General features: G+C 37.5%; 1 protein-coding gene across 1 annotated transcript; it reads left to right on the top strand.

Annotated features, from left to right (window-relative positions):
- Window positions 1-4,694: 4,694 nt before the first annotated feature.
- Window positions 4,695-92,923, top strand: LOC119786907 (E3 ubiquitin-protein ligase Jade-2-like; the record flags this gene model as incomplete). The annotated part of the gene is made up of 7 exons (XM_038290484.1): window positions 4,695-4,844; window positions 16,402-16,851; window positions 17,807-17,971; window positions 60,520-60,637; window positions 77,602-77,733; window positions 89,112-89,257; window positions 91,896-92,923. Coding segments are annotated over 7 exons (1,914 nt in total), but the record flags the coding sequence as incomplete, so codon positions are not given.
- Between the last annotated feature and the right edge of the window lie 26,487 nt (window positions 92,924-119,410).

The raw sequence follows: 119,410 nt of genomic DNA on the forward strand, positions 1-119,410 counted from the left end.
CAACATCTGTTAAGCTTGACTTTTTCACAAAGTTATTTCAACACTCAACAGTTCAAATACAGGTCAATATAAACATCAATTAATACTTAAACCATGCATTCACATATACTCATACATACCTGGACCTTTCCTCCGCTCTATCTGCCATTATTTGTTCTCACATAAATTCTTATCAAATTTGGAAATTACTGTATTAAATTTGGAAAACTAGGTTCTTTAGAAGAGCTTTGTGACGTCTGACCCCACAAGCAGTCGCCGAAGGTTGGTTCCCCACTTAATTTAGAAAATTATAACGAATTGACTCACCTTTAATGGTGAAGTATGGGCCCTTTGGGGTTCCACGCCCTCCAGCTGGTGCCTGTAGCTCGTCCGACGTCCCCTTTTTGCTCTTCTCCTGGCTGGCTCGCCAATTGTCGTGGATGTTCTCTTCCCAACGACTTAAAAATTGAAGCTAAGTTTTATAAAAATTCAAAGTTCTCAAAAAGCAGAAAAGTCTTCAACCAGAAATCTAAAAAAAAACAGGCAGAAGTTGCGGTCTTCCAGGTCCAGAGTGTTTTATTGAAAAACACAGAGCATACACACTGAGATGATCTCCGGAGAACAACTGAACATACAATGAAACAGCTTCCCTTTTATACATTTCAGGCTGTTGGGGGCTCCTCCCCCAAGCTCCTCCTTTCTTTTCATTATTTTAGATGCATTTTCTTCAGTTAAGTCTAATTAATTTTATCCTACCGGAGGAAAGTCCTTTTCAAAACATATTTTTTATATATTTAATTAAAAAACACTTTATTACAGGTCATGATTATATTTCTTATAAGTCATAATAACATATGTTGCCATTAAATCAAAAACACATCATATTCCAGTCATTATTATTTCAGAGTTTTCATTCAGTGATCATTGCAGAGCAAAGTTTTCATTCAGTGATTTATGATTATAGCATTTCACATTAAACATGGTTGGCATAATCTTGGTACTTAAACCTTCTGTGTTTCTATTCTTCAAGCATATGTCTCATGCATAGGCCTTATTTGGGCTCGGCTGTCTGTTTGCTGGACATCTGTGCACTTCTTAACTTAGCCTCAGTGCAGAAGCCACTTTTAGCGGGACTTGCCAGACTCACTGTCTTGTTCTGATCTAAAGTTGCACTTAGAGCCCTTAGAGCAGCATCTTGCTCTGATCTAAAGTTGCACTTTGAGCAGCATGCCAGACCCTCTGTCTCTTTTCTGCAGCATACCAAACTTTTTTAGACTTTTAAAGCAAGACCTTTATTCAATGTGAAAGACATGTATATATTTTAATCATTGGTGCACATTAATTCCCTACATCGCCTTTCTCTGGTTGCGCCTCAGTCCGTATCCCCGGTTCCAACTTAATTAATTTTATTTTTCATTAAAAAATAGAGATGCAAATCTGGAATCAGATAAAAAAAATTATAAAAGCTCCGGAGGTTTACTTTGACACACCTATTTGTAAAAATCACTCCTTTGCGCCAGGTCTCAGTGACGCTGTCTTTCGGATGTGGACAATGAAGGGCATTAATGTGATAGGTGATCTATATATTAATGGAACTTTTGCATCTTTTGCACAGTTACGTTCTGAGTATAATCTTCCCCCGTCGAGTTTTTTCCGTTATCTGCAGGTACGGGACTATGTTAGGAAAAATTTATCGGATTTTGGAACTTTAACAAAACATGAAACCCTAGAGGAAATAAATAAATTTGATCCTGTCAGTCGGGGGGCAGTGTCTCACTTTTATAAGATCTTTAACAATATATGCGTAGACACGACCAGGATTAAAAAGGCATGGGAGGATGAGTTCGGGCAACAGTTATCTGAAGATCTGTGGGAGGAGGGTTTGAAAAGTATTCAATATTGTTCAATCAATGTCAGACATAATCTCATACAGTTCAAAACTATACATAGGCTCCATTATTTGAGGGAGAAACTGAGCATGTTCTTTCCTAGTGTGTCTCCAATTTGTAATCGTTGTCGGGTTGCTATTGGTAACCTGACGCACTCCTTCTGGTCATGTGTTCAGCTGCACTCATTCTGGAAGAAAATTTTTCATTTTTTTTCAGCAGCTTTCGGAAAAAGATGGGATCCAGATCCTCTTATTGCCATCATTGGAATCTCCAGTGCTTTGCAACCAGCCAGTAAAAGTGAGAAAATGGCTGTCTTGTTTGGTTCGGTGATTGCTAAAAGATTGATTTTGAGATTTTGGAAGAATGACTCTGTGCCCTCATTTGATTTGTGGTTGGGAGAACTAGCAAATACTCTGCACCTGGAAAGACTGAGACATTATAACGAAGATAAGGGTGCTGTGTTTGAGAAAGTATGGGACCCTGTACTAAAATTCCTTCAACGAAAAAGTGATTAAGACTGACTCGTCACTACTTAATACTCTGTATAACTTTCCTTTTTTTACATGCTTGTGGAATGCTTTAGATCAATATATGGTGTTTTCGTCATGTTGTTTTGACTGTGAAAGTGTTCTATGATGTACTGTTCTGGGAGGGCAAGGGTAGGGTGGTGATTTGTTCTTTTATGTAAATTTTTGTATATTACTCTGGAAAAAAAAAAAAAAAAAAAAAAAAAAAAAATAGAGATGCAAATAAATAGAAATAAACAGATCTCAGATAAGATCGGAGGTGTATCTATAACTACGCAACCATTTTCATAAAATAAGATTATGCAGTCACTATGTTAAATTAATTCATTAACTTTATTTTAATCAAAAACAAAATAAAATAGCACAGTATTACACCAAGATCCCCAATAAACCTGCTTTTCAGTTGACTGCAGGCCCACAAACGTCACCCTCAGCACGGCAGAGGTCCCAAGCGCCACCCGGTGGTTGTCCGGGTACATTGCAGTTCTTTTTGAAATAAAAAAACTGGCCTCAGGAAATACATTGTGATTCACGTGGGAATCACACAGGAATCATGCAGGAAACCGTCCATTTCCAACCAGTGCCCACTGTAGGTAATTCAGGGCTTCTTGGCTTAAAAGTAACAAAGCCATTTAACCCATCCCCTTATGGAGCAGTGGGCTGCCATCGTGGGGCACACAGGGAGCAGTGTGGGGTTAAGGGTCTTGCTCGGACCCAGAGTAGCAGTCTGAGAGAGTGGGGCACGAACCCAGAACCTCAGGATTCCAAATTCTATGCCTTAACCACTAGGCTGCCACTCCCCATTTTTACCCACCAATATCATGATTTTGGACTACTTTGTCTTGATTAATGGACAAAGGAATCCTGCTCTGTAGAACAAAATGTTCCTCTATGATTGACCAAAAGACAAGAGGACTAAAATGAAGGCTGTCGAATGGCCTAGGCAATGCTGATTGGGAGCAGGTGTGAACAGAGGCTTCTAGAAAGGAGCAAGGAAAAAGCAGACCAACTCAAGAGGGCAATAGAGGGCAACAAAGAAAAACCTAAGAACTCAAATATATCTAGAAAACAAAACAAAATATGAATTAAACCAATACAACTAGAAAACATTGAGCAAAGTAAAACTGAATACTCAAGAGAAAAGTTAACAGAACCAAGACCGCGAGTACAACATTTTCTGATGTTGGAAGAGTTGATTAGATTTTCTGCATTTTTTTCACACAGAAAATCTAATTCAGTTAAAATAGTTTATATTTAACCTCTTCAAATCAAACTGGGACCTCACAAGGTGGGTAAAATTGGATAAATTTGATTAAGGCATGTACATGACTGCTTTAAGGTCATAACCTCAGGGGTTTTAGCTGATCCTCCTTCTCACCTTGAAACTCTTCAGTTAGAAAATCAGAAGTTCTCAGGATCAATGTCAATAAATAATGAGTTTGGTTTAACTAAAACAGGTACTATCAAAATAATGATATATCTAAACATAGCTTACATAGCCCCAAAGATGTGTGTGTAGCACACTTTTACCATGTACTGTACCACAGCCCCAATGGCTTTATTCTTGCCTTTTGTAACGGGGAAGAAAAAATACAGAAAAACTCTTTTCATCATCACTGTTATTTGCATCCATTTTACTTGAAAGGATCTTACATTTTGTCAGTTTTTCATCCACCAGCTTTGAAATGTGAGGTAATTGGAGGTGGAAAAATTGGTGTGTTTAAGGTTTGCACACACATAATGAGACCCTTCATTTTCTGTCTTTCTGAGCTGTGACAAACAAAGTAAAGAACAGGAACACGCTTCCTGAGTGCAAGCTGATCAATTAATCATACCATACATGGACTGGAAATCCTTCTCTCATTAATGAGAGTGTGTTATCCAAAAGACCATAAAAAAGATCTGTAAGAGCAGAACGAGCAGACTTTAAGCGGATGAGACGTTAAAAAGAAAAAAAATATTAAAGAAGGATGAGTGGATTGAAGGAGGGGTGGCACGACCTGCGGAAATCTGTCGTCAGCTTGGAGCTGGAAGCGTGAAGGACGGGGATGAGAGAGCTCTGCTTCTCATATGAGAAGAGGAAGATATTTTAGGGGGGGAAAGGAAGTGAGAAAGAGAAGAAGAAACAGCTCTTTGTAGATAAGTGCCCTCAACTTTGTTGCGCACTGCTAGCCAGCTCTGAATTAACCGCTCAAAGTAATCGGCATGAAAAACATGTGACTCTGACCTTCCGCTTTCCTCTTTTCTTTTATTTCTTTGATGTAAGGTTAGGTTTTTAGAATTCTTGTTAATAAAAAAGAAAAACAGTCATTTAATCTGTTGTTTTCTGCAGGTGAGTATAGGCTGCCCAGAGAAGATGGAGCCCATTACCAAGGTGTCCCACATCCCCACCAGCCGCTGGGCTCTGTACTGCAGCCTGTGCCGAGAACACACAGGAACCTGCATCCAGGTATGTTGCCATGGCTGACTGCATTTCAAAGTAATTTCTGAGTGTATTTCTCAAAACTGTTGCACTTTTACCCATATGGAAGAGGCACCACCAAGAAGGGTGTCAGGGTGTGTAGACACACCATTTACTTACATTTATCTAAGACTGGATAATAACAACAAAAATATGCTTTCCAAATTCATTGACATTGACAAAGTTACATGAAAAATCCATGGTTTCGGTAGGAAAAAATGTTTTGGCCCACAAAACCACGAGGAAGACTCAGGTCCTGACAGTTGTACAGCAGATGGTCTTGAGAAGAAGGATAATTCATAAAAGTAGAAACAAAATAATCTGTTTTATCTAAGCATATTTATGGAAAGTTTAGTGGAATGGCAAAAGATGAGACAGGACATTGAGCCTTAAAGGGCTTTAACTAGTCCTGCACTCGTTACAGTATCAAAACATTGTTTAGTTTGTTGCTAATTATTGCAATGATGTTCCCAGTCTACTTCTCTTAGTAAGAATGTGCATCTAACCCCCCACAAATAGCCATCTAAGTGTGACTGGAGAGCTGTAAAAGTCTACACAGAAACCCATAGGAGTACTTTGAGATACTGCACACATGGATTTTTGCAGCTCAAAATATATATTGTGAAGTTCTTGATAGCAGTTGTTGCAATGCTTGTGATCGGGCCACTCCTTAACAGAGACACCATCAGGTTCCCACCTGGGCTAGGAAGAAGGACCTGACTCTTCCATTCTAAAGACATCATTTGAGATAAAAGTCAGGTTTGTATTTCTTCTGGAAAACGCTAAACCAGAGTGTTATGATGGAGTCTAGGTTTCCTGAGCTCCAGTGGAAAGTTACCATCACTTCATGCTTCTCTCTGACCAGTTTCAGGACGGTACTGCTTTTATTTAGTACTTGGCACATTCTTACACTGCATTGGTGTCATTCTGCTTTAGAACCAGACTTGGGACACATAAAAATATTGTAGAACATTGACTCTCGAGGACTTCTGTCTGAAACCCCTCTTGTCAGAAGCTTAGAACGTAGGACCCAGAATACAAACAGGCAGATTAGGAAGATTTCAAAACAAGCGTTTATTAGAAAGTAAACGTTTGGCTGCTCATAAGCTGGGGCAGGTTCACTGAACAATCTGTAGAGACGGGAACTCAGATTACTGACTTCAGAACGAAAATGAGCATGTAATCCGGAGGGATAATCCAAAGGCAGAGTCGAAGCATGAACAATTTTCCAGGCCTGAAGATCAGAAGTCCGAAGATACGCCAAAGGGATTTCCAAGCCGCGGTCAGAAGACAGGTCCACGGTCGTCAGCAGACAGAATCCAGGTAACAGTCTGGAAACAGATCAGGCAAACGGAATAGCAGAGCAGTGGCAACCAAAACTCAGACGTCCAGAGACAGAAACTAGTCAGGATCAGATAATCAAAAACTCACCGGAAGGTTAGAAAACCGTCACATTTTGCTCGAATAATCTTGCACCTATGGCTGGGACTAGGCAGCTTTAGATGGAAAGCAGGAACAGGTTGATCTGATGTGTGATAATGAGCGCTTGGCGGAGCTAAGTAGATAGGAGAAAGGAACCAAATCCAGCCATCAGTGCCAAGATCATAAAACTTGATTGGCCTAAGATCGCTAGAGGGCCCCAATCTGGCCAACCCATTGAATACTGGAGACAGCTTTGCTTTAAGTATGGAGAGAGTAATAGGTTAGCTTTTCCTCTTTCATCAGTTGTCTTGTTTGCTTATCGTAGAAGATGATTTTAACAAACTGTCATTATCTTGGGTTTGTGAGTTTGTATCTTCGGGGGGGAGATGTAATTATGGTAATCGTTCTCTATTCTCCTCTGAGCTCATCATAGAAATGAACAAAACACATTGTGCACGGAGTTAGTCCTTCTAAGAGGGACAGCTGCTGGTTTCATTGAACCATTTAAGTTTTTCTTGCTGAAATAACAACCATACCTGGAGGTGGCATGAATACCTTGGGGGGGGGGGGGGGGGGGGAGAAACAAAACACTGCACTCTGTTGTAACTTGAGCTTTGATTTTGCTTAAACCTTGAAGTTTTGCAGTCAATAATAAAATCTGGTGTAAAGATGATAATTTCAGCTACCCCATTTTTGGAGCAAATATAATCTTCTGTACTTCTTGAACTCACTAACTGTTCTCAGTCTGCAAGACAAAGGAGGCTGCTTTAGTTGTAAAACATGGTTCGCTATAAACATGCGTAAATACAAATGCACCTAAATTACTAAATAAGTGATTTAGGACGTTTTCTAACTGGAAGAAGCGAAGGCCTATTACCATCCTGTCAGTGATACTGACAGAAACTAGTAGTTTGTCTTTAACATCATTAGAAAAAAGTCTTCATACTCATTTTTCAACACCTGCAGATTCCAAAGTTGTTAGATTAAACAAGTATTAGAGATGTCCCAATCCGGTATTAATATCGGATATCGGTTCCGATTTTAGTCAAAATTGAAATTAAGATTTTATCGCCTGGCTACTGGGTCAGTTGTTTTCATACCTTTTGTTGTTGTTTTTTTTTTTCCTGTTTTAGCAACAAAACTTGATCAAGCCTTTTCTAACATTCTACAGTATAAAATAATTAACAAAAACGGGTATCATTAATGCAAATATTGCCTCGGGTCGATATGTGTTTTGGCCAATTCTCAAAGGTGCAATATTGGTATCGAGTTGGAAATGAAGAAGTTGGATCGGGACATCTCTAAATTTTGTGGGAAGTTGAGAAGAAGGCTTAAAACTCCAACCTCTGAAAGGAAATAGGTCAGGATGTTCAGGAACAACACAGGAACCAATTAACCTTAAATATGCAATGACTTGGAAGCTGCTAGAACCTAAGGCTCAGTTTTTGCACAGTGAGGCCAGTTTTAAATCTCCCAAAATTCAGATAGTGTTCAAACAAAACAAAAAACACCCTAATACATATCAACTGCCTTTAAACTTTATTGAAATGTGAAACCGTTCACTTGTACTAGCCAAATGTATTTTTCAGTAAGCTTTTATGGTCAGAAAAGCAACAGACTTTAAAGTTTAGCCACACTCATCAAGAACAAATGTTTCTAAAAAAAAAAAAAGGTTTTTTTTTCTTTTTTATTACCATGCATGTATAAGGTGAGCTTCTGTAGTAATTCTGCTAATGACTATGCAGGTCATAGCATGGATGTGATAAAATAAATTGTAATTTTAGTCAAACAACTCCATGTGAGTTTAACCTTTTGAATTAAACTCAAGATAAAGCTGCATATATTTAGTCTGTTTATAAGACTTTGAAGCCTGAAAAAGACGTTCCACATGTAAAGACTGTATACCTTTAAGGATAGATTGAAGTCATTTCAAGTAAAGACACTCTACTTCAAGACAGTTTACAAGTCATTACCATTTAAGTTTTTTTTTCAAATCTTACCAAGCTAAGAGTTCAGTCCTTAAAGGTACACTATGCAACCGGTGTTGATTTTCCAGTGAGGCTCCCTCCAGAGGGCGAAAGTAAAAGTGCACTGTCGTAAATATGCACAGCTGTTCTCCTGGTTTCTCCGTCAAGCCAGGCGCGGTTGTTTTGAGCTTAGCAGCGAATGACTAACGCTGCGTTCACACTGGACGTAGCTGGCGCGACAGAAGCAGCGAGTTTACATGCAAAGTCAATGGTTGACGCGCGTCATGGCGCAGCAAAAGGTCCCGCGTGGCGCGTTTTGAGCAGCAGGCGCAGCACGTCTGAGCAGCTGAAGCAGTGCGTCGGGTGCGTTTAACGCAGGGAGAGAGACAGCGCTGATGATCTCTCCTCTTAAACAGTTTATTGACGCCTAAATTAACTTAAAATGCAGAAATCTGCCGGCAGAATATGCAGTTTGGATTATTTAGATGAAAAACACCTACCAGCTGCCGCGGTGAACCGCTGCTGATATGCTGGTATGTGGGGGTCTGAGCGGCTCCGACAGAAAAAATATTGAAGGCAGGATAATAATCTGAATGAACTGACTGCACTGATTACGTTTTCAGGTGTATTTTCTCACTTAAACACATATTAAAACTACTTTATTCCCACTGATCACAGCAAATATAGCTGCAAGGCAGAGAAAGGATAGTGAAGCTCCGCCCAACGCGCCTCAGACACAGCTGGAGCAGCAAAGCTGCTTCAGCCACGCGTCAGAACTAACTGGTACAAGCAGCAAAACGCGATTTTGCTGCTTTTGCTGCGTGAACGTAGCATAACTGCACAAAGATCGCCACTGTGCTAGCAACGAGAATGCTTTTAACTGGGGGCGTGTAGCAGTTCTCGCCGTAAAGCAAGACTGACTCTCACGAGACTTCTGAGCCTGTGGGTGCGGGTCGGTGCTCCTGCAGTTGCAAGTGCAGTATTTCCCCCACAGACCACCAGGGCGGCCGAGAATACGTTTATTCAACCTGAAATGACTCATTTAATCATCCAAAACGTTATGGAACACATTAATTAACTGAAAAATGTTGCATAGTGTCCCTTTAAATCTTTGACTTAAGTCAATAAGGGCTCCAGAATCAGAAGTTAACTGAGGCTGCTCTTTCAGTCTTTGCTGCCTCTGTTTCGCCTGAATTTCGGAAGCTTTGAATCCTCCATCTGCAATGTTCATTTACATGAAAAATGTCTTATATTCAACAATTTTTTTTCCTTTTTGCACCACTTCCAAATGCACAAATGAAGATCCAAAACACTTATTATCCCACTTTAAAGACGTTGACCCCAACACTCTAATCCAGTCGTTAAGGTGAGATGCATTCTTCAGGCCCCATGCTGCATGTGTTTATGAACGCTCATTGAGTGTACACATGCACGCTGTATGCACAGCCCATGAATTGTTTGTACAGCAGTGGCAGTGTTTGCTATGATTGTATCGATGCTGTAAAATAACTGTGAGCCTTTTGAGCCAGATCTGCCCACAGGGAGGGAGTCTAACTCTCATGCTTCCGTAGCTGGAGGCAGCTGTGGCTCTACCAATATTCAAACTGATCAGTTGCAGCCTACACTCATGGTAAAGATGCAGATGCTACTCAGCAGCACGAGCAGCAGGAGTTCCCACGAGGCTCCAATGTTGCTGCTTTAAAGATCTCATTGTCAACCTTGATCATTTCTCTTTTTTTTGTACCAGTAACCCTCCATTATAAATACAAAATGTGTTTTTGCATCATCGTTTATAAGCAATTAGCGCTGCCAAATTCAAGTAAGATGGTTTAGTGTGCAAATGCAATCCAAGCAGGCAGTCAATTAAACTAATTTAAGCAATTCTAACATTTAGAGCTTCAACACAGATGTTGTAATGTTTTGACAACTTTGTTGTATTTAGATCCTTGCATTTACTGTGCAAGTTGCCAGTTCTCTCTTTTCTTGTTCTTTGTTAGCACATTATTGAACAGCCCTCTCTAATTTGATTGTTAAAAAAAGCTTTTTTCCTTCCCTCTCCCTTTCTTTGTTTAGCAGACATTTCAAAACATCAGTATTCTCACATTTTTGTTAGACTGATTGATCTAAGAACGCCTAGGTGTTTTAGTAACGCAGAGTATTTATTTTGTTGCAAGAACTTCAGTGCTGTGCAGTGTAAATGACTAGTTTTGCATTCAAGCATTTAACTTATTTTAAAAGTTCTGTCAAATAAGTCAATGGCAGTCTTAGATGTACCATATTCTTATGTAGGGCAAATTTTTCTCTGAGCTTTTGTTTATTTAAGATTTCCAACAGCTAGGAGACGGTGCAGCTAAACATTAGTTTTTAAGATAAAATTTCAGCCATTTTTAGAAATGCAAAAGAAGAGTTAATAAAAATAAGACTAAGAAAGATGAGATAAAACGATCCTAATAATCTCTATGGATGTTCTAATTGGATATAAATCTGGTTTATTAAAAAAGGACATTTAAAAAAGGGCAAGTTTGTCTAAAGTGCAGTACAAAAATAAGATGCATAGGAGATCCAATCAAACCATAAAATGGATATCAAAACAGTTTTGAATTAGAACAGAGGATAATGACAATCACAACTCAACATGGGCTAATTTCTGTAAAAAAAAAAAAAGAAAGGGAAACGATTATGCCTTTCTAATATTAAAAGGCAATTTAATCCGATTTTTGGAGCCAAAACAGAAAAGGTTTTATTTCCTTGTCTCTGCCGAGTTATCAGGACAACTAAAAGCAGCCGATCTGCAGACCTCTAAAGGAAGATAAGGTTAAAATAAATCAGATATAGAGAGGAAAGATCATTGAGGCATTCCTTAAAATTAAGAGATAAAAATCAAATCTGATACATAGGGAGCCAATGAGGAAAGCGATATGGGTAGGAAGTGTGCATGCCTTTTAAATAGCTTTTAAAAAATGGGGAGCAATATTTTAAACAAGCTGAAAGACATAAAAAGGGTGCTTAATTGACACCAGTATAAAATTATTATATTAAATAAAGACATGTACCCTCATCAGCTTTTAATTGTCAGCTACTCTGTCATGTGTATTCTGCCTCATGCCACTCTGAGACTACCTTGTGTAGAGTTTAAATAATTTGTATTTAACAAATCCATTTTATTAATTAGCAATCCTCCAAGGAGCTCTTAATCAGTGTTTGACTAAAACATGCGGCTCTGAAAAGGTCAGCCAGTACAACCTGTGGTATATTTCTAAATGTTCAAAGAAAGTCAGCGTGTGACATCAGTCTCGGTTAATGAGGTTATCTGCCACTGTACGCTTATTCTAGTTGTACTTCATAATTGTCATGTGGTTGAAGATTTTAAGCAGCTAGTTTGTGTTTTATAAATCTTGGATTTAGTCGGAAATTAAGGAGAGACTGCGAAACAAACATTTGGTCGGGTTGAAACTAAAACTTCATGGACTCATTTCACATTGATACACTCTGTCATTTAGTTTGATCTTTAGATTTAGTTCCATGCTGTGCCACCAATAAAGGAAGATATACAAATGCAATTATTGTATCCATCACAGACCTGTGGGGTCGGCTAGGGAAAAAAAACTAAAATAAATTATACATATATATATATATATGTGAAAAAGCTTTAATGATGGCATGAGACTAGATAAAAACATGTCAAAAACAGTCACACAGAGTAAGTTGATATTCCCTCACTAAAATAGCAGCACTAACATACAACCCCCAGGAATATTGCTTAGCCTTTCATTTTAATGGTGAACAGATATGTGCTGCCCTTAGTTAAAGAACCATCACAGACTATAGAGAATTAATTTGTAAAATGTCTGTTGATCTTTGAAGGAATGAACAAATATGACTACTTAAGTGAAGAACCCCTTCCTTATTAAGTTGAACCCCAGATCTATGATCTCTGTGTACAGCACTGTTCAAACCATAGGAGCATCTAAAAAGGAGTTTATACATAAGACTTGAAGGGTCTCTGTTCCAAAAGATCCATGCTTGGCTTTGTTTACAAGCTATAGTCCAGTGGTAAAAGGTATGATGTGAAAAAAAAAACAAAATAAAGTGAGCTTTGGGTCCAGACCATACAATCCGATCAAAGGTCTTAATGTCATGCTAATGAGAGCCCAACCTCCAAAAGGTTATTCTATCACTGAGGGTAAAAAAGAAATGCATTTATTTTAGAATATTTTAAATAAATTATGATTGATTACCTATAGATTTAATTTTGCTATTGGTAATTTGGTAAAACCTGAATCTCAATTAAGAAGACTTAGACAAACTTGACTGTCATTTCGTGTATACGAAATGACAGTCAAGACGAAATTGTATACAAGACGAAATTTCGAAGCATGCAGCTTTTCAGCAGTGAATGAGCAGCTTCGACAGTGAAATTAACATTTTCATTTATAAAGTGCAGCAGTGATCAGACGAATATGGTGCAAATGCCACTATATACTTTTGAACCGAGAAAACGGCTGTCCTGATTGGGGTCCACATGTTTTTTTTCCCCTACATTATTCATTTCTTCTCTAGTTTTTTTCTTTTTTTCTTTTTTTTTTTTTTTTTTTTGTGGGTGTAGACAAAGACAGAGACATCCCTGCAGATAAGGTAATTAAAAGCAGGCAAGAATGACGGTTGTTTGAAATGCAGACAACAAGCAGGTAAACATTTTAAACTGATTTAAGTGAAGCAAACATGTTTCTTCTCAACAAACTGAAGATGTAATGATGGCATTGATTAAAAGAAATAAACTAATGACGATCAGAACAGAACAGGTGGGCACAAGAAGGCCAGATGGTTTATTTATTTATTTTTTGCAGTGACGTGGTTCAGAGTAAACAACACATCTCACTGGCTCCACGCTGAGCTCAACCTTTTGACAGCAAATAAGTGTGAGCAGCTGCAGTGAGTGCTGTCTGACATTTTGGAACTAAATGGAGCTATATTATCCTTTCATTGCAGGTGCATTTTTTTTAACAAGGTGATGTATCTGTAGGGTTCAAAATAACTATTGGCTGAAGGCTTCAACTGCATCATCTGTGACCAGGGATTTAGGGATCAGATTATCAGTCTAAATAAAGAAATTTAAATATTGGGAGTAGTTTTCAAACTTCATTTAAAAGATAAAACAAATCCCCTATTTCCAGATATATTTTGATAGATATTGTTCTGTTTAGTTGTTGCTCTCTATGCAGTTCCTAATTCGTAAATCCAAATAATTAATAAAAGATCTTCAAAGTTTATCTGTTTTAGTATTTACAATGTGAGAAAAAGCTCTGAAATCTAAAGATTTTCCTATTTTTATGTATACTAAATAATAAGTCATATTTTTTTTAGATCACTCTCACTGAATAAAAACATTTATCTAAAAAGAACGATATACAAAATATACTATATTTTGTTAAAAGCTTAAATAAGTTAATCAGGATTTCATGTAATAGAGCTACACATAATAATGCATAATTTTGAACCAAATGAGAAGTACCTTTATGTTTTTGGTTTTTTTGAGGCGAATCTAAAATTGTGCCATACACATTTTATCTAAATACTTTTGTGGAACTATATTTTAACACTCACAAAGATCAAAGCACCAATTGAGTTTTATCTACCCGCCATGATTCTGCCCTTTCTGGACTTTTTGATTTGTTTGTTTTTTTCGTTTTGAGTTTTCAGTTACTTTGATTTCTAGGTCATTTTTTTATTTTCCATTTAATGTCATTCAAGTTATTTTCTATTTGTATTGAAGGACTTTTGTATTTCTTGTTTTCTCTCTGTTGCCCCCTTGTGTCACTCTCCTTTCCCCTAGGTCCCTTCTAGATCATTCTGTCCACACCTGCTCCCAATCACTTGATTACTCCATTCATTGTTCTCTTTGGCATATATATACTCCTCCCTTACAGTTGCTGGTTGCTGGATTCTCTTCATTCTGTAGGTTAATTCCTCCCAAGCAGAGGTGTCAAGTAACAAAGTACAAATACTTTGTTACTGTACTTAAGTACACTTTTTAGATATCTATACTTTACTCCATTACTTATTTTTATTCCAACTTCTGACTTCTACTCATTACATTTTCAGCATCTATATTACATTTAAGTATCTGTACTTTCTATTCCTTACATAAAAAAAAAAACATTACTCATTACTCTTGGCTTCGGTTTAATGTTTATAAATATTTATCTCCCGTCATGCGCTCTATCCAATGCAGATCATTGGCTCCATCCACATCTAGTGAAAACTAGTTTGATTGGATGAGTCATAGAACGCAAACACTCATTGGTTAGCTAAAGGAAATCATGAGAAGCAAGCAGGTGTTCTTCAAACTGAAAATGTGAATTGTCTATGCCATGCTACAATGTCGGATTCAGAAAAAGATGCTGAAATGTCTGAAAGGTCGGACACAGGCAAGAGTGTATCAGGAGATGGAGACTGAGACCAACAAGACCTCCCTCATCCTTGGCCATATCTCAAAGAATTTTTAGAAATAGTCGAAAAATAGAACTTTCAATTCATATAGTGGCATCTGGCTGTTTTTTTAAAGGTTACTTTATACTTTTATACTTTAACTAGTTTTTGCAGCACATACTTTTTCACTTTTACTTGAGTAAAGAGGTCAAGTTGATACTTCAACTTTTACCAAGTGTTTTTAAACTGCAGTATCTATACTTCTACTTAAGTAACAAAAGTGTGTACTTTTGACCTCACTGCTCCCAAGCGTCTCCTAGTTTTTGCTTCCTGAGTTTCTTGTCGATCAGTTCTAGATTATGAATTCTGTATTTTTATTTAATCAAACTTAGCAAAAAAAGCATCTCTGCCTTTTCATCTCGACCTTTAGGTCCTCAACAAGTATCCACTAATCCTGACACTACCAGCTGAAATTTTCCATATTTTCCTTATAAGCAATAAATCTAAGGCTCAGCCCCACAGTTGGTCAAGTCTCACTACTGATTTCTACATGAATGTGGTGTTAGAGTTTGGCTGAGACGTTCTAACATGAATATATCATCACACAATATGCTAATGTTCGTTTTCTTGCAGGAAGATTAACAAAAGAGCAGTTTACTTTACGGTCAGCTGTTACATAGAAAAAAGCGTTCTCACATGAAAAAAACAGTCTTGATATGCTAGATATGCTAACTATCTAACAATCAACTATGCACAAACTCACTTCCCCTGCAGAGAAAAAAAAAAGTGTTCCCACAGCATGATGCTGCAACTGCTATGTTTCACTGTGGGGGCACGGCCATTAGCAATTTCAGATTTTTTTAAGCCTTTCCAAAGTTTTATATTTTTACCTCGCCTCACAGAGGACCTTTTTTATTATCATTAGATTTTTGTAGGGGTTAGATTCCAAATGTATCCCACATTTTTAAAATATTTTTTTTTGCAATGTACTTTAAAAAAAAAACATACATCATTCTTAAGCATCACAATTATCTAGCATTCTGTGGTGGTCAATCTCATGAAAACCAATGAGTTGCTGTGTGGTTTTATTAATACAAATGTCAAAAATTTCAGCTCTCTAATTGGAATTGAATTCAATTCCAATTTTCTCCATCAAATAAGGATATGAACTTGTTTTAGATAATCTGCCTACTCCTACTCTTAAAATTTAAACCAAATGATGAGAGATAAGCTGTTTTTAGAAACATCAGACATGAGTTTTTTTTCTTAGATGGTGAAGTATTCAAGAACAGGCTGCTTTTTGTCATTGCACTTGTATTCAAACGCAGCAGAGACCCCTTCTGCTGTATGTTGAACTATTCTGACAAGTACAACCACCAAACCTACACCTGCACCTAGTGGCTCGCACATCCTCAAATGTTCATGTTCACAATGCTGACAGCACTTAGCCACAAGGGTTCACACAGGCGGAATCACACCATGCCTGAGGAGACGCAGTGGGAGGTTGGCTCTTTGTATGACCTGTAATGAATAGTGCTGAGAAACACTCACACACTGAAATTATGACAACTTACCAACATGCCAGCAGAGATGGGAATCAGTGTCTATGGTGACCTGGCTTCTTTTTCTGCTTTATTGCACTGCTGTTGGATCCTCATTGATGTAGTAAATGGCTAGAAAAGGACATTTTAAAACAATGAAAATTGTTTCTTTTTTCTCCCTCTCAGTGCTCCATGCCCTCCTGCATTGTGGCCTTCCATGTGACGTGCGCCTTTGACCACGGCCTGGAGATGAAGACCATCCTGGCTGAAAACGATGAGGTGCGCTTCAAGTCCTTCTGCCTGGAGCACAGCTCCACCGCCACCAACACGACCAGTGTAACCAATGGAAACCACGCCGTCCCTTCAACCACCGACTTAGCTGCCAGATCCGACTGGGCTCCTGGCTCTGAACTGCAGCCAGAGCAGCACCAGGGGTTTAACAGCTGCGGTGACACGGATCAGAGCAGAGTATCACACCTGGTCTCGGTGTCTGCATCAGAGCGAGCCGAGCGAGACCAGCTGGAGAGAGAGAAGGTTAGCCAGAGGAAGCAGAAGCTCCAGGAGCTGGAGGATGAGTTTTACAGACTGGTGGATCCAAGCGACGTCGCCGAAAACCTTGAGCTGCCGCTCATTCAGGTAAACTCAATTGCATGCAAGAAATGATTCATAAGCAGCAACTGATGTCATCCACCATCATTAGTATGAAATACACTATGCTCCCGCAGCTGGTGACTTAGAATAAATTACAATCACAGGAATGAGAAAGACAACATGGCAGCACTTGTTCCTTTAAAGGACCAGAAAGGTGCAAACACTCCAGGCTCATTTAGAATTATGCTTTTGCTTTGGAGTCTCAAAAAGGAACCAATAAGCTCGACCTGCTGTGATGATTTACACTAACATGACCTCAGCTACACTCTGGTTTCACCAAAGCATTAAATTAAGAAGAGCTAGACTTCAGATTCACTAATGCTACAAATGTAAAATCATTTCGAAAGGACTAAATAGTGGATTTTTGACAGAGAAATGCTTTTTCCTTCATAATCACTGAATCACAGAATCCGAAAAGTGTTTCTGTGCCGTAGTTCCTCCTCATTTATGTCATTAGACCATTTCAACTTACTAGTCGGCTGCCGTGAGCGGGATATCCCTTTCCCCGGTGACCATTAGCTTGCCTGGCATTGCCATGACAACATAACTCTCGCGAACCTATGTTGATTACGCTTCAAAATAATAAAATAAAAATACAAATACAAATAATAGTGAAATAAAATAAGCCAAAATCATTTCCCAAAATATTCAAAAGAAATTCATATATTTTCAGTACATTTTCTTTAAATCTCTCTCTCGCCACTAAGGGAAGCTGCAGCACCAGCATCAATGATGGAGAGAGTTGATTTTGTTGTTTTGTACTTGTAACAGTGTAATGTCAATAAAGTTTAATTCTATTAAACTTTATTTCTATTAGTCTTGACTAATTTCTATTAGTCGAGAAAATGTGAATAAACTCTAATAAAAATTGACATTACAACATTCAACAAAAGTATCACAGTTCCATGACTTCTTAAATGCATTATTTTCTTTCTTCTAGGTGGATTTCTTATATCAGTTCTGGAAGTTAAAGAGGAAGGCCAACTTCAATCAGCCCCTAGTCACTTTAAAAAGGGACGAGGTGGACAACCTGGCCCAGCAGGAGCAGGACGTCCTCTACAGACGACTCAAACTCTTTATGCACCTTCGTCAGGATCTTGAGAGGGTGAGTAAGACGCGGAAAAATCGACATGTGGTGTGCTGGCATGAAGGCAATGAAGCTTACCTGGGATTGCATTGTCACAGTATGATGTCATGCATGGGAAAACTACATTATTACCTGCTGAAAGAGAGGATTGTGTTTGAACTGTTGCCACTGAAGGAAATGCTGTAGTAGGTGTCTGTGCAGAGGTCCATGAAAAGGACAGTTATCCTGGCGAATGCCGGGAGTTTGTTCCTAAAGAATAACCTCAGTGATTCAAAGCCTGTTTGGTTCTATCATGTTAAGATCTGCTCGGTTTTTGGTGAGAACAAAGGTTTCCTGTTAAAATGGCAGTTGAAGTGAGGTTTGCTTGTGCGCGAATGAAGGTTGGTAGAGGTAAATTATATTCTAGTTTGAAAGACTTTCTACATCTGATTAAAACGTTTGTAGATCATTAAGCTGAGTCTTATTAAATTATAGGGCACAAATGATTGATTGAGATTTGTTGTTTTTATCAGTCAGGTTCTGGAAGAACTTCTAGTTCTATCAAACTCTGCAAAACTATGTAGAGCATTAAATTTTATATCACATTTCTCGTCTAGTTCTTTGTGGAATATGAAATAGAGTTACCGTTTCTGAAATTTTCTGCCATCAACTGCTTTTTGTCAATCCATCTGTTCATCTGTTTGTCCTTTCCTTAACCCATCAATGCTTTCATCCATCAGTCAATTATCCATCTGTCATCCATCTTTTTTTTTAACTCTACCAATGCTTCTACCTCATTCACCCTTCTTTTTAGAATGAACTTTTATCAAATTTGTTCATAAAAGCCCTGACCACTATTAAAACATCTGTTCTATAAAATCTGCAAAGCTAATTTATGTTTAAAACTTAGAACCATCCAAGTGCTTCTGCTGATGCTGCATAAACTATGTTACAAACATTGCTTACTCTGGCGGACATAAATCTTAACCAGCCTGTCATTACCCAGTTTCGAAGAACGATTATTCATGCATGTAATGTTGCTCCTGGCTCATGTTCACAGCATGGTACTGTGGTAGTTCACTGGCATTTTCTGCTCTAAAAACCTTATTCTGACCCTGCAATCGTATGATATACCAACAGATTTTCACTCAACATCTCATAGCTAAATATCTTCTGCAGTCTGACTTCATTGGAATGGAGATAAATGATGTTTGGTAAAGGAGGGCCTGGTTTGATGTGCGGCTTTTTGCTGTAAATCTATTTTTGTGATCTAAAAGGCATTTTATCTTATTTTAACAGGTTTTAATATACCCCATCCCTAGTTACATCCAAGAAAATCTGAATAACCTCTTGCCAATCAATTTTCTCTCATCAGACCGTAAACTAAACATTCTGGTTTCTGTTTAATATTTCCTCCTCATTTCTCTGGCATCTGTTTTCATGTAGTCCATTTGGCCGAAACTCTAAACTGGTTTGGTTTAATTTGGATGACTTAATTTAGATCCCAATGGTGCAACCATCTGGCAAATTTCAACCAGTTGACTTACAATTCTGGACCAAACTAACTAGTAGAATAAAAACACAACACTTAAATATAAAGTTCTACGTTTCTCATGCTATGAAGAGTAGATGTTATTTAGTTCCTAAACAACAATTTCTTGCATCTTTCCCTAAAATATTTATGTTAATAAATCTGCTATCTTCTCCTTAACAGTAGAAACCAGTAGAAAAAGGTCTACCAGGTTAGACAGCAACATTATCAGGGTACTTTTTTAGTTATTTTATATCTAAAATTCATTAAATGATAGATAAAAGTCTAAAGAGATATTAACTGTACATAGCTTGTGTAACTGTAGCTACACCACTCTGGCCTCCAGCGGTTAGGCTTTATTGATCGCAGCAGACCTTGCTAACCTCCTGACCAGGCAGCGTGTCCATTGACTCCATAACTGTTTTCCCCCCGGACTGGCTGTTATTGATGTGAGAGTTGCGTGGTGAACCATACCACTTCAAGCCTCTAAAGTCACCTCAGTTTATCCCATCAATAAAAGGTCGAACTGCTGATTTAATGCAGTCTTGACAGCATGTTGAATGCCACAAAAAGAGCTACCGGTATCTCAAATGACTGCTTACAGTAAAACTAACCTGAATGATAACTTTTGAGGCCTTGAAAACATTTTTGGTCCAAATACTGCATAATTACAGGTGCTGGTCATAAAATTAGAATATCATGAAAAAGTGGATTGATTTCAGTAATTCCATTTAAAAAGTGAAACTTGTATATTATATTCATACATTACATACAAACTCATATATTTCAGATGTTTATTTTGTTTAATTTTGATGATTACAAATGACAACAAATGAAAATCTCAAATTCATCATATCAGAAAATTAGAATATTGTGAAAAGGTTCAAAATTGATGGCCCCTGGTGCCACACTCTCATCAGCTAATTAACTCAAACCACCTGCAAAAGCCTTTAAATGGTCTTTCAGTCTAGTTCTATAGGCTACACAATCATGGGGAAGACTGCTGACTTGACAGTTGTCCAAAAGACGACCATCGACACCTTGCACAAGGAGGGCAAGACACAAAAGGTCATCGCTAAAGAGGCTGGCTGTTCACAGAGCTCAGTGTCCAAGCACATTAATAGAGAGGCGAAGGGAAGGAAAAGATGTGGTCGAAAAAAGTGTATAAGCAAGAGAGATAACCGCACCCTGGAGAGGATTGTGAAACAAAACCCCTTCAAAAATGTGGGGGAGATTCACAAAGAGTGGACTGCAGCTGGAGTGAGTGCTTCAAGAACCACCACACACAGACGTATGAAAGACATGGGTTTCTGCTGTCGCATTCCTTGTGTCAAGCCACTCTTGAACCACAGACAGCGTCAGAAGCGTCTAAAGAGAAACAGGACTGGACTGCTGGTGAGTGGTCCAAAGTCATGTTCTCTGATGAAAGTAAATTTTGCATTTCCTTTGGAAATCAAGGTCCCAGAGTCTGGAGGAAAAGAAGAGAGGCACTTCATCCACGTTGCTTGAAGTCCAGTGTAAAGTTTCCACAGTCAGTGATGGTTTGGGGTGCCATGTCATCTGCTGGTGTTGGTCCATTGTGTTTTCTGAGGTCCAGGGTCAACGCAGCCACATACCAGGAAGTTTTAGAGCACTTCATGCTTCCTGCAGCTGACCAACTTTTTGGAGATGCAGATTTCATTTTCCAACAGGACTTGGCACCTGCACACAGTGCCAAAGCTACCAGTACCTGGTTGAAGGACCATGGTATCCCTGTTCTTAATTGGCCAGCAAACTCTCCTGACCTTAACCCCATAGAAAATCTATGGGGTATTGTGAAGAAGAAGATGCAATACACCAGACCCAACAATTCAGAAGAGCTAAAAGCCACTATTAGAGCAACCTGGGCTATCATAACACCTGAGCAGTGCCACAGACTGATCGACTCCATGCCACGCCGCATTGCTGCAGTAATACAGGCCAAAGGAGGCCCAACTAAATAATGAGTGCTGTACATGCTCATACTTTTCATGTTCATACTTTTCAGTTGGCCAACATTTCTATAAATCCTTTGTTTTTATTGGTCTTCAGTAATATTCTAATTTTCTGATATGATGAATTTGAGATTTTCATTTGTTGTCATTTGTAATCATCAAAATTAAACAAAATAAACATCTGAAATATATGAGTTTGTATGTAATGTATGAATATAATATACAAGTTTCACTTTTTAAATGGAATTACTGAAATCAATCTACTTTTTCATGATATTCTAATTTTATGACCAGCACCTGTATACCAAGTGTCCAATGCAAACCTTAAGTTGGATGCTGTTCATGAAGTGGTCCATGTCTGGATGGACATGGATCACTGAGATCTGATTTTCTATATTTCTTCAGTAAAAGCTTCTCTTTGCAGTAGCATTCACTGAGGAAATACAGAAAAACATACCTCTTAAAAGTACAATGAGAGGTATGTATTTCCTATATCACTCTTAGTGTAGTATGCGGAACATAGTACACATAAGTAAGGGGTCTGAAAGAGAAATGTAGCCAAATTCTATGTCCAGTGACATATTCCACCTTATTTTGGGGATCCATGAGGAGTTCCCAGATGAGGAAAGATGAGTTGTCCCTCTAGTGAATTCTGGGCCTGCCTCAGGTTCTACCCCCAATAAGATGTTCCTGGTCAACCCCCAAAGCATCAAATCCGCTCTGCTGACTCATTTCATTGTGGAGTTGAGATGGTTCTGCTTTGCGCCTTTTGACCACCAACAAAACTCTCTCTTTTGTAACGACCTAATCTCTCATATTCTACGACTTATTGGAAAGACGAGCCCCAATCCATTCAAGCAAGCCCATCCTATCACCTGTAAAAAAAAAAACATTATCAATTCCTATGCTTGAATTAAAAAATGGCCTCCAACCGGTTGTCAATCTTTTTTGTATGAAATCCATGGCTTCTTAATAAGAAGTATCCGAGCCCTTTATTGCTTTTGATCATATAAGTTTATTCTTGCCTCTAGCAGTTTGACAGCCATGTAGTTTAGAGATGCACAATATGTTGGCAGCAACATCAGCATCAGTGGATGATGGTCATCTTTAACTGTATCAGTCTGATAAATAAAGCTGGGCAGGTGTCACCAAATGAAGTTTACTTCCATGTTGTTGTGTCTTTTGTTTTGGGGGGGTAGGTTAATAGAGATAGAGAACATAGAAGGAATGCGGACAAAGAAAAATTGAGATTGTGGTCAATTTTTTTTATAGTTTTTAAAGGTATGGATGTTAGGGCTGGGCAATTAATTGCATTTGCAATTTAATTGCAATTTATCAAAATGTATTTTTCAAATCACAGAGGCACTGATTTTTTATCAACTTTTATTTAACAAGAGTAAGAAACAACATTTCGCACTCCAGTCCTTTAGGTGGCAGTAAAATGCTTGAAGTGGGTTTGTTGCCACACAGACAGGTAGTCAGTTTTGCAGCTAGCATGCAAATCCGTGCATGCAGGTAGAAGTAGGCACTTTTTCGCACAAAGATTACCGTAAAGTCCTACAACAATGGACTTTTGGGCAAACAAGCTTTCAAAAACTGAAAAATAATTAGACATTTGGGGTTAGGGTCAAGGAATATTGAAATAAAATTGCAATTTTGCTTAAAAGTATTTGCAATTTTAAATTTGGGGGGTGCTTTGGTGGCACAGTGGTTACCGCACATGATCCATGTACGGTGGCCTTACTCCACGACATGGCCTTTCCTGCATGTCTCTCCCCCTCTCTCATACTCCCTTTCCTGTCAGCCTGCTGTCCAAAAAAAAAAAAAAAAACAGCCAGTAGTGCCGTAAAAAAAATCATACTGACTTACCGGTAGTCCTAATGGAAATTTAATTAAAATCTGTTTATTCATATAATATTAATGCACAACACACCCTCTCACAGCACCTTACAGAGACAATTCATTCAGATCATGCAGTTAGATTGGTTCAAAGCATTTAACATTTAGAACCAAGAAGTATCACTCATTGGCCAAAAAAGGCAGTATTGCTTTCAGATATATTTATTAGCCCAGATATTAAAATCATTGCATCCTTACTCAAGTTCTCTGCCCTTTAATTTCTCAATAGGGATGGAAACATTTTCTATACACTTTAATCATGGTAGGCATAATAAAACTGATCCTGATCCTTTAAGTTCCAAAAAAATGTAGTTATATTAAAATCTGAGATCTTCTGCTAATATAAAAATAATAACTTGCTGACAGTTTAGATGGTTTTGCTAATTCCTAATCAAATTTAGATATTGTATTCATGAGGCTTCAGGGGGTGAAACAGTTCCGTTTCTTGCTCTTTCAAATTGAGTCACACCCTTCTTTCAGTCTGAGAGAAAGCCGCATCGATTCTTTGTGATGCTGCCAGGATTGATCTCCACTTTGTCACATATTGTCCGAACGAGAGTCGACAGCTCACTGCTACTGATCCTACTGGTCGTCGATAAGCTCTACGAGCTCCATCTCACTTCATCTGTCTTCTTTACTTTCACACCCCCTGCACTTCCTATCCTTTAACCCACATCTTTCTTCTTTTAAACTTTGCCTGTTTTCTGTCTTATATGTAGTTATGACACATGGGTGTTAATTCAGACCTTTATTCTTGTAAGAAGAGCTTCACTGATGTATAAATGCACAAGATTTCTTACAAAGATGAATCATTGTGCTATTGTTATGTTTATACGTGCAGGAGTGCATAATCATCTCAGGATTTTCTGTCAAATTGAAAAATTGCCATAATGGCACCATGTGGCATCCCCAGACCCCGACCCAGTGAGGACCTGACGGCCGAACCCTCCAGTCTGCTGCTTTTGTAAATAAATGTGTGTATGTGCCGGCATATTTGTGCTGGTGCTGGAACATCCAGGGGGCTAATGTGGGGGTGGATTATGCCCCCTCCTCTTCCTCTTTGAAGTGCTGCCAATGGAACGAATTGCACCGGGCTGTCCCTAATGCACTAGTGAGCTTTCTCTATTTCTGCACTCCCCTCCTGAGTGCTACCCAAAAAAAAAAAGAAGTGAAATCTTAGCCTGACGTAGTCCGACTCAATTCTAGTCAGAATATGAGTCTGATACTGCTCCATAGAGCTGTGATTATGGGGCGTGTTTCTAACGAACCAGGAAAAAAAATGCCTCTGCACTCAATTGGATAGACCTACAACCAATAAGAGCAACGGAGTGCGTGACGTATGTTAAGCGAGGCATAGTTGTTGTCCACAAAAATCAAAGCGTGCAGTTTCACGCCTAGAATAAGAAGATGAGCCTTGATCGCGTTTCTCTTTTCCTCTTTTAAAATTAATTTGCTGTCGATATCTTCTAGAACAGACCTAATAGCAGAATCTACTCACCTAAACTCTCCAGCGACAGCCATTATTGTTGTCACCCAAGCGCGCTTTGGTCACGTGGTTGATTACGTTACTCTTGATCATCTGTCCATCATCGTATAAAGCCTGCCCTGACAATTTGATTGGATCGCCTGACAGTGGGCGATAATACTCACGCTACTATGGAGCAGAGCCAGACCGAACTTCCCCGAACTCAAACCTTGTGCTCATCCAATCAGTATGCAACAAGTCAAAGTAATGGGTGGCACAGTGACTGGATATTTTTGACTTTTTAAATCAAAGGCATGAATATACTTTTACAAAAGTGAACCTATTATATATTTAATTAAAAAATTATTAACATCAGAATTAGTTATTGAGTAATTTCTTGTTTTTGGACATTTGCTTGAAGATTTTGCATTTAAACTTAGACCCATGCACAATGTGGGTCCTTAAGGAAGAATAATTTATTTTTTATTTTTTATCATGTGTTTGAACAACAGAAAATAAACCATCAAATTTAATTTCTTGAGTTCAATTATTGAATTCTCTGCTGTAATCAGATTAATCAGCTGGGAAAAGAAAACAAAAAGGACAAAGCTATTATGTATTGTCAGTTACCTTAAAAAAGTTAACCATTTATAGGGCATTCAGTAAAATACTTTGAAAATCAAAATGCCAAGCCAAGATTGTTATTAGAGGACAGGACAAGACCTTATTACTTTATTAAAATTTAAAGAATGCAACAATTAAGTTCAGTGTAATAACAAGAAACGGCCACATGCACCAATATATTAAAAAAAGTAACAAAAGTGCTTCTATTTAAAAAATCATAGAACGAAATACATTTTAGCATTGATACAGAGACTTAATTTTTTTTAACCTTTTTTACTATGCTTATTAACCTTTTATCTTTACTTTTCAACTGTTCATTTAGCTTTTTTACCCTTTTTTCTTAACTTGTTAACTTTTTTTCAACTTAATTTGCTGTATATCACTCAGAAGCTCATCTAATTGTTTAAAGGCCAAAATAACATGTGCGGTTACGTAGCAGTATCTTTGCTCAGTGGCTGGATATACAGTACGTCCTGTAATTCAATACCAACTGTATCTTGCCCTATAAAAGGTTAATATTTGATCAGAATTGAATGAGCCCCATTGAGTTAATATTTTGTAGCAACACCTTTTGCTACATCAGTTCGATCTTCTACTGGTCTTCAGCAGTGTTCAAAATGCAGTGGTTACTGGCTCCTGCTTGTCGTTGCTTTCTTCTCTATAAAATGAATTTAGTAAGTGAAAATTGTCACAGCCTTGGTTCTGGTTTTACTTTGCTCCATGTTTTATTGGTTTAATTCCTATTTTGTTGTGTTTTCTGGAAATATTTGAGTTCTAAGGTTTTTATTTGTTGCCCTCTTGTGTTAGTCTCCTTTTCCCTAGATCCTTTCTAGACTCCTCTCTTCACACCTGCTCCCAATCAGCTCGTTAGTCCTCTCTTTGTTCAATTTCCCGTAAATACGATCCTTGTGCAGTTCCTCAGTGCTGGTTCCTCATCTTACTTTGTCCTACCTCGTCTTACCCTGGCTTCTCGTGATTGTTTTCCCCTGATGTCTCCATGGTTCTGGTTTGTTTTACATTTTTTCATGTTGGATTTTTGTTTTGTTTTTTGTATTCCTGCCTCTGTTACCTGTGTTTACTCAAAACTGCAAGAAGTCACCTCCTCCTCTCAGCCTCTACATTTGGGTTCTCCAAACACTGACATAAATACTTGTAAGGCTTAATGTTGTCTTAGACTTACATTGGGGCAGGTATAACAATTGTTGATAAAAGCACCAAGGCCGTTTCTCAATTCACAAGAATGTCAGTATGTATTCGTATCCTCACCAAGTATGTTCTTTACAAGAACACAGAAAGTGTGGACTTGTGGTGAATTTGAGCATGCAGCATAAATATGGGTTAATTGGAACAAGCGTACTCGTGACGTCATCACACATTCGGCTTGTCTGGAGTTGCATTTCATTTGATTAGAAGTTTCTAGATAATAAATTCGTACTTTTTTCCATTTAGTAGGGGGAAATATAATTAACACACACAAATCAAATGAATATTTGGTGAAATAAAACAAAAAATCACCTTCAGAGCCAGCAGTCTTTCACACACGGCTATGCCGAGAGAGGGCTGCAGCAGACGGGCTAATGTTAGCCCTGGCTGCGGTTAGCCGTCCGAGGACCGCTGGTTGCCACGGTCCTCTCAACATCGGAACTTTATTTCTAAATTACGCACTAAATCAATAAATGTATCACTATACATATGTATCACTATACATATACACGCTTAAAAGAATAATGTTTTTGCCTCAAATTATCTTAAAACATACTTTTATTGACCAATGGCAACAACAACAAAAAATACTTTTAACTTAATACTCAGTGATTGATCCACTGGAAGCTGCTGCTACCGCGGTGCATGCTGGGGCAGCTGCCAATCTCGAGAACGGACAATTCTGCACTAATACATGCTGGGTAAAGAAGGAGCGGTGAGAACAACATCCGGCCACTTTGTTCTCAGTCTTGTGTTCTTGTGAATTGGTACAGTATTAGGGCTGAGGCTAAGGAAGTTTCATGAGCACATGAGAACACCTAAATGTTCTTTTGTTTTACAGCCTTGGATGAAACCAGTTGTGATGAATTATTACATTTATGTAGACTTGTTCTGAAAATATGGCTAAACCCATTAAACAAATAGTCATAAAAAACAAACAAAAAGCAACACTTTTTCAACTGCAATCTAGGTCTGTTTTTGTTGTACTTATTTCAGAAAAATTCTCAGTAGAGCAATTTAATCAAACAACTTTCTAACCGATATATTTTTGTCTAACAATGGTGGTTATGCTTGTCAGAACTATGCAATGCACAGCAGTGATAAGAGCAAATTTAGAGAGCCAAACGTGTTAAATACCAAAGGCCAGCATGAGAATATTAAACATGAACCTTTGATTTGTATCATTGGCCTGGAAAGCAGCCATAAAGAAGAAAAATTGGTTTATTTCTCAGAGGTATGAAATAATCTGCCAAGAATTTTATTGACTAAGGTTTATTTTCCCAGTGAACACAGGAATAATGAAAATCTAGCTTATGCAGTCTTAAAAGTCGGAGACGGGCAGGTTTCTGCAGTAAATATTTTTATGTCGATAACTTTACCACAATTTTGGCATGAAATGGGTATTAAAGTAAGTCTCCTGACTACAGTGCTAAGTTGTAATGACCCTATATGTGGATTTAATTGATATGCAAAAGAGTAAGCAAGGAACAAACGATTAAGTTGTAGATAGGTTACATCTAGCACTTTTGTATAATACTGTGAAAAGAAATTTCCTCCTAATTGATTGACTATTAGGAGGAAATAGTCAGATGTACTCATGGGTTAGGATTTTCATGCTAGTAAAGAGGAATTTAAAGGCCGGATGCATGTGGGACCTGGTTCATTTAAATAGCAGGTGTGAAACTATCCTGTTGTGCTTCAGCTCCATGCATTTCTACATTTAAAAGTACTTTAATCAAACTATTGCAATCACTCTTCCCCCACCCGTCAGAACCCGGGTGCCGCAGCCAATGCTGGCAGAGCGTCGGATGGCACGGCGCTGTTCTGTGTCCTGCCCTCAGCTCTCTTGCAGTGAATACTTGGCAGTGCTCTCGGTCTCAGCAGGTCAGCTGTTCCAGACCAGGAAGCCTCTCAGAGCATGAGCAGAAAAGTACACTTATGAAACACTCTTCTTAAGGAAGGGCAAGTGAGGGGGGTGTTTTTGGTTATGAGCAGCTAATGTGGGTTTTATATAACTCCTTCCCCCCTCTTTTGACTTCTACTTACATGTAGAAGAAATAATTTTCAATTATATCAAGTTATAATGGAATACAGTGAGGGGAAGGGGGGGAAGCAGGAGGATGGAGGGCGGAGGGAAGCTTTAAGATGCCCGTTTGGAAGCAGCAGGTAAACATTGTTGGTACACAGTGTTCAGAGACCACAGGGAAGAAAGTTGGATCAGCCTTGGCAGCAAGTTACAATTTAACAGCTTGTTTGCTTTCTGAAACCTCCCCGGTGCTTCTGTTTGAAAAGAACAGAGAGGAAGTCTGGAGACCGATTAAAATCAGAAAAAGTTGTGCATGTATAAGACAGGGCTGAAACAATTAATCAAATTAATCGATTATAGAAATAATCACTAATTAATTTATAATCAATTGTTAACTTGAGTATAGAGACTATAAAATATATGCTTTAACTGACAGAGCAACCCACTTAGAGCAGCAATTATATCAAAATTGTGAAATGATACATAACTTTTTGCATGTAAGATAAAAAAAATGTTTCTTTCTGTCAATATGCTCTATCCAACACTCTTCGTGTGAAAAAGTTTTAGTTTCACCTGGTTTAATTTCTTAAAAGTCTACTTTAAGGAACCTTTGGCTATCTGATCATAAATCAATTAATTGAAAAAATAATCAACGGATTAATCAATTTACAAAATAATCGTTAGTTGCAGCCCTAGTTAGTATAAGCTGAATGTAGGGCTGGGCAATTATTTGATTTTATCAACTGATCAATTATCTGTTAATGGAAATTTATTTTTTGGAAAATACCTTTTTTCTCCACCAATGCACTCCTTGGGTTTCCATTTCTAAGAGTGACATCAGTTCATTACCTTTAGCTTTTAGATGTGGTGTCATAACTGGTAAACTAGCTTACTGTGCGAAACCACTACCTGCAGACATTTAGGGTGTTATATTTTTTTGACGCATGATTCTTTTAAAGACATGTTTCACAGTTTAAGTTTCCTTTTCCCTTCAAAGTAAGGTAAACTCCCAGAGGAAATGATTTTAAAAAAGCAAAAAAAAAATTTAAAATATGGATATTGGATTTTGCAGAAAGTATATTAATGTTAATAGGTTAATTAGTTAAAAAAAAAAGCTTTTAAAAGTTTAAAGCCAAGAAAAAGATTTTTATTTTTTTATTTTTTGCTTTAACGGGATGTTAAGATTGGTGCATATACAATTTTTCTGAGTTAGTAAAAGTCCCTTTCTTTGCTATTTTCATTCATATACTCTCTGATCTTTCTGATGACAAGCACTATGTATTTACCCCGATCTATAAACATTTTATGTGAGATTGATGAAGAATAAACTTGTTAACCAATTATATGCTTAACATTTGGCAAGGGAGAAACAAAAAAATTCTGTCTTCCTCTGTGAACCCTCCACCGACCACCAGGTGTATCTGGTAATTCTGCTTCTTTACCAACTTTAAAATCTGCTTATTTTAATGTGGTTTTTTATCCTTTTTTTTTTAGATTTTTTTTTTTTTTAGATTTTTTTTTTTTTTTTTTTTTTTGCCATAGGGGCAGGTTGGTGTGGGTCTGATTTGAGTTGACATGATTTTTATCCTTTTAATGGTTCAACCTCTGTAATGGTGGATTGAGACATTTTGGCAGGCAGTGAAGATCGCATCTTCTATGTTTCTATGCCTTCATCTGAGTACTGAGTACTTTTTAACTAATGCAGCTAAGGGTAAAAAAAATTAACTTTGAGCATTTAAGAGTTTACCATAGACTTCAGGCAGTTTAAGGTGTCAACTCAAATCCAAAGCCATGGGGGCTTTTATTTTCCTAAAAACAAGAGTTTGAAATCCACCACTTCTTTTTAGTACCTCTATTTTTATTCCTAAAATATTTTTACTCTTTTTGGCAAAAAGCTGAATTTTTCAGTTCTGACCTCAAAAGATGAAGCTGTTTTAACATATATTACACAAACATATGAATGGGGTTTAACATGTTACCCTGCACCTTTTCAAAGTGCCTCCTCCTTTTAGTTGCCAGCCTGTTCTTAGAAACATCATGATGTGTCATTCAGATCACTTTCTACAGTTCATTTTCAGTTCATCACACTAATCTGTCTTATGTTGATCCAATCCCATCAGCCCCGGTGTTGTACTCTTGCCCAGTTGCTCATCTGGCATTGAACCACCTGTTATGCAACGATAGATGACGGGGTCAAAGAGAGGACAGAGGTTTGATAGAGTGTCAAACACTGATGCTCTGCCTGATCTGTTATATGATCGCTCTTTTGCTTTCCCCTCACACATATTCTGCACTCCACTTATATGCCCATGTCAACTTTATAAGTGTGACATAGAGAGTGCAAGCCAGATAATCTCCTACAAGTGTAAAGGTATGCAGTGCCTCCCTGCACACTTCGCAAACATTGCTGAAGAGGGTGGTTCTTGCTCCGGACCAGGTGTACTGAGTCTTACAGCAGACAGGCGCACCCTGTTGGATCAGCATCAACCTGGCTCAGAACACACAGCTCTGCTTCCAAACCTAATAACTGGCTCAAAATCCCTTCCTCTTAAGGCTGCTGCCTGCTTCCAAGATGCTTGAAGTTACTCGGAGGGCTCCGAGACAATTTCTTTTTTTGTTATACAGTCAATAGTTACTATTATGTCTCAACACTCTACAGGCACTTTGATTGTTTTACCAGCTGTTCAGGTCTCTGTCGTACATTCAAAACTGACTGGGAAGTCGTTTGAGATTTACTCCAGATGTGAGGGGTAATGTGACCTCCTGAGGGAAGCAGTCTGGTCTGTTCTACAGCTCTGCACTGTGTATAATAAGCTGGATTCTAGATTAATTTTCACTTGTGCATTGGGAGCTTACAACCTCTCTGCTGCAGGACTAAAGCATATGATCCTGCTTGCAGGTGGGTTTTTAAGAGATGCTTCCCATACGTTGGAAAGCCTCAGAATTATTGCACTCCAAGATATATAGACTTCAAACATGTTCAGGTTCGAACAATGACTGCTCTGTCTTTGCAAATCAAATTGTGAAATGTTTGTATACTTTCCCTTACGCTGATGCTGAAATGTTTATTTTATCAACGTTATTGATGAAACTGTAAATCTCAACTTGTACCATGCTATCGGTGAATACTCAATTCTGACTGGCTGCTGCGTGTCGGTTTATTGACATAGGATGCCTATAAAAAAAGTTCTGGAAACAAAACCTGATTGTTCTAATGTTATTGTACTAGCTGCTCTGAAATTATAATTTGTATCACATCGTATAACTTTGAGCTGCGTTCGACCGAGCTGCAGGTTCAGTAGCCAGCGCCAGTTACCTTCTCAACACATCACGAGATATTAATAGTCAACTCAGCCACTTCTTGTGGCATAAAAATTGTAATTTTAATGATAAATAAAACATCAATGTATTACAAATTAATTGAATATTTATTACTTTCAGAAGTGACCATGGCAAAAGAGAGATAACCATCAAAGTGTCTGTTATTATGAATTAAATGACATAGCAGAGATAATGTTGTTTCTCCTCCAGAATTCAACTAATTTAATAGGTTAATAAGTTAATGGACAATTCATGCATTATTCCATTCAATTTAGTTTAACTTTATAGCGCCAATTCACATCATCTCATCGCACTTTACAAAGACAAAACAGTCAGATTGTTTAAAAGTTTCTGTAAAGGAAAACCAGCTAATTGAGTAACTGGATGAGATGGCAGCATCCATATTCGCTTGCATTTCGTTGTTGACTCTTCAGCCACCCTTATGATGAGCATGCATGGAGTAACAGTGGAAGGCAAAAACTCCCTTTTAACAAAACCTCCAGCAGAACCAGGCTCAATGTGAGCGGCCATCTGCTGAGGACAACTGGGGACAGGAGACAGAAACAGACATACAGATAGAAGCAGAGATACAAAAGGTAACTGTTACCGTAACTAGCTCTCAACAGGTGGCTTCAAGCCAGCTCCCATGTGAGTGGATGACACATAGAACATACATTTAGTCACTGTGAAAGAAACAAGAGTACACTGAAAAACAGGCTAAGCTCCAATATCTATAAACAATGATCTTAATGGCAGCAGCACAGCTGATATTTCTTTCCAGGATGATGTCACAACCAAACAGGAACAGACAGATAAAGCCAGTATGACAAGAAAAAGTAGAGAATGCATAAAGGAACCAGACAGATAGGTCTGTAAATTATCAGGAGGGTTAGCTTATAAAGCAAAAACTCAGATTTTTAGCGTCTCACATAGATTTTTCACTCCATTATTTTAAATTGAAAATCTAACTCTAAAAAGTAATGCCAATCAGCACACAATCGTACCCTGCTTTGTGTTGCTATATCACAACACATTGTATAGATGTTTGTGGTTATGTGTCAAAATGTGTAAAGTTTCAATAGGTATGAACATTATTGCAAAGCAGCATATATATTTAGTGTAATATAAGTAAGAAAAGGCAAAAAAGGACAAAGCTGTTTGATGTCTTCTGTTCCTGCATAAGTTGTGTTCTTGATCTCCAGCACCAACCTGCAGGCCTCAGACTGGTTCTTTGTAGAAGTCAACCTGCAGTTTAAGTGATTAAACTTTACATAAGTAAAAAAATATATTGGAAAGGTGAGAAGGCTCCTTTTCTCCTCTCTTTGATCTGCTTACACGTCTTGCTGCCTCAGTCTGTGCAAGCTAAAGGCAAGCACAGGCTTTGCACCTTCACGTAGCCTCAAGCTCCATTTACTCTGCTAGAAACCTCCTGTTGCGATCCTCTGCTGTTTAAAATGCTGCATGCCAAGCTCGATGTGGAACTGAGCCTTAAGGCGACAAAGTGCACAGAGAGCTGATCCTTTTGCTCAGGCCTTTGATTCTGCTGTGCCACAAGGTCACAGAGCTGCCTTCCAGGTTACAAGGGGAGATCAGAAACATTTAATTATGCCAACTACACGCACTTTGGGAATTCAAAGGGAGAACGACATCTATAACTTCCTTCATACCAGGAACGAGACAAAGATGCAATTATGTGTTTTTGTTCCCAGAATTCATGGATTTAGTGAGGAAAATATGAAAAGATTTGCAAGAAAATTAATTAAGATAATATGCTATGCCCTGCTATCCTTTAAAACATTGTTTGCATTTATGAAAATTATTTCTCCAAATTTTTTAAATAGAGTGGACATTTTTCAATAAAATCTAATGTGAGAAAATATATTTCCCTCCATGCAAATGTGGGCTCTACCAAATATTTAATTTGAATCTATTTCAATATAAAGAAAAAGATCAAATCAAAAATGCATGATTGCCCTTATATAAAAAAAAAAGCTATCCAAATTTACATAGCCCTATGTGCAAAAACTCATTGCTCCCTAAACCTAATATCTGCCTACAGAGGAAGTTGATTCTGGCCTCTTGTATCCACTCTTGATCCAGATTATGACTTTAGATGAGGGTCAGAACTTAAATGGATGGGTAAATAAGTTCTTCTTCATAAAAGAGTCCCCTGCATCACAGCAGACAAAGCAGAGGGCACTTAAACATCCTGACAGAGACGGTCTGTTCCCACTGACGCTCATCTTAGCCCCATTATACTCAGCTGGTGCCACTCTTGTTCAACTCTAAGGTTTTGGTCTGAGTGGAGGTCGGTCAGTTCAAAGTTTTAAAAATAATGTGAGCTGGACTAATGAATAATGATGCTCTAGTCCTTGACCTTAAAAAGGCTTTCAACACTGTCAACCATGAACTTCTTCTAACAAAATTGTCAGACTTCAATTTCTCACCAGAGGCAATTCAGTGGCTTAAATCATACCTATCCTCAAGAAAACAATGTGTAAAAATGGACAGTATAAAATCATCGGTCTTGGATGTCTCTGTCGTTGTGCCGCAAGGATCAATACTAGGTCCCCTGTTATTCTCCCTGTACATAAATGATCTTCCCAAAACATGTAATAGTGTGAATTTTCAAATGTATGCAGATGACGCTGTAATTTATACTCATGCAAGAAGTGTTAAAGAGGCAGCTTCTATTCTGACCTCAGCCATGGAGCAAGTAAATGACTGGCTTTTTAAATCATGTTTGCTTCTCAATTTAAAAAAAACGGTCTGTTTGATGTTCTCAAAGCAATCAAAAGAAATAAAAAGCTCCGGAGTATTCTTGAGAGGAGAAGAATTACAACTTGTCACAGAATTCAAGTACCTTGGTGTGATACTTGATTCCACTTTGTCCTTTAAAAATCATATCAAAAAACTTGCCAATACTGTCAAATTTAACCTTAAAAATTTTAAGCAAATCAGGTCTTTTTTAACACTTGGTGCTGCTAGAATTGTTCTCCACTCAATGATTTTATCTCACATTGAATACTGCATCACAAGTTGGTCTCTCACCACAGTTACCAATTTAAAATTAATTGAATCACTGTACAAAAAATCTCTAAAAGTGTTTGACCAAAAACCTAATTCTTTCCATTTATGTAATATTTTAAACAAGTACAATCTTTTAAATTTTGAAAATTTTATAAATTTTAAGTATGTATGCTTCATTTATAAAGCTCTACATGGACTAGCCCCACCTCCTATGTCTACTCTGTTCAAACACAAGACTTCAAGTGGCCTGAGAACCAGGGCCTCCTCCAGAGGAGACTGTGAGGTCCCTAACAGAAGAACAACTTTTGGTCAGAACACTCTCTCTGTGAGAGCCACTAACATCTGGAACAGTCTTCCTCTGCATATATGGGAGAGCCCTACACTGATCAGCTTCAAAGCCCAACTCAAACTACAGATGAAAACAAACCAGTCATGTAATCACTAAACTCTTAACATTTCCTTGTGATGCTTGTATTGTATGTTATGTTCTTTCTTATGTATTTGCCTGCCTAGGGACTACGGATGGAAACTAGCTTTGTAGCTATAATCCGGCATATTTACATTTGTTTTTATACTGATGTTCATTAATGTGCATTGTCCCTATTCAAATAAATAAATAAATAGTCTAAGGTAAGATAATTTTCACCTGAAAGTTGGTTCCTTCCTAGAAGAATTAATCTTAAAACTACTTCAAAAAATGACAAAAAAATCTGAAATCGTCCACTGGTGATAAAGTCCTGCTTCTAAGGCTGGATTTAGCTACTAGCTTTTTTCTCCTAAAATCTTTTTATAATTACATGTTTCTTTACACAGTAATGATATATGTTGACTGAAAATAATTTCAGCATTTGGAGCCAATCCACTTTATCAGGATGGCTGTAAATTGGAAGGTCACTTCTTTTTTGGCTTTACTTCCAGTTCCTGTTGACTTTAAAACAAAAATATAGTATGATTATCTTTAAAAATAGCAAAATATTATTATCTGTAGCTTTTCTATTTATTTATTTTATACAGAGAGATAATCATCAGTAAATGCATGGTAGCTTCCTAAGCATGTTATTATCTTCATTAGTTAAATATTATTTCTAGCTACACAAAGATACTGAATTCCCACTATGGATTGTGTGATTTTTCCTGCTTTCCTTCTATATGCAGTCAGGGTTCTTTTCCATCCTGTCCTCAGGCTAACAGCATGAGGCTAAATTATCAGCTTCTAGCATAACTCCTCTGAATCTTTGACCAAACCACACTTAAGCTGCTCTGAGAGGATTGAAGACATGGATATAAATACAAAACATAGCATTTAACTTGGGCTTCCTCTACAGCAGATGATGCTTTAAAGCTTAAATTTTGTATCACTGAAGTTCCTCAGTGTTGGTACTCAAATTGAACTCTTCAGAAGCCTTAAAATCAATTGTTATCATGGAGACCTGGTGTCCCCAGATTATTATAACTTCTTATAAGTAAGACTAACACAATCAGATTAATCTTTATTAATCAATTATTTAATTATTTGACAGGTAATTAACAAAATAATCATTAAATGGACTTTAAAACAAGCCATTTGCTCTGAGAATAATCCCCTCAGCGCACTGATTAATTATCCTCCTCTGCCTAAATATGGTCAATCCAGGACAGCTCAACTGAAATGGCTTTGGCTTCACAATATTCAAATTCTGCAAAAAGAGAAAATGATTTACCTTATTCTTAATCAGTTAATCTATGAAATAGATTCATTTGTTAGCAAGTATTCATTAGGGAAAGTCCTTGTTGTAATATTAGCAGACTTTTTATAAGTAATTTTCTTATATAATCTATCTTAAGCAAATAATAGTATAAGCTAGCAATACTACACTACACTAGGAAGCAGAAAAAACAGCCACTTGCTGTCATGATGGGATTCAGATTTCTAACCCATATGCAGAACACAATGGAGGCAGATGAAAAGTTTGACTGTTTATTTAAATAAACACAAAGTTATATGAAAGATGCTGAGAAACAAATCTGGGACTGGTCACACAGGTTTCTCTGTGGAGAGGGACAGTTAGGTTAGCCAGGTTGCGGAAGATCTTTGCCAGAGGAATTGTGCAGGTTTGTACCTGTGACGTGATTCTGGTTTAGCAGCAGAGGGAAGGGACCAGGTGGGTCCAGAGGCTCGAAGTTGGCAGAGGGCTAAGCAACGGCAGGGCTCGACTTCAGACTTATCAGTGTTCAGGTCCAGGGTTTTCTTCCGATCCTCTTCTTGAGGGCGGGCAGGCAGGTTCAGACAGTTAGATTCTTCAGATGAGCTCCTGAGAGCCGGCAGGCAGATTTCAGCAGAGGAAACTCTTCCAGAGTTCCAGGGTTCAGTCAGGTTTCTTCCTAGGAGGCAAAGAAGACAAAAACTGATTAGGTTCAGGTTCTGGTTTCAGGGGAGTCAGAGAATCAGACAGGCTGGTTGGCTCAGGCTCCGCTAACCATAACTGGCTTAACACTCTGGCGCTGGAGTGTAGTCCTGCCGCTGCTTATATGCTGGACTCCTGATGACTGATGGGTCGCAGGTGTCAGCTCAGCTCCAGGAGACCTTAGGGCGCCCTCTGCTGGAGGAAGGTGGACAGACCTCCAGATCCCAACACTTGCAACTTTTTCAAAGCATCTTTGCACATGGACAACCAGATATAAATCCAGGTTTCAATAAATAATGTAATTATGATACTAAAATAACTTATTTCTATCTTTAACTCACTAAAGAATGCTGTACACATCTTTAAAACATTTTATGACTTTTCTGAAACAATTTGATGCTTTATACATTTTCTTTTTTTTTATTACAGGGAAAATAAATACTATAAGCATTACTGTACATAAGAAGGTTGCATTTTCACCTACAGTTCCTAGACAGAAGATAAAAATGATTAATAAACTAAAAAATGCACAATTATATGAACACTCTAACAAGTATGATACACTTAACAAAATAGATTATGAAGCTGAACTGCACAAAACTACTCTGACCTGTTCTATGTTTCAGTGGTAGTACTGATTTAGATCAAGTAGAACTAGTAGACAGGCTTGATGTTTTAGAACCAAAAAAGTGAACTTGAAAACAATACAAAATTATAATGTTTGTTGCCATATCACTATTAACCTGGCCTTTCCCCAGAAATAGAAATGTATTATATCAATATGTTTTAGTAAACACAGAACCAATCCGGCCCTCGGTCTACAGGGAACTTGCTTCCCTCGTCCTTGGAGTATATGACCCCGACATCCTTGGTTTATAGCATCAACTGTAAGATACACATTTTCAGGAAAAAAGAAAACAAACAGAACAACTACAACAGTAAAACATAATGGAAGAAAATTAGTAATAAAAAAAATGCTATACCTCAGAGAGGAAAAAATAAAAAATGACCAAAAAAAGCTGGGTGCGTGGGGGGGTATACAATTCTACATCAAAGCAACACAGTCAATAAATAGTTGTCATTTAGAGTAGAATTTGTTACAGTTTCCAGTTTTTGTGTATCTAATTTTCTCTACTTTCAGAAGGGACTTGACCTTATTTATCCAGTTTGTACTGGATGGGACTATAGTTGATTTCCAGTTAAAGAGAAGGAGGCCCCTTGCGATCAAAGATGTAAAAGCTATCACTTCCAACTCTCTTGCGTAGTATTGACTATATTGCTCTATAAATGAATACATTTGCGAGAAATTTCTTTTTACATTTCCTACGTTAAACTGCTTTCTTTGATGTCATAATCCGACATGCTCAGAGCAGTCCGGCAAAATATGATTAAACCATGTTTATCTGCATTTTACTTGTTTCTTTCTTTAGATTACACACTATATACCATAATGTTAACACAAAAGGAAAACATAAAACCCCAAAATACTACCTTTATGTTTTAATCCAAAGCCAAAAAAGTTAGCTCCTGGACGTAGCGGAGGATCCTATTTCCGGTACAGATCGGGCACAGACAAGTGATAAAACAGAAAGGAGTTTAGGGCATTGATTTTCTCAGGAAATATATTATTAACCTTTAACACATTATATTTTGGTACACTTACTATATTTGAAGAGTGAAAAACATAATTTAGGTCTTTTTTACAAAATAAAATCGAGGGCGACCCAGATGTATATCCTGTTAAGCATGTGCAATTGAGCTGATGTTACAGATCGTGCTTCCGGGAAGGATCAGGGAGTGATACTGACAATCTGTTGATAGTGGTGATATTTAGTTAAATTACAAGATCTCTCTAGATGTTTACATTTATGAACCATCACCCGTAGGGGCTGCTGCTCGCTTGCAACATTGTTCCAGAGCAGATCTGTCCACCTGGGGGGGGGCTTCTATCTGCATGGAGGCACGTGGCTGCAAAAAATTATAGTGTCAATAAATGCTTAGCTGGTGTCATGTTAGAGAAATGGTAGAATAATATAACTATAGTATAAAGGAGTCACCAATGCCATAATAGCATAATAGTATCCATATAGATATCAGCCAAACGTTTGATACTAGTATACCCCTAGTGCCTTTAAGTATTATGTTAAACATGGGATTTCAGGACTGTTTGGATGAACTATAGGGGGAAAATAACCTGTGCAGACAGATTCAGTCTTTTTTTATTGTTATTTTCACTTTTACTTTGAGGGTCATACTGATATTTGTCCTAATAATTCCTGCCTTGCTGCTGCAGCCTAGTGGCTTGTCTTTTTCCAGGCGGTGTAAAAAGGCAGACCAGGCGACATTTCATCCAAGGTGCTGTCAAATGCTATGTTTCAGCCCTAGACCTTAATAGCTGTAAAACTTTTGTTTAGAAGCTTTTAATTTCCATTGAATCTCATTCTCATCGTTACTCTTTGGTCTCTTTGACCAAATCCTTTTTCCAGTCCAAATTTGTGCACCTGCTTCAGGATTTTTTTTATGTCTTGTGATTTCTTTCTCCTTCATCACTCTATTTTCTCTCCACCTCCTCCCCTCTGGATATCCTCACAATACTGTTGCCATTCTGATATGAGCTCTTCTGGATGAAATAAATATGAGGCAAGAGAGGCATAAATATTTATAGCCGCTCTGGCTGCATAATTCTGCACGGCAGTGTGTTGTTGCACTTTGTGTGTGTGCCTAAATAGATGGAGGTGTGTGTGTGTGTGTGTGTGTGGGGGGTACATATTTTCAGACCCTTGGCCAGTGCAGGTGCCAAGGCTGCTGCAGAGATAAATAATTAAAGGGAAGTTAAACCTTGAATTCGCATCACTTTGAAAAGACAATAGAAGCAACATGGCAGAACATACAGAACACATGTGCTCCTCAGACTTGCACAAATAAATGCACCCTTTTACCTACACATGTTTGACACAGATGGCCACTCATATAAGAGCCATGTATGTATGCATTAAAAACGGAATGTGTCAATAAGAATATTCATAAATTTCAATGCATAAAAAGTCTAATGAAAGTAGGCCTACTAATGCAATGAAGTTGCATCTTTTACATATATGCATTAAGTTTAACTCTTTAGACGCCTCCCGTGTTTGTGTTTCCACTTATACATATAAAGCATTTATTGACCAGTTGCAGGCATCACTCTCACTCACTCCTGCAGGCTCACTAGCTAAGTTACACACAGACAGGGGTACATCAATAACTAATGGGGGAGATGTAAGGACCCTCCCCTCCTAGTTGACCTGGGCCTTTAATATTTTACAGACGAGTTTCAGAAACAGTACCAGCTGACACAGCTCAACCAGAAAATCTCTCCACCGGACCTAACATCAAGTGCCCCCCTCCAAGGTCCAATTTAAAAATAATCTCTGAGAGTCTGTCAGTTCCTTCGATTTAAAGAGAGCTCTATATCTGTGTTAGAATAAAAGCTTTACTGCAGGGCTCGCCTAAAGATGAAGTCTTCATAAAGAAATGCAAAAGAAGTCTTTAATGTACAGCTGTGAATGTTAGGCCCTACTATCTTTTTCAGATGGAATTTTTATATTCAGAGTCAGTCGACCTCTTAACATTGTCACTTAAAGCTCCAGATCAAAACAATTTTTAGACAATTTTCAGTCAAGGATAGTTTTCAAAATATTATTTTACCTGTTAGGGATAAAAAAAATAACCTAACCACACTGTAAGAAAGTAATAAGCCACTTTACCTACAACTGCTTGTCATACCTGGAACACCTGCTATCACTCTGAGAGATTTAGCCCACTCTGTGTAAAACTTTTGAAGATTACAAGAAGGCATCCTGTTCTAAAAAAAATGGATGGTCCCAGCATTGACGCCATATCTACCAGGTCCTGAATACAGAGAGCAGCCCAACATTGTAACCCTACCGCCATGTTGGATCTGAACGGTCCTTAACTCTGAAATAAATCTCTTAAATCCAGATTCTGCTGCTGCTTCAACTCAAAACTGAAAATATTCTATATTTCTATTCTATATTTCCAACAATAGAAGATTGCATCAGCAATTTTGTAGTATTGTCTTTAGCTATTTACCCTAAATTAGCAATTGTACCTTTTTTAATGCCTAACTTTTACCATTATTGTGATTTATTTCATTTATTCAAGTTCATTTTTTTATATGTTTGTTTATATTTTACTCTTCTAGAAAGTCCTTTAAAGGTTACCATTTTTATGAATGCTGCTATACAATAAATTAGCTTTCTTCCGTCTTCTTGGTTCGATTTCAAATGCAACAGAATGAACAACTTTCATAAAGCTTCATTTCTGCCCTGTCAGTTCTTAATATCAAGATGTTTTATCAAATGTGTTTCTTTTAATTTTTTGGTTATATTGAGTCGCCTGTATGATTCCTCAATGCATTTTCAGAGTAATTTTGGTAGTTTAGATAGCATAGATCTTTTTCCTAACACGATAAGCCGATATATTTTACAGGGGAGTGGTGATAGAGCATTGCTCTTGGGTCTCGGAGTTCAAGTCTCACACACTCCCACGTACTGCCATTCTGGGTCCCTGAGCAAGACCCTTAACCCCAGACTGCTCCCCAGGTACTGCACAATGGCAACCCACTGCTCCCCAAGGGCATGGGTTAAATGCAGAGAGTTAATTTCATTACTCTGTAATTCATCCATCCATCCATCCATCTTCCTCCGCTTATCCGGGGTCGGGTCGCGGGGGCAGCAGCTTAAGAAGGGAGGCCCAGACTTCCCTCTCCCCAGCCACTTCTTCCAGCTCTTCAGGAGGAACCCCAAGGCGTTCCCAGGCCAGCCGAGAAACATAGTCTCTCCAGCGTGTCCTGGGTCTTCCCCGGGGCCTCCCCCCGGTGGGACGTGCCCGGAATACCTCACCAGGGAGGCGTCCAGGTACTCTGTAATTGTGACAGTGTAATTACACTAAAAAGTTGGAAAAAAATTTATATAGTGATCAAAATAGCAATAATGAAATAGATTAGTTGGGCTATCTACTTGGGTAGCAGCAAATCTTAAAGACTGTAGTCTAAAATCCTTGTATTTTAATAAAAGGAATACATGGCCCTCCCTTCACTTTGTCAGCATAACTGTTCTTGTTTTACATTAATGAAGTTTTCCTTAAAAACTAACTATATGGGTGGCAGTGAGCAAAAACATTGAATGGGGGTCCAGACGGTGGACTATTTAATGCTTCTTACTCTTCTAAGAAAGCATCTGTCTCTCTAATGCTTCTTCTGGCTTATGGTTAAAATAGATTCAATTTGGTGGACAGGAATACAAAAAACTTGACAATCCCCACTACAAGAGTGGATAAACAGAACGCTAATTAGAATCTTGCTGTGTGTTATAGAATGATTAGGAACATAAGTAGAGAACACAACAGTGATTGCTGTCATTTGAAATTGGATCAAGTCCTGAATCAGCCATTCTGACTCTGTTTATGTTTGGACAAACTACTCAGGAGGAATCCAGGAGTTTTGTCTCCAAAAGGCTCCTTCCACAATATTGATTCATCTCTGTTGCTTTTATTTTGCACTCAAGTTGTGTTTTATGTGTTTTGTCTCCAATATTGTTTATGAATTTACTCTCCAGCTAAGAGTTGGTTCTTATGCTATTCATTCGACATAATGAACTCTGCAAATTTCAAGTTATTAGACTTGTGTGTGTTTATATTTTTATGCAGTTTTAATGCTGTCTTTTGTTGTTATTGACATTTTCATACCTGTTTTACCTGGTTAACCGGCCTCTCTTTGTGTTTTTCTTTGGGATTAGCAAAAGACTTCTTACCGTCATCCAGTGGAGAGGCTTGTCTTCGGTCTGTAAATCCAAAGCACAATGAACTGAAGCTAATTGGAAAGGATGCAAAGATTAGAGTCAGTTGAGCTTTTATCGTCGCTGCCAGTAATCCATCACTTCCCAAATGGAGTTTCACTCCAAAGAGTTGAATGCTATTTTCTGACGATGCTCCTTTATGCTATAATATTATCTCACCCTGCCTCTTAAGCCATTAGGGGAAAAGCCTCCCTGCTGAGCACACTGTGCATCGATAAACACATCGCTCTGACCTGCTCTTTCCCCTCTCTGGTTATGTAATAAAACACAAAAAAAATTAGGCTTAACACTTTTCCGTTTGAAGTAATTCTCCTGCAGCCGAGTGTGATTTGAGTCTGAATAACTTTCTCTGCAACATTTCTTCCTGAGAAAAGCGGGAGGAAAAGAAAATGCAAAGAAACATTACGGTTTATTCCCTCAATGGCCATTTCATTTGGTACACCTGTTCAATTACTTGCTTACATAAACTGTAAATCTGCCATTCACATGAGAGCAGCTAAATGGTTTTGGGCATCTAGACATGATAAAAAAGAAATCATTGAAGCTTAAAAATGAGCATCAGAAAGATGAGATGACTTCAGTATTTAAGAAAGTTGATCTACAGGAGTTTCATAAAATCCTCCATCTCGGGTTTAAAAAGAATAGTCTAAACAAGGTAGCTGGTGAGCATTAATTCAGTGGGTGAAAATGCCCCATTAATGTCAAAGTGGAATGGGTAGACTGGTAAAACATTATTGAAGGCAACAGTAGCTCAAATATGCATTGGTTAAAATAAATGTATACACAGTTAAAATCTCTGAGAGTGAAACTAGGTAAACTTGAAGCAGATGGTCTAGAGCAGCAGGTGCCAATTTCAACAGATAAGAAAATGAAACTAAGGCTGCTATTTGCATAGACTCTAGAGAATTGGATAGTAACAGATTGGAAAAATGACGGCGGGTCCGATTGGCCTCAGTTGCAGCTACAATATTCAGCATGTGAAAATTTAGTGAAATTGATTGAACTGTCTTATATCAATACTCCAAGTTTGATGGTTTAGTGCAATTGTTTAGGATATATTTTCTATGCACTAATTATGACCAACAGACCAGCATTTGGCAAGGGTCTGCAAACAGTAAGTTTAAAAAAAAAAACTGCTATGACTTGTCAATTGCTCATGTAGACCAGCCAATATTGCCAGGAGGCTTGTAAGGAGCTGACCAATCAGCAATACTGTAGCAATTTTACTTAAAGTTAGATGCCCTCTACCTGAGGGAACTGCACCTCTTTTTCTTCTGACAGTATCATCTAGATTTTAAACTATGAACCTGTGACAATTATAGGCATTAAAAAAACTAAACCTTGAAAATGGTTACCAGTTGTCAGTATGAAACTTTCAAAAATACATTAGCCTTAGCGTGTAAGATAAATGTATCAACAATTTCAAATTTGCAGTCAATAAGCATTAAAGTTGAGAAACACTAGATTTGTTTTTCCAGCAATGCATTGTTGCGTTTCTGCAGTCCAGAGTGACTTTTCGATTGCAGATGTGTACTCTGACTTCTTGAATTGCACTGCTTAAGGTGGCTACATGTCGGAGTAGCTCTGCTCGTTCTTTTTTCAGAGAGCTTTGAATCCTCCGTTTGTGGATTGGAGTTTGTTTTTTCTGATGATTTTTGTCTCTGGTGTTTTGATGCGTTGCAAAAAAAAATATATATATATATTTTTTTTTTACTATTTGGACATTGGTCATAATATGTTACCATAGTAAGCATAGCAGGTTGTTTTTTGAGGCCTTGATGCAAAAATAGTTAAATGAAAAGTTAAATGGTAGAACTGATTGTGCTTTGTTTTGTATGTTTCTTAAGAAGACATTATACAACCTTTGGTTGCATAGGATTGATCTCTGTTGGAGATGATTAGTAAACATCAATTTTGCACAAATTATTTAATAGGTTGTTAGATATTGCTTATCAAACACCTTTTTTTATCTCAGCAAACTTAACATTCCTCTCATCATTCCTTCTCTGGCTGCAGACCACTTAGGCTTTGGTGTTGATTTGTATTAATTGTAAATAACTTTAGAGACCTGTTGTAACAATCATCTTTGCCCTAATGTTAGATCACCAAATTGCTTAGGCAGTGCTGTAAGCTTTACTATCTTGAGAGTTAGGTTGCCCATTCTAGATGTTATAACAGATAAGCGTGGCACCTTTAAGCATCTGTCAGTCGTACCTGGGTACAAACCACACTTGTGGAAGTCCAAGATTCTCTTATGTATTTCTCATTTTTAGCAATTTTGTGATATTTTTTAACAATATTGCTTAAAAAGCAGCATTTTGGAGCTGTTGCTTTAAAATGTATCCACAGGTGGTGCTGCCTTCAAATCAGATGTTAACAGACATCATCCCCTGGGCAATAAATTAACATTATATTAATCTTGTTGTACAGTAACTATATGAGTAAAATAAATTCATATAAAATTTTAAGAAAAGATCTCTCACTTTAATGTCTCATTTAAAAAAAAAATACAGGCCAGAATTTAACAACGTAAATGTGCAAAAATTAAATTCATCAATCTCCTACATTTTGTTTTAAGTCTCCTAATAGAAATTTAGGCTATAACATGAACTCGTTTCCTGATTGCAGGAAAAAGGATTTTGTTCAAGACTTGCACAACAAACGATCCTTTAAAGAAGCATGTCTGGAAACTTCCAAATGCCCATACAAGTCTCTTCTTTAATCCTATCAGGGTTTATGCATACTGCATGCAAGACAGCCAATCCATGGTGTCTGGATTCATTGTCAAGTGAGATTTTTGGAGACAATTTAATCCCTCCACAAATCCTGTTTTGTTTGCTGACATGAAAGGCTTGGCCCAATAAAACCTCAGTCCAATGAGGATGAGTTCTGTGAAGTAATACGGTTTTCATCACTGGGATTTGATCTTTAAATATTTGCTATTATTACATGGTGTGGTGTGTAGACTCAGTTTCTTTGTATTTTAATTAATCTGTGTGCAAATGCCCTCCATTTCTTTCTTTATCTGTACACGGATTGTGCATGAGGACTTTATAAATAGGGAGGAAAGAGAGAGGTAAGGCAGGTGAGAGAGGTAAAAAGGGCTGTTAGTGGTGCAGTGAAAGATGGAAAAAAAAAAGAACAAGCAGCTGAAACCATAGTGTTCATATTAAACAAGGCAGGAGACAAAGATATAAAATTAATTCAGAAAGCAGCTAGAGGATTAGTTCACAAGAAAAAAGAAAATTGCATAAAAGCATGTGCGATTGTGAAGGAATAAAAGGGGCGAGATGAGCACAGTTTGTGTCTCAAGGTTTATGCAGAGTTTATTGTTTTGGCAGCACACTAGACTTCCTCTCTGGATTCCTTCGGCAGGCCTGTCTGTGTGTAAATGGTGTGTGTGCCATTTCACTATATATGCTTGTTTTTTAGACGCAATTACAAAGAAATAAAAAAGGGTTAATGTATCACAACTGTAAGGGTTCAACAAGGCTATGTTCTAAACCCACTTTATTTTTTACACTACCATTAAAAAGATGTTTTTCCTACAGCTATTCTTTATAGGAAGTTGTAACAGTATCACTGTTTTAACACCAACCAAGGTCACCACTTCATTTTGAATATGTGAGCCATCAGCTATAAGAAAGTAATAAGGGAGGAACCATGGACAATCTTTTCCACATCCGTTGTTTTCTTCACTTGTCCAGATGAAGAGCTATGCCTGAAACTGGTAATGATTTGCTTATTCTGTTTTGGTGTATCGTGGCAAGTTCAGAACAAAGTTGGGTTATTGCAGTAGCATTTAACAATCCCAGTCGCTTTAGTCAGGGTGGTGAGATGCAATGTGTGTAGCAGCCGTGGCGCCATGAATATTAAAATTACTTTCTTGGAGCTCTGCCATCTCAGCCCGGGAGATACTGGGTGTAGTGTGTATTAGAAATGAGGCCAATGTGGTCCAGTCTAGTTCAATATCTCTATGACTAAGCTGGGCCAATGCCTCTCAGCTCCACAGCATAGATACACTACTTATGTCATTTTCAATTTCCCACACTCCATCCAGAGCAATAATGTAATACCACCATGATAATAAATCAAAAGAAGTCAGTTTGGAAGTTTTTTTTACATGGTCTAAAAGCCATCATTAATTATAACGGATGGTTATTCTCACCCTGAAGATATTGACTATAGAGAGAAACAAACACATTTAGAAGCTTTTTTTTTTTGCTTTTTTTTCTCCTCCATATTAGGGTTTATATTTAGGGAAACAGGGGATGTATGCCAATCCCCTCTGACCTCCACCATTGTTTTCTGCATTTTATACTTTGGGTTACATGAATGTTTTGCATTTATTTTGTTATGAATTATTAGATTGAGTATTTATGAAAAAAAGAAATAGTAACTGCAAACTATAATGAACATTTGTAGTATCATCCACAAAATCATCCACAACAAACTAGTAATTTATGTGCGAAAGAATTATTTACACTAGAGAATCACAATTAATGGTACTACGACCATTTACAGGATTGTAATTAAGAAATTGGAATTATTAATTAACACACATTAACTGAATTTAGCAGAAGCAGGTCACACAAAGCATTTAGCATTAAATTATATTACTGTTTCAATGTTCCTTGGCCAGAAGTAAAGCAGGATCTTCTGCAATGAGTCAACTTCTCGAGAAAAGAAGACGGAAAATCACTTTTTTTCTGCTTTGGATGGAGCGTGGCCACTTCAGTCCGAAAGCGTGGTAACCTTTCTTCAAAGGCGTGAAGCTAAGACATTCACAGTCTGGTCATATGTGGTAAGGTCCAAAATGGGTAATATGTTCATATGGGAAACTCCAATATCCCTCTGATCAGTTGTAACCTTCTGCTCATTTTGGGAATTCCATACATGTTTCTAGGCAAGAACGTTATCCCTCCCTCCTATTGACGACCTTTATTAGGTGGCTTTAGAAATATTTCTTTATGGAATTATTCCAATTTTCCTAATTTATTTTTAAAATCTGTCTCATCTAAAACATATACTGAACATGCTACAAAGATGCAAGGACTTGAACGGATCATGTGGAGGTTTACTGAGAACACATTGAGCAGGGGGCTCAATGTGTACTCAGTAATCCTTCCAGGGGGAGAAGGTCCAGGTTATCCAGCTACACAGGAAAGGCTTCCTGCCAAAGAGCAAAGACAAAAAAACAACTTTAGACTCAGAGAAACAAAGCTTGGCTAGAGTACCCAAAACCGGCAAACACTCTGGCGTTGAGGTAGTGAAAGCCCGCTGCTCAAATACTCCTCTGGTAAGAATCCAATGAGCCGCAGGTGTGCATGGAGGCCCAACGAGAAACAGATCACCACCTGGTGGTGGAGAGAGAAAAACACAAAAACAACCCAAACAAACTGGATTCCTAGCAAGAAGTTAGCAAGTAATGGGAAAAAAGAAATTTCCCTCGCTCTGTAGGGTCTTCATCAGCAGTATTATTTGTATGTTTATGTCGGTTGAAGTGTTGAGTCAATTATTCTTCATGTGTGGTATATGTTTTAAATGTTACTCAATCTGCCAGGGACTGCAGATAAACGCTACTGGGGTTTGATTCAATCTGGCACATTGGCAAAGCAAAGTTCAATAAAACTTACCTCTGAATCTATGAGTGTAAATGAACTTTAAAAAGCCCTCAACATTAAAAAGAATCATTGATGAAGGTTCTTGCATTGGGGCAAAACAAACATTTTTACCCCCAATAAGGAGAGAGCATTAGGGGAAAAGCACATTGAGATAGAGGTATAAGCCGAACATCTGCACTCTGATTGGTAAGTGATGTTGCCATGGATCTCCCTGGTGGGTGGGGCTACGGTGACAGCAGCAGGAGCTAATAAATCATGTAGTTTGTGTGCCTAAATGATAGACTTTGGAGTATGGGCTTGATTAGGCTGTGAATCTGTGTGTGTCTGGCAGCTGTGTGTTCTGCACATCAGGGAAGGCTTCACAAAGCTTGAGTCTACTGAGTCCAAAGTAGCAGCAGCCTCCGCTGTCTGTCTGCTGGTCTGACCCACTTTTTCCCCGTTTCCTTCTCTCTCCCTAGTTACCTCTCTATCTTTTTCTTTTTTCCTTCAGCCCAGTTGTCTTTCCTTCATCTTTCAGTCCCTAATGCCCTCCTTTTATTTTTACATACCCTTATTCCTTTTATCTTTAAGCTTTTTATATTAGGGCCAACTGTTTATTTATTTTATCATTTGCATTTCATCTATTGTGTATTTACAATTCAACATACTGATATTCTGTTCTCATTTTTTTTTTCTTTTCCATTTGAGCTTCATTTCTAAAAAAAATCCCCCACTGCTGCTGGTTCAGGGAAAACAAGATTATACTAGTCTTATTTTAAGTACAGCCATTTATTCTTAAATCTGCTTAATCTACTCTCTCTTTATGAATTTAAAGAGAAAGCAACTATGTCAATTTTATTTTTTACTTAACCTTTATTTAACCAGGAAAAAAATCCCATTGAGATTAAAAGCCTCCATTTCAAGGGAGTCCTGACCAAGAGGCAGCAAAGTTAAATAAGATACATGAAACATAGATACATTAAAATAAAAGACAGGTACATAAAAAAAATATATATATATAATTTATTTCTTTCTGACACCAGACAATGCAGAGAGAACTATGTCCAAAAATATCTTTTTGTAACTATGTTTGCCTGACAAGCTGCTCTGGTAACACAGTAGGCTACTTTATAGTATATGATGTAGGGCTGAAACAATTATTAAAATAATCGTCAACTAATTTATTAATTGATTAATCCTTAACGGGAGTATAGAGACTCTAAAACATGCCTTTAGCTGAAAGAGTGACTCACCTTGAGAAGCAATTATACAAAAAAAAAGAAATATATATGTATGTGTATATATGTATGTATATATGTGTATATATATATATATATATGTATGTGTGTATATATATATATATATATGTATGTGTGTATATATATATATATATATATATATATATATATATATATATATATATATATATATATATATATATATATATATATATATATATATATATATATATATATATATATATACATATATATATTTCTTTTTTTTGTTCTTAATTGTTGTAGCAACTTTGCAGGGAATTTGTTGTAATTATACATAAAAAAAGGTTTACTTACTAACAATCAGCAAAAACAAAGAGTAAAACACAACTATAACAAATAATATGCCAACAGGAGGCTGTAATCTTTAAGAAAAACTTTGTATCCAACCAGAGTAAGCTTGTAGGGATATACATTTAAAAATGTTTAATATTGTGATTATGCACCTTTAACTCTGATATGAATGTATTGACAGAGAGGATTTTCCTAATGGTTTGGAGTCTTCAGAGCGTTTAAAAAAGAGTGATGTTTCAAAGACGAAGTGAACTGCTTACCCTTGTGAACAGCGACGAATAAAGAAGAAAACTGATAGAAGAAAAGTTGATCTCTATCTAATCTCTTCATTAGATACAAATCGGTTTAGTGATAATTTAATTTTAAAGGGAATCTAAAACAATGTGTAGACATGTTCGAGCTTAATAATGTTTTTTCTTGACTGAACCAAACTTAAAAAAGGTGCTTTTACAAAAGTTGAAATGTTTAGCATTCAGTTTGCTTCTCACCTGAAGAATAGGCACATGGAGTAAAAAACTAACTGAGGTCAAACAAGACAGTTTCCGTTGGTGAAAAACAATCACTTACTCATCAGATACGTTTATTTCCCAAACATGAGTCTCAGAGGCTTCACTAAATATACAGTTTTAACTTCCCCTCTAAAGTTTCTAGTGTTTTGACAGGTGATATTATACATAGGGAGTCATCCAGCTGTCTCTGGGGGATCGTAAAAACAATTTACGGAAATGCTTCATAGGCTTTTGCTTTTCCAGAGCAGGTCACTCGGGTGCCATATGTTTCACTATGTACACAGTACTGGTCTAACAAAGGTTTTCTTTACACACTCCTTAAAACCAGGCTGCAGAACTTTAATAAAATAGAGGTTATGTATGCTTGGTAAAGAAAATAATTTTTGTTTCCATGATTAGCAAATTAGGATAAAAAGACATTTTTAAAAGTTTTATTTTAAGATCTTCAAATCAGTAGTGAAAGAGCTACAGTTAACCCCAACGTCATTGATTACTCCAGCATTTTAGGTTTCAGGTCATCTTTTTACAAATAGGTTCTTTCCAGTTAGAAGTAATGTTAGATTTTTTTCAAGCCACCCTGGCAGAGTCAGGACTTGGATTCAACAGAGAAGTTGATGAAAATTTTCTGAAAATAAGGGTGCTGGCATGGAGCCCTTCCAACCTCAAAAGTCCAATAGATCTTTAGGAGCGCCTCCTGTTCTCAAAGAGACCGATTTCCTCAGCATAGTCTGCTTTTGAATAAGAGTTATGCTAAGAATCTTATTTATTCAGTTACTTGATTGACCTGTTTTCTGTCGGCACACAAAACAATTAATAAAAAACTTTTTCTTTCAACTACGTAACATCACAAAACTCAGAAATTTAGTTTCTGAAAATGACCTTGAGATGCTCATCCATGCATTTGTGTCGTCAGGTTTTGACCACTGCAATAGCCTGTTTACTTGTCTGCACAAAAAAGGCCTAACTCGATTGCAACTAGTGCAAAATTCTGCAGCAATGATCTTGACACGTACAACCAGAAGAGCCCACATAATCCTATCCTCAAAGCCCTACACTGGCTTCCCATAGAATACCACATAGAAATGTTGGTCCTGACCTTTAGAGCCCTACATGGACGGCTCCCTCTTACATTTGCGACTTGACTCAGCCTCACTTTTCTGCTTGCAATATAAGATCTGCTGAAAAAAACTTGTTAATGGTCCCTCAAATGTTCAACAATCGTCAGTTGACTCAATGCCTGGGGAAGTCCATTTTTCTTTTTTTCTAATTTTAACATGAGATTGCTCTGGTGGAACTCTACATCCACTCTGTACTCTGAGTTATACTTGTCGAGATGAGGCCTATAATGGCAGTTATCCTAGTTAATGTAACAACGAAATTTGATGTTTCTTAGTGATGTAAACCAACAACTTTAAGTACTCAGTTTGGTATAAATAGAAAAGTTTTGGGGCAGAATTTCCATCCCTAGGAAAGCTTCTTTATTGACCAAATTCTCATTACTGCTCTATACAGTGAGTGGCATAGCTGGGCAAAATCCTGTAATCCTTTCTTTATTTTGTATTCATCACTCTGTATTTCTGTTTTCAATGTCAGAATAGTCAAGTAAAAAAAAAAAAAATATTGGAACTCCTGCTGAAATAGCTGAACCTGGATCAACACCAACATAAACCTCCACTATGACTTTAGCAGATCTAAAACAGCATCAGTAGCTTCAGTAAATAAGCTGTTGATTTGCTAACTTGGTCTCACATATCGCATTCATTGGAAAACATGTTGCTGGAGTGTTTGAAGACATAAAAGTCTTAGAGATCCATTTTTAGCCTTCCTCAAACTTAGAAATAAAACATAGCATCTCTCCTGTAGCCACGTACCTGCATTTCATCCTAATGCTTTAATAATGAACTTTTATCATACATTTACCCATCCTCACCAAAACATCAATGCAAAACTCCAGTTTCAATCTCTAGCAAACTGTGAGTGTTTATTCACATGTTCTTTACTAAATAACCCAGGCTCTCCATATTAGTTATGGGTTGATATTTGGCCGATTGAAGATCAATAATTCAGATCTTTAGCTGCCTACTTCCTAACCGTGATGTCTGTGTGTTTCAGGGTGAGTGAGCAGTCGATGATGCTCGTTAGTAAGTAGTGCAGGTTTTTAATCAATATGCTGGAAGCTCAGAGGGTCAAATCAATATGCAGCTTAGCTGGAAGTTCGATGGAAGAGCAGAGAAAGTCTTCTTTTTTTTCTGTCTTCCATTTGAAATATTCTTTACTTTTTGTACTTATATTTAACGCATACACTATTCAATCTAATATGCTTAACAGATGGAAAACAAGCATGATTGGATGATGGGCATAAGTACAAATGGGATGTTTTAGGAATGGATGGATGGACTGATAGTGAATTGTCAACAAAAATGAATGGATGGAAAGATGAAGGTGGAGTGGATCAATGATGGATGGATGTATGAATCAGTAAATTAATATATAGGCGGTCGGATGGATAATAATAAATCATGGACCAATTAATGGATAAATTGACGAGTCAACCAATAGATTGATGCTAGATTGATACATGGATTCATAGTAACAAATTTATAACGAAAATAAAATTGGACATACAGTTATTCAGTCTGTATTTCCTTGACAATGCTTGTCCAGACCAATCATATGCTTAAATATTATTATTTTAAACACTGGAGTTGAACAATTATGTCATGTTTTTTACTGCACCAGTAGATGGGTAATTATTTATAATTAACCTTTGCCTCAGTTTATCTCTTCAATCGCATTTTTTTCATCATTTTTAAAGAACCAGTCGTCTCAAATCAAACTTGAATACAATCTTTATTATTAAACATGTGCTTCATGCGTGGTGCTGGTATGACTAGCCTGGTACTGTATGTTTATAATAGCATTGGCTGCATCCGATCTGGTTAGAAACTGAACTCTATTAAAATAAACTTCCTTTTCTGTTCCTCCCTTAATCCCCTGTCTTGTAATCTCTTCTTTTCAGTCCCCGTCCGGGTCACATTTTCAATGCGAGGTAGTTGTTTTTGAAAATGGTGCACACACTGTGTCCTAATCAAAGCCAGGCTCTGCACATTGTGTCCCAGTTGGGGAGCTATTTTTATCTGCAGTTCTCTTTCACTAGGATGGAATGGGTCAGATAGGCTAGACTGACACACCCATCAAGACCAGCAGATAAACACCTTTGCTGTTTAAGTAAACAATAAACCCATGAAGCTAATCAGATCTCTTTTTTTAGCAATGCAAACTCATACAGGCATTTCATTTCCACATTCTTATCATCAGCTCTGTGAACAGAAGCACAGGGACTCATGTTAAAGTATGCACCTGCATTTGGTCTCAGGGGTTATTTTTAATAAATACAATATTTGGATGTTCTTATCTATATTTCTCTGCTTTTTATCCCTCAGTGATAAAATGCTTTTCCTTTTTCTCATGTTTAAAAACACATTTTCCTGTTCCCCTTAGCAACACACCCCTTTTCAGCCTCACTCTCCTTATGCTAAAAAACAAAATGTGGTTACAGACACATAATCACTGCTTCGCCAGAGTGAGAGAAATCTGCTTGGCTCAAATCCAGTTTCTAGCTTGTTAGTTTGACTCTTAAGTATTCTGGCTTGGACCCAATTAATTTGTCTCTTTCCCTCATTCTCTGTACAGTTACTGGCACAGAGCTGCAAGCCCAAAGCTTGGCACCTTCCTTTAAATCATGACCAAGGTTTTTTTATTATTACAAACAAAAACCTGGTTGATAAATTACTTTTCAAACACACTGTGTCTATAGGAACTTTTTAGGCATTTTATATAATAAAGATTGTAAATGAGAACTTTAGACTGCTCTAAACCTATAGAATGACTAAAGATAATCCCTTAAAGTGGTAGCTATATGTTTCTAAGGAAAGAAGAATAAAGTTAAAAATTGGCCAACAATCTGCTTTAAAACAAAATTTGTTTTCAAGCAAAATGAGATAGACCAAGTAGAAATGTTTTGTTGCTTCACAGTGGTACACCCCCTGTTTATTTTGCAGCTTATTGTAATGCAAAGAATTGGATAATGATAAATTGCTTTGAAAATGTGTTGTATAATGTACCATAGATGACATCTTATTCAGGTCAACAGAAAACACCAGTATGGTGGGAGAAAAAAGTAAATAAAATGGTGTGGTTTGTTGGAACAGAAGTTTCCCAGCAGCTGAAGAAGCTCGTCAGGAATGAGCCGCTATGGATGTATCCTGGACACAGTGCAGTTGGTAGAAGACAAAATGCCTGTGACAAAAATATAAAGGCCGTAATGTGTCTCCCAGCTCTTACAGAACTTGAGAGCTCTATCTAGAAAGACAACTTTAACCAAGGTGCACACAGGAGCATTATCACAGATCCTTCTTTCCAGCTACTGTTAGGGTATCATTTTTACCTCTCTCTGCAATCTCAACACAAGCTTACAGCCATGCATTTAGTTTAACAGTTTCTATCTGATCTTTAAGTGATTTTGTGCATCATTGTTTTTATTTGCACCTCTTTACCTGCTCTACACCCACCCTTTTATTCACATTTTTTTTCTATTTCTGTAGTTTTACTCTTGAAACCGGTACAGCATAGGTCATTGGAATAACAGTTTAGATGCAGTGTCCTGTCTGGCAATGTGGCAATAAAAATATTTGTCTTGATGCCAATCAGAGCCCAATAGATTTTACTTTCACAAGTGGAGCAGTAGGGCTATTGCCATAGTGTTCTGCTTGTTTCATGCATATAAATTGCTTTATTATAATTATGCAGGGAGTTTTACAGTTTATATGGACACTGCAATGTAAATAGAACAGAAGAGGAAAAACAGAAAAAAAGGAGAAAAGATTAAAGAAAGAGGAGATAAAAGGGAGATAATGATAAAACATTTTCAGTCCGCTTCATCACCTGCACCAGATGTAAAAAGGACAGCACAACCAACAGACATGGTACAAGACATACAATAAAGTAATATACTATCGCTGAAGTAGTATTATTTAATCTGACATGTACTCTATGTTACCTGAAGATAAGAATATGGGCTTTCTGTCTGGAAGTGCATCTCTAAGTACCTGGAACCAAGCAGTAGTCTGTTTTAACTTTGAGGTTTTTCTATCATGTCTGCTTTTACTGCCTATTTACTTTGCCACTAACACAGCTAAACATCCCCACTGTGGGACAGTAAAGGGTACGTCTATTCTGGTCAAACCCATGTGCATAGGTGTGTACACTTTGCTATGCCAAATTGTTTGATGTCAGATGTTAACTCGCTGATTGTACCTGAATAGCACATACTAATTGAACATTTGCCACCTTGTTCTTTCAAAAGTTCTCCAAATCTAATCGATTGTAAGGACATTTCATCCCACACTCCTCTTCAGATGAGTACAAAGATTAGGTCAAATTAAGACCTTGTTAACATCATGTTCTTTTGAGACCACTGAAAGGATTCAGCTGTATTTCTGCAGCCTGTACTCTCTACTCTCTCTTTCCACTCAAAATGTCCTGAAAATAGCACAATTTGAAGTAAGAGTTTTATAGTGGAGGGTTTTGAAAACATCATGTTGTGCTGTACACAGGAAAAACAGAATCCCCTTGGATGAGGAATCCCTGGTTCATGTGCTGTATCACTTGGTGTTGGTGGCTTTTCAAGTAGCAAATGTACAAATGTGCATGTTGTAGAGTTTTTAAACGTTTTTCTCCTACTACTGGAATGGCAGGGAACATTTGCAACATTTTGATGTGAGTTGTAGATTCTTCTACTCCATTTTTCTCTCATGAAGTTAACCTTTGTTGATATGGATGTTTTAACTCATTATGATTCTGAAAGTTAAGATTAAGACCTCACTTTCTCCTGTAATTATTAACATAGAACTGAAAATATTACATCCAAATTAACTGGTGTTTTTTAACTATTCATAATTTAATCCACAATAATAAGAGTCTCAGTTTGATCTTCAGAGCATACTGCCACACATACCTTTTAATCTGGACATGGTGTTCTCTAGGTTATTTACAGTGTTGTTTTTGCCAAGCATAGCTTATAACTATTGTAACTGTTCCCATGCATTTAAGCACCAAAGTCAAATGCAGGAGAGCTTATCATCCAGTAGATCTGTAGTTTTCATGATTGGAATTTAGACCCTGCTGAGGGTTACAGATATACAATTAAACTAACCCTTTAGGATTTATATAATATATAAAAAAAACTATACATTTTGTGCTGGTGATGTTTCTACAGCAAAACACCCTTTCATTCAATTAACTGGTATTTAAACTAATAGCAGTAATCACAGCTCTCTTTCATTGGTATGATGTTGGTAGGAAGCTGACAGGTTTTGGAACCACTGCCATAGATGATAAAACGAAGGAGCACATGCTATCTGAACAGCTTGTTTAAATATTTCTCAGTACCCTTTTGTCTTTTACATCTCCACTCTTTGAGTTTGATTAAGCACATGCACAACACAGTAGGCTGTTAAGACAACTTACAAAGCCCAGGTAGAACATGACTGAAGGGGCAGGTTAACATTTGAAAGGTATTACCCTGAGAGCAGCTACTGATCAGGACAAATTAAAAAGATGAAAAGGAAGTCTGTCGCCTCTTGGAGGGAAAGAGCGCTAAACAAATGGAAAACATTTTCAAACTTTTGCACAAGTATAACAATTAAAACAGAAGAGGCATATTGGTTATTCAAATAATTAAAAATTTACCATTTTAATCAAGTTGTCTAGTCTTAATCTCCTCTATATGAACATGTCTTTGCCCTCATCATTCAATCATTAGTAAACTACTTAGAGTACGTTTAGCAGTAAGAGCTGCAAACCAACCTTGCAAAAGATCAAAAAGTTATTTTCTATTCTTGCAATTAAATTAAATCTCATTTTTGTATTTAAATTTGGCACTGTTTCTAACTGTCCCTCTGAAGTTTTCCATTTCTGACAGCTCGTTAGACTAATTTTCTGCCATTTCACATTCTGTCTGCCTTGTCCCTGCCAATACAAAACAGTAACACATGGATTTACAACCACAGATCTTCTTTGAACATCCATATGTGCTTAACATAAACATGCAGGCTCAATTATTCCGATTTACAGTCCTGATCTCCTTCCAGATACATATGCAGTCATATAGCCTTCAAAGGCTCAAGTGACAGGAGTTTGGCTGGAGCTTGTGTTGAGTTGGAAGACGAATCAGATGTCTAATTTACTGGCAAAAAAACCCCAAAGATCCCTCACATTAAGAGTACACTTTGTAAGCAGACTAACAGGATGATAACTGGGCTAACCTTACATTTCTAACCAGTGTTCTTGTAAAGCAGATTTGATTAAGTAGGTTGAGGAAGATCTAAGAAAGTCTTCATACTGGAATATTTTTTCTTAGCTGTTCTGCAGTTCATTATGACACAAGCTCATTTATGTAACAAATTTCTGATGGACGCTCACTTAAAAGTAAATGTTCTATACACCAACTTTAGGAAGGTTGTCTCTGGAGTTGTGGCCATGAAAGTGAAAATTGTGCAATTTAAACTTTGATCTTTTTTAAATCTTACTGTAAGGTTTTTTCACCCTTTAACAATAAATAAATACAATATGTTAAAGAAAAAGTGAACTAAATTGAATTTTTATTTCTATTTAAAGAGAGAAACTGCAACATTCTTTGGGGCCCTTTTTTTCTTTTTTTCTTTTCTAGGCATAAAAGCAGCATTTACTCTCTTCTCATCAACAAGAGCTGCTTTACATTTCAATAAATACAATTTTTCATGTTAAGATTTTTCTTTACATGCATAATTTTTCAATTGCCGAATCAGTGAGGGTTTGGTCCAACAATATTGAAACAGTGTCTCTTAGTTTTTATTTATTTATTTTATTTTTTTTATTTTATAAACTCTAATAATCCCAGAGGGAAATTACTTCTCTGCATTTAACCCATCCCCTTGGGGAACCGCGTGTGAGGCGAACGTGATAACCACTACACTACGGAAACCTATATGCTAAGCTAGTTTGCCAAATGTTGTGCTATTTTGCAGATTAGATTAAGGATATAAACTGGTGATTGCTCGTATTTGACAGTTATTCAGGATATTTTCCTTATTAGAAAGTCCCCCAACATTAGGCATGTGAGAATCAAAATAAGCTTAAATTAATGAACTATAGAAAACAGAAATATTTTTGTAAATATGCACATAGTATACAGTGTTTTTACAAAATAGGAATAATAGTTGGGTTTATGCAAATAAGCATGGTATCGATGTGCTACTGTATGGGCCTGAGCTTCAAAAATTCAAAATAAAAAGCACTATCTTCAAGTGTCATTTTTGGTTTTTTTAACAGAAATTTCTGCAAAACTGTTAGGATGTGATAACTTGTTTGGTTGTGCCCTGGGTGACAGTGGCATCAGATGGAGCAACTAGAAAGCTACCATAAGGTCTTTATGGTTCAGACTCTGGTTCTGGTTTTTGATGGGGCTATGTCCATTGTAGCTGTGGCTACATTGCTTCATTAAAATGAGCAGATTGCATTTGACTCTGGCAGTTTGAGAGCAGCTGTAAAAGAAAGATTAGGTTCAAAGCCATGTAGCTGGAGGTAATAAAGATGATTAATAAAATAATAATAATAATAATAGTACATGATAACGTTTACCTTGGAACCCTATTGCAGAGTGCTACAAACAAAAATAAAAAAGATAATAAAATCAAGAAAATAAGTAAAATAAACTGAACGTGGAATAAAACAGGAGAAAGTTGTCATTACCTGCTGCTGATTGATTTTAATAATTCAAGGGAGAAAAAGTGACTTTAGCTATAGAGTCAGTGCTGATGAAGCTATTAAATAGGGATAAAAATCGCCATATAATCAAATTTATTTAACAAGTCTGTGTGTTAGCTTGACATTGCATCATATTGATCAATCATCAAGATCTTGATTTAAAACAGCTTTCTAATTAACTGTGTTTATCTGTTAACATTCTGACGCTGTATGACTTGAGTCTATCCTTAAGATGACTCTGTACTGAGATGTACATTTTTTTAGTAAGCTCTGGAACTGTTAAAGCTAAAGGTCTGAAATTTCTATATCTGTAGCTGACATGATGTAGAACAAATGTAATACAATGAGACATGCCTATTCTCAAGCATGTCTTTATTACTGATGTGCAAAAAAGACTTATTTTCAAGAAGAAACAAAAAAAATTGAGTCATGTTTGAACTGATTCAGTTTAGGCTGCGTCTCAGTAACACTATTTTCAATTATAATTTTTAGAAACTAGAAGGTGTTAGCTTTCAAATGATGTGTCACACATGTAATATGGGCTTATAGTTCCTCAGTTATTTGCTTTTCTATTTGGGTATGCAAAATAGGCAAGGATTATTTAAAATTAGATGGGTTTTAAGAGGTTAATTCTTTAATCAAGACATCGCTACATTTGCATAACTTTACAACCCAAGGTGTTAATAGCTTATAAATATAGGCTAAAATCTGAGTCAAGTTTGCGATTCTTATATTACGATCGTTAGAAGAACCTTACTCTTACAACTGTACTTTTTCTCCTTCAGGTGCGTAACTTGTGCTACATGGTGACACGGAGGGAAAAAATGAAGCACACCCTCAGCGACCTCCAGGAGAAGATCTTCCAACTGCAGATCCAGCTGCTAGAAGAAGAAACGGCAGGAGGTAAGGAATGAAATAATGCAAGCAGGTGTGTGTAGAGTGACTGATTGAGGCGCTAAAATGTCAAAACCCTCTCAGTAATAATGGTGCCAGAACCACCGATGTAGGTGGACAGCTGCAAAGGGCTTTTTATCATGACTGCACAGCAAGCTACTCTCGAAACCGGTACAGCATAGGTCATTGGAATAACAGTTTAGATGCATGTTGGCACAAACCGAGGCCACATTAAATGGAGCTGGATTCCCCTCTAATTTACACAGACTGCTAAGCTAAATGTGTTCAGTGCAGTTAGGTTGTAGTAGAGAACAAAGTGGGTCAAAATGTGCTTGGAGAGTTGATGCTGCTTTGTGTGTCAGGTGTCTATTCAAAATTTATATTATGGTTTTATTAAGATACTCAGCTTAGATTATAAAAACATTTCACTATTTTATATGTTGCTTAGGTGTGTAGTAACAAAGCCTTTAATGTTAGAATCTTTTGAGGAATTAAATGGCCAGACTATAAAACAAAAAAGAAAAATGGTTCAACTGTTTTGTTAATAAGATTTCAGCCTACAGAGCAGCTTTAGTTAGGAAGATGTGGATTAAGGTGAACATTAGGGGTTGGCTTCAAGCCTAATTTAAGAAACAGAAAAACAGTAAAGTTTCTGTTTTGAAGAACATTCAAATATGTTTTTCCCACAAACGATTTCTATCCGCCATTGTTTTTTTTTGTTCCGTTACAAGAAAAGGAAAACCAATATTTTATTGATTCCTAAACATTAGAAGCTGTCCGTGCAGCAGGCTGAAGATACAGTCTTGCTGACTCTAAATTAAACCATCTTCATATTGTAGAGTTGAACATATGGAATACCAGAAAACTGTATGAACTTTGCCTGTTCGAAAATGTTTTGCTTTTTACTTTAGGTTCACAAAACTGTCATGCGTTTAATACAATTGAACATAAACCAGAAACTACTATTCAACCCACACCGTAAATAAAAACACTAAGCACTAATGCCTCAGCTGTTTAAAAGGTAAGGATTCTTGGAATTTTACAACCTTGTGTCATCCAGACAGGTACCAAAAAAAAATATACAGATTCCATCTTGATCAGCTTGAAAATGGTCACAATTTCAATAATGGATTAGAAAAACTAAATTCTAGTCTTCCGGAATTTTTTAATGCCTAACTGACCTAGGTATGCGCTGTTATTATTTTTGGGCCTATTCTTTTAGCTGATATTACTTTTCTCCCCCGTTTACCTGATAAAAATGACACAATGATGGGAAAAGCTATGCAAGTCCCATTTAGGAATAAAAGTAACGATTATCAACAAACTAATCTTTATAAATGGATCTGAAATGTAGGTAAAACGTAGTGCATGCATTTCACGTGATCTAAAGACACGGCTGCTGAATGTGCTTATGAGTCAACCAATGCCTACACATTTTAGCCAGTACTGATTCAAGAAAATAAACCACGCCTTACGTGCATGTTTGAGTTGTTAGTTGGGCACATACAATACCAGGGGGCCCAAATATATAACACACTTAGTGCTTGTTCTGTCTCTATGCGTATGTGGTTTGATTTCCATGCCCACGCAGTCTACTGTACCTCTTCCTCACATGTGGACCTGTTTCTGCTCATTCCTATTAAATTTTCATAATTTGAAGGCATTTCCTACTGGACAAAGCAAGCCGCTTTTGATTGGCTACTTTTCGAGAAAACCTGCATCTTGAATTGTGGCGCGTTGCCAGGGTAACCGGCATAAACTGTCTTAACATTTCCAGGTAATGTTCTAGCTAGCAGAAACTATTGGGCTATTTTACCGGAACTGTTTTTCTAGGTGTCCTATAAACAATGTTATGTTAGTTACTGTTGAAAAGTAACTAATCATTTTTTTCTCCAAAAAAGTTAGTAACTCAGTTACTGCTCAGTGAAAGTAACTCATTATGAGCCACAGTAACAATGTTGGTATTTTTTATTATCTGAAGTGTCCTGCTATTGGATTTTAAGTACAACTAGAGAATAAATTATGCAATATAAGATATTTGTTATTATTTGATACATTAAATAATTAAAAGGTCAAGACATCTGAAAACATTAAAAACTAATCTACACTATTTTGGTGTGCATGGTTTCACAAGTGAGTTGCTTATATTGCTTATAATAAAAGAAAAAAAAATATTTTGTTTATAAAGCAATTTAACAGAAATAAAATTATTTAAAAAAAAAAACCCTAGCAGGTCTGTAGGATCCCAGGATTTTTGTGTTAACAAACATGAATCATGCAAGCAAAGTGGTGGTCTAGTGGTCAGAGCATTGCACTTCTGAGTTCAAGTCCTACACACTCCCAGGAACTGCCACTCTGGGTTCCTGAGCAAGACCCTTAACCCCAGACTGCTCCCACAAAGTTGGAAAAAAACAAAATCCTTAAAGCGCTGAGAAAGTAAAGAATGTGTGTTGATTACGATCAACAGCTGTCAGACAGTGCTGAGATGATGTAAGGAGCATCTTTAAATACCAACTTCTAACCGATGTTGATAAAGTCTTTGTTCCTGATAATAATTAGCAAAATACAGAAATATTTATCCTTCATTGAATGTTTTTTCTGTAGGAACCCTGTCATTGAATCAGTGGCTCTGCCATTGTCTCTCCTCTGTGCTATTGCTAAAGTTGTGCATTGCTGTTGCTTGTCCCACTTGTGCATACACGTGCACGTTGCTGACACATGCACTCTCACCAGGAAACTGTTGTCCTCGTTTATACACGGTAACAAATAATGAATAAGCCAGTTACTGTAAGCCGTTACATAGTAACATGTTAATCCTAACCCTGCCTACAGTATAACCCTTTTTTTACCGTCACCCTACAGCCAATCAGAATCCAGTATTCATCCAGACCATGTTATATCTAATGACTTTGCTCACTCCCTTCCAACTCTTGAGAAGCGGTTAACCTGAGGTTGCTTTGCTAGTAAGAAAAAGAGGACAGCCTCAAGATGCAGGATTTCCTGAAAAGTAGCCAATCACAGACAAGTTGCTTTGTCCGGTGGGTAACGGCTTCACAGTTGACATAAGTGCACAGACACAGGTCCACACGCGAGTTAGAGAGAATCTATAGGAGCATAAAAATGAAACCACAGGCACAGAAAAGGACTCATGGTTATGATATATTTGGGGCCTCATAGCATTACATCTGCATTCACAGTACATTCCAAATGTGCATGGAGAGTAGTTCACATGCATGTGTTTTAAATAAAACTGCTCATGTGAGTTTTTTTTACACGTATTGACTTTTGGCAGAATTCGGATGCAGTATGCTTCCTTTAAAGAAATGGGGATAGGTCTATGGCCTATGCAAAACATGTTACTGGTATTGTTTTTGTACAGATAATGAGATTTAACCTCCTTAGTTTGGCCTACTTTGAGCTTCTTTTAGACTAAGTTGTTTCACCCCCAATAAAAGCATTAAGCTCTGTCACTTTTTTTGCAAAAATCTGTATACTGCACTTTATACATTTTGAAAATGGCTGCAAACAGCTGTACTGTTACAGTTGTATGTCTTTTGCCCTGATACAGGCCAGGAAGCCAAAAAATTAACGCCTCATGCACAACCAGCAAGGATGGAGCAAGTGTTCTTTTAAATAGTAAGAAAGAAGTCTTTACTACAAGGCGGTGACATATTTATCTGTAGGGTTGTTGAAAGGGGTTGTTTCCATGCCCCATAAAACATGTACATATTGCAAAAAAATTGATTGATATTGTTTTGTTTTCTGCAGATAAACCAATCATATTAGAGGGGTGCCTCTAAATATGTAATTAGAAAGTACTTGCATAGTATAGAAGCAGCAAAGACAAACACTGAAGTAAATAATAAAAAAAAATACAGCAAAACATTAATTTTTGCTTTGTCCGGTGGGTAACGGCTTCACAGTTGACATAAGTGCACAGACACAGGTCCACACGCGAGTTAGAGAGAATCTATAGGAGCATAAAAATGAAACCACAGGCACAGAAAAGGACTCATGGTTATGATATATTTGGGGCCTCATAGCATTACATCTGCATTCACAGTACATTCCAAATGTGCATGGAGAGTAGTTCACATGCATGTGTTTTAAATAAAACTGCTCATGTGAGTTTTTTTTACACGTATTGACTTTTGGCAGAATTCGGATGCAGTATGCTTCCTTTAAAGAAATGGGGATAGGTCTATGGCCTATGCAAAACATGTTACTGGTATTGTTTTTGTACAGATAATGAGATTTAACCTCCTTAGTTTGGCCTACTTTGAGCTTCTTTTAGACTAAGTTGTTTCACCCCCAATAAAAGCATTAAGCTCTGTCACTTTTTTTGCAAAAATCTGTATACTGCACTTTATACATTTTGAAAATGGCTGCAAACAGCTGTACTGTTACAGTTGTATGTCTTTTGCCCTGATACAGGCCAGGAAGCCAAAAAATTAACGCCTCATGCACAACCAGCAAGGATGGAGCAAGTGTTCTTTTAAATAGTAAGAAAGAAGTCTTTACTACAAGGCGGTGACATATTTATCTGTAGGGTTGTTGAAAGGGGTTGTTTCCATGCCCCATAAAACATGTACATATTGCAAAAAAATTGATTGATATTGTTTTGTTTTCTGCAGATAAACCAATCATATTAGAGGGGTGCCTCTAAATATGTAATTAGAAAGTACTTGCATAGTATAGAAGCAGCAAAGACAAACACTGAAGTAAATAATAAAAAAAAATACAGCAAAACATTAATTTTACATAACCTGTGTCCTTTAACGATTCACCACAATTGGTGGCGTTTTCTATCCAGATATCAATATAAGTTGATCGCCTTTGGTTGGTGATCAGTCCAAAATGGATGCTTGATGTGGGGTATCAACACCAGCTTCTGAGAGCAAGAATAGGTCTCATTTTAAAAGGAGAAGAGCCCCCTGGTGTTCGTTTCGGCTGTGGGTTTCACCAACAAAAATCCTAATAATGAGCTATGACTTTCTTAAGAATCAAATATGATTTTTTTTTTTATTATTATTATTTAGGACCAAACTGAAAACGTTTGCCAAAAATTTCAAATAGCTCAAGATCTGCAAGAACTAAGTATTCCGTCAGAAATACAGTACCCTATTCTGATTCAACAAAGAATCTGTTAACTGAACAATTCTTGCCTATTAAAATTATTAGTTTTCTTTGTGAAATAGTAGCATAACATACTTGAATTTATTGATTGAGAAAGAAAAGTGCACACACCTCTGCCTTAAATTTTACAGACCTTTGTCTGCATGTTAAATGGCTAAGAGACAATTCAGTTAAAAAGTGTCCAAACCAGTGTGGCTTCTTTAAATAGGCTCTCAAGTAGAAGCCAGAGACCAGCTCCTTATAATATTGTCCTAATGTAGAAAGCAGCTGAATTAAAAGAGGGTGTAGTTTCTATTTATCTTTTTAGTTCAAGTTGGAATTTCTTTTTTTTCCACAGTAAAGTTAGCTTAATTATTAAGTAAAGGACTGATGAAATTAAGGCTGATGAAATTAACATAAAACGGACAACATCCTGAAGGTCTGAAAACATTTGCACAGATGTCGGCTGAATGAAGCGAGACTGAACGCCTTTTTAAGCAACCTCATTACAACCAGGTTGAAGTTGAATAACTCATCATTTTATCTTTTCCACATTAGCTGCCAGAATTACCAGCTGTTGTTTTTTGCTGCTGAGTGATGGTTGTTATGTAGATGACGCTGAGCATCTTTAACTAAGAGTCGTGACCTGCCATTGCCATGGGGGGGCTGTGAAAGCTTGTTGTCATGGTAATCCCACCAAATGTTAATGATAGTGAAGTTTTGTCAGCCTGCTCCTGAGGCTGTGTGGTGGGGTGAGCGTGGGGATGAGGGTTAAATCTGCAGTGCTCTTCAGTCTCCAGGAAGGCGACACACATGCACACGCTCAATTATATCAAACACAAACACTTTCAATCTCTCACCCTTTGTGCTTCGCAGTAGCTAACTCCCAAAGGCATGCACGCACACTTTTGCAGTACAGCTGACTCAGCGGATTGCTGCCATCAGGTAGCAGAAGCTGTGCTGCTGGCACTGAACAGCCATATCTATTCACACTGCCACAGGAGTTAGATTAGAGCCAGTAGTTGGTGTGTGTGCTTGTTGTGATAAAAAGCAGCAGAGAGTGAAGAATGAGGTTGTCTGCTAGAATGATTTGTCGTGTAACTCACCATCTTCCCCCTCCTGTTTTCCTCTCTCCATTTCTCTCTTTCCTCGTCTAATTGTTTTTCTTCTCCATCTGTTGCAGTGATTTTCTCTCATTTGTTGTGCCCTCTGAGTCCTTTTTTTCGTTCTATGCAGTTTTATTTTTGGTTTTCTCTTCTGCTCTTTAGTTGGTTCTTTCACACAAACTGATTTTAAAACCAACATGTAACAATGAAAAGAGAATAGAACTATCACATATTTTAAAGTAACCTTTTTTTAGAATAGAATTTTCTTTTATTTTTTAGTTGGGACATTTTTAGCAGCAAGTTAAAAGAAAGGTTTTCAGCAGAGGCAAAATAATAGTTTTCAACTATACATGTCAAACGATAGGTGCAACTTAAAGATAAATACTTTTATTTTATTTTTTTGCAAAATGAGCATCCAATAGTTAGTCCACAGCAGTTTTTTATACTTTTATTATGTTCAGAGCAGTGATGTTTATCACAGATCCTTCCAACATCTGTGATACTTTATAAAGAAGAATCTGTGATAATGCTCCTTCCTTTACATAGAGTGCAGCTTCTTCCACTGAAGAAGACGTCGAGCTCCACAACAGCTTCATGGACAGGGTGGAGAAATTGCACCGGTCTGAGCAGGGTAGGATTTTAAAGCAACCTGTCAAGGCTATGGCTGTAAACAACATAATGAAATACAATCCTCCTTTCTATAAAAGAATAATGTCTAAGTATATAGAATGATGGTAAGTCCACTTAAACCTGTCCGCCTAAACAGAACTTAATTAACTATACATTATTTCAAGCTCAACTATTGTTATGTAAATAATGTTTCTTCTCAAATATTATTGCATGTATTCTTATTGTGTGGTTGTTGTGTTGAAATGTAAGATAAGAAACCTCTAAGTAAATGGTAATGAAGATTACTGCAGATATAAATAGGGGCCATTTATGACCTGATGATTGTCTGAGCTTGATTTCTCTGAGGAAAGACAGTTGGTGTCTTTGGAAGAAACGGTTTCAAAATCAACATCGGAATTTGTTTAAAGCCAGTAACCCAGATTGGAGTTTACTTACGAGTCCTTGCATTTATTAGGCAATGTCACATGAAAAGTTTGTGGAATTTTTACACGAGATGCTTTTCTTAACTCAACTCCCAGGATTCTAAGCTCAATCTCCGTTTTTGGTGTAAATGGAAAGGCAACTTCATAAGAATAATCAGACTTTATTGATCTCACATTGGAGAAATTGACCTCTGCATTTAACCATACCCTTGGGGAGTAGTGGGTTGCTATCGTGGGGCAATCAGGGGTTAAGGGTCTTGCTCAGAGAACCACAGTGGCAGTCTGTTGGAGTGGGGCTTGAAATCACAACCTAAGGATTCCTAGCTATATGCCCTAACCACTAGGCCGCCATTTCCAATCATATCCATACAAAAAAAATTCAAATTGCTTTACCTGAATTAAATAGTAAAATATTGAAAAATAAAATAAAAGCAAGTAAATATAAATAAAAACAGTGTAAATGTAATATTGTGATGTGCTAAATATCAGATTGACCCCGTCTAACCCTGCTGCATATTATTAGGTAACCGGGTTCAGCTTGAAATAACTACTAATTTGGGAATTCTACCAAACCTCTCTATTGCCACTCTACCTCTGCCTTCAAAGGTTGTGCTCTATGCCTGCTGGCATGAGCTTATGTGTTTACCTGCAAGCGAATGCGACTCAGCGTGAATCTGACACAGTATGGAGTGCATGTTTTCATTCGGCTTTTTCAAGTTTGCCGTTTCTTAAGAGAGGGCTGTAAGTAGGTGAGTGAACACATAGGTACAGAAATAGATCACAATGGGAACTTCAAGAGGCTAAGAAATTTAATGACAATAACTGGATGGAGTTTGTTTGGAGGGCGGGGAGCCTCTTTGGATAATTGATAACACTGAACCTAGATAAGCACAAATAAATGACATGTTTGCATAGAGCTGCTTTGAGGTCCTCTGACATCTTTTGAGCGATTGCTTTAAAGTGATAAAGCACACATTCAGCATAGGTCTCAACTCCACATAGTCTAAATGAGAGAACCTGCAGAACTCTTTTGGACAAGTCATAATGACAAAACGCCTATCACATAAGATCCCTATGAGATAAGAATGTGACTTTTAACCCCAGTTATCTCTTATTGAAGAAAATTACACCAAGTCGGCCACTTTACACCTGAACCCTTAAACCATGTAATTTTATGTAATTTATGACACAGAAATAATTCTGCAAACATTCTTTTTGCAATTATCTATAAATGTATCTTGATATGTACAAATATAGGTCCCACCCTCCATGAAACAATAGGCTCTAAACTTGGGAAGCAATGAATTTGATTTCATGAGAAAACAATTTTTTTTACATTTGATTATCACATCAGTTGGTTATATTGCTCTTAATAAAAAATGCATGTTTCCTTCAATATATTTCAAGAACTAAAAGCATCCTAACATGCCATAATGCTTGAAGCATTTTTCCACTAACTTGTTCAGGTTGGTTTGATGTCAGTTCGCCGCACCACAGTATCTACAGTTTTAAAATCAGATTTCCAGAAACTTTAAGATATGCAGAGCTCATCCACCATCCCTGCCCTTCTCTCCCCACAGACTTGTTTCCATGTGGAAATCACATCTCTTGTCTTACCTGCCTAAATCAGAACCACTAACCTTTGTCCCCCTGTCTCTTATGGCGCCTCATCCATCATCCACACTCTGCCAGGCTGCCTCTCTGTTTGTCATGTTGGGGTCTGCATAAGTCATGCTCCATGAATGGTTAGCATGTCACTATCAAGGCAGACAGGTGGGCAGTCAGAAATCCCTGCTGCTCTGTCTTAAAGGAGGAAAACAACATGATGATAAAAAAAAAAAAATCCAAGAGCAGCACGGAAAGAGTCTGAGATCAACAATCAGTCAATCGATGAGCTGAAAGCCGCTTAATGAGGCCGTAATGAGGAAGAAATGAGATGTGGTGGAAGAGAGTCTGGAGGTGACATGAGGAAAAAGTAATAAAGTTGGGGCAGAAAGGAAAAACAACTTTCAATGCTCTAATGGGCTCAGGTAAAAAATGGGACACAAAGGCTTCACACGCTGCAGTTCAGCGCACTTCGAAAGAAGGAAAATTAATCACACACTTCAAAAGGATGAATCCCAAGGTGCTGTTTCTACTTCTAAACACGGGAGGGAGGGATGATGTTGCAGAGATGAAGCGAAAGGACATAGCAATGACTAGAGACAAAAGGAAAACTAAAAAAAAACACAGATCTGATTGGGAGAGAGGCACAAGCTGGAGGCGTTTACTGCTGATGCTTGGATTTGTGGAGAGATTACAGCCTGGAGGGGGAACATTTCCACACGTAGAAACAGCTTCTTCAGGTGCCCTTGAAAACCTCAAAATTAGTTTTCCTTATTTTCTTAGCATTCAGAACAAGATCAGATTAGAACAGAATAAGAAAACTGTTAAAAATTCATCATCCCTGAGAGATCAGAAGATAAGATTCTTTTTAGCAAAAAATTGATATTGTAATTTTGAGAGACCAGTTTCAGCCTGAAAAAAAAAAATTTATAAAAAAAAAAAAAAAAAATATATATATATATATATATATATATATATATATATATATATATATATACATATATATATGTAAGTATATGTATCTGTATATATGTAAGTATATGTATCTGTATATGTTTGTATGTACATATGTATAGCAAACCTAGTTTTTTATAGATAGATAGATAGATAGATAGATAGATAGATAGATAGATAGATAGATAGATAGATAGATAGATAGATAGATAGATAGATGATAGATAGATAGATAGATAGATAGATAGATAGATAGATAGATAGATAGATAGATAGATAGATAGATAGATAGATAGATAGATAGATAGATAGATAGATAGATAGATAGATAGATAGATAGATAGATAGATATTAAATGTGTAAACCTGGGAGAGGACTTGCAATGAATCCCTTTTTTTTGTAAAAAAAAAAAAGAAACTCATTCCTCCAACCTTTACCCAAGTTCACCACGTCCTTGAAGTCACAGAGGGAAGTTGTATCCTGCAGTATTTCTCCTTAGCATTTGTCTCAATCAAAAAAATTAATAAATGTGTTTATATTTTATCACACCACCCTATTTTCATTTGGTCCCATTTCCTTGCAATCTAATCAGTAGTTTGGCCAACAAAACAATAAAACTCTCAGGTGATTTGTTTTAGTAAGTTAAAGATTATAAACAAATTTCCTTCAACCTATACCACCAAGAAAAAAACTGCAATTTTTCACACTGTATATACCTTTTCTTCCCTTTTTTGCCACATTCATGTCTTCATTCTTTTTTATGTAAACATGAGCATTCATAAGTAGAAACTTAATACAGCTTTATTATGGTATATTGTGCTAAACATGTTGTGTTGTTCTCCCACTGAGCTTTAGTTTCACACTCTTTCCTCATTGTTCCTCCTTTCAGACTTTTACACAGAGGGGTTGTCTCAGTGTGAAATATCTGTGGTCTCTCTCAGCTCCATTCATGCAAGTCTGGTTTCTCCATGCTGAAGTAAACAGGAGTTAAGCCTTCTGCTGGATACTACTGTCACACACAAAGAACACTAGTGTTTCACGTATTAAGTAAAAAGCAATAGCTTATTAAAATCAATAATACCCTTTAGTATCTCACAAAAGATCCTTTATTCTCATTCTATTCTTATGAATAAAAAAAACATAAAGGCTTTTCAGGCTAGCTGTGTTTTGGGCAGAAGTTGAAGTAACCTCACAACCAAGGCAGATGAAAAGCAGATGAATATTTAAGGATGGACGCTACGGAATGAATTTATTCACCAACAGATTTAAGTTAAGAGGCTGTTTTGGTTCTGTAGTGTTTCAACTGCTTTTTCGGAGGTGTCAAATTAACACTTATCCCAGAAGAAGCTATGATTTAAAAAAAAAAGTTATCAAAAGCATCTAATAATGTTATTTTTTACAGAAATGCAGCAATTAAACATTAAAGTAATGTTTAATTGGGGGGGGGGGGTTTCGTTATATACAAATTATATTATATTTTATGCAGGCCAGTTAGTTATACGTCAGCTTTTGCACCTAAATTCGGCCAATCATATATCAACGGTCATCTGTTGATCAAATTTTTTCGGTCATAGCATCTTGATACATATGTTGCAGCTAATATACCCAACGGTTGAAATAAGAATCATTTACTTTACCGTTGAGTTCTGTCCCAGTATTCAAGGCGATGGACGTCTGTCTCCTCTGCAGTCGTAGAGCTAACAGAACTGGCAGCGTTGCAAGGCAAGTGCTCAAACATGTATGGCTGTTAGCCTTCTACACCAAACCAAGCTTCTGTCACCCTGGCGTCCTCTTCCACGACAACTTTGTCCCCACTTTCCTCGTCTAAATAAAAAATGCATGACGGAGGAGACTAATCCACCACCTCCGACACAAAACTCTTTTCCTCTTGCATGTTTCCGCTGGCCATAGCGTTCCTTGACAGTGTCGTTTCTAAGTCAACAATTTAGTGCTATTTGGTTCCAATGTAATTTCCCATTGGCACGCTACTAGCACTAAGTTGCAAACTGTTAGAAAGATGCTTCTGAGATGCCGGCTACAACAATCCGCCCCTTGATAATTGACCAATTGGATTCACATTCACTCATGAAAAGTCGGGCACCAATCGCGAGAATTTGGAATGCAACGGTTGGAACAGCCGCTTCCCTATGACTTTAACATTGACTTAAAGAACTCAGGTTTGCAGCACTTTTACAGTCTTCTGGGAGTTTGTTCCAGATAAGTGGAGCATAGGAACTAAATGCTGCTTCAAGACCTCATTGGTTCAGTGATTTATAGACAAACAGAAGGATTTTTATGTCTATTCTCTGAGCTATAATGGGCCAGTGGAAGGATCTCAGAACAGGGCTGATGTGATTTACTTTCTTAGTTCTTGTGAGAACACGGGTAGCAGTTGAACCTAAGTTTGAAATTATTACTCAAAATTTGCAAAATGATTTTGGGTTTAATGGGTTAAATACTAAAATCAAGGTGTGAGGCTCAGATGTAACCCCATATATAAACCAATGCAAGTATTAACAGTAACTTTAATTTTCACCTTTTAGAAAATGTAAGAAGGGAAAAAGTGTTTTCCCATTTGCTCAGAAAAAAACTATCAAAGCTGCTACAAACCTGCATCCCAGACCTCCAGCATAGTAACAAGCAAACACACTCAAATACAGTCTATGTTCGCTGTGGTAGGGGAGTCGGTGAACTATGTAGTCAGGACTTTTGTTTGTGTAAACAGCGGGAGCACGTTGCAACAAGACATCTCAACAATAAGGGCCTTCAGTATGGGAGAACTTGGTGGGGAGAGAAATCATCGCTGTGCTGTGTGAGGGAGGCTCAATGGAGTGTGACGGCATGTTTCCGCATTGTTTCCCTGCATGCTGAGGCTGCAAACATATCGTCTTGGAGTGCATCTGTTTGTGGTTATCTGTTACATGTAGAGCTCAACAATAGCCAGTTATTGCTCTTTCGCTTGTATTACTAATTCATGGCTTTAAAAAGTGCTGTAAAGATATTTTTTTACCTGAAAGAAAATGTATTTGCTTCCTGTTAATAATTTACTTATTCCAAATAAATTAACTTTACAGTTGGCACTCCGCTGCACAGAACAAATATGAATAACTTGTCACATAGCAGGGAACTTGTAAGAAAGATTTATCACCCGTTTATAATGTTTTATAGTCAGTGTAATTATCAGGCAAAATGAAGACGATCATTTTTATCAGCTTTACTTGAGTTTAGCTGCATAGTACAAGAGAGCAAATATAGGACTGTTTTCTTTTTTCAAATTGAATCAGAAAGACCTATGATCTTTTTTTGATTTGTAACATAAAAATGTGTGTACAGTTTTATATACATATTTTCTGCACGGCTTTTTGCACAGCTATGCAGGACATATATTAGATATGACAGTTGCAACTATGACTAAAGTACTGTTGTCACCATATCACATCAGGGTTCAAGCCAGCAGCTGCAGCACATGCTTGAAATGTCCTAAAATGAGGGACAGTTGAGGGCTAATTTTCACTCGATAGGACTCGATATATCATTCAATTCAATTAATTCCAATTTAATTTATCTATGTATCGCCAATTCACAACACATGTCATCTGAAGGCCTTTTACAGAGAAAGTTCAAACTGTCATACAGTCAGATTCGTTCAAAGTTTTCTATCTAAGGAAAACCAGCTGATTGCATCAACTCATTGACTTGACAGCAATCTCTCACACCAAGCATGCTTGTAGCGGCAGTGGAGAGGAAAAACTCCCTTTTAACAGGAAGAAACCGCCGGCACAACCAGGCTCAGTGTGAGCAGTCATCTGCCGAGGCCGACTGGAGTTCAAGGAAATGGAAGCAGACATGCAGAAAGAAGCAGAGATACAAAAGGCAACTGTAAACCAGCTAAACAGGTGTCTAGGAAACACACAGACGGCACCGAGCCAGGTCCCATGTCAGGGGATGAAAGAAAGCACATACAGTTAGTCACAGTCAGAGAAACAGGACTACACTAAAAAAACAGACACTTCTAACAAAGCCAATCGAGCCTAAGATAGCATTAAAGACCACATTAAAGCTATCACCTTCAATCAGCATGGTTTTAAAATCACCCACTAAGATGACCCTGTCAGTATTAAACAACAAATCGATAGGAATTCTGAAAACTCATTTAAAAATCCCAAGTAAGGACCTGGTGGATGATACAAAGTTACAAAAAGGCTGGCTTTGCAATTTGGATGAGGAAAACTAATAGTTAAATGTTTAAAAAAAGTTAGGTTTTTTTATTACCTGCCTTTGTAGTAATCAGTAAGTCAGACTGAAATATTGCTGCTACTTCTCCTCTTTGCCCAGAATTTCTGGGTATGTGAACATTTAAATAACTAGAAGGAGTAGCGTCATTTATGCTCACATACTTCTCTTGCTGCAGCAAAGTTTCTGTAAGGCAACATAAATCAAGTAGAAATATATCTTATGTTGAAAAAAACAAATGTAATAGTTTAAACTTTTTCCCCAGTTGGAGTTATTTTTATTCTAATTAGGGTTATCATGATTTACTCCTTTGGGAATCTATTCTAATTTATTAGAATTTTGATCTTGGGCAAGATGGATCTCTGGATGGAGTAATGAGTGGGTAACAGTAGAGCGGCTATAGAGAGGTGTAGCTCTGGAGCTTCCGCACCACACTGACAACACCAAACAAAAATACTGCATATTTGCACCATACATATTTAATGTTCTGAACTTCCATATCAATGCATTTTTTGCATCTTGTTTTATTCTCCAACTCTGTTTACATTTGATCACTGGTGCAGTTTAAGGAATGGAAATGTTCGGAAAGCTTCACAAAACATAATTTCATTTTGTATACACTATTTGTATACAAAATAACAATAAAAGTTGTCTAAGTCCAAATCTAAACTATGTCTCTGCTTCCTGGTTTGCGCCCTGGGTGGTCAGTGTTTTAGTGGACTAATAAATTTGTCCAGATTCATAGAAAGCAGAGCTGCACCATCTAAAGTGGGATTGATGCCGTCTCTCCGAATCAGACCAGGCTTTCCCCAAAAGGATTGCCAATTATTAATGTAGCCCATGTTGTTTTCAGGACACCACCTAGACAACCAGAGGTTGAATGATGACATGCGGCTAAACATGTCATCACTGGTCAGATCAGGGAGGGGACCAGAGAAAGTTACAGAGTCTGACATTGTTTACACAACTTACACACCAAAGCATCACTAAATTTAGTGACCGATTGGCGTTACCGGCTGTCATTACTGCCAGCGTGAATACCAATCTAGCTGTATGTAACCTTATCCTTAGCCAGCAGTTTCAGGTAGGATTTGATGTCGCCCGTTCTGGCCCCTGGCAAACATTTGACCATGGTCACTGGTGTCTCTAATGTCACGTTTCTGACTATGGAGCTGCCAATTACCAGAGTGTGCTTCCCAGTGGGTGCGTCACTGAACGAGGAAAATCAATTAGAAACGTGGACGGGTTAGGGGTGACCAGTGGGCTGAGATCAACAACTACGCTTTCTGCGTACCGTTACCCAATCGCCTGGCTGCTCAGGCACTGTTGCAGGAACACTACATGGAGGTGTCCCTGGTCATTAGGGATGGGAATCGAAAACCGGTTCCTGTTAAGAACCGGTTCCGTATTTTTCGATTCCATGGCATCGTTTGGCAGCTGGCTGAACGATTCTTTTTTCGATTCCCACAGCAACAGAGCCTAGCGCGCCGGCTCTGGGGAGCACGACTTACGTCACGTTTTTTACGTACGTTACGCAACTTACGCAACTTACGCAAGTTACGCAAGTTGGAAGAACTATTCGAGGAGGAAGACAACGAGCTGCGGTCACTTTGTGAATCAAAGCCCCGTCTTTCCTTAGCCCAGAGGGTAGATCAGGAAATCCAGCTCTGTAAAAGCTTGCCCTCCATCCCCTGCAGGGATAGCGCCACACTGTGGTGGTGGAACAAGCAAGATACGCTGCCCTTGCTATCTGGACTGGCTGAAAACTACCTCTGTGTGCAGGCTTTCTCCACCCCATCTGAGAGGGTGTTATCCACGGCTGGAGACACCTTAAGCCCTGAAAGATCCCATATCCTTCCAGAAAAAGCAGATATGCTCATCTTTCTGCAAAAGAACTGTTAATTTTCCCTACTACTGTTTTATAATTAGTACTTTTTGTTATTTAAAATAGGTTATAATCCCATCATTTGTTATTAGACATTGTTTGTTATTAAGTTTGTTCTTGTATTCATTTTTCATTTAAACACAGATGTTACTCCAGTTTCACATTTCCTGTGGACATCTTGATCTTGTTGATTTTGTAAGATTGTGCAATAGTTAAGTAAACAAAGTTGATTCTGATAATCAAACTGTTTGTTCTCCTTTTTCCCCCAAATTGGAATCGAAAAAAGAAGCGATAAAGAATCGAATCGTTTCATAGAATCGAAAAGGGAATCGGAATCGTGAAAATCTTTTCAATTCCCAACCCTACTGGTCATGGTGGCTCCAGGCAGTTAAAAAGGAGGGGCCTACTCTAATTCCTCTATGTTCAACAGCCCAAAGCCGGGATTCTAACTCTGACACCCTCGCCTCCAAAGCTACAAAAATACTACATTTACTACACATGGCATCATCACTAAATGAGGCAGAGGAATAACTGAACATCTGACACAGAGAGCGGGAGAAAGGAGATGAAGGTTTAGAAAGAGAAAAGAGTCAGGGGAAGGAGAGAGCGAAGCCATAGCTATGCTAAGCTAGCGTCAGGATAGGCTAGCTACCCCTTACTATGAGAAATAAAAATCATGTGAAAGTGATAAGTGCTCAGTAGAAAAATACAGCTGTATGGACCTAAAGGCTGACATTCAGTAGTAACTCAGTCTTTTTGATGTTAGTTCTCCCAGATTTAACTTAGGCAAAGCTTTACGGAATTATACACTGACATATTTTAGGGGGTAAAAATCAAAGGATTTCATTTTCAATTAAAAAATGTAAAAAAAAATCCTACAAATGTTCACCTTTTTATACTGTATTTTGAATGTATAACAATTTGGTTCCCAAGGCCCTATGTTGGTTTCCAGCTTAATCTACCTTAAACTGAGTAAATCAGCTAAATTCCTAACCTGAGCCTTTTTTTTCTGTCTCTCTGCAGAGAAAACCCAGAAACCAGAAAAGAAGAAACAAAATGGAGTGAAGAATAAAAAGAAAGAGAGAAGGAAGCTTAGTGCTGGCAAGAAAAAGGAGAGATGGAAGTCGGAGAACGGATCCCTGCTTAAAGAGCTTGGTAAAGTTTATGTCTGTGTGGGTGTATTTCTGTGCAGCATTTCCTGAACTCTTGTAGCTTTTTTTGCTAAAAGGTAGCCTCTTATTTGTGCTTAATTAAAATACATCCTGCCTTCGTTAACCCTGTGCTGCAGGAACTGTCCACTCTCCTCTTGCATGACCAGTTAGTGAGGACATTCAAACCAAGAAGTTCAACCTTATGCAGCTTCTTTTCTAACATTGATCAGGGCTCAGCAGGCAAAGTGCAGAGAAAACATGAGAGTTAAGAGTTCAGCTGTCGGTGGAAAAATTTTGAGGACAGTAGAGAGTTTATTTATGTGAGGCAGTTAAAAGTAGGAGCTGTGCTCTTGAACAAATCAATTTGAAACAAGATCTGACGACTGTGACCTCAATCTAAAACTGTCCGACTTGGTCTTGATTTAAAAGCAATAAAATATAGATGTGGAAGAATGATTAATTGCACCAACTTTGTAATATCTGGGTGTGTTATATCAGAACTGCAAAAGACTGCTCTATGCAATACATTTTGAACCTTCATAATGCATCAGAATCCATAGAGACCATGGGTTTCTTTTTTCCAGCCCTATCCAGTGTTTTCTATTCGGTCATACATTTTCTGTCATTGCTGTTATAAATGTAAGGCTACATACTTTAAGGTACACAATGTACAAAAGATTAATAAAGCATTTCATGACTGCTGACCTGAAGTAGATGGTAGATAATATTATGCATAGACAGTTATTGTTAAATGATGAACATATTTGCTGGTTAATTAGGTCAGACCATTAGCGCAGATAGCCAGCCTGCAGTGTGCTGCATAACAGTCTTTCCACGTGTGATTTTGAAAAAGGCTCACCTTAAAAAAAAAATAAAAATACAGTGTCTTATCAAGTTTTACATCCAGCAAGCAAAGCTATGTTATTGCAAACAGTGTTATTTCAGAAAGCTGACTGGCAGTGCACAGCAACAGGTGGGGGGAAAGCAGATTGCATTATTCTTTGCCTTATTCAGCTGGAGAAAATCACTGCAGCATTTTCTCTGGCAAGTTTAAACTGTAAAAAAAATTATTTGAAACTTTGCAACCCCCTCTCTAACCTCGGTTTAGTTCTGTTACCCTGGAAGAGTTGGAAGGGTGTGGAGTTAACCTTTAAGAGGAATGACTTCATTAACGTTGACAAGATTAGAACCATTTGATTACATTCGGATTATAATCAGATTTAAGTAATTATACTAATTAAGATTAGCATAACGTGAAAAAGCAGAGTGGCATACTTCAGTTTTTCCTTATACTTAATTTTTATATATTGTCTGTAAACATCAAGGTTTGAATAGTTTTGAAATGTTCCTCTTTTTTTTGCCTTCTGATTTTCAGTTCTACCATACCTACAATCTGCTGCCGTAATGCAGTACAGCAAAAATAAACCAAAAAAAGACTTTAATGAACAAGGACCTAAGCACCTTCTCTCTAAAAATTTTGTTAATTTTAATTAGTTTAGAAAACTCTTATTACAGATTACTACAGTTATTTTCCGTGTCTCTGCAAGGTCTAGTGTTTATTGCAGTTAATTAAAATGTTTTTTAATTCTAGTTTTTATTATTTGGTTAGTTTTAGTTTAGGATAACCTTGAAAAACATGCACTTTCATTATATACGGTAACATTAGACCTATTCAACCTTTTCTATCATCACATGATATGTTTTTCAAAACATTAAAAGCAATAAAAGTTGTTATACTAGACATATGGTGGAGTAAGTAATGAAAGATATTAGATCAATAAAAGCCAAAGCAGAAAGGATTTATTACTTTTTTGTATAAAAAGCAACATTTGGAACAAATAGTTGGAATTAGATTCTAAGTAGCTTTTTATTGTACAACTGTTGTTTATCATTTTTCTGCCCTTTATAAAGTAATGTAAATAAATTAGAAGCTTATTAACTTAAGCTCTTTTATATACTGCATGTAAAACAGCAACTGTTATAAATTCCCATTTTATAAAGCAATGGTATTATTCATGATTAAAATGAGAGTATTAGTGGTTGGATCATTATTTTAAAAATTGCAGGATAACCAGTGGAAATTGAATTTAAAGATAAAGAGAAATGCAATATTACTTTAACTGTTTAAAAAGATGAAATATTAAAAGGGGGGAATTCAACATTCAAAATACACAATTAACTTTATTATTTGTGTTCTTTACATGGTTTGTAGCAAACTAAATGTCTTATATTACTTTTAATTATGACTTTTTATCTTTCATATAAAGACAGTGTTTTGAAGTACACCAGTATAATTGGTTTTCTTAACATATTCTCCTAAAACTAATTGTCTGCAGCGCCCCCAGGGTTACCACAGGCCTCTGGGCTGCTTCTCTGGTTAACATGTCAGTTTTTTCAAATTAACTAACAATCCTCCAAGGCCTTCACAAAAGAGAGTTTTCTTGTAATACTGAGAGTAAATAAGCCACAGATGAACTTTGGTAAATTAACTTCAAGGAAATGTGGTAAAACTATTTTAATTTGTATATCACAACATGATGAATTAAGACAAATGCATGCCTTATACAAATGTTCATCACTTCAACTTAACACTAGCACTCCCAAGGCAGTCTGTTTAACGGTTCTGAGATTTTGAAGTGAAAGAACTTCATTTACATTAATAGGCTATATATATATATACAAAAGGCTATATATATAAAATAGGCTTATTTATTATGATTAATTTTTAATACAAATTTAGACTACAGATAACGATATAATACAGCCTTATAAGTTTTAAGGTCTACATATCCACAATGGGTTTATATGGCACACTAGAACCATTTTGGTTGATGACATGATCACTACTCATGCATTCCCTGGGGAAAATGCCACCCATCAGATTGATTGGCAATGGGAGTTCTAGAAGAATTCAGAATTCTGGGAGTGCTGGTGTTAAAAGCCACATGCTGCTTTGTGTTGGTCTAACACTAAACAATCTCAGTTTAAAGATAGATTTGTGATTATAACATTACAAGTTGGCAAAAAGTTCTATACTTTGAAAAGGCACTGGATCCAGGTTTAAACTCACACGGTGCCCACTCAGAAAGATTGACGCAGATAATTAGTTTGTCTATTTTATATAAATCTTCAAATTCATCAAAAAGACAACCAAAAAGAAACAAACCTTCATAAATGGATGTACACCAGAAGCATGAAGTTGCATAGAGTATTTCTTGCTGCAGATAGTGTCTGCAAGAGTCTGTTTTTGCAGCAGTATTTTCTTGGGCAGATTGAGTTTTTGTAATCTACACTAAATAGAATTTTTAAATTAGAAGCTAGAACTGAAAATTGCACATGCAAAGAAAAAATTGAGCCAAAGACTTACTTAAATTCAAACTGTTACATTCAAATTAAATTATTTCCCTATACAAGGTTAACACATTGAGGACCTTTTTTCATCCGTCTAAACTTTAGACCTTGCTAAGACTTGATGCTAAGGATGAAAGGCCATAGAGACAAGTTAAAGGCCGTGGCATAAAAAAAAAAAAAAAAAACATTGCTGGTTTTATTGAAGTTGCACAGGCATTATCTCCTGGATGTTTTAAATGCTTTGAATCTTGTTAGAACTACTAATCGTTGATTACTCATGACTGAAACTATAATAAGGCATATAATATCGCTCCATTTCACACAAAGCCTCAAGTTTTTCATCTTTAAACCTGAGCTTAATGTTGCAGAGTTGAATGAATATGATCAATAAACTGGCAGGTGATAAACCAAGACCAGAGTGGTTTAGTTGTGCTTCGCTTGTTTTGTGCTCTGATGTTATCTCCAACTCCATTTTTAGCTTCCACTTCTCATCTGTTTGTCTTTTCACAGTGGATTTGTCCGTCATATCTGTCCATCTGGATCTGTGTTATGAAACCTCCGCTTTCTGTTTGATTTGTTTCTTCTGTTCCAATGTTTTGTGTTGTTTTTCAACCTGACCACAAAGTGGATAAGGACTGGAACTTGATTCAGCATGCATGCTGGGAGACAGTCTCCAAAAATGCGTTTCCATGACAAAATGAGTCCTTGTTTGTTGTGGTTTGCCTCCGTTGTTTTTAACTGTATCATCTTGTGTGTCCAACTGTGCTGTCCATTATCAGTGTTTTATTTATATATTTATCGCACGTAGTTCTCAGTGTGTCGTGTTTTCCTTTGCATGCTGCATGTTTCCATATCTCACTGTCTCGGTGTGTGTGGACATGTATTGGTGTGTCCAGCCATCTGTTCTGTCGAGTCTGGTCCTGCCTTTTGAAGATTAGTCTTCCTCTCAGTGTTGTTGGATCAAGAAGACAAGAATCCCCCCTTACTCTCTTTGATGCACTTTGATACACTTTGTTTCGAATTTCTCTAATAGCTTGCACGGTTTAACTACTATTGTACAACAAAGACAAAATGTTTACAGAATGGCATATGTAAACTTTCTTTCAAATCTTATATTAGATATTATAGCTTGTGTTCTTGATTTAAAAAACAAAATAACATTTCAGATAAGGGATAAAGATGAATGATGTTGAAAGTTAGGCTTGTAGTTGATATACTGATATTTTACAACTCAACTGATAAATATCGATATGTTTTCCCCAGACCTACCTGCAGACACTATGTCGCTTTCTTCCTCCCATCTTGGGCAGTCATTGCAAATAGCAGCCCGGCTATCAGTTTGTAAAACTTTAACTTGTGAAAACATTCACATGCCACAGAGATTTTAATTTCATCATTTATCCTGTTGAAGACCCATGCATCAGTTTGGTGTATGCAGAGCCATGGAGATAAGAGAGTTGAGCGCCACAGGAAGACCAAGCAAGTTAGGTTGCTTGGGAATCCAATTGACGGCTATTGTTGCAAATATGCAACAAACCTGTTGTATTACTTAAAGTCGAAGGGAATTCATATTCAAATGTAAAATCATTATGGCTGAAACATGTATATAAATGTACTCTTTATCAGACTATATAGTCTCAAAAGTTAGAAAATTTCTATTTTTAAAAATAATCCTTTCTTAAAATCTGTGGGGTGTTTTTTCATTATTTTGTGCAGGCCAGTTAATTAAACATCAGCCTGTACATCTAAATTCGGCCAATCATATATCAACGGTCATCTGTCAGTCAAATCTTTTTGGTCATAGCATCTTGATACATACACTATATTGCCAAAAGTATTTGCTCACCCATCCAAATTATTGGAATCAGGTGTTCCAATCACTTCCATGGCCACAGGTGTATAAATTCAAGCACCTAGGCATGCAGACTGTTTTTACAAACATTTGTGAAAGAATGGGTCGCTCTCAGGAGCTCAGTGAATTCCAGCGTGGAACTGTGATAGGATGCCACCTGTGCAACAAATCCAGTCGTGAAATTTCCTCGCTCCTAAATATTCCACAGTCAACTGTCAGCTGTATTATAAGAAAATGGAAGTGTTTGGGAACGACAGCAACTCAGCCACGAAGTGGTAGGCCACGTAAACTGACGGAGCGGGGTCAGCGGATGCTGACGCGCATAGTGCGAAGAGGTCGCCAACTTTCTGCAGAGTCAATCACTACAGACCTCCAAACTTCATGTAGCTCAAGAACAGTGCGCAGAGAGCTTCATGGAATGGGTTTCCATGGGCGAGCAGCTGCATCCAAGCCATACATCACCAAGTGCAATGCAAAGCGTCGGATGCGGTGGTGTAAAGCACGCCGCCACTGGACTCTAGAGCAGTGGAGACGCGTTCTCTGGAGTGACGAATCGCGCTTCTCCATCTGGCAATCTGATGGACGGGTCTGGGTTTGGCGGTTGCCAGGAGAACGGTACTTGTCTGACTGCATTGTGCCAAGTGTAAAGTTTGGTGGAGGGGGGATTATGGTGTGGGGTTGTTTTTCAGGAGCTGGGCTTGGCCCCTTTGTTCCAGTGAAAGGAACTCTGAATGCTTCAGCATACCAAGACATTTTGGACAATTCCATGCTCCCAACTTTGTGGGAACAGTTTGGAGCTGGCCCCTTCCTCTTCCAACATGACTGTGCACCAGTGCACAAAGCAAGGTCCATAAAGACATGGATGACAGAGTCTGGTGTGGATGAACTTGACTGGCCTGCACAGAGTCCTGACCTCAACCCGATAGAACACCTTTGGGATGAATTAGAGCAGAGACTGAGAGCCAGGCCTTCTCGTCCAACATCAGTGTGCGACCTCACAAATGCGCTTCTGGAAGAATGGTCAAAAATTCCCATAAACACACTCCTAAACCTTGTGGACAGCCTTCCCAGAAGAGTTGAAGCTGTTCTAGCTGCAAAGGGTGGACCGACGTCATATTGAACCCTATGGATTAGGAACGGGATGTCACTTAAGCTCATATGTGAGTCAAGGAAGGTGAGCAAATACTTTTGGCAATATAGTGTATGTTGGAGCTAATATACGCAACGACTGAAATAAGAAATAGGAATCAATTTACTTTACCATTGAGTTACATCCCAGTGTTCACGAGGATGGACCTCTGTGTCTTCGGCAGGCGTAGAGTATGTAGTGATTTTTCTGCCAAACGTGTACAAAAATGCATGTTGCGCACACACATAAAGCATGTTGCATATGCATAAAGCATGTTTCACACAAACAAATCTTATCACTCACAAATAAACATGTTGCACTCAAATAAATCTTATTGTTCACAAATAAAACTTGTGTTACAAACACTCATCTATATGATATATCTGCTTGTCTAGTGACCATGGATGATCGATACTTTTTAAGGTGCATTGTGGGAAATTTCAAGTCCACTACTTTTTCATCCACTAGACATTCAGACATAAATTTAAAATTGCGTAATCACTATATAGTGATCAGGGCAGACATTCAAACACAGCTATTGACTGTTATATATCTAGTCAAAAATTTTGATACACCTACATTTCTATTTAATTTTTAAATGAAAAGAAAGTGTAGAAATTCCAGCCAGATCTGCGACAGACCCGTTACTATTTCAAAAATATAAAACCATTATAAAAGCATCTACTGATTTAAAAGTTTTGCCAAAGTTAAGGTGCCTAAGTTACCCTAGTTGGTTAGATTTAAGGGAAAACTCATTACCTGTCAATGGTGGGTGAGGAATTGATCATATGATATAAACCATAATTTATTTGAATCGCTGACCTTTCCAAAATGCAACCCTGTAGATGATTCGTGCAGGACTTTCATGCTCTGCTAATGTATGTGGCAATGCTAGTGTGAGCAGCTATCTTTCAAACTATTAAAGCTCCGTTTCTCTTTGAAATTTAGAACATTGTCACGAATTGTCCGAACTCTCCTATCTCAATGGCTCTTGGTATATGTAAGCCACTGGCACAACATTCAGAATTCTCATTTTTGTGTCACATAAAATTAACATTGTATATCAGTGAGTTATATTAGTGGAATAGCCAATGCCCGATGCTGAGTTTTAAAGCTACCGTAATATTGGTCAATATTGATAAGATGCCAACAATAAGGTGCAGCTATATTCTTATTAGTATCAAAGATAACTTTCTTAAATTGCAAAGAGGTGTGATTCTAGAGCTACTGTTCACTGATCACTAAGGTGCATTGATGGAATTTCTGAGCCACTGATTCCCATTCATTAAAAAAAGTAAAGCTAAAAATACTCAGATTTTATTTTACCATTCACCTTTATTCATTATAATGTTTAGAAGTATGAGAGAGAAACTGACTTGCAAAGAAAGGAACTGGAGTAGTTTTCTTTGACCTAAACTACTCCTGCCGCCCTCTTCTAATTTTTCTAACATTACAAATTCTTTCGATTCATCTCAGATATCCTTAAGATTACATGTTTTCTATACTTTAGCTAAGAAATGTTTTTAACTTGTTTTTTTTGCCAGCTACTAAGAATTATAAAACTTAAGCATTTAAAGAAACTTTATGTATAAATTTTTTTATTTGTTCATGTCATTTCATTGCACAATCTTCTTTTTTTCCATACATGAACAAAAAGGAACAGAAGGAAGATCTTGAGAGGAAATCTTGTATTACCAGTTCCTAAAAATGCACAACTCAAAAATAAAAAATTAATCTATGAACTTTCACACCATTCGGCCCCAAATCCTGACCAGGTCACAAAACAAAATCAGCATCATTCGTCTTTGTCTTATAGTTCAGAGATTACATTCAGTGCTCAAAGGGAAATGTTCCTATTAGTGGGATTGAACGATCCAATCTAAAAACAACAAAAACACTTTGGTTCCTTTGTTTTTTTTTATTCAGCAGAAGAAAGTCTGCTAAGTCAGCCAAGAAGTAACACTGGTGCAGCATACATCCTGTTAGCTCTAAACCTCCTACTATTCTAAGGAATTTATTTACTTTTCATCAAGCTAGCTTTGATATGACATCTTTCTACAACAGCTAAGTGAAATATTACAGGTTAATGATGCGAAATAATTAGGCAAAAATGTTTTGTCTGGTTATCTTGTTAAAAGACTGGATACTAACCTCTACACTATGACACTGACGTGTGTGTAGCTCTTATACTGACTAAAGTATATCTTTCCCTGTTACAAACCTGAGGCATAAACATAGCAAAATTGGACAAAGTGACATGTTTATATTTCTGTTTCTTCCTTTCTCTTTGATCTGCCTGTTGTTGTTTCCTCTATCACACCTCTCTCCCTCACACCTCTCTGTCTCTTGTTTTCTTCTTCATCACCTTTTCCCTCCCTCAAAGCTCTCCTGATTCCTGCAGAGGCATGCTGCGTCATGGAAACAGCCACCTCTGTGTGTGCATGTGTGTGTGTGTGGGATGGCCTGTGGTAAACGCTCCCTAACAGCACCTCCTGCTGTCCTGTTCGCCAGATTATGATAGGCAGTATGATTTACAGTCAGTCAGAGAGCAGGAAGACATATTTTTCAGTCAAGGGTTTTGACATTTATTTTATTTTGGAAGTACAAGGGGTTTATGGGAAATATCTGGCTAGAGAAGAATACAAAATATTATTTTTCTGTTGCATACAACAATCGTAATCTGGGCATTGTTTAAAAAAAGTTTTGGTTACAGTAGGAAACCAGGGTGCATAATAATAATAAACCTGTGTAGTATAGATTTATTTATTTTTCACACTCTGGACTGAACCATAACAACCACAAACCTTTTTCCAGCCATCACTTCATCACGTAACTAGAGGAGGCAGATGTGCTGATAACAGCTGACCGATTTAGTCATTACTGCTTTGCATAAACTGATATATCTTCTGTTCTTTCTGTTTGAGCAGGTATTTAAACCACTGCACCCTCACAATGTTATGCACATCTTTTTAATATTTTATTGTTTTTGTATTTACTTTGAGTAAACAATGCTGAGAAATATATACATTTTAAGTCTGTTTGAACCGAAATCTTATCCGAAAATAATTAAGCTATTCACAAAATGCCTAAGTTCTATCAATGAAGGGAACTTAAATTTTAGGGTTGTAAAAATATTAAAATTATTCAGCACAATTACTGCTTCCCCAATCCTTGTGAAAACTGTACAAATATTTGCCAGACTGATGTTTGCTTAAAAAAAACAGTTTAAGTACAGAACAATCCTTTACTTATCACTCAAGACCATCCGAATCAACATCAAACTAGCAAGCAATTAAAGGCACATTGAAACATTAAAGATAAACTATAGAAAATGCTCAACTGAATCAAATGTACACTCTTTCATTAAGGATATTAATACCATCACTGTTCTCTTCCTGCAAAAATGACTAAGTATTTCTTAAAATAAGTGTATTTACCCTTATTCTGAGTAGGTAAATAAAATAATCTGCCGATAGTATTTTTACCCTTGAAATAAGTTAATTAGGTATTACACACTTTTCTTTTAATGTAAATTTTCTTATTCCATTGGCAAAGTGTCTCACTTAACTGCTCAATTCAAGTACCAATGCAATCATTTTAAGAAAAAAATTATGGAAGTAATGGAAGTAAAAGTTAAATATTTTTTATTTATCAATAGTCCCCTACTTAATGGTTTTGCCCAAACTAAGAAAGTTAAATATTGTCAAATTATAGTTAATAACTGTTTTCTTAACTAGACAGAACCCTACACCTTTTAAAATGCTGTTGCAAAAAGGGTTTTAAGTAGTTTTCTTTGTATCTGTATCGAGTTTAAAATGTCATGGCAACCTCATTTTGTATTAAGTAGATTTATATTTATATTTAATAAGACTGACTTTCAGTTAAGATGGGAAAGAACTTTGAGACAGAGGTTAATATTTAAAACAATCCAACTATCTTTATATATATCCTCTAAAAATGGACCATAAGGAAAGCTCTTCATTCTTTAAATACCAGTACCTCTAAAGGTAATACGGATTTTAAATAAAATAGTGGAAACCTCAGCTTCTCTTAATTTCATTGACATCATATCTCCTGCAAACAATAAAAGAGTTTAAACACTTCTAATTATACAGACACAAGAAAATGCTTAAAAGAAGGGATTGTTTGCAGCCTCATAAATGCACAGATTAGATGCTCCACACCCACATGGGAAAGGATGGTAAACTTTTAGACTTCTTATATTAGAAAAAAAATGTTTGGAATAGCAATTTTGCAAAACCACAAAGCTGTGTATTATGTGCATTATTACAATAACCCTGTGTAATAATTCTGTTATATAATACTTTAGCTGTTATATAAAATACTTCAAACTATATATATATATATATATATATATATATATATATATATATATATATATAGATAGATAGATAGATAGATAGATAGATAGATAGATAGATAGATAGATAGATAGATAGATAGATAGATAGATAGATAGATAGATAGATAGATAGATAGATAGATAGATAGATAGATAGATAGATAGATAGATAGATAGATAGATAGATAGATAGATAGATAGATAGATATAGATGTGTGTATGTGTGTGGACGCACCTTTTCCTCCTTTTGACACCTTCTTTTGACTATTTAGCCAATATAAAATAAATTTATCCACCGTGAGATCAATAAAGGATATCAATCAATCAATCATCTTACTTTCAGACATTTTTCTGTTTGAACATGTAATCATTTTCAAAATTCCATTCTTCATGCAGGTCTCTTTCCTTCCAGCTTTGCAGTGCTTAAGCTTGGCCTTAAAACCTTGATTCTACAGAAAAATATCTCCAAATGTTTGTTTTTTTTACAGACTCTCAGTGGCATTGTGACATCTCTAGTTTATTTAACAATGTTATGCTGCAACACCAAAGCCAGATCTGCATTTGTTTTATTATAATGTATGTCTGCAGCATTCTCACTGTTATGCTTTGTTTTTTTTTTTTTACCTTTCCTCTTCTCTCTGTCAAACTTTTTTTTCTGCCCATATCCTCTATCTACCCTTCTCACAGGCTTGCCAAAGTCATTTCCATTAGAAAACTCTTTGTTCGACAGCTGGCTGGCCAAGTCAGTTCAGATCACTGCTGATGACATGCTAAGCCAGTGGGCTCTGGGCGGCCAGCATAATGACAAAAGCAGCAGTCTGCTATCTGACCAGGTAGGGCTTTTCAGCTGCCAGAGGCTTGGGAAATGTTGCATTGGCTACTTTTGAGCTGACTCTTGCTTTTCACTGCAGATTTTACAAAGATTTAAGTCATAGGGAAGTATCAATGTACTCTTTATCAGACCATATTGTCCCAAAAGTAAGAACATTTTTATTTAAAAGAAAAATTCCTATCTTAAAATCTGTTTTGTGTTTTTTTTCATTATCTTATTTTGTGTAGGAGAGTTAATTATACGTCAGCCTGTACATCTAAATTCGACCAATCATATGTCAATGGTCTGTCGATCAAATCTTTTTGGTCATAGCATGATTCATATGTCGCAGCTAATATAGGCAACGGTTGAAATAAGAGATAAGAATAATTTACTTTCCCATTGAGTTACATCCCAGTGTTCACGGGGATGGACGTCTGTGTCTTCTGCAGGCGTAGAGCTAACAGAACTGGCAGCGTTGCTAGTCAAAGGCTCAAACATGTACGGCTGTAAGCCTTCAACACCAAACCAAGCTTCTGCCGCCCTGGCGTCCTCTTCCACAACAACTTCGTCCCCACTTTCCTCCTCTAAATAAAAAATGTATGACGGAGGAGACTCTTCCACGACCTCCGACATAAAACTCTCCTCCTCTAAAAGGTTTCCGCTGTCCATAGCGTTCCTTGAGAGTGCTGTTGCCAAGTCACAAATTTAGCGCTACTTGGTCCCAATGGAATTTCCCATTGGGAACCTACTAGCACTAACTTGCAGTGGTTAGAAAGATGCTTCTGAGACACCGGCCACAAGCGAACTTGCTTGTTAACCTTCCGCAACAACAATCCAGCCCCCTTGAATGCAATTGGACGAATCACATTCACTTTGTTCACTCGTGTAAAGTTGTGCACCACTCGGGAGAAATCGGAACTGCAACCGTTGGACAGCCGCTGTTTTTAATAATTAATGACAAATGGTCCTTCCATATACCGAAGGGGAGAAAAAAAAGTCATATGACTTAAACTCTAAGATAGGGGTACAGTTTTCTAGCCCATGGGCTCTAGCCTGTATACAAATTTATAAAAACTCCAAAAGAGCTGCATGTTGGGGATAGCATAGCTCCATATCAATGACTCACTTTTTCCAATTCAGACCTACCTCACAAATGTTAACATGGGAAGTTTCTTTAAAAAAACATTTAGACTTTAAAGGAATAGTACACCCAAAACATGATTAGCCTTCATTTTCTACTCACCCCCATGCTTAACAACACTCTGGAGTACTTTTTTGATATCTCAAATGCATCTGGAGATCTGGGAGGCTTCTTGCTGTCTGCTGACATTCAAATAATGGAGGTCTATGGTGTCCGAGACAGAAAGGTCCATAAAAGTCCACAAAAAACGTGTCAATATTCCTCCATAATGCTCGTCCAATGTATTCCAAGTGTCCTGAGTGGGTAGCATCCAGAATTTACTCGAAACGAAGTCATTTAGAATGTTTTTAGAGCATAAACAGTAGTGTATAGGATTTCCTGAAAGCGCGCGCCTGCGAGCTCACGACGCTACGGAAACCGCGGCAGACCAAACCAGATGAAAGTGCGCATTCAGCTCGGCAAAGAACTCATGCTCTTCCTCAACACTGAAGTCCTCAGACATTTTTCTTTCGTTGTTTCTTTCTTTGCACAGGTAAACAGCACATTTCTTCTTCTACGCTTGCATTATCGGCAGAGCAGACGCTGAATGCGCACTTTCATCTGGTTTGGTTTGCCGGCTTCCGTAGGCTCGTGAACGCGCAGGCGCGTGCTTTCAGGAAATCCTATACACTACTGTTTATGCTCTAAAAACATTCTAAATGACTTCGTTTCGAGTAAATTCTGGATGCTACCCACTCAGGACACTTGGAATACATTGGACGAGCAGTATGGAGGAATATTGACACGTTTTTTGTGGACTTTTATGGACCTTTCTGCCTCGGGCACCATAGACCTCCATTATTTGAATGTCAGCAGACAGCAAGAAGCCTCCCAGATCTCCAGATGCATTTGAGATATCAAAAAAGTACTCCAGAGTGTTGTTCAGCATGGGGGTGAGTAGAAAATGAAGGCTAATCATGTTTTGGGTGTACTATTCCTTTAACAGAAATTGTGTGATTTTGTCAGAGAATAAGATAGATTTTTCAAAAATCAAAAACGCTCCCATTGGTTTTGCAGGAAACAATGGATGATTATGCGTGTTCAGTATGGTGGAGATCTGTAATTCTATGAACTAATTTCTCCTTTAAAGGTCCTAGGAGAATTGATTTAATGCATTGCCTCGATCTAGCTTTTATCATAAAAAGCATCCAAAATATCTAAGACCATACCAACAAAGAAAACATGAGACAGAAGGCCTGCTTCTATGGCCATCTCAGTCCACAAACCAGAATCCTTTAAAAAAATACCTGTAGAAATGACCTGAAAAAAGGAAGAATGGTAAAAGATCTGTCTTTCTCCATGAACCATTTCTTAAAAAAAGCATTTTAACTAGTTTTGTTTATTGCTCTATGAAAGTCATGCAACTTTTTCCCGCTGCTCTGGTCTATTCTTTTTTTTTTTTTTTTTTTCTCTAATGACTTTCATCTCAGCTGCATATTTGTCCTAATGTGACCAGTTTTTTTTTCCTCTCATCCAGCTAATGCAGGGCGAGGAAAGCCTCCTGAACCTTATGATGGAGAACTCTATGCAGCCTGCCTGGAAAACACCTCAGCTGGGCCGCAAACCCAGGGGAAGCATCAAACCCCGTTCACGGGGACAAACTACTGCGAGCAACCAGCCTCTTTTTGGAGCAGCTGCATCTGCCACCAGCTGCCCCTCTACAGCAAAGAGCCTCTGGGAAAAGTCCAGCCATGTAGGCCAGAAAGGCGAAAAGCCAAGAAGCTCGTTTAAGACCGTGCACCACCATGTTCATCAACACCAGACCAGGAGCTCTGACCTGTACAGTGACCCACCACCACAGCCGCCTATCTCCAAAATGGATTCCTGCCACATTTCTGAGGAGCGTGGCCCGTGGGACAGCGTCCACATGGGAAATGGGGTTGTGTTGGGGGATGGATCTGGTTTTACAGCCAGCTCTTCTCCATCTCCGGCCTCCAGTCCGGGTATCACAGTGCCTGACGCCAGGGCAATCCTCCGAGGTGGGGGACCAAGGTCCCGCCTGGCCCGTCAGGGCAGATCCAGAGTAAGGGGAGGCTTTGGGGAACTGGACTCCATGGACCTGCCACTCACAGGGAAGGGCACATCCTTGCTGGATGCTGCCGACACTGATGGGTATTTCTCTGATGGTGAGAGTGATTTGGAAGTGCGTTCCGGTGGACGTAAACTTCGGCTGCCTCAGTTGCATTCTGCGAATGAGGATCTACTGAGAAGAAGCGTTCTGGCGTCCTAAACAACCTAGACTCAAACAAAAACACAAAGGAAGATCTCAAAGCTGACTGGTGGCTGAGCAGCCTTGTTAAACCAAATCTGTCATATCTATCAGTGGTGACTTTTTCCAGCTCTGCTTTGTTTTTTTGTTGTTGTTTTTTTAGGGAGGGGTGATCTGAATGTAGCTGTATGCTTATCGTACAGTAAAGCTTCTCCACTGGACCACAGTTTGACGTTAGCTCATCATACAGTACTCTCAGCAAATAGGAAACAAACATAACCATTTGTCTTTGTATATTTCTGATGACTTTTCTTTCTGAGCGCTATTCAAGCTGGTTTCAGGTGTGCAACATTCTTCTTTTGAAGGTCCAAGTTGCATCCAAGGAGTACTTGTTTTCTGAAATATGTTCGCTCAAAGACAATTTCATACCAGAGTTGACATGAATATGTACGGAGGGTGGCACAGGACGGCATGTACTCAGCCATGAAAAGCACAACTAGTCAGATGAGCTGTCATGGAAGCACTTGAGTGTATAATAGATACTCATTCAGGGCTGGGGTCAGTTTAATTCCTGTTGACTCAGAAGAAGAGTTTACACAGAAGCCTTTTTTTATTTTTTTTATTAGTTTTCCAATTTCTTTTTATCCAATTTCTTCCTACTCAGCGAAGATTGACCCCAACCCTGCTGTTGTGTCAGACTGTCACAGAGACACAAACACACACAAACATACACTCCGGAACATTTACATGTCTACTTGCATCTTAGCATTGTATAAATATTTTATAAATTCTTCTCCACTGCTGTCAAATTCTTCCAAAATTGACTTTATTCCCCCTAAATTTTAAAAAACAGAAAAACAAAATCAGTACAGAAACGTTGTGCCTTCGGTCACTTCCTGTGACCTCCCCACGAAACAATCAATGACTAAACCAATCAATTGTCTCGCAATCAAAATTTTTAACAATCAAAGCAAAGCAAAATCCTGCTAGATTGGTTGCCACGTGTAGCCATCTGGTGTGTTGTCACCTTAGCGATTGAATAGTGCCTAAAAAAACAACGGAAATGCATGCAGCCTTTGCCATTTATTTTAAGCGATTAATCTGCAGCTCTTTGCAACACAGGGCCACACAGCGCTGTCAATGCAAAGATCGGCCTACTCTTATAAGCCCCAGTTAAATGACTCACTTGCTGCAGAGAGCCATTAAAAACAAGTGCTTGGCCAAGTTACACTGTTCTTGTTTTATAGACGCCTACAAGATACCTGTTGCTCATGTCTGATCTGTTGAGATAAAAACGGCTTTTCAGATTCTAATCTTTACCTATTTTAATCTGTTCTCTTTTTATAACCAAATTATCTAGGTGTTGTAACTCGAAAACAAAATAAATCAAATGCTTTGACTTTTTTGCAATGCCTTCAAAATCATCTAAAGCTGCTGATAAAATGAGCAAATATCAATATCTTATAAGAAATCATACAGTAATAGTTTGTCTTCCCGGTGTGAACAGATATTTTTATTCTCAGTTTTTATGAAAGAAGAGTTAATAAAGAGCAGGCTTTTAAACATGTAAAATACAACTAATAAAAGAGAAAACATTTTTTTAACAGTCTTTAAATATATGCGATTAGAACAGTTAGTGTTACCAGTTTTAAACGGCAGACACCATCTGAATTCCCCTTGGGAACGCAGTCCTTTAAGGTTATTAAAATATCTAAATCCAGAAATGCAAATGTTTCTAGCAAAGCTTCACCAACCTCCAAGGTGCATGAAGAGGGTCAGGGAACTGGTAAAGGGAAAAGTTCATCTTCCCTTGAAGTATTTCAAACAGACTCTTGCCCCATTTACACCACCCTGCGTTATTTCCTAAACGCAGGAAACGACGTTAAGGTAATGACGCAGTCTGCTCATGCACTCTTTGTTATCTGGGAACAGAGCCAGAACGATCGTTCGATTGTGTCTGCATGGTCGGGTTCAGTTTTGCGTGCAATTTACACTCAACAGTTATCTCGGTTACCGTCCTCGGACCAATGTTGGCACGGTTTTCGACGGACTCATGTAAATGGGGCTATTAGCTGCGTTTCCATTACCCTTCAAGTCGAGCAAATTGTAATTATAAGTTTGCTAATTGAAACTCTGTAATTTCAAGAAACTAATGTTTTCTGTTTTGGTCCAATGGAGTTTGTACTAAATATTTTATGTGTTGCTGAAGTTTTCACCTCAAAATATCTAAATCCATACAGTTTGAATTACAGTTTGAAAAGATAACACTTTCTTATACAATACATTCAGACATCTTGTTATCTGCTAAATTCTCAGCTAACATCCCTGGTAGAATTATTTGTCTTGATTATTCAGTGTTATACAGACTTACAGTTAAACACTGCACCGACAGTTAAAATGGTTTTCTTTAAGTCCTCTTCTTTCAGTAGCCAATTCCACACTGAAGGTTGTTGCTCAGTTAGGTATTGCGCATTCACTGACGGTGGGAAACCCAGTTACCCATGAAACACTATCTCAAATTGTCTTTTTTCCCCTTTCTAAATATTATTGTCTAAGTCCTTTAGATGAAAAATGTCCAAATAAATTGGTTACTTCAGGTCGTTATGTATATCTATGCAGTTTTTAATGTCTTGGTGCAAATACAGCACTTTCTAGCAGATAGTGACACCAGCATAGCCCACTTTAAGCCTGTCTTGACCAAGCTCTTGTATCTTATGGCTCTAGTGCAAGCATACCACATCCTAAACAAATGGAAAAAACATAAGAATCAGCGTCTAGCCCCTCCTGAGTTACCAAACCAAGCTTTTTTGTTTTAGAGCAAACTTAACGATCTTGCCATTATCCAAGAAAGTTGTATTTTGTACTCAAGAGGCAGTTTATGGTATTCTCAGGGGTAAATGAAAATCTTTTTAAAATGATTATGACAAGATTAAAGAAAATGTAAATGTAAAATTATATATACTACATAATATCTATGTCAAAGTGAGGTGTGTTTGATGAGATACCTTGTTTGGCCAGTGTCATAGTTTGGTTTCCTACAACATTACTACTGAGCAAGTGTCTTCTTTGAGTGTGTCCATCAGCCCTGGGCTCAACAGTTCTGACTTATGTTTATTACCAGATACGGACAGGTCATTCTCCGCTGGGGCGCTCAGACCTATCAACGCAAAATGTGTTGAAATAAATTAGGAAAAATGATTTGTAAGGGCTGCTTGACCCAGGTCGACACACAAGCCTTTAAGTAGAGATATACGTCCATTCTGCTCTGTTTTATCTTCTTCTGTACAGACTCATTCTAACTGGTGTTCAAGAGTGACCATGCCAAAGAGCAGATCTGTGTAACAAGGCAGCATATTTACATCTTGTCTACACAAACACGCATACATGCACTCTGTCTCTGGATCGCAAGATAAAGTGAGAACGAAAAGGTGACAGACAGCTCTGTAAGTGACCTCCAGGTCTGTTTGGTTTATTATGGCTGTAGTCACCAATGTAACGGGCTTTTCCCCCCTGACCTATATTCACAGGGCCTGTTACAGCAAACAGCTGGTCACTTAACACAGACTCACAAACATAAACACCTTAATGCTGCTTAAGTATGAAGATCTAACACAGCTCCTGCAAAATCACATGCAGGGATTCACACAAGCTGGTATCAACAGGGTTATAACGTAAGAGATGAATAGTTTTGTATGGATATGTGGTCCTGACTTACTCAGAGAGAAACGCCCTCTAATGACAGAGTTTTATGACAAGTGATGGCACTGTGTCCTTTTTGTCCTTCAGGGGTAGCCATCATAGGCGGTTTACATGGTTGTGCTGAATTGTGAGAAAATATCCATAAGCAATTTCTGAATTTCTACCATAGCCTGGAGGATTTTGGACTTCTACGTTGGCTATTACAGATGATCATTACAACACAGACACACAACAACAACAACTAGAGAACATGTTTTTTGAAGTGAAGATGTGGTGAAGTATCATTGCAGCCTACAGGACCGTCCTCCGGGTGTTAGTTGCTGTTCATGTGTCGCCAAGACAGATAATTGTAATCTTGGTTTCAATATTCAAAGTAGCCTGATGTTGTAGACAGTGGTATTAGATGAGGCCTAACATTTACGGCCTAAACATGTAGTAGCAAATGCTAAGGCTGCACAGTGCAAACGGTTAAAAGGAACTTTGGTACATGAGGTTCAATTTTTTCAGATCAAATCTGAAACTGATTCTGTTATCCATTGGTGCTGTGCAGCCTTAACAAAAACTGGTTTATTATTCTGTATTACAGTGTGGCTTCAATGCCCTCTCCTTCCGCTTCGTAGATACTGTAGACTGGAATCTTGCAGGTTTTTGTTTTTTATCAGTATCCAGTAGAATACAGCTTCAGTGTCCTCTTTGTGGTATGCTGGTGGTGGGCGCTGACTCACAGCCTGAAATCTTCCCTGGTTGATCTTTGAGTTTTGCAACTCTGACAGGTCCAAATTTCCACATGATAGGGAGATCTAGATTGAAAGTTTTCAGCCATAACTGTGGGTTTCATTCTGTCAACCTAGATATGATGTGGAAAGTTAAATCAGTTAGAAAAGAGCATCAGTGACAGCATCAGCAAAAAGATAGGTGAGGTTTCTATTTCCTATTTCCTTTCTTTTGCATAATGTGATCCCCACCGCTCAAGTTTGAGCAACATTGTCCCTCAAATCTGACCATGTTTACACATGGCGCACAAAATACAACAGCCTAAATGAAATTGCATCCAAGCTCTTCTTTTCAATTACAATATTCAACAAACTGATAACTAGAAAGACATTCTACATACTAGATCAATATTATAGCTAACAAGCTGCTGCTTTTTTCTTGGCCAAATTCACCCTTAAGCGTTGACATGAATGATACTCCAATTAAAAAAAAAAAACAAGCTGCCAACCATAAATCAAATAACAGCTCAGGAAAACAATCGCATTGATGCATTTCTTGGAGGGGAAAAGTTGAAAAGAGAAGCTAATTAAAGAGCAGCTCCTGTTGCTGCAGGTAATAGAAACCTCTGATTCTAACAGCTGATATTAACAATACATATTCTGTTGCAAATCTCAAACATCAGTGAACCCATTAGGCTTGGTTTCTTAGAACTACTTCGGCAAAAAGTCACATCTACTATAATATTAGGCGAAGAAAGCATGCTGGTTAAATGGGCAACAACTTTTTAGGTTTTAAATAAAAGACCCTGCTTCAAGACAAAATCTGGGAGTAAAGCCGAGTTGGTTTTAAAGAAACAGAGAGACGTTCAGATATTAATACAATGTCTCTTTCCTACTATTAAATCTGAGATCAGTACAGGATTGACTTCAACTAAATGTATATAATTGTTACCCCACCTGCATACCACTGGAGTTCTTGCACAATATCCATATTTACAATAATGTATTATACTGTTCAACTACTACCAATAGCTACATTTTCATATTCAGTGTTTTCTAAAAGCCTTTGCAAACTTTTATTTTTTTCCTTTTTGGGGGTGGGTGGGGGGGTTACGGGGATCGGTAATGCTTTGCTGGCCGCTGTGGCTGTACCGAACTAGAAAGCTGACTCATCATCTACTTCCACTGTTTTTACTGGCGCTTTGCCCTTTCCTTTCTCTCCTTCACGGTTCAACTTATAGCTTCAAGATCTCAGCCTTCATATCCCAGCAATGCTGTGCAGATCAGAGGGTTAGTTGTAAAAACAGAGCTGCAATGGAGGAATATACAAGCATAGTTATTGTTTGATTATAGTCTAAGAGTAACAGTGGTGTAAATCGGAGCGTCTGATACGTAAGAAGACATTTCAGGTGTCGTGAAGTTTTTAATTGGGTGGATAGAGTCATTAAACAGAATCACAGTTGTCGCCATAATCTTGTGAATTGAAGACAGAATTATTTGCAAGAAAAGTGAAAAACTATTTTTTTAAAAATTACTTATTTGAAATTGCTGCTAGTGTTCATTTTGGGGTTGCTTTTTCACTCTAAAGGAGAAAAAGATGGAGACATTTTTACATTTTTGTTTCGGGAAAAAATCAAAAACTTAAATAGCCAAATACATTTTTCTGTTGTAATTTTTCACAAATTGTTTTTCTTACTGCTTCATTTTGAATGAATATGAATTAATGTGTAATTTAATTATTGATGAGATGCACCAATCAAAAACCCCTGCGGGTTTAGGAAAGCTTTGAAATAGAGCTTCTACTAACGATTATAATGCAAATCGATTTATCTGTTGATTATTTTTCGATTAATAATTGGGCAGCTAAAGAATCCTCAAGGAAGGTGAAACTAAAACTTTTCCCCTTGGGGAGTTCTGGATACATCATAAAGACAGACAAAAAAGATTTTTTTAATCTTGATGCAAAATGTTTATATATTTTTTTGTTTACAATTTTGGTATAATTACTGCTCTAAGTGGGTTGCTCTGTCAGTAAAGGCATACTTTAGAGCCTCTACATTCCATTTAACAATGGATCAATTACTAAATTAGTTGATGATTATTGCAATAGTCGATTAATTAAGATTGATCCAATAAATTTTTTCAGCCCTACTTTGAATCCAACAGATAATTAAGGAATAAGATTATCCTTTATCAAAGTATATAACATTTTTTTATTTGAGTTTGACTCATCCATGTAAATTCAGTTGGCTGATGTATTTAAGAACAAAAAATGCTGGAAGTCTTATTTTTAATGCTTTTTATGAATAAGTGGTAAAAAAATATATATCTTAGTCTGTGGTCGTCCAGTTAGTTCATCTGTAATTTAAACAACTACCTTCTGGCTCAAACACTGGGTTCTTAGTCTCAGTCACTGATCAAACAATAGCTATGGGAAAACATTACTGTCTTCGACCATCATATTTAACAACAAGCAATGCTTAACTAATTCTCTCTCCAATGCAGCTGTTTTTCGACTAAAGCTTGCATCTGCCCAAACGCTGCACCTTACTCAGCATCCATCACTTTTCTTCCCATCACCAGCAAACCAACATTGTCACTCATCCCTGACTTTTCTAAAAACTATCAACACTCCCCTCTTTTTACCTTTTCTCCTGCTCTCTCCTGCTAGAGATCAGCTTCCACCGGCCATCACAATGCTGTACCACATTTCGGATGCATTTTTAATACCAACAAAAACATGAGAACATCAGTAGCTTTAAGGACAAATGATGACAGACGAGTATGAGGAGGTACAAACATTTGGGCTCAGCTCTGCTTCTTTCCGACTCGAAGACAAGTGGGGGGGGGGGGGGGGGGGGGGGGGGGTTTGCTGGCTGAAATGCAGCCAGCAAGAACCAGACCCAGTACAACTTGTTCTTTCCAAGTTCTGTTTGCCACCATTCTGCACAGTCAGGTTAACGAGCGGCTAATATAAACAGCAGAAACATTCTTCTTTCTAGACGGTCATTTGCAAGTGCAACAGACAAATCAGGCAAGCACTGTGGAAATAAAAAATGCATATGTTTAACAAGATATTTTGATAATCTGAAAGGTCATGAATCACATGAACCGTTTGTCTAATTGTCAAAAACCTACAGGCTGAAAGACTTGGTTGATTTTATAGGATTTATTGTCAGTATAATCTACATTCTCTAATAGTTATATTAATTCTTATGTTTTAAAACCACCTAACATGTTCTAGCATATCCATTTATTGTCTCAATCTATTCAAAAATTACAGATATGGTCATTTTTAGCCTTACATAAATCTAGGATGCGGATCTACTCCATTTTATGTGTGGTATCTGATAATTAGATAAAAATCTAGGATCAGAGCCAGTCCAAGGCTTTATAGTCATAAACAGCATTTTCATTGAAGGGCCATTTCAACTACCAACAGGAAACAGAGCTCAGTGAAAATATTAGATTCTTTATTTAACTTTAATGTAATAGCTAGATCAAGTTTGACCATCTAACTCATGATTAATTTATATACATTAATTGGTTCCATTTTAAATAAAGTGTTTTGCTTTGGTGATGGGGGGTCAGTTGCTATACAAACTAAAGAAATTGAGTTAATAATGGCTAAAATGCATCTTTTCTCCATCTAAGTAAAAAAAAAAATGATTTTCTGTAAAAAAAAAAAAAATTTTAGAAAAGAAAATATTTTTATGTGGGGGAAAAAAAGACTGCTGAAAAAATACAGCATTTTAAATTAATTTACTCTATTTTGATAAATTGGATAGAATTGAGAACCCTAGTGTTTGGCTGCCCCCTGTTGGATTGCGAGTCCCTTTGCAGCTGCATGTTTTGCTTTTGCCTTGAGGCGGCTCAAAACCAAGTTACCAAGTGACTCAAAAACCAATTAGTGAGGTAAATAGAACCACTGGTAGATGGCAAGGCAGAGTAGTGTCAGCGGAGCCTTCTGGTTTAAATATAAATAATATAAAATTAAAAATATTCATTTGTAAGTTAAGATTATTTATTACAACCCTTTCTTTAATTTATCATTCTGATTTGTTTTAAGCAATACCTAAATAAATTTAGACTAAACCGCCCCACAAATAGTTTCTATTCCCAATTTCTAAGAGAACAAACAAACAAAAAAAAGCAATAAATCTGGGGTTATGACAGTCATTACCGGTATATTGTTTAAACTGACATAAAAAAAAGAAATTAGTTTTCTAAAGACATGTCAAAATTAAAAAGTAAAGTTTATCTATAAAACCCCGGCAGCCTTCCTCTAGCATTTCTTGGCTTCTCCCCACAGTGCAGAACAAACACTTTTTAACTCATAAATCACAGAAACCCTCATTCTCTCTCCTTGACCTATAAATTATGTTTTCTCCCTTAAGTTTAAAACTTGATGAAACAACAATTTTGCAGAATTTCTGCACCTTTCAAGGACTTTTTGCAATAAAACATTTGAGTAGGCACTTGGTGTAACCCCATCTGCTTAAGTAAGGATTATTGATCCCTTCCTTTTTTCTGCTTACAAACATTTAGATTCTTTTTGGTTCCATGGTACTTGAATACCCAAAGACCATTTAAAGCAAAGCTGGACACATGGATTTCCTCCTCCTACTACTATAGTCTGATTTGTCCTTAAAAATGTTTTCTAGCTTCTGCTGTCATCCATTTTTTCCTCCACTCTTCATTGGTTCTTCAATACAATAATATGAATGTTGCAGGAGATAATCCTTCTGTATTCTTTGTTTCAAAGAATGTTGTGCCATTTGTGAATAGCAAAGAGAACTATTGAACATATATAAAAAGAAGAGCTATTTTAAATTATTTTTTGGCTTTTTTTGCTATATTTATTTTATTGTATTAGAATCTTATTTGTAGGCGGGGAAACAAAAAAAAAAAAAAACTGTATTTTTCATTAGTGCGAAAAACCTATTTTCTTCCTTTTTGTACAATTTCGATGTTTTAAGCGAGACTTTAAAAAGCAATATGATGATGACAATGTTTCCTGTGACTGTAACTGCATGCTGTTTGTGTTGCCTTAATGATGGCTGCATCCCACTATGTCCAACTGACCCCTTTCTGGTTTCCCCTCTCCCCTAAAAACAAAAAAGGAAAGAAAAAAATCAAACCCACCACCCAAACTCCTGTCTCCACCAAAAGCCAACTTTCATTTCATGGATTCCCAATCCCATGTGATCCATTCCAGACCAATCCAGTCCAGTGCAGTCAATAAAGCAGTGCTTTCTGTGTACACAAAACCCTCTGTCTCTTTTTATCACACAAACACACAAATTAAGCACTCACGTTTCTAATCCCTTAACATTTATGGTATTTGTGTCTTTAGTCCGGTTACCACAAATGTTCCACACTGGTAAAACTAACTAACTCTAAAATAGGTTAAATATTTCTTAAAATAATTATATTTACCCTGAATTTGAGTAGGTAAATAAAATGATCTGCCAATGGAATTAGTATTTTTATTCTTAAAATTAGATAATTAGTTATTATGCACTTGAATTAGGACAATGCATTTTTTTACTTTTTAAAATGTAAATTGACTTATTCCAAGTGTTTCAGATGACAGCTTAGTTAAAAGAAAATTCACTTATTTTTAAAAAATTGGCTTACTCAGATTTCATTTTTGCAGTCCAGGAAACAGAAATATGTTGATTCCAATACAAGAAGGGATCAAATATACATAAATTGCTGCTAAACAAATAAAAAAGAGAGCAATAGCTATTTAGACTCCAGGATTTATGAGAAATTGTAGATTCAGGGGTAATGTTGTTCAGTGATGATATAAAATTACACAAAAAAGCCACGAATGGCATCATTTTTCCAGGTATTTGTAAATATACTGAAGGATAGGTATTGTGTCATATTGGCAGCCTTTGTAAATACAATCCTTGCAATAAATAATTCAGCCTAGAGAGACTCACACAGAGAAAATTTGCATTTAGAAAATATTTCCTTTATTTATACAGGTAACACAATCATATTCTTTAACATATTTCTATCTAAGGAAATCCAGCTAATTTTTTATTTTAAACTAGCCAGCTGCTGAACCAGACTAAGTTTGAGCAAACATTGAGAGGCGGACTGGGGTTCAAGAAGACAGAAGCAGATGAAGACATAAATGAAATAAGCTCTTTGGCGCTCGGGCTCCGGTAGAAGACTTCAATGCTGTGAATCAACATACGCTTGGATCAGTGACGTAGAAAAGAAGAGTAATCTTCCCCCTGCGGCCAGGACATTGGTGGGGGAATAAGCAAGAGGATGAATGGGACTGAGAATGTGTGGGGGAGAGAAAATGGGCGAGGAACAAGATGAAGGGCATCTTGCGAGATGATTGGCTTCAGAGCAGGTGGGTCCAACTGATTTGATTGGTTGGAGCTGAACGAGGGACATCGCATGTGGTGCAGGTGAAGCTGATAAGAGTCTTCCAGATTGAATTGAAGCTTAAGCTTCATTTGTTTTATATATAAGCATAACTACACTGCTAAGTTAAAAATCCCACATTTAATTTAAGTACTAAGGGCCGGATTTATCAAGATCCAATTTTGCGTGCAGTAATTTGCGCTCGCAAACTGGAATTTTGCGCGAGGGGCTGAACCATGGTTTGCGGGTGATTTAACAAGAGCGATTGCGTAACTGGTGGCAGGTGCAAAACTGTTGGAGACGCCCTATTTAAATGATGGTTTTGCGCGTTTGGTGGTTTGCGGCATGGCGAGTTTGAACAGCAGAAAGCGCAAAAGGAAATTCGACCCCATGGAAATGGAGGTATTGGTGGATGAAGCCAACAGACATTTAAGTGAACTACAGCAAAGAAGTGTGACTGTCACACAGAGGAACGCTATATGTGAACAAATCTATAATAAAGTAAACGCTGTTGGTGAAACCTTGCGAACAGTGGATGAAGTAAAAAGAAGATACCAGGATATTAGAAGGCGAACCAAAGAAAAACTGGCATATAACAAAACATCTGCGAACAAAGCAGGAGGGGGCACAGTAGATGAGATGCCTCTGACCAGCATTGAGGAACAAGTACAGCTGACGCTCTGTGAGGAGCAAATCACTGGAATTGCAGCTCCAAAATGGCAATGCTTGATAAACGAAATGTTTTGATGATCGTTTCCTCGTTCATTCCAAAAATATTCACACGGAGTGAAAAAATGCGTTCTCTGCGTCTCCTTGCTTCATTTCCATGTCTCCTTCTTGCGGCAATAACCGCTGTCATGTGTGCGCAATTACGCATACAGACCATTTGCACCTTCTTTTGAAACGTGTTAAATATAGAGTCAGATACCGTAAGCAAAATTGCTTTCAGGTTTGATAAATCACTTTGCGAGTGCTAAATTAATATATTTACATGTTCTCCTCCCACAAGACGCACTTTTGCGTGTAAACGCCCCATATTGCATATTCATTGCAGAAAAAGTACTAAATGGATAAGAGGCGCTATTTAGCACGTTTTAAAGACCAAATCCTTTTAGCACGCTGTTGATAGATCAGTTTGTACATTTTTTAGCGTGCGCAGTGAAATAGCTCACGTTTTTATACACGCAAACCTTTGATAGATAGATCCGGCCCTAAGTAATTTAAGCACACTTTAAAAACGTAATTAAATAGTGCAACACCTTTTTGCACCCTTACAATACAAACATTAATTAAAAGTAAGTCAGTATTTCTTAAAATAAGACAATTTGCCAATGGAATAAGATGATTTACATGTAATATAAAAGAAAAATGGTTAAAAAAATTATTTATTATTCATTCTATTGGCAGATGATCTTATTTACCTACTCAAATGAAGAGCAAATACTCTTAAAGAATTATTTGCTTATTTATTTAACTGTTTTTGCAGTTAAATAATTCCAATAAAATATTTTTTTTACATTATTATTCAAACTACTGACATGTGATAGAAAAGAGAAGAAAAAAAATGTCTATATATGTCCCAGGATAGGGAAGGGATGCATGAATCTAACAAAATACTACTTTGTGCATGATTTTGATAAAATAACATTAAAGGGTACCGAAAACAGATTGATTGGTTGATTTGGCAACATAAAGGCCATTGTATCTTCAAGCAGTGTAAGTTTTTATAGCCCAACCACAACTTTATGGAACTTCAGATTTGTATTATTTTCAATAATCTAGTATGGACAAAAGTTTCTAAAATTCTCTAACTTTTTCAATACAGGAAGGCTGCATGCAAACCATCTTGCTAACATGCAGTATTCAAACCTATTTTAACTGAGCATATTTGGTCCTTTTTCTTAGAGCCATTAGCCTTAGCAACACATTAAAAATTTCCCCACCAAACAAGTCAATTTTCAATGATAAAACTGAGCAGTTGTGTTTTAAAGCCACAAAAATAGCATGTATATTCAACCTTATAAAGGAAAATAGTCTCCGAATGGTACAAGACTTTATGAGGTGAAGATGAGAACTGGAAAGCAGAGAATTGTAAATTATACATACACATTTCCCCCTTTAGGATTCCAAAAAAGATTTTCACACTGCAGGATTTACAGATTAAAAGGATACATACATAAATGACCGCTAAAGTCCAAAGCAGCATCATGAGAACATATCACTTCTCCTGGATGATTCCTCAATGAATTATTTCATTAAGTTAATTACCAGGCATGTGAAGCTGTTGAGTGGCAGCTATTTTCTTCTTGTCATTTTTTCTTCCCAGCAGACTGTCATATCTGGGAGGAAACTATTTGCTCTCTTGTAATATAGAGTAACCCTAATTATCTGTCCTCACAGGCCAAGGCAAGATAAGAAGTTAAGCAACACCCTTAAACATTTAGCATTCCCCATGACTGAATGAGTGGACAGCTGGCAACGTCTACCCATGAAGGGAATGACTAAAGCTACTTTTTTGGCCTCTTAAAGACAGACAGTTGACATAACAGTTAACACCATTACGGAAGACAATCTATGAGTAGTAAGAAGGATAGCGTTATATAGATTCATTACAAACTTATATATTTCAAACATGTAATGAATTCATGTAATGAATATATCTGCACCTATACCTTTAACTAAGACCAATCAAATAATCAAAATGTGATCAATATGTTGTTATTTTTTCTACCGTTGGTATGAAACTCTGGAAAATGATAATGGCTGTTGCCTTGCTGTTCAACAAGCTTTTATACTGTTTATAACTGCCATGATCTTGGCGCTGATGACTGGCTTGATTACTCATTTCATTCCCCTGCCCAGCTCCACCAAATTCGAATTACCTTTCATCTGATCCACCTGCTTCAGCTTCTATTTAACCAGCCCTCAACCAGCCATCAGTGCCAGATTCTTCGAGCCCTTGGTGATAGTTTTCCAGTGTATCTAAGTGTTTCATATTGTCTGATCCTGACCCGTTCTGCTTCTGGACCTCTGAGCCTGCCTGTCCCCATTCTGATCTGTTTGCTTAACCTGTTCAAGGACTCCTACCGGATTCTGGCTGTTTACCGAACCTGGAACTCACTCCTGACACCATCCTGGATTTCCCTTTGGTACTTTTTCGGACTCCCGGGCACGTCCTCAACACCTGCTTTGGCTTCTCCCTCTGGATTATCCTGCCTTCCTTCGACTGCTCAGTTCTGATGTATTGCCTGTCCTCCGGCCTCCAGGACTTCAACATGTGAGACTCTCTGGGCAATGTCGTCCGCATATTTTTGGCAGGATGGCCGGATGGAACCAACCTCGTCCTCTGGGCATGGACTGAACTTTGTTTAGTAGTTACTGTCTATCAGGTTCCCTAAATTGATATATCTGATAGTATAAAAAAAAATAATAATAATAATAAGGTATAGACACCATCATACACTTTGTCTTATGGTAATTCAGAATGTGGTTTCCTTGGTGAGGGCTTAGGATTTACAGTACATAGTGCCCCTATGCCAACTGTGAGGTGAAGGGTGATAAAGCAGCCAGCGGGGAATCACATGAAGTGAGGATGTTCACTATTTGCTCTCACCTCATGCTGCGAGAAAAATTGAGGTGTTGTTACACAGCAGCACTGCATAGTGAGAACGAAGCTGTGATCGCTGAAGTTAAAACATCTTAAGTTTTCTAAGAAATAAAATTGCATCAACCAATCAGGGACTGGTTGTGGTTGTGACAAAGATTTAAGTTGTGCAGTCATGACAAAGCTTTTTTTAAGTTAAAATTAAATATAGAGGAAATAATGTTGACAATGGATGAAATAAGGAATTCTCTAAAGAGGTCTTTTTTGGTGGCTTTTAAAAAAGTGATTTAATTAAGTACTAGAAGGACTGTCTGCCATCCTCCATTACCTCGAGGACACAGACCTCTGTATTTTGACTGCCTCTCACCAAGACTGGTGCTCTCTGCACAGATACAAGGAGGTACAAAAGTGATCTACTTTTTCAGCACTTCTGGGGCTTATGAACTGATGGTCTCCTCAAGCCGATCTAAAGTTGTGCAGAGAGAATAATTTAAGAGCAGTCTGTAATGTCACATTTCACTCATGCTTTTACTGTGAAGTGCTGATTTTAGGGGGTAATGGTGGAACTAAACTGAAGAATCTAGGAGGCTGATATGGTGTTGATTATTGTGAAACAATCATTCCAGCCACTAAATGAGGTAAACATGCCAGCACAGGAATTACATTTTCACAGCTCAGACAACTGGACCCAGAATTCTGGCAGACAGAACAGGTAGTTTAAAGGAAAATTGCTTTATTGAAAGCTCTGGATTTTGAGAGGAGTCAGCTGGGACCGGCTTGCTGAATTCTCTGGTTATAAGTTCAGTCCGTGTCCAGAGGAAGGAGTGGGAGCCAGTCGGATGACTTCTCCACAACATGTGACGGGACCCGCCCAGAGAGTTCCAGAACAGAGCAGCCATCAGACGCTGAAGAGCAGGAGCGTCCAGAGGCAGAATCCAGAGCAGGTAATGAATCTGGGGTCCAGACAAGAAGATCAGACAGATGCAGAGGTACCAAGGGGATAATCCAAGCCTGGGTCAGGAGAGACAGATCCAAGGTTGTTAACAGGCAAAGTACAAACAGCAGTCCGAAGACAGGAGACAGGCAAAAACAGACCGAAACAGGGGCAGTAAAAAAACTCAGGAATCCAGGGGCAAAAACAGGTATGGATCAGCAATACTGGGTACACTATATATTTCTCACACTAGGCTCGAATAATCTGGCACTGATGGCTGGAAAACAGGCAGCATAAATAGGAGCTGGAAACAGGCTGGTCATATGAGTGGTAATGAGCAACCAGGCGGAGTTAGACAGGTTGATGGAATGAGCAATTAAGCAAGCCACCAGTGCCAAGATCATGACAGACATGGTATGTCATGCAATAACTTTATATACTAATATATTTAAAAGGTAGACAATAATGCTACTCAGGGAAACATAAAACGAAGGCTATGAAAATAAGTTCAAAGAAAATTAGTGAGTATGCACGACAACACTGCAAGTATTCAACAGAATTTGCAGCAGAGACAATATCCAATCTCTGTCCTTTGTTCTATTTCCTAACAAACTTGCATCATATAGGTATACAGGTATTTACTGAGCCTCCTAGATATTCTTTCTAAGGTGTGCAGTGGCAAAAGAGTCAAATAAACTCATTGTTGATGAGTCAAAATGAAGCATTATTCATATTTCCCTTTTCAATGTTTTTTGTTTTTCTACTGTTGTTTTAAGATTAGATTTCAGCACCACAGGGATATGGATTCAGTCAAAAGATGAGCGAGGGCTGCCTATGATTTAATGAATAATTCCTTTAAGATGAGTCTCTGCTGCTGCTTCCACACTTCAAATACAAGATAAGAAAATCTTATAAACTTGGTTAAGAAATATGACCAACATATTATTAAACTATGAGTAAAAACAAAGTTTTAAGATGTTAATTTGAAACATGAACAAGGACTAAAAATCTAAGTTCATACACTAAACATGTTATCTAAAGCTCTATTTAAAGATCTCAGATGTTTCTGTGAGATATAAATTTAGTCTGAGTACAGTCTTAGATAAGATTCGCCTTGCAAGACATAATTTTGTTTAAAGGTTGCCAAAGAAAAAACATGCAAAAGAGAGCTTCGTGAGGGAGACCACACACATGACATTTTTTTAGATATCTATTTTTTGAAGTCAACATGATTTTTATTTGTAAAGATATGCCCCTCTCTTTGGTTTAAATCTAAATGTTTGCATGATTTTGAATTTATTGCTTTTGTTGGGAGAAAAAAATGCCTGAAATAAGCAATATATAGCACCCGTAGAAGAACAAAAATATTGAATTGTGAATCAATTTATGAGTGTATGTCTTTTTAGGGAATTCATTTAAATAAATCCTTACATTCAATATAATGTATTTTATTATGTTCTTCCCAATCCTAGTTTTTGGTAAATATGAATAATTCTCTAAAGTATGGTGGCTGAGAAGTGCAAAACACATCTACAATTCAAAAACACATTAACAAATAATGTGAATTTGTTTCCTAAAATGTAAATTTGTTTGCTAAAATGTAAATTTGTTTTTAAAAATTTTAACTTTTTTTTTCAAAAATACATTTGTTTCATAAAATATAATTTTGTTTCTTCAAATGTTATTTTGTTTTTTATTTGTTAATGTGTTTTTGAATTGTAAATGTGTTTTGCACTTCTCAGCCACCATACTAAAGGAAGAACATGCTCCTTTCTACTAAATTAGATTTAAACCAGTATTTATTTGAACTTAAATCAGTAAATATAGTACTGGGTTTTCTATGGAAGAAATTTATGTTTAACAGAAACTGTAAAGGAGTTTGCTGTTTATTCTCTAAGTTTAGATCATTTAGAGTAGAGCAGCTTTAAGCCAAAGAGACCCTTAAATGAGAGTCCTAACAGATATTTCAGAGACAAGATATAGAAAAAAAAATCAGTAGGAAACAGAAAGAAGAAGAAAATGTACTCTGCTTTCAGTCCCAGGAAATTACCCAGACGGCAGTGGTTCTTCTTGAAAGGGTTTGCTTGTACCCCCTTGCACAGCTCATCCTAAAAGGGTCAACAAGGGTTGTCTTAAAACCCACAGCAGAAATAAACTTCAGCTTGACTTAAAAAAAAAAATCAATGAGGATCAGATGACTTCCATTTCAACATGCAAAATAAAACAAATTGTCTTGCACTTACAGTAGCTGATAAGATAGATGTGTTCATAAAGTGGGCTATGGCAGGCTGTTGAAACTTTTATTAAAAGCACTCTTCTTTCTGTTGTTCTATTTGTAGATAACTAAAATAGGATTCTTCCTGGTCAAAATCACACTCCTAGTTGGGACTGTAAAAATAGAGGTTCTACAGAAACGGCATTTCAGAAATAGCAAATACTGAATTGTACTTGTATGAATTACGTTTTATCTATCTAGAAATGTAAAAAAACATTTTAAGTGGCCATTTTGACAATTACCAGCTTAACTGAATAAGTTGTACGGAATACACCAATGTACACTGTTCTTGCAAATGTCCTTTAAACATATTTGTGAAATGTAACAAAAAATAAAAAAATTAGATCCCTAAAAAGGAAAAAAAAAAAAAAACAATGTCAAATGCCTCATCCCTATGAACAGTGATTCGAAACTAAAATTTAAACTAAAAATTAACTCTAAAACAAACCACAAAATTAACTTCAAATATCCCTAAAAGATGTAAAAATACAGTTATGCGAACTGGGTACTGAACACTTTGAAAGGGCACTTACAGGCTTCTTGGGTTTAAAATAAGCATCTCTGTCTGTATGCTTTGAATTGGGTCTTTGTAGAAATAAACACCATGTTAACATGTTCTGGTGTGAGTCATGTCAGCAGCTTTTTAACAGTGAGATCAACTGCAGAGAATGCACGTTTAGATGAGACTAATACATCTGGTATGCACAGGCTGCCAGCCTTGAAAACATTCTCTTGTTGACCATCTCTCTGGACTAAAGAGAAGACTGAGGACCTTTTAGATAGGAATAACCTCTCTGTGCATCATCTATATTTGAAGTGGAACAGTTTTTACCCAAAAGTAACACCATTGCAAGTGTGCTCCCCTAAAATGCAGCTTCCTGAGCGGTCATACCTATAGACTCCTCATGATGGATTGCTATATCTTTTAAACTTAGTGTCTTATGTTCTGCTAGGGCCAGTTCAAGCTGTTTAAAGTTATAAGAAATCCTTAATGGATGAGAAGGCAAGGCTAGGTGCTAGGGAGAACTTCCCATTAGATTTGAGCTCTGCCATTTTGCTGCTGTTTGTGTCCAACGCCTTGATATGTGTGCCGATGAGGCTGAAGGTGAGAGGAAATATGTTGGAAACAGAGACCTCACCCTGAGTAGACATAATGGTAATTGTACAGTGTCAAAAGCATCGGTGTAATTTCTTTCACACAACAGTTCCCACTACTCGTCTCTTTTCTCCAGCATCCTTGCATTTGAAAGTTTTGTCACTGGGAAGTTTGATGGTAGAGCAGAAACAACAAACTAAGTTCCACCTGGTGAAGAAGACGATGACCTGCTTTTGTTTTTTATTCACTTTCAGTGCAATGATAGCTGGAGTGTTTACCAGTCTGCCTGCTCCCACAGTGACCCGACTAACTTCAGGAGCAGTGAATCCATTATTTAAAGTTCAATGCAAAGTATTTGCAAAGCACAGAACTGAACTCTAACCTACTCTGATGGCGTTGTTTGCAGAGACTATTGTGTATTGTCATGGATTCAGGCTACAACATGACCTCTGAGCCACTGCGTGATGAAGCCTGCTTAGTAACTTTTCAGCTCTATGTTTCTCTGGCATTACTTTTTGAGGACCACAGACTTTACTCTCCACTCAATGAAGTGAACAGTTATTGTTATTTTGCTCCCTGTTATCAGTAATGTCAAACAAGTGCAGTCATGCCAACAGACAGAGACAATCGGGTCAAAATAGAGTGGCGGCCCAGAAAAAATGTATAATAATAATTTAACTTTATTGATCTCACATTGCAGAAATTTATCATTGCATTTTAACCCATCCCCTTGGGAAGCAGTGGGCTGCCATTGTGCGGCCCCTGGGGAGCAGTGTGGTGTTAAGGCTCTTGCTCAGGAACTCAGAGAGGAGGCTGTGGGGAATAAACTGGGTACTTGCAACCTTCTCAGAGCACAAGCGAACTGCTCTAACCCACTAGGCCAACACTCCCCATCAAACCTGAACAAACCCTCCCCAACGATGTCCAAAAGTTTGGTATTTTTTCAACAAAAAACATTTTTCCAAAAATTGTTACGTTGGCTTGATACTCATAATCATAATCATTTTAAACATAAGCAGTTAAATTATAGGGCAGCGGCTTGTATTACCATTTGTGACTATGCCTTAGCTTAAAGTAACAAAAGCCATATTGCTGGTGACTCTTAACTTGATACAAAAATAAAAGAAATTTTATCCCTCATGTCCTGATTATTACATCTGGTCACAATCAATGACTGCTGTTACCTTATATTTTTTTTTTGTTATTAAAGTTTTTTATTTTCCTTTAAACAATCAAACAAGTACGATACAAAGCTTGCATGGCATAGTATACAAAAAGTAACAGCTTATAACACATGGTCAGACAATTAACATAACTATAAGGATAAAAGCAGAAATAGACGGTGTTCCTGGATGATGAAGGGGAAACAAATAAAAAATAAAATAATAACTAAAGAATAAATAGGTGAAAAGATAAAATAAAAAAGGGTCGCTACTGAGAAGTCAGGTAGACTTGAAAGAAATGCCAATTATTTAACCCCACCTGTCCTTTGCTTCTCAGTCTAGTTAGCATAACCTCATATGATACCGTTTCAGTCATTAACACTTTCCATTCCTGGAATGTGGGGTGTTCAGATGCCTTCCAGTGTCTCAGTATAACTCTTGCAGCTGAAGCTAGCCCAACCATCAACACTGAGTGTACCCCTTTTGTGAGCTGTGGTATTGCTGATTTGTCTCCAAGAAGACATAGACGCGGACACAGTGGGAGGGTCATGTCCATCCATGTCCCTAGGAATTTAATTATCTTGTTCCAGAATGGTTTAACCAAGGTACATTCCCATATAAGGTGTAGAAAAGTTCCTGTTTCTTTTTTACACTTCCAGCATATATTACTTGTTATTAATCCTATTGTAAAAAGTCTGCATGGGGTCCAATAGAACGTATGTAGAATTTTATATTGAATAAATTTAGACCGTACTTCTTTGATATATTTACCATTATCGGCCAATATTTGTTCCCATGTGTCCTTGTCTATATTGCATTCAAGGTCTCTTTGCCAGATCAACCTTAAGTTTTCACATGAGCTACTGGTTAAACAAACTGTTTTATTGTAAAACACAGAAGCCCCATGCTTAAATGGCAATTGCAGAAGCTGCAAAATTACATTGTCTTCTTTTGTTGTTAGATTTATTTTCAATATGCAGTGTCTAATCTGCAAGTACTTCCAGAAGTCACCCTTTTCTTGCAGATTATACTCCTGTACAAGTTGAGCAAATGATTTAATAATACCTTCACTGAAAAGGTCACCAATAGTGTGGATTCCATTTTCTACCCACTTTCTCCAAAACACAGTGCGTTTACCTATTTTAATTTCGGGATTGAGCCACAGAGAGGAATACTGCTGTTTGTAATGTGAGAGTTTGTGTAGCTTGTGGATCTTTGCCCACACTTCCTTAGAGTGTTGGACAACTGGATTTTTGTCCTCCACTAAGCCAGTTACCTGTTGGGATAACAACTGTTTGTGGTGAAATGGTGTGGCAAGAGTCTGTTCTATATTGACCCAATTTAATTCGGACGCATCTCCACTCCAGTGTTTAGCTATCTTGGACATTTCAAAAGACAAGTTGTACAATCTAACATTAGGTAAACTCAGCCCTCCTTTATCATTGGGTGCATAGAGCTTATCCAGTTTAAACCTGGGCTTTCTCCCCGCCCAAAGGAATTCCTTAATGAGACCGTCATATTGTTTAAATATATTTTCAGGTATACTAAGAGGGAGCATCATGGATATGTAGTTGAACTGGGGGGCAATCACCATTTTAACAACATTTATTTTACCACATAGGGTAAGGTTTAGCTTTCCCCATTTACCTATGTTTGTCTTGATTTTTTGAAGTAGCTTATCATAGTTCAACGCAACAATCTCACCAAGGTCTGGGCACAACCTAATGCCCAGGTATACCATGCCTTTTGGAATCCATCTAAAATTGTACTGTGCAATTATTTGTGGGTGACAATGTTTGGATATTGGCATTGCTTCGGACTTGGTCCAATTGATTTTGTAACCTGAGATCTGGGAATAGTCACTGATAGTTTGCATTAGGGCAGGTAGAGAGTTTTGCGGGTCACAAGTCAGAAATAGAATGTCATCAGCATATAACATTAATTTATGCTCACTTCCACCTCCATGTACTCCTTTAATGGCGGGGTTTGCTCTAATGGCTATTGCCAGAGGTTCCAAGAAAATTGTAAACAACAGTGGTGAAAGAGGACACCCCTGACGTGTTCCTCTGGAGAGTTTAAAAAATGGTGAGGTCACGCCATTAGTCATAACCGCCGCTTTTGGATCGCTGTACAATACTTTAACCCATTTCATGAAACCAGATCCAAACCCAAACTCTGACAGGGCTGAATAAAGGAACTCCAGCGATACCCTGTCATACGCCTTTTCCGCATCTAATGACATGGCTGCCACTGGCGCAGTGCTGGAGGAGTTCAACCACATGAGGTGCATCAGTCTTCTTAGGTTGTCAGTAGAAGATCTACCTTGTAAGAAACCCACCTGGTCATGATGTATTAGGTCTGGCAATACTGTTTCTAGTCTCAGGGCAAGCACCTTGGCAAGTATTTTGCTATCAACATTAATTAGACTGATAGGTCTGAAATTGGCAGGGTCTGTATGATCTCTGTCTTTCTTTGGAATTAGAGAAATAAGTGCTTCATTCAGAGATGGTGGGAGGGAACCAGTATGCAAGGCCTCGTCATACACTTTGGTCAAGACTGGTGTGAGGATATCCATGTACTGCTTATAATATTCCACAGGGAATCCGTCGGTTCCAGGTGACTTCCCTATTTTCATAGATTGGATGGCCTTCTTCACCTCTTCCTGGGACACTGGTTTATCCAGATTACATGCCTGTTCGGCTGACAACCTTGGGAGAGTTATTTTGTGGAAAAAGTTCTGTAGTGATAGATTACTTGGCTCTCCTTCTGAACAATATAGCTTCTCATAAAAAGTTTTAAAGACCTCATTAATTTCTGCGGGAGAAGTTACTAGTGCCCCATCTTTCCGTATGGCAGGAATTGCATGCGCAGAATTGACCTCTTTTAACTGTCTCGCCAGGAGCTTCCCTGTCTTCTCTCCCGCCTCATAGAATGTTGTTTTTAGTCTAGACAGAGCATATTCTGCCTTTCTATTGAATATTTCCTGTATTTGAGATTTACATTTACAAATATCATTTAACAGCCTATCAGAATATTGTTCTGCCAGTTTTCTTTCCATTATGATTAATTCTGCCTCCAATTTTTTAATTGTATTGGTGTGTTCTTTTTTTATTCTAGAGGTATGCGCTATAATTTTGCCTCTAATGTATGCCTTTGACGCCTCCCAAACCATAGCCACACTGTCCGTACTACCCATGTTTATCTCAAAAAATGATGACAAATCTATTGCCAGTTCCTTCTGAAAAATGTCATTTTGAAGGATGGAGGTATTCATCCTCCATCTACCTCGTTTGAGTTTGTCTGGATGTATTTTAACACAGAGTTCAACGGGAGCATGATCCGATAAAGAAATGGCATTAATTTTGCAGTCGATGACATCATTGATTAGCCCATTAGACATCAATATAAAATCTATACGCGAGTAGGATTTGTGGCAATGGGAGTAGAACGAATATTCCCTCTTACTTGGATTAACCATACGCCATATATCAATTAAACCATTATCTTTCATTAACATCTTGATAGCTGCTCTATCCTTAGGCAGAGCAGTTCCTGAAAATCTACTCTTATCTAAAGCACCATCCAGAACCTGGTTAAAGTCTCCAGCCAACACTACCTGTCCGTGTGCGTTCCCCAAGATGTTATTAACCTCATGAAAAAACGCTGGCTCTTCTTTGTTGGGGGCATAAATATTACAAAGTGTTACTTTCATGCCATTTATGATAGTGTCAATACAAATAATTCTACCGTTACTATCTGCATATTCCCTGACTAGTGAGAAATTTAGCCTTTTGTGTACCAGAATAAGAACACAATTTTTCTTGGTAGAAAAGGAGCTAAAGAAAACTTGCCCCACCCAATCTCTTTTAAACTTTCTGGCCTCATCATCTTTTAAGTGAGTTTCTTGAATAAATGCTATATCCGTTTGTTGCAGTTTGAAATATGAAAGTACCTTTTTCCGTTTTACTGGGTTTCCACATCCATTAATGTTCCAGGATACAACCTTAACAAAAGAATTATTTGCCATTCAGGATATAATAGAAATAAAAAAGCAAATATTGGGCATACAAAAATAGTTGTAACATGTCTGACCCTCATAAACTTGTTCCATGTTCAAAGCTGTTGTACATTCATTGAGTAATTTCAAAGTGTCCTTAACTTTTAAATGAACAAATACGACCAAACTGGTCAACACCACCCCCCCCTCAAAAACAGGTGAAAACATATTCCCACCCCTAGAGACTCCTAGAAAATGGAGACTCTTCCCTAAAAATGAATTTAAAAAAAACAAAAGAAAAGAAAAAAAAAAAAAAAACAACAACTCCTTATTTGGTCTGTGGAACGTCCGACTAGTGTCCCAGCTTAAGATAGCCACACCCACCCTCCGGCCACACCATACCTTTTTCAAAGTCTCTCAGTAGCAGTCGAATAACCATCGCTGCATTACTGTTCACCGTCATCATCTCCCTCCTCGAATTCCGTCCCCGTAACACGTTGCTGGATGAACTTCTCCGCCTCCGTAGCATCTTGAAAGTTCAGTTTCCGCCCCTTCCAGGAAAACTTCAGTATCGCCGGGAAAGCGAGTGTGAATTTCACCTTCTTTGCGTGCAGCAGTCGTTTGGCCGGCGTGAAGGCTTTTCTTTTCTCAGCCAGACTTTTCGACATGTCAGGGAAAAACGAAAGTCTGCACCCATTCCAAGTTGCTCCGTTCTTCTCCCTCGCCGCTTTGAGAACTTTATCTCTTCCAGAGCTGCGCAAAAATCGGATCATGATCACTCTCGGGGGTTGGTCTTCATCTCGGCGTGCAGCCGGAGAGCGATGCGCCCTCTCCACTTCAAATTCACCATCAATGACAATCTTTAGGCCCTCGGTTAGGATCTTTTCAATGCATGTCTTTATGTCGCCCCCTTCGCTGCCCTCTCTCAAGCCCAACATCCTAATATTATTACGGCGGCTTCTGTTCTCTAAATCTTCTATGCGGCTCCACAGCGTATCAATTCGCTGACTGTGTAGTTCGCGGTCGCGGGCCAATTGCTGTACGGTGTCCTCGGCGTCGGATATTCTGGTTTCTGCCTCAGTCAGTCTTACTTGCATGGCGCTAACAGCGTTTTTCAATTCCGTTGTCGTTTCTTTGATAGTTGACACATCAGTAGCCACTGTTTTGAGCGTGGTACCCATTTTAGTCACTTCAGCCAGAAGCTTATCCATGCTCGTATTCTGTGGAGTGCTAACGTCACTGTCCACGGCAGGCTTCCCACGCGTGCCTGTTCCCTTGGAACATTTCGAGGATGACATTGTGCTAGGCTATATTTCCCGGTGAAAATTAAATAAAAATGATGGCTGGTTGTTGACGATTTCCAAAAAGCAAAATTATAAGAGACGGATAAGTTACATTTTTCCGGTGTGGCTTACGGACAAGTTTAGTGAGCAGCCATCTTGCTCGGCGATCCCACGTGACTCCGCTGTTACCTTATATTGTGGCCACAGGAAAAACTATAATACACGATCTGAGCTAAATTTTTTAAATATTATTTTTCGATACACTACAATGTTATCACAGCATATGATACAAGCTGTCGGGTGACCATCACTGTTTTTTTGATTGTCATGATATTAAAGTTCACATTGTACTTTTTATACCGTATTTTGGGACTATACTCTAATTCAGCCTTCCCCAACCTTGGTCCTTGAGGCTCGCTGTCCTGCAGGTTTAAGAGGTTTCCCTGCTTTAGCACAGCTGATTATAATGATTGCAGTGGGCCAAAAGCCTGTTAATCAGCTTTCAATTAAAATCAGCTGTGCTGGAGCAAGGAAACCTCTAAAACCTGCAGGACAGCGGCCCTCGAGGACCGAGGTTGGAGATGCCTGCTCTAATTGATATTATTAGATCTTTGTAGATCTCGTATTTCCTGAGTATTACTGAAATATTCATGGTCACAATAAATGGTATTGCGCTATAAGGTAGAAATTGTGGGAAGTTTTTATATTTCAAGTAAGTAATCCCTCACAAGACTCCTTTTGGGTTGTTTTCATTATTGCTCTTTGATGTTCTCTAGATATTAATTTCTATGATGTCACACCAATTCCTTCTGCAGAAAGTACATTTATGAATTGTAACTTTTAACCCTATTGCAGGGATTGGTATTATATTAGCTCCTTATGCACTGAATTAATTTCTCTGATGTCAAACAAGCCTATTTTGTAGCTTGTCTCATCTATGTTGCGATACCAGTTACTACTGATGGTAGTGATATCTAATGTGTCACTGCATTTCTTTTTGTTTTGAAAAAAAAAAAAAAAAAAAAAATCTATGATCTCATACAAGTCTTTTCTGGAGGAACTCAATATCTATCATGTGATATCCGTCCTTTCTACAGGAACTATTTTGTTGCTACTATACGTCCTGTAGGAATTGATATCTATGATTTCACACCAGTCCCTCTTTAAGCAATTAAAGCTTTATAATTGCTTTAGTTCCTGTAAGAACTTAAATCTATGTAATTTTACATGGGTCTATTTTGCATGAACTAAATATACATTATGTCAATCTAGTCATTCCTGTTGGAAACCAAAACCAGTGATGTCACACCCACCAGTCCCTCTTATAGGTAATGATGTCTATGATGTAATGCCAGTACAAAAACAATTAGTTGTTAATACTTTTATTTAGTATTAACAACTAAATAAAGTATTGTTAATACTTGATTCATGGAAATCCTCCACTTTACCTTTAAAGTCAAATCAAATTATTATTTTGCACAATTATGTTTGTTATTGCACAACAATAGTGAGTTAAGAATAGCAGAGCTTTATTAAAGTGATAAATGATTAAACCTAATGTTCCTCCTTCCCCCTCATTTAAATCAGATTATACATGAGCGCTAATAAACAGTGTTGATGTTAGTTAAC

Source organism: Cyprinodon tularosa, unplaced genomic scaffold, assembly GCF_016077235.1.
Source record: "Cyprinodon tularosa strain WSP-4 unplaced genomic scaffold, ASM1607723v1 ctg281, whole genome shotgun sequence".
In the NCBI taxonomy this organism is placed as follows: domain Eukaryota; kingdom Metazoa; phylum Chordata; class Actinopteri; order Cyprinodontiformes; family Cyprinodontidae; genus Cyprinodon; species Cyprinodon tularosa.